Source organism: Crinia signifera, chromosome 5 (assembly GCF_055691185.1).
Source record: "Crinia signifera chromosome 5, ASM5569118v1, whole genome shotgun sequence".
Classification (NCBI taxonomy): domain Eukaryota; kingdom Metazoa; phylum Chordata; class Amphibia; order Anura; family Myobatrachidae; genus Crinia; species Crinia signifera.
In genome coordinates, this window is record NC_139221.1 from 104,282,373 (window position 1) to 104,426,551 (window position 144,179).

At 42.1% G+C, this 144,179-nt stretch overlaps 1 protein-coding gene and 1 long non-coding RNA gene across 8 annotated transcripts; one reads left to right on the forward strand and one right to left on the reverse strand.

Annotated features, from left to right (window-relative positions):
• Positions 1-34,987: 34,987 nt before the first annotated feature.
• LOC146079516 (uncharacterized) lies at positions 34,988-79,091 on the reverse strand. Its single transcript, XR_014474582.1, has 4 exons — positions 78,995-79,091; positions 41,217-41,396; positions 36,766-36,839; positions 34,988-35,813 (listed from the first exon to the last, which is right to left on the reverse strand). It is a non-coding gene; the product is annotated as an uncharacterized LOC146079516 (long non-coding RNA).
• A 4,697-nt stretch (positions 79,092-83,788) lies between these two features.
• On the forward strand, positions 83,789-104,354 carry SALL3 (spalt like transcription factor 3). Of its 7 annotated transcripts, none has more exons than XM_083187769.1 (4): positions 83,789-85,265; positions 95,763-98,702; positions 98,919-99,259; positions 103,049-104,354. In XM_083187769.1, the coding sequence occupies exons 1-4, from the start codon at positions 85,187-85,189 to the stop codon at positions 103,478-103,480; spliced, it is 3,792 nt and encodes a 1,263-aa protein (XP_083043895.1). In that variant the 5' UTR covers positions 83,789-85,186; the 3' UTR covers positions 103,481-104,354. The 7 variants fall into 7 exon arrangements, with proteins under 7 accessions (XP_083043895.1, XP_083043896.1, XP_083043893.1 ...); XM_083187770.1 differs by having other exon boundaries at positions 95,766-98,702; XM_083187768.1 differs by lacking the exon at positions 83,789-85,265 and adding an exon at positions 85,893-86,029.
• Positions 104,355-144,179: the final 39,825 nt, after the last annotated feature.

The window sequence follows — 144,179 nt, forward strand, 5'->3', positions numbered from 1 at the left end:
AGCCATTTGGCTGAATGTATTATTCAATGGAATAAATGTTTATTTCAAATCACTTTGAATATTTATTGGTGATGGAAGACATCTTGTGCGGTAATTCGTCATATTTGTTTTTCAGTCTGTAGCTTTTATTTGGAGGTTCAGATAGCCATGGTTTGCAACAGTGAGACATAATTACAAAATATTTAGTTAACAGCAACAAGCATAAGGCAATTAATGCAATATTTAGCTTCTCTCCTTGCCCTAAAAATAACAGCAGATTCTGATTTAAACTCAACAGGGGAAATTATGCAACAGACAGCATGAAACATTTGCCAGGGTTTTTTATATTTGCATTGCAACCATCAGCCCTATGAAGAAAGAGGTTATATGAGTTTGTTTTCCAAGGCATTGCTTGTAATGCTTTGCAAAGAATATAAATGGGATGGAATGAGGAACACTTTTACTCCCGCATTTCAAGAGCTGGAAGTGACGTTGGAGCGCTACCATTGGCTCGATATACGTAAAGTCACTTCCGGAAACGGCATATAATCACATAAACGCTGCACTATGTTCAAGGACGAATAATAACCTATTCCTATAGATTATCTAAAATATTTATGAAAGATGCAGTTAGTTATATATAGATCTAGTGCCACATCTGTTTCTCTTCAGCTAAACAGTGATTTAACTATCATGTGACCCAGAAATGACCCGGAAACTATCAAGAGAGGTCAAATACACATAGACAAAATCGAGTTTTTTAGACTGTTTTATATATTTATTATATTTAAAATATAATTTTGTGTGTTTATTATTGTTCTGTCTCCGGACTATTGGACTTTATTTGCTGAATCATCTGACCACCACATCCCATTACTTTGGAAGTCCCCTGTCTAATCACCTGGATAATTAGCCGCATCATCTTTGAGGTACCTGGATCTGGTCCACATGCCATCTAACATCAGGATAACCACCTCCATTGGCACCCAGGATTCATTTTTTTGGACTCCAGCAATTGGTACTATCGCTTCGGTTCTGTGCAAGTTAAAACTTTACCCATTGGGTTGATTCCACTGATGCACATGGTTTACTTTCCTTGACATTTGTTGTTGTTTTTTATATGTTTTATATGTGTTATTAAATGTGTTTTTTTAATTGATGCACTTGACGCATTATTTTATTTTATTAGTGCTGCTTTCCTTTGTTTTATAAAGAAAAATGCAGTACCTGCAATACAATAGTGGTTACCCAATTACAGTACATTATCGGATAATGACACACAAGATGGTACCTTATCCACAGTCTATCTTTAATGGGTAACTGACTGCGGGAGGTAAGAGGACTTGGTACAGTCAATATTTAATGGGGTCCTGATTGCTTATACATGATCCTCTGAGTCTATAACCTAATAGTGACAATGCCAAAGACCTAGTGCTGAATTACAATGGCAATGGCCTAGTGCTGACCTAGTTGTATAACACTTGTGGCTTAGCCCCAGATGAAAGTGGACACAGCCTTATGTGAACCTGAGCACATTTTAAAAATTTGGGTGGGAGTGAATGGGGCCTAATGCCTGCTGTAGCCCAGGCATCTGGCCTCCCGAACCAACGGGAATGAATGGAACCGGCCTAGTGCCAACATTGGTGGTACATTGGAGGTGGAGAGAGGCTGCCTAGCAAGCAAGGTAGAGAAAACAGGACCTCACTGCGGGCTTATCTGTTCAACTGGCCACTCCGGTGTCCAATGGTGGTGTATCCTCTAGTCTCCACTGTCCATGTGGTCCATCCACATCGGGCTCTTTTTGTGTCTTCTCCTCTTCACTCCACGGGGCTTCCTCCCTTGACACAGAGCTCCTCCTTCCTCAGAGATACTGGAAGATAACTCCTCTTCATAAAAAGTGTGTTGGCTTAACTAATGAAGGGTCTTCTGGGATTGATGATGTGACCGGCATTCGTAAGTCATGTATCGCTCAATGAAGATAGACACTAGCAGCTGTGCTATTGCATCTATCTCTGAATCAGGCCTTTCAGTAACAGTTTTTTCCAAAATTGAACAATAAGACATTTTTAACGAATATTTATAAGCCGTTTTAAAATTTCATTTTTTTGGGGGGGAAATACCATACCAAATGGCTGCTGCTATTTATTAATATTCAATATTAATGCCTAAACATATATTGATGTCACCTGTAGTCACACAAGAGAGTATGTTTCCTTTTTCAAAGGCAAACTGCTGAATAAATATTGTTCTAGCATTTCTAGTTGTATGTTGCTCAGCCTCGGAGCACTGTCACAAACGCCTTCGGTGTTTCACAGGCAGCAGAAGCAAACTGAATTCTGTCATGGACATTTACAGCCGATTCTAGCGATGCACATATCTAAATGTCTATACCAAGTGTCCTTTTCAAATTCTACTTTTTTCTTGCATTTGCACTTTCTTTGTAGATCCTTTTTTTTTCCCTTTTCATTCCCCCATTGCCTTTCTATTGTTATTCACCCTGTTTATTGCTTCAAGTATCTCTGACACACTGGACATCATCTGAAACTACAAACGACAGGATGCAATAAGCTTGAGAATAGCAGTAATCTGAGGAAGGTTCTTCATTCACTCTTGCTCCTAACTCTCTGTCTTCTTATCCTACATAGAAAAAAAAAATCAATACCACCTCACAGGGCTTGATAAAAGCGTTGGATGAGTACAGCAGGCATGCTGGATATAGTAAATTAAAGTGATCAAAATTTTCCAGTCGACTCTTGCCTATAGCCCACATAAACTAACAACCCTGTCTGCCCAATGCCTGTCATCCTGAAATCTTTTTTTAGCCATGTCTTTTATTATCGTGCAAACAATATGTGAATGCGTGTGTGGTTCCACTTGTGTTTTAGGGAAATACAAAATGTATTTGCGGAGATTGTCTGATTATGGTGTGCTGTGTTTATGCCACAACCACAACGTCTAAATAAAATAAGCATGTTATAAATGCAATGCTCTGGTGAAATAACATTACATTGTTCTTATCCTATTTTCTAGGTCTTATTTTACACTTGCATGGAATAAAATGGAAAGGGCTTTAGCTGATGTAAAAACAAGTCCACTCTGACTTTTCTCTATTACCTTTCAATCCTAGTTTGTCTTCGGTGCCTACACTAATATTCGTTGTGTAGAATACAGACCATTTATATACTGTAGTACACAATTGTGTGGAATGTTATACAGTCCAGCAAAGATCTGCATGTTTTCAACAGAAAATGTCACTGACATACATAGTTGGTTTAAATATCAAAACATCTATAATTGTATCTGCCTGTTTTAACTCTTTCATTGCTAATGTATCTCTTTATCACTGACCCAAGCATGTGTTACTGCATTTATTGCTATTTGTGCATAAATGATTGCGCTTTTATTTTGTACTTTATGAAGATAACCAATAAAAGGATTCTGCCCAAGCCCAATTCTGCATGTTTTACCCTCATTTGGAACTCTGACATATCAGCCACCATGTTAGACACTAAAAATCAGGCAACTAGCTACATAAGAGAATCTTAGCTCACAGTGGGACTGCTGGACATGTTTATTTAAAACAAGGAGTAATATTACTGGTTTGAGCCCCTAACTCCACCCCCCAGAACTTACACATGCCACGAACATAGCACCAAGGGGGTTATTCTGGTTCAATCCTTCTGGCAAATTCCTTCTTAGATGGACAAAACCATGGCCCATATTCTGATTGAGTTGGATGGCTCTGAGTGCGGTCGGACGGCCGATGTTTGGTGTTTGCACATGTGATGAGGCATATCTGCGCATGTGCGAATGCCTCACATGTACGAACACGGCGTGAGGTCCCTGCAGAAAATGATCGTACGGAACCATCCGAGCATGGGGTGGAGAGGGGCGTGAAGGGCTGTTTGGGCTCATTACCATATGCGTACGCCCCGCGTTTCATGGGTGTTCCCATGAAAACACTGGGCGTACATACAGTATGGTAATGCAGCCGTGACGCACGTGTGGGGGGCAGACAGCTGACATAACTGGATGTCAGCTGCCCGCCCATATCTCTGCTTTCATACAGAAAAATGTCAGAGTGGTCTGGAGCCAGAGGCGTACCTATATATTCGTGGGCCCCATAGCAAAAGTTTGTAAGGGCCCCCTTTTTAGCAACTGATGGTGATAAATGTATGTAAAATGTATTACTATACAGCAAAGATGGGCCCCCTTCAGCTCTGGGCCCCATAGCAGCTGCACCCTTTGCACCTATGGTAGTTACGCCCTTGTCTGGAGCACTTGGTGCTGCCTGACCCCTCGGTCCATCATTCAATAGTCGGCGACCATCGGAGGATGAGGGAGGTTTCCACAGGTGGGGGAGGTGTTCACATGAAACATCCACTCGCGGTCCGTTCGCTCAGAGTCTTTCCACATTCGGACGGTGTGAGAGATCCGTATGGTAGGCAGGGCTAAGAACACTCATTTCCTGTCCGAAATACGTATCCGTCCGAATCAACTAGAATAAGGGCCCATGTGCACTGCAGGGGGGCAGATGTAAAATGTGAGAGAATTAGATTTGGGTGAGTTATTTTGTTTCTGTGCAGGGAAAATACTGACTGCTTTATTTTTACACTGCAATATAAATCTCACTTTGAAGTAAAACCCCACCCAAATCTAATTCTCTCTGCACAAGTAACATGTACCCCACCTGCAGTGCACATGGTTTTGTGCATCTAAGAAGGAATTTGCCAGAAGGAGTGAACCAGAAGAAACCCCCAAGTTAGCACAGGTTTTCCCAGCCATGTACCTTGGTTTTTTATATCCCACTAAGGCATTAGTAACAGCAATAACATGTCCTAGTGTCTCATGACTACTGCCACTACTGTCTCTTCTCATATTGGGCAGTGTAATGGACTGCCTCACTACAGTATCTGCATGCAGTGGCGTAACTAGAGAGGGTGAAGGGGATGCAGTTGTTATGGGGCCCGGGGGCATGGGGGCGGGGGGGGGTCCAAGGACCAGCAGTCCCCTGCACCCTCCTAATTTTTTTTCAAGATTTTTTTTTCTAAGGGCAGCGTAGGCAGTGGCTGCGCCGCTTTCCTGATGACCCCTCCATGCCACTGCCTGCACAGAAGACCCGGCGTGCATAATACCTGGCCAGGGCCGCCCGGATCAGGATCCCCGACAGGACATTTATTTTGGAGACCAGGCGGCGCCAGATTACAAAGCACTGGCGCCGCATCAGGAGGCCCGCACGGCACACAGCAGTGGAGAGTGGAGACACGGCACTGCAGTACAATGAGAGACGGCTGGTGAGTGGAAGACCTGCCATTTGTAGTGGTGAGGGGGGGCACGACTTACGACAAACTTATGCCTAGGAAACCCCCTGCTCTCCACCCTCCCCTCAACCCCCATTGCTTCCCCTCCCCCTGATATTACCTCTCACCACCTGGCTCTCTCAATCCCCTCTGTCTCACCTCTCTTAGGGGCAGATTTATTAAGCTTGGAGAAGAGATAAACTGGAGATAAAGCGGAGAAAAGGTAAAAGGAGATAAAGCACAGCCAATCAGCTGAGTTTGAAAAAGACAGTTGGGAGTTGATTGGCTGGTGCTTTATCTCCTTTTACCTTTTCTCTGCTTTATCTCCAGTTTATCTCTTCTCCATGCTTAATAAATCTGCCCCTCATTGCTTTCTCTCAACCCCCTCTCCCCCACCAGTGTTTCCTAGATTTCGCTCTCTACTCATCCCCTTTTGTCTTCCCTCTTTTTCTCACCTGTGTCCCCTCTCCCACACCCCCTCTCTCACCCCCCGTCCCCTCTCCTACACCCATGCTCTCTGATGTTTCCCACACCCCCACTCTCTCCCCTGCCATATCTCCACTCTTTCTCTCCCCCTGACAGCTCTTTTTACCCACTGGACCCTTTTTTTTTCTCAACACTTTCTCCCTTCCTTCTCTATCTCACCTCTCTATTTCTCTCTGCCCCTAGTCTCTCTTTTTCCTCTCTCTCTTCTCTTTCTCCTCACTTTCTGTCCCTCTTTCCTCCCCCTTCCTAACAGTCTCTCTCTTTCTCTCCCCGCTTCTCTCTGGCACCTTCTCTCTCTTTGATTCCCTTTCTCTCCTTTTATCTCTCACACCCTCTCTCACTCTCTGGATAGAAAGTAATGAAGTCCTACTTCGATGGCCATGAGAGATACCAGCCAAATATGGATGTTTTTTAAAAAGGGCAATCACTTACATGGCAAAACCATGCCTTGTAAGTGATTGCCCATTTAAAATAAAGTTAGAGTTCGGCCCGCATCTGCACAGCCACCGAACTAGGGCAGCATTACATCCAGCCCCCTGTCTCTCTTCCTTTCCCTCCCTGACATCTTCTCTTGTTCCCTTTCTCCCTGTTTCTCCCTGATATTGTCTCTCTTTTCCTGTCTCTCCCAATCTCTCCCTCACACCCTCTCTCCGTGTCTCTTTCTCACACCCTTAACCCAAACATGAATATGTGTGTGTGTGTGTGTGTGTGTACATGTGGTAGGTAATATATATTGTAAGTTCCACTGAGTCAGAGACTAAAGTGAATGGCCAAATATTCTGTATAAAGTGCTGCAGTGTGCATATGTGTGCACTGTATAAATACTGTAACTGGTAGTAATAATAATGATAATCTAAATTGGAAAGACAGGAATTTCAATTACCAGTGTCAGGTTGCCAATAAAATTCCCCTGCTTACCCAGATGATTATGGAATATTAACCCTTCAGAAAATTAGAAAAAGAATAGGTACAGCGCTGTACTGAATATAAAAAATATATTTAATAAAATTAATCACAGTAAAATACAATCATATAATTAATAATACACACAAGACACACACACATAAAACATGCAATCTCTTTGTTAACGTTTTAGAACTGGTTAGTGGTTATTGGGTTTGCAATTGCATATATTCTATGCTCCAACTTTGAGCCTGTTAGTAGGTTTTAATATATTGAGAGTTCAAGTCCCCACACATGTGCACATTAGTTGTGGTAATACTTAATTGTAATCCAGGGGTATTGTGGCTTGTGACATCAGCGATGAAATTCTCCGACCAATCTCAATGTATATATTTTTTTATATATATTAATTTCTCCCTTATATATGTTATATGTTCCGCTATAACTATCCCCATGATCAAAATTCAATTCAAACTATAACGTTGTCATAGTAATGCTACCAAACACTATTTGAATATTTGTTTTTTTTTTTTTAAAAACGTTCCGACCCCAGAAAAATCCTTATAATAGTATGATAACATGAAGGAAATAATACATGTCTAAGAGTAGACGATAAATCTATGAAAGAACTACACATGAAGTAACAACGACATGGAAATTTCCTCCTTGCATATATATTTTTATGTATGTATATAAGAATTAACTATAGATGTGATATGCATAAGATTTATCCACAATAGAATTCCTATGATCCCTGAAAAATTGTTCAATAAATTGAGAATCTAAAGAAATAGATATATATGTATACAAATGAATTCTGAAATTTTATAAATATAACATACTGTATAAAAATAATAACAACAAAAAATTGAGACATTTACTATTTAACTTAATGATATTATTTTGAGACAGTTATCTGTAATATCTCGCTCTATCAAATAGAAATAGTAAAAATTATGTATACTTTTTAAATATTATATAATTTTGATTAAATGTATGGATGTGTTAATTGTTGTCCATGTCCTATTATCAATAGAGAACTGGTATGCAAATGAACTGGCTATCACTCGTTTATTACGAACTTACGATAAATGCCCAGAATCATCTATTAATATGAGCCTTAAATCCTGAGAACGAAATTACCATTTTGCCAAACGAATTATTAAAATTGCACAAGTCAAATGCTGAATTGTATCTCCGTTATGAGTCCTCAGAATGAGGCTTGGCACGCAAACAGGAAATCCCATATTCAGCTGTACGTGAACAAACGCGGGCTGATGTAGAGGCGTGACACGCAAGATGTGGTCATGACGATCTACAAACATGGACAGTACCCGGAAATGAGTCCTGGAGCGCATGACGCGAGCGCCTGTATAACAAAGAGCGCATTTCAAATCGAGGCGTGACCCGCATGACGCGGGCGCATGCGCAGTACAGAGACTACCGGCATAAAAGGCGGAAGCCCTGTAATACTTCATACACTTCTCCTGAGGAAGCCGCTGATCGTTTTAGGCGGAGAAACGCGTTGAGGGGACCACCAGGCTGCTATTGTACCCAGCAGATTGAAAAGCATCTCGGATATGACCCATTGAGATTGGTCGGAGAATTTCATCGCTGATGTCACAAGCCACAATACCCCTGGATTACAATTAAGTATTACCACAACTAATGTGCACATGTGTGGGGACTTGAACTCTCAATATATTAATACCTACTAACAGGCTCAAAGTTGGAGCATAGAATATATGCAATTGCAAACCCAATAACCACTAACCAGTTCTAAAACGTTAACAAAGAGATTGCATGTTTTATGTGTGTGTGTGTATTATTAATTATATGATTGTATTTTACTGTGATTAATTTTATTAAATATATTTTTTATATTCAGTACAGCGCTGTACCTATTCTTTTTCTGGTTCTCTACTATAACTAGGGGTTTGTGGTAATCCCCCTATTGGCACAGCAGCAGCACTGAATAACAATCAGCGCTCAGTATCACCCTTTGTAGTTCTCTTGTTCCTTCAGAAAATTGTTGGGTGCTGTTGCCTTAGGCACTTTTAGATGACCCAGAACAATCGGGACATTGTAAATTAATCCAATGACTCCCAGCTAACTGACTATGCTACCTGCGTACCACTCAATCTACCAGCTGACTGACTACGTAACAGCTGACTGACTACGCTAACTGCGTACCGCTCAATCTACCAGCTGACTGACTTAGACACGCCACGAGAACTAGATGCTGTTTCTGACAGGGACGCTAATTCTGACTACAATGACTATGCTAGAAATAGACGCTAGATGCTTTTCAGTAAATACACAGACTACGCTAGTCGCGAGAACAGTACTGCCTACGTTGACTACACTGCGCTACTTCTGACTGACTACACGGTACTTGTTTACGGACGCTGATAATGTAGATTTCAGAAGTAAGGCAGCTGGCGAGCTGCCAGGATTCAAACATACGCTACGCTGATAACGTCGCTTAGAGAAGTAAGGCAGACTGGCAAGCTGCCGAGATTCAATCACAGAGTGGCACGCGCTGCTGCAGTGAAACTAAACTAGCACCGTTAGTATTTAAGCTGTTATGGGCGGAGTCCTTACCATATGTGTCATGGCTGTTCACTCTCTTATATCCATGTTTGTCTCCGTTGTCTCTTTTGCTGAATTGTTTCTGTATGTTATGCGATTTGTTCTGTTATTCTGTAATTAATTTTCCCCTATCCTATCATGCTCCCCAAAAGCTCCCGCAATGGATCCCAAAAAAAACCCAATAACTGTGATGCCCATGAATAGCACCTATTCCTTTCCCTTTAACTGATGTCACAATGGATTTATTCACAGAGTTGGATACTCTGATATGTGAATTGGCAACGGCACTTTGTATAGGAGACAGGATGGGTACGGGGGACACTATTCTGGGCAGGGCCATATCTTTCAAAAGAAAAGTCACTGGCTGACATGGGATCTCGCAGGTGCATCGGCCTACTGGCAATCTTCCCTATAAGGTCTATGGCCAATCCATCCCTGCTTGCAAAATATAAACCATACCAAATTAGATAAAAAGGAAGGTGGGGAACATTGACCTTGGCCTATCCCAAGTTTCATCCCCCTTGCACAGGTAGTTTGCTGTCACACAGCTTTCGAAGAGGTTGTATTTTTCCTGTGGGTGTCATAAAAATATTTAGTTCAAATGTAGATAAACAAGTTAACTTGTTTACTTAAATTGAACAGAATGCCCACCAAATCTTTCTGTAGGCTAACCAGGCATATGGGGCAGATTGTGTGCTACATGTGTTTTTGAGTAGGGACAAAAGATTTAAGGCCCCCATACACTAGCCGATTTTGGTCAGATTTCAGCCAGTCGGATCTGGCCGAAATCGGACCAAAATCGGCTAGTTTTGATGTCCCCTCAGATCCGATGCGCGGTCCCGTGTGCATCGGATCTGCGTCGGGTGGTCGGACCTGCTGCACGTCCGACCACCCGACTTGGGACCTAGTGGGGCGGCGAGACGGTAGAGGGAGCAGGGGGGCTGGGGACGCTGCGGGGGACACAGGCGGCATAGAGCCGGGCAGGGGGAGCCGGCGGGAGCTGTCAGTATTGAATAAAAAAAAAAAGCCCATACAATGCATGGGCGGCCTGTGATTGGCTGAGCGCTCTCTCAGCCAGTCAGCAATTGGCTGAGAGAGCGCTCAGCCAATCACAGGCTGCCCATTCATTGTATAGGCTTTTTTTTTCTAGCACTGACAGCTCCCGCCAGCTCCCCCTGCCCGGCTCTATGCCGCCTGTGTCCCCCGCAGCGTCCCCAGCCCCCCCTGCTCCCTCTACCGCCTCGCCGCACAGACGCTGTCCCCCGCAGCGTCCCCAGCAGCGGGGGACACAGACGTGTCCCCCGCAGCATCCCCAGCCCCCCCTGCTCCCTCTACCGCCTCGCCGCACAGACGCTGTCCCCCGCAGCGTCCCCAGCCCCCCTGCTCCCACCAGCTCCCACCTCTGTAGCCCACCCCCTGCTCCCCGGGTTTTTTACATGTGATAAATCGAGACGATTTATCACATGTAAAAAATGGCACATCAAGTGCCAATCTAATCAAGCTCCTCCGGGGAGCAGCCGGGGAAGCTCAGGGGGAAATCGGGGGCGACTTGTCCTAAGGACAAGTCGCCCTAGTGTATGGGGGCCTTTAGTGATGGTCATGAAGATGTTGTAGATGATGAACATCCTTGAAGGCCTTGCACATGGAAAAAAAAGTGTAGAAAAAATGTAGAAAACTGTTTGAATTGGCCGAATAATAGCATAAATTGGAATCATCGACAATAAAACTGTTAGCCAAGTTTTGCTCAAGATTTTAAAGTGACACAAGATGCTAAGATGGATCCAAGGCTTATAAACAGATTGTCAATTTTTAGATCTCAAAGAAAATCAAAATCCAAAGCTATGTTAATTATTTTCTTTGATATCAAGGGTGTTATTTTGACAAAATGGTTATCAGAACTCACAACAGTAAATCAACATGACTGGATTACTGTTTCTAGAAACTTTGTGTTAAAGAATCAGAAGAGGCCAGAGCTGTGGAAAAATGGTTTCATCTTCCATTAGGACAATGCAACAGCCCACACATCTCTCTGTGTAAAGAAGTTTTGTCCAAGAAAGATTAAAGTACTAGAACCCCTCCGTACTTACCAGACCTAGCACATAAGGACTGAGCTATTGAGAGAGTTGACAGATAATGCGCTACATACAGCATTGCTTAGATGCAAAAGAGAAGTACATAGAAGGAGAATGGAATTAAAATGTACTTAATATCAGTGAGGTACATTGAGGTCAATGGCTGGGGAGGTACTGGATAGAATCAGAGTGATTGAGAATACAAGATGAGTGATAGATAAACTGCACAATGAAACGTGGGGCTTTAGTGTATAAGTGAGGATAGTGCGTAAGTGGAGATAACACCTAATCCCCAGTGGGAAAGGAGCACAGACACTCCGAAATGCGTTGATTTATGGACCAAACTAATTTCTAATTCAGCACTTGCTACTTTTATTAAGCACTTTATTTTGACTGCATCGGGCACTTTCCTGTGATCAGCATCTGAATACCTTGGACTCTTCACCGGAAATAAGCCTTCTGCGGTGGTGCCAAGTGTTTCTACGCTGGGACCAACTTGTATAGCAAAGCTCACCGCAGCCACGATATATGGTGAGAGAACTTGCTTTACCTACAACAAGGATCAGATGTATGCTGTGTTTTGGCCTGATATGCATGACATTTATGTTGATTTTTTTTCTTTGTTGATAGCAATAAATGAATGGTTACGCTTCTAAGTTAATTCATGTGTTATGAACATATGTGGTAAACTGCGCCCATGTATACTTTTTTCTTCAGTTATAAAAATGATTAGAATAAAGCAAAGATTATAATTATGAAATCTAAATATGTATTGATCTAATCATTTCTATTTTCAAATGTATACTGAAGTATGACCCTACCCTGATCACACATCATGTGCTTAATATAATGAAACATAAATTATAGCATTATTCAATAGCCACACCTCATGCACCTTTTAGGCATTTCACAAGAGAACAACATCTTTCTAGTATGAACCATATTTTGCCTTCTCTGATTATTTAAACAATGAATTATTGTCAAGTTTACATCTACAAATTGTGTAATTCTTGCTTTAAGTGACCCTTATCTAATCCCTAGACTGTGTGACTGTGTATTGCATCAATACTGTATGTCCTGAATTGCCTTATCACCATTCTATGCAGGATGTACTGATCTCCCATTGACTATATTCCAAGTCTTGTTTCCTTTGTCTTTTGTCTGTTGTTTGTTTCTAATGTGTTATCTTTTGCTACCTTCAGTTGTATGGGTTTATGGCTACATTTAATTATTATCTATTTCAAACTGGTAGTTGTTTGGATATATGCACTAAAATGTAGCTCTTATCTTAATGGAAACCATAACAAGTGCACATGTTATGTCTGAATTTACAGAATTATACAGTATCTTCTCTACAGTATATACTGTATTTATTTAGAGCTGTGCAATATACATAAAAACTTTATAAATATTAATATTAATATTACAGTATATAGGGTGATGGCCAATGAGGTGACACAGTGGTGTAACAGTAGCGCCACAGCCCCCGTGGTGGCGGGGAGGCGCTGTGTGGGTGTGGACGCCGGGGGGCTGTGGGGCTATTGTAACGCCGCTGCTGCCGCTACAGACCTCCAGATTTAGTTGTCCTCTCAATTTGTCCTCTCAATCAATTTGTCCTCTCAATCCTCTGATTTAGGTCCTCTCAAATCATAGCGTACCACTTCACTTTAAGGAGAAACACAGCAGCGACCCAGCAGGCCTATCCTTTGTGGGCCTGAAGAAAATAGTAGTACATACAGATAGTGGTAGATGCTCAAATTAGTTCAGTAAAACTTTTCAGGTGCATGCAAGGGAGGGGTTAATACTTAGTAAGTAACAAGACATTGGTTCCCCCGGCACACTGAATAGTTTTAGCAACCAATCTTGAACACTACATGATAATAGAATTCAGAGATATTGGTTACATATACCTGCGCAGATGTATGATATGCCCCCAAGCCGTGTCAAGGCTTCTCTGTATATTGGGGGTCCCTAGCGCTATATCTAGGTGCAGGGTGTGGCACCCCAAAAACTATCATAAGCTAGGAGGTCCAGTGCGGCATGAGGGTAACAGTGGTGTGGGGTGCGGTGCCCCTGGACTGGTTGGGCTGGGTGGCTTTAGTGCGGCATGCCCTTACATTCTATTAACACTTTTCCCTCACTAACACTCTCTCTCTTATTTTAATTACATTTCATTTATCTCTCTCTTTATGTATAGCTTCGGCTTCCTATCACTAATTATTAACACTTAGTATCTCACTGGCATGCCGCACTGGACCTCCTAGCTTATGATAGTTTTTGGGGTGCCACACCCTGCACCTAGATATAGCGCTAGAGACCCCCAATATACAGAGAAGCCTTGACGCGGCTTGGGGCATATCATACACCTGCGCAGGTATATGTAACCAATATCTCTGAATTCTATTATCATGTTGTGTTCAAGATTGGTTGCTAAAACTATTCAGTGTGCCGGGGGAACCAATGTCTTGTTACTTAGAAAATAGTAGTACCCTGGAGAGGAGGAGATTTTGATACTATATTAACCAAGGAAGAAACTAAAATGATTTATACAATGGGCACACTCAGCCCGAAAGGACTAAATGTGGACTTTGAGATGGCCCCCTTCCTGAAAGAATAATGGGTCTAAGAAAGGATTACTTCCCTCCCCTCCCCTCCTCTCCTTTCTCTCTGTTTCCCCTTCTCCTTTCCTCCCTATGTGTGCTCTCTAAAAAGTTTTTTAATTGACATTTGCATAGTGTCCATCCATCTTTTTTAAACTACAGGACAAATCATGAAGATTCATATCAGGCACAGTATAGAATTGTGTTTATGATACTTCTTAGGAATTCAGTAGAGCAGATAAACATTACAGTGGGGACCCCTATCTTAACCCCCCCCCCCCCCTAATCCCGTTAACATCTAGGAAGATTCACGTTGTCGTGTTTTATGTATGTTTGTGTTATGTGTAAATATCGTCATCTTATATACATTTTTTCTTATCAGTATTTCTTCTATTTTTTCATCTATTTTTTCATTATTTATTTTTCTATTTTTTTTATTATGTATTTTTAATTTTTAAGTTCTTATTTTTATGGATATAAATTAACATAATATGGGCGGATATACCCACTCGACATGTGGGAAGGTAAATATCGTAGCACCGGATGCCCAAGGTGCACACTCTAAAGAAACACAGAGATCAGGGCAGCGGAAGTGACGGGCGATAAGGGCAGAAGTCCCGAACCACAATAGCCCCAGCTACAGCGCTTGTGACGCGCAAGAAGGGCGGAAGTGAGCGCCGCAAACCCAGAAGTGACGGGGAGAGAGGGCGGAAGCCCGGTACAGCAGACGAGATGGCGGGGGAATAAAAAGGGCACCATCCGGATACCACAATACTCTGCAAATTCTTCCTGACGAAGCCTGTCTTACAGGTGAAATGCGTTGAAGGGACTTACAGAGGAATCAGGCTCCTAACTGTCTTCAAGGCATCACAGTGGGAGTAGAGTCTGCCGGCAGACATTATCGATTTTGTGGTCAGTGAGTATCTGGACTTAAGATAAAATCCTTCCATCTCTCTAAAGACCCTGATACCAGCTGTCATATAGCTGTCACCCTAAATTACAGGATTCTTTTACCCAGTTGGGGATTACTCTGGACTTTTCAATATACCATCTGTCCTGATATCAGGTACCGAATCAGGCCCCAGAGGACTTTTATGTTTTATGTTTGTTTGTCTAGTTAGTGTATACCGGTATTAGGAGACACTCCATAGCATTTTTTATCCCATTTTTGAATGTATATAATATATTGTATATTAATACCGTGTTTGTGTGTATAAAAAATAAAAACACATTTTTTTACTTCACCCAAGAGTGGTCACATTTAATTTGTTATTAAGCAGTGGGGTTTGCACACCGATATCCAACTTTCCTATCTGCCCATTTCTCTTGTAGGTGTTTGTGTAGTACACCTGAGGATATTCTGCAGCAACCCTATAACATACTGCAGGTACAGCGCAGTCTCATACTTTTCTCTTCTAGTTCTCTAAAACTGTCTGCTGTATGGAAGTGGACATTTTGTGATGGTCCATTTTTCATAGCAGAAGCCAGGAGGCAGTGGCGGAACTTGTGAGTATTTGGCCCAGGTGCAAAAACAGAATTTGGGCCTCCCTCCTCCACTCCAACCCAAGTTTCCAATATTCTACATAAAAGTGGGCCCTTTAGTCCTCATGGGCCCCGGTGCAATGCCCCTGCTGCACCAATGGTAGTTCCGCCTCTGCCAGGAGGGGAGCCGGACAGCACCGCAGACAAGATCTGCGGGTACCTGTTGCTGGGCACGGAGGTAAGGCACGGAGGTAAGGCACGGGGGGGGAGGGGGGCCATGAGCGGCTGGGGGGGTGCTCAAAAATTATCGGCGGGGGGGCTCTTATATTATAGCTACGCCACTGAGGTGACATCTGTTATACAGTAAATGCTGATATTGTATAAGTAATTTTACTAAAGCAGTAGAAGCAGTATAATATTTGTTTGCAAATACATTTTGCAGAACTGTTTGATGGAATGAGAGGTGAGAGAAACATCTTAGGTTTTTTGTTTTTTTATCAAAATTGTCATTGTGGTTTAATGTTGTTTTATTTTTAGCAAAACCAGGCTGTTGTTTTTTTATTTTTGTTATTATATAAAAATATGATGTAAACACACCAAAAAAATGATGTAAACACACAAAATATGCTTAAAACATAATTTTAAACAATCAAAAACGTGTTTTTTAAATCTAATTAGCAATATTATAGGTTAGATTCAATTGATCAAAAGGTTATGTGAAGCCTTATGAAGTAATATTTTATCTGAGACGGAAACTTTGCTTTCTCTCTGACCTCCTATAATAACCCCATATGTGCACAGCCAAATGCATTCATTGCTTGTGCATTGTTGCTTATCAGCTCTAATGCTGCATGAGCTTCCAGGTTTCCAGTGCCTTCCAGTCTGCAAGCCACACCTGTTCCTGCCCCCATCTGTGTCCATGCTCTACTGCCTGCTGTATTCCTCCAGTGTCTCCGGTCCAGTCCTCTGGTCATTACCCGGGTCAAGTCACCCATACTTAACTACCTGCTTCATCCCACTGTCTGCTGTATTCCTCCAGTGTCCTCTGGTCATTCTCTGGTCAAAGCCGGAGTGTCCTTCTACAGCCTTAAAGTCTTCTTTGCCAGTCTTCAAGCCACAATTCTTGTTTCTACAGTCTTCAAAGCCACATTTTTTATTTCTACAGCCTTAAAGCCACAGTGTCCTTTTCTACAGCCTTAAAGTCATAGTCTTTGTTTCTACAGTATTCAAACTGCAGTTTTCTTTGCTACAGTCTTCAAAACCACAGTTCTTGGTTCTACAGCTTTAAGGTTCTACAGCCTTAAAGCCACAGGGCGGTATTCTCTAAAATCCGCAGCCCTCTTCGCCCGGCATCGCATTTCTAATGACCGCATATTCTCTAAAATATGCGGTCATTAACGCAAGGGACAGCTCTTGCGGTAAGAGCTGTCCCTTGCGATGCGGCGCCGTTGCTGGACTTCCGGGTCTATGACCCGGGAGTCCGTCTGCACATGCGCAGACGGACGCGCCGACCGCAGGTCATGCTAGGAGGGATCCGTGACGGATCCCTCACACACCGCTGCGGTAAGAAGCCCATAGGCTTCTGCAGGGGATCGCCAGCTTTTGCTGGCGATTCCCTCCGCAGCGGTGACACTGCGGAGGGAGGTTAGAGAATACAGAAATGCGGTAAAAACCCCGATAACGGCGTTTTTACCACATTTCTGTAATAGAGAATCTCGCCCACAGTCTTCAGTCCTTCAGCATCAGTCTATTACTCTAAAGCCACAGTCTACTAATTCATCTTAAGTATTTAACTTGTTTTTTAAAATCATCCTTTCTCAAGTATTCACCTGTACCTTCATTACCATTGTGTGAATAAAGTTTCTTCATCTTATCTTATTGCATCTGCCTACTCTTTCTATTGCTATTCAACTAACATTGCTAATCACCAAGGTCACTCCTGGGTCCACCAATCCCCACTCGTGACAGTATGCACAAGTCCATGGATTCAAATTGTGACTTTTAGGTGATTATGCAAAAGCTGGAATTAATACCAATGGAAACCTTCTGGCACTCGCTTGTCCAGTTACAAGAACTTTTGTTAAAGATTTCTCTGATCATTTCCAAGTTGGTAAATTGTTCTTTTGATGTTTTGGTGCCCACCACTTAAGCTTCCGTAAGTGAAAGAAGCCTCAGTTACAGTGCTTGTGGAATCTGAAAGGTCTTCCAACCTTCAGAATTAAATCTCTGCCCAAGGCAAGCTGAGGTCCAAGCTTTCGGAGTCTCAACGCCAATGGCGCAGATTACTCCACTTATGCTTCTATTGTGGTATTCTTGGCCATTTCATTGGGAATTGTTCCCTCCACAAGCCCAAGAACAATGTGACCCTGACAACGTCCGCTCTGAGGTAGACCCAAATACACAATTGGGGTCCTAAAACACGAAGCCTGGTTGTTAAACAGGGAATATCTGCAGCACCTAGAATTGTGCCCATTCCATCTAATCCAAAGCAAAAATATGCTCTCCCAGCCCAAACCGGGGTTCCCTCAGCCAAGTTCCTTAGTGTGTTGCCTACATTTCCAGCTACAAATTATTTGGGTTTAAGCACTTCCAGATGTAATCCAGTTCCATCCGTCAATCCTCACCAATTCCAGCCAATTCAAGCACCACCAGATGTAATCTGGTTCTATTTATCAGTCCAGAGTCCACACCGGTCCCAGATGATTAAAGCACCTCCAGACACAATGCAGTTCCAGCTGTCAGTCAGAAGGCTTATTCGGTCCCAGATGATTCCGACATCTCTGGACCTCATCCAGTTCTATCCTTCAGTCCAGAATCCCTGCTGGTCTCAGCCAGTTCCAGCCATATGTCTGGAGACTCATTTGGTTCCAACCAATTCTAAAGATTTGTTCCTCATCCGGTCCCAGTAATGGGTCCAACATTTCCATCTGTCCAGCCCCAGGAGGTGATCTGCAGTCTCCAGCCCCATGAGGGGGTCCGCAGTCTCCAGCCGCATGAGGGGGTCCGCAGTCTCCAGCCCCATGAGGGGGTCCGCAGTCTCCATCCCCAAGAGGGGGCCTGCAGTTTCCAGCCCCAAGAGAGGATCCTTAGTCTCCAGCCCTATGAGGGAGTCCATAGTCTCCAGCCCAAGAAGGGGTCCACAGTCTCCATCCCTATGATGCAGGTTACATCCCCATGAGGGGATTTGCATTCTCCAGCATCGTAAGGGTGTCCGCAGTCTCCAGCCCCAAGAGGGGGTTTCATCCGTCCTGCCCCAGGAGGGGGATCTGTCTTTCCTGCCCTAGGAGGGGGTTCCATCTGTCCTGCCCCAGGAGGGGGTTCCATCGGTCCTGCCGCAGGAGGGGGTTCCGTCTGGCCAGCCCCAAGAGGAGGTACCGATTATGCAGAATCTGGGTGGCCTCCAGTCCAGTAACCCTAGGTGGGGTATCAGACATTAATGCCCTGGCCTCTGGGCCTGAAAAAATTATAGCCATGGCCTCCAGACCTGAAGACATTACCGCCCTTGCCTCTGGACCTGTGGACATTACTGCCCCAGCCTCCAGGCCTGAGGACATCATTGCCCTGGCCTCCAGGCCTCCAGTGGTACCTGCCTCTTCCAAAGTTACGGCGCAGTCAATTTCACCCAAGATGTTTCCCATGGTCGCTGTCCAGTCAAAGCCTGTTGAGGGGTCATCTGAAGAATCCTCATTTCTCTATTTCAATGGAGATCTCATTCAGTACCAGGCTCTAGTTGAGTGATATTTGGCTGTTATCGAATCCTATCCTTCATCTGGTATCACTCCGGCCAATGTAGTTAAGTACTTGTTTCTGTCTTTCAGAGGAGAAGCCTTCGAATGCTAATTTGCTCTTGGAAACCAAAGATCCCAGAATTCAAAATCCTTCTCCAAAGCCGTGATAAAAAATTTGTTTCATAGACTGTTCGTGAGACTTCAGCTAAACCATCAGTTTCCTCTGTCCCGAGTCCATCTATTACCCAGTACATTCATCCTGTGTCAGGTTCTCAAGATCAAGAATCAGTAAACCAACTCCCTAGAGCATCTAAAGCTCACAAGAATCTCAACCCTTCAAAATCTGCATCCGTGGTCGGGGGTATTTCTATATCTACACCTTATGGAAATTCCTGCAAGTATGCCGATTCTCCAAAGGCTGTATTTTCCAACTCGAAGAAGATTAATTAAATGTTAAGTTTAGATATGGATTCTAGTTCTGATTTTAATGAAGATTACGAATCTACTCCTTTCTTGGGTGGTTCTGTATTCTCCAATGCCTGTTTTACAGAATCTAGTCACACTTCCTTTAGAAAATCCAAGCATTCTTTGAAGAAGAAGAAGCGTCACCATCGATCCTGAGATCTGGCCTTATGTGTCTGGAGTCCACCCTGAGGGGGGGTACTGGCACGGTCCTGCCTAAATTATGTGTACCTGGCCTGTCTTGTCTGCTCTTCAGTTTTGATTTTCTTTAGTATTCCATCCTGCTGCAGCCAAACTGCAATCATGTTTTCCTGAGAGACTGTGCAGTACTACTAAATAACACCTGTGGAATTCAGAGCTGTGTTAGATCTACTGCAGCCATTAACTCCTTAGATACCTGCTGGGTGAAATCCTGCTTCACACTGATTGCCCCATTCAGAATCTGTTCCAGTTTTTACAATTCCCATTTGCCTTGCTGTCCAATCAGTGCAACTCAAGGGGTTTAAGTTTTCAGCTCTAAATAGCACTCATGTTGCTTATCAGCTCTGATGCTGCGTGAGCTTCTAGGTTTCCAGTGCCTTACAGTCTTAAGGCCTCACCTGATCCTGCCACCATCTGTGTCCATGCTCCACTGCCTGCTTCATCATACAGTCTGCTGTATTCCTCCAGTGTCTCCGGTCCAGACCTCTGGTCATTCCCCATGTCAAGTCATCCATACTTCACTACCTGCTTCATCCCACTGTCTGCTGTATTCCTCCAGTGTCTATGGTCCAGTACGCTGGACATTCTCCGGTTAAAGCCGCAGTATCCTTCTACAGTCTTAAAGCCGCAGTATTGTTCCTAGTCTTAAAGCCGCAGTCTTCTTTGCCACAATCTTCAAAGCCACAGTCTTGTTTCTACAGTCTCCAAGCTGCAGTCTTCTTTGCCACAGTCTTCAAGCCACAGTTCTTGTTTCTACAGTATTCAAAGCTACAGTTCTTGTTTCTACAGCCTTAAAGCTGCAGTGTCCTTTTCTATAGCCTTAAAGCTGCAGTTTTTGTTTCTACAGTCTTCAAACCGCAGTGTTCTTTGCAACAGTCTTCAAAGCCACAGTTCTTGTTTCTATAGCTTTAAAGTCACAATTCTTGTTTCTACAGTCTTAAAGCCACAGTCTCCTTTTCTACAGTCTTCAAGCCATAGTCTTCATTTTCTCAGCGTTATACCCACAGTCTTCATTTCCTCAGTGTTAAAGTCACAATCTTCAATTGTTCAGCCTTAAAGCCACAGTCTATTACTCTTGAGCCACAGTCTACTACCTCATCTCAAGTATTTATGTTGTTTCTTATATTCATCCTTTGTCAAGCCATTTGGATGCCATACACACTTTTTAAATTTTAATATGATTACTTTATTTAACAAACTTGCGGTAAAGCTGCCAACATCCCGGTAGTTTGTGAGGTTTAAACCAGATGCACAGCAATACCAACTGAGCTTACATTCAGTAATTTGGAATCCAAAATCACCAAAAAAGACATCCCCTTGCATGCCTCTGCTGCAGGAGAAATCTTTCAATGGTCGCCGACCATCGAATGATTTCTCTTGGCTTGCAAAAAAAAGACAGTGGAAAAAAAGATGGGGCAGTCGGCTGACGTCCTGTGATGTCAGTCGCCCTCCCCCGGCACAGATCGTCCCACCCACGTACCCATGGGACCGCCCAGCATTTTCATGGGGATGCCCATAAAATTCCCTGATCCTTGCAAACGGCACGGCAACTGTGCAAGTCGCCGAAGCCACTCACAAAGGGGACCTTCACATGCGCATAATATATCTTGCGCATGTTCAGAATTTGCCCCATTCTGAGGCAATGAGAATGAGGGCCTATTTGCATAGAGGGTGCTGCTAAAATGATGCGATTATCATAGAATTTTGTAATTACGTCCCATCACCTCCGCAGGGACTGAAGATTCATTTGATTTAGAGCTGCATTCTGCCCACCTAACTAAGAAGTGGGCAGAATGCAGAAGGGGTGCCCACTCTTCTGGTGGTGTGGCGAAAAAAAGGTGTGTCTCCCACAGGGACTTGGAGATTAGGCAAGTATGCGTGAATTAGGCCCAATGTATAGTATGCCTAATTTTCTTACAACTCTGTATCTGATCCAGTGACTGCAAGGAAACACCCCTCTAGAAATTGTGCCGAACCCATCCCACTGACATACACAGGGTTATGCCGAATTGTGGGGAAAAATGTTCTAAGAAACCAGCAGGTCTGGCAGTCAAAGGGTTGTAACAGTATTCTACAACAGTAGTCCTGTAGACAGCAGAATCTAAAACCCTCCCTGCCTCAGTCTGTTTGTGCTCTTGTCTGCTATTTTCAAGGGTTTTTAATCACAACTATAGCAGATTGATCAATGACAGATATAAGCAACAACTTTTGCATGCCAAAGGTGCAGGATATTTTTATCTGAGATAATATTTCTCTCTTAAAAAGGCCCTGCTCTGCTATGTATTAATTAAAATCTAAATACTAAATATTGATTGATGCGTTATCAGGCAGAGCAGTTGGGCCCTGCCACATTGATTTTTTGCTGTGATTTATTATCATATTTAAGAAAAATCATTTTGTGTGATTATACGAGGAAATAGACTTTAGTGAGGGTGTAATTCTTTTGTATCACTTTTGTTGTGAGGAAGACTGGCCAATTCCTCAATTGTGTCTAAGATTGCAGATATCCTTCATTGCTTCTTCTCTGTGGCTTCCGACAGCTAATGCTTTAAGCCTGCTTGGTCTTGTCATTAGGAATAATGGGTATTAGGATTAGCTCTTTAATCACAACTAACATACACAGATGGTATGAACCTAAAATCTTCAAATTATCAAATTATTAACAAGTATTTATTTGTAACAGGTTTACATTTTGTAACAAAAGGCTAAGTCTCTGGGGAGGAGTACAAGTCAAATATGCAAAATGCTCACATCCATTTATCTGTAATCATATGTCCTGTACAAATTCTGATATATGTTATTATACCTTCTATTGTTGGAGCAGGAAACTTAACTCCACAATAACTGTATTAATCCCTGTGTCCCAAAAAATATGTTTTCCAGCTGAACAAGCACAATTACAGCGATGATTAACAGGGAGGAGGCCAAAGTCCAAGTCTATCATTTTAAGAATGTTACTGTACTTACAGTATTGCGCATAGAGTGATTTTAAAATTGAGGTTTACAAAATAGGTGCTAAACAGTGCTCTCGTAGGAAGGTCGATAATTAATAATAATTATTATTATTATTATTATTATGATGATTATTATTCCCCTTTTTAATTAAAAAAATAATAGACATGACAATTATTATACTGTAGTTTTCATAAAATGTGTAATTTGCCAAAAAAATAACATTGCTCTGTACTGATACTTTACTGAAGGTCAAACATCTATTTGCATAAGGAATTTAATGTGATGTAAAAAGAATATTCTTATTTTTATTTTATTAATTTCATTTAAGAGTGAGGTTTCATTTTTTTATATGATTTTATTTAATTAGGAGATTGGAATTAATTTTGTTATGATTCCTGTACTTCATAACATAATAAGCAATAGTCAAGGTGTGTACACACCTATCGATTTACTTTCGATTCAATTTGCTTTTGATTTAGCCTATTCCACCCCCTTTCGATTTGGCCTTTGCTTTCACATTCGATCTGCAATTTTGCATTCAATATCGATTTCGATATCGAATTCGATTTACATTCAAGGTAGAGTGTACACATTTGATTTACTGGATCGAATTCAATATTTCCTTGCCTGCACAGTCTATTTTTCTTTTCGCTATAGAGAAAATGGGAGCGCGCATCGAATCGAATGCAGATCAAAAGCATCTTAAAAATCATTAGATTTCAATTCTGCTTCTATAAGCAAAATCAAATTGAAAACCTGTCAAAATCGAAGCGTGTGTACACCCCTTCAGACATAGCAAATGTGGTGCTGAAAGGTCTATTTATTTTATCGTTTTAGATGAGCTTGACAGGGCCGCCACTGGAAATGTTGGGGCCTGGGACTGACCTTCAGTCCAGGCCCCTGGGCCCCCAGCGGCACAGCGGCACACACACCCTCGCACGCACGCATCCCGCCTCCCCCTACCCCCTCCAATGACCATTACTTACCAGCAGCGGCGGCGCGGCATCTCCCTCCCATCTCTGCAGGCGGCACTGTGTATTGTGCATGACTGGCTGGGGGGCCGCCGGATGGGGGAGGTGTTGTGCGTGTGTGGGGGGTGGTGCCGTGCCACTGTGGGCAGCTGCCCAGGCCCTGGAGCCTGAGATCTCTCTGCAATGGGTGATCTTATCTTCTATATATATGTAAGTACTGTTTCTTTGTTTGCTGTGTCTTGATAAAGGGCTTAACTGCCCGAAATGTTGATATATATTAGTAAGCCCACTCGAAGCTAATGTTTCAAAAGCTAGTCTGCTACCTTGTACAAACATGCACAAACACTTGCCTCTGTGTTTGTGCATGTGTGAGAGAGAAAGAGATGTAGTTTTACTCACTGCCAACTGATGGCAGAGTTTCGGAGACACACGGACACTAGACATATATATATAGATGATATATACACACTAGTAAGCCTGCTCAAAGCAAATGTGTGAGAGAGAAAGAGATGTAGTTTCACTCGCTGAAAACAGATGGCAGTGTTTTGGAGACAAACAAATGGACACTAGGCATATATAGACGACTAGGTGATTCATTGCGCCCTACGTGCACTCTTCACACCGTCGTAAGGGGCTCGGCCCCTGTAACCTGTGAATGCCTTTATTGCGTGAAATATAGTTTGTGCAGGAGGGGCGGTGGGGTGTTTTCTGTGGTGGATGTGGGGGTGCTGTGGGTGGAGGCGGTGGGATTGGGTGTGGTGTGGAAGTTGCAGGTGGGTGGTGTGGGTTGGTGGGGTGCGCTAGTTAATTGAGGGGGGCTGTGCGATCAGGTCTGAAGGGGGCTAATTGTCTGCTGTCCTATAGTGTACAATTCTGTCATGCACAACGCCAAGTAAATGTATGATATGTTCCATAGGCTGCAATGTTTATCATAACAGCAAGTTATATTGGTTGTACTGTGCTTAGAAATATATAATTACCAATGCTTAAAACACATCATATTAGAATAGACATGAATCCTTACAACCACGGAAAGGGCATATAACATATAAGCAAAGATAAGAGTACAGGAGGAAGAGATTGTTATAATGGGGTTATAACAATGCAGTAACCAGGCAGATTATGACAGCATAAAAGCCGGCAAAGGAAAGAAGACAAAAAGCCTATGGGGGCCCCTCCAGATAATGTACATTGCAGGAAGGTAGAGAAAAACAGGGAAATAAACACTTGAAGGGGAAGAAGTGGCTCAGAAGAGTGAATATTGGACCTATCATCTGCAGGGGTGACCAGCCAGGTAATGATTCCTGTTGCATGCAGCAGCCATTATTCCTGCGCAGAACAGTGTACAGTATGTGTTTCACTCCGCTGCCACTGTGCCAGCTCCCATCTGAGCTGAGGGAACTTGGAAGTAGTGGCACACGTGACTTGGCCGAGGCCTTATTGTGAACAGCAGCCTCAGCTTGTGTGTCTCCCTTCAGGGCCGGCGAGAAGGTAGGGGAGCGGGTAGGGAGACACACACATCAATCATGCCGTAGGCGTGTGAGCAGCGCTAAGAAATGGGTTGGCACACACTTGTAGGTACAATATATAATTTTACTGAATAAAATCAAACATATAATAAATCACAATATAAAAAAACAATATAAAAAACAATTCTTGGTACCATGTGAAACAGGTTCTTCACATCACAAGAAAAATGGATAAATACCGGTATAAGTCCAGATTGGACAGTGGATGATGGTGGTGGGGTGAGGGTGGGGACGGAAGAATCGCAGGTAAGTGCACTTTACCAATTGGTCGGAGGTCTGGATATCCAATGGTGTCCACTAGGGTGGTATTGAGGTCCTCACAGTGGTATGTGGTTTATGACCAGCTGTTGTAAAAGGCTCGGCTTCCGCTTAAGTGGGTACCCCTCGTATATTGGATGGTAGAGGTAGGGGAGGGGAATAGATAGCCCCAGAAGGATCCAAGGAGCGGTGTCCGCCGAACACGACCAGAAATAAGTGGAGTGGTGGTTCATATATTTATATATATATATTAAACTGTTTACTTTTTCACCATTATACACTTATTGCTTCTTTGTTTACTCTTTCTATAGGGTTTAATGTATGCCCAAATTATTGTATATACTTTTTCTAAAAAAACTACTAATAAATTATATTGTTTTGGGAAATTGTTTCTGTGCAGGGTAAATACTGGCTGCTTTATTTTTACACTGCAATATAGATATCAGTTTGAAGTACAAACTCCACCTAAATCTAATTCTCTCTGCAAATGTTACATCTGCCCCACCAGAGAGTTCCTATATATCGCTGCAGCGCTACCCCGCTGTTTAACCCTCACAGACCACAGCTTTTAGTCTGCATGCTGTGCAGACTTCAAGCCTGTTTCAAAGAAACCTCAATACACTCCTGTTTCCACTGCTGCTACAAGGATACGATAAGTACCTGCATCATACACCTGTATCATATACCTCTGTACTGTATACCTGCCTGTAATTACCTGCTACATTTGTACCTGAATGCTATATATTTCATACTGTACCTGCAAGTTAACCATTTCAGTACTACTGTTAACTCTATGCTAATAACTACAAATAAACCAAATTTCTGGTTAAGCTTCCAAAACATGTGTCGTCTAACAACACCACAAGCACCGCTGTATACTCTGCCAGCAACAATTGCAAATATACTGTGTAAGCCACCCACATCAAGGAACTTATACTCAGGTGGCCTTACACTACATGTGTTATGGGAGTGTTGCGGTTGTATGGGTGTGGTATGGGACTCAGACAGTCGGGATCCCGACAGTCATTATCCCGACGTTGGGATCCTGACTGCCCGGAGTCAGACAGCATGGCGAGTGCAAAAAAGCCCCTTGCGGGCACGGTGGCTCGCTACGCGAGCCACCTATTCTATTCTCCCTCTATGGGGGTCGTGGACCCCCACGAGGGAAAATAGCGGGTGGCCGTCGGTCACCCGGCTGCCGGCATTTTGACAGTCGGGATGCCGACGTCGGGTAAATGACTGTCGGGATCCCGACTGTTGGGAACCCATCCGGCACCCAGTTGTATTGCTGATAGTGGTTGCATTGAGAGCTCATTCTTAGAGGGAAAACCACCAGGGCTGATGCAAATTTTAAAGTTGCACCGATGGTGAGTCTAAAGATGCTCCAAGTTGTATTTAAATGTCTAAGGCATAAATGTTAACAGTGGTAGATATTACTAGTGAGTTGTAGGACTGCAGCCCCACCGTTAAAATCCACCCACCCCCACTCAGTGTCAGTGACTGCACTGGCTTTACTGTGACTGGCATTGACTTTGTAGTGGAAGTCTTACCATCCAATCATTCATATGACAGGCAGTCCCATTGAGAGGTATTTTCTCCCTCTGGGACTACCAATAAGCAGAGAGCTGGCTTCCTGTAACCACCATTACTGTGCATGTGTGGATATGGCATCTGTAATTTACAATGTACAAGTCCTGGAACCAGGGCTGGCGCTACCACTAGGCAAATCTAGGCATTTGCCTAGGGCGCCGGCCACTGGAGGGCGGCATTTTGCCCCCTGTGCCGCGGGGGTACCTGTCCTGCGGCGCTGTGTATTTAAAGCTGGTGGCGGAGGCAGCGGGTGGTCCCTGCAGTCAATAAGAAATAACGAGCGCTATCCGCCGGGCTATGCGAAAGCGCTTCTGTTGTGAAAACACTGTCCGCACGCTGATTGGCTGAGATTCAGCCAATCAGCGTGCGCCGTGCGGCCAGTGTTTTCACAACAGAAGCGCTTCCGCATAGCCCGGCGGATAGCGCTCGTTGACTGCAGGGACCCCTCTCTGCCATTGCCGCCAGCTTTAAATACACAGCGCCGCAGGACAGGTACCCCCCCCCCTCCCCCGGCACCGGGGCGCCCCCACCCCGACTCGTCTGGGGCGCTCCGGTGCCTTGCACCGGCCCTGCCTGGAACTGGCAGTGCAGTTGCAGGGATGCAGCAGCACAGCCAGAGGCATCCAGGTAGGAGCTGCTGCTGGATGTTACTGAGTAAAGTGAGTTATTCACAACTATCTGCTATAAGGTCAGTAATACAGTGTTTCTGATTTTTCAAACAGTTATTTCAGGCAAAATTGCCATTTCAGGATTTGATTATTTTGTGGGGTCTGCAGATAAATGCATTTATGGATCAAAATGTTGACATCTAGCATGCAAACAGATGGAATATGTAAACATGGACAAACTGTAGAGAAATGCTGATATCTGCATTGGGGTTAGTGCTAGGGATTAGAATATGTTTTCTGTTGACATTATGGCCCTTATTCTGGTTCACACGCAATTCCTTCTTTTTTTATTGTTTTTTATTGCAAAGAATGAAATATAATAATAAAAGGTATCATTGAATAACAGTGTACAATGCATACATTTTCAATTTTCTCTTTCCGTACAATCAGTAGTGAATACGTCTACAACTAAAATAACAAAAAGAGAAAGGGGGTTTGAATAATTATGAATTATCAGCAATAATAAATGTAAAACAATGAGCATATAAGAGATAAGTTGTCTAGATGTATAATCAAACAGTCATTTCTTATATACCTAGGTCTTGTATAAACAATCTTCGGTACTTCTGTAGTTTCACGGCGCCGGAAGTAACAGTAACTTGGCAGCCTGCCAGAGGCTCTCGTGCCGCTCTAGCTACAGTGTTATTAACAGAAACTTGGCAGCCTGCCAGAGGCTCGCGTGCCGCTCTAGCTACAGTGTTATAGTGTAACGTGATTAATGAAGTGTAAAAAGGAGACAAAATGGGATAAACGGGGCTTATAAATCGCACACCCCGGCACACCGCTACCACAGGGGGTGTCCCCAATGTAGACGCTAACTTATTTTGGGCTTTTAGCGTGTCAATTCTCACTCCCGCCACTTCAGGCTTAGACGCACGCTACGCTGTTTACGTAGTCAGTCAGTCAGTCAGTCAGCTGTAGCCCTGTACGAGACGCTTGAGGTGAATAATGGCAGTGGCAAGTCTCTATATGGCAATGGAGCGTCTGACATTATTTAACCTGCCACAGACGGAGGAGGAGGCTGTGGCTTTCTTGCAGGCCCGCCAGTTCCTGCCACAGACCATGACCTGCCCCAATGGCCACCCCATGAAGCTCAGCATAAAGGAGCGCATGTGGCGCTGCCACATTAGGAGCTGCAGAAAAAAAGTCAGCGTCAGGTCAGCTCAATGGTTCAGGGGATCTCACCTCACCTTCGTGACCCTGATCAGATTTGTATATTGCTGGGCAGAAGAGCTGACCAGCATGAAATTTTGTGACAAGCAGCTCAACATCTGCCAAAAAACTGCTGTCCTATACAGCAATCTAATGAGGGAGGCCTGCACGCTGGACCTGCTGGCACAGCCTCAGCGGCGAATCGGAGGCCCGGGGCAGATCGTCGAGGTCGATGAAAGCCTGTATGTAAAAAGAAAGAGCAACGTCGGACGGCTCCTGCCCCAGCAGTGGGTATTCGGGGGAATATCTAGGGAGTCCGGCCAGTGCTTTATCACTGCGGTGGAGCGGCGGGATACGGCCACCCTGATGGCTGCCATCGAGGCCCATGTGGAACCGGGCACTACTGTCTTCACAGACTGCTGGAGGGCGTACAATACCCAGCAACTCCAGCAGGCCGGTTATGTTCACGGAAAGGTGAACCACAAATACCACTTCGTCGACCCGGACACTGGGGTGCACACCCAGAATGTGGAGCGACTCTGGGGCAGCTGCAAGTGGCGTAATAAACGCCAGAGGGGTACCGCACGCCATTACCTCGATTCATACCTTCAGGAATTTATGTGGAGGCAGAGTTTAGGCGCCCAGGACCCCTTCCATCGCATTTGGCACGCTCTGACCCTGCTCCCCCTGGTCGAGAAAGAGAATGCCGGCGGTGATGTTGACACAGTAGGTCCTTCCGGCGATGATGTCGACACAGCAGGTCCGTCAACTGAAAATGCTGGCGGTGACGTAGACGCCGAAGTTCCTTCCTGCTCTACTGATTAAATCATGACTTTTAAATTATTGTTGGACTTTTTTATTGTTTATGATTATTTCATGTCATTGAATCATTTATATTCTACAGTTATGTTGAATTTCAACAAAAAAAAAGTTAAATTTCACTTGAATTTCAACTAAAAAAAAAGTGAACAGTTGCCGAAAATGTCGTCTTCACTGTCTCAGGTGTGTGAGTGTGCAGGTGTGAATGTGTTCCTGAATCATCCCCACTATCCACGCCCACCCGAAGCGTGGCGAGCGCAGCGAGCCCCGCGAGGGGCGGCGGTACGCGTCCTACGACCTTTTCATACCCCCACTATCCACGTCGGCGTGGAGTTGAGAATAGAATAGTGTGGCGAGCGCAGCGAGCCACCGAGCCCGAAGCGTGGCGAGCGCAGCGAGCCCCGCGAGGGGACGCGGATACCTTCACAGGTAAACGCGTCCCCTCGCGGGCTTCACAGGTGTCCGCAGCGACGCGGACACCTGTGAAGCCCGCGAGGGGACGCGTTTACCTGTGAAGGTATCCGCGTCCCCTCGCGGGCTTCACAGGTGTCCGCGTCGCTGCGGACACCTGTGAAGCCCGCGAGGGGACGCGTTTACCTGTGAAGGTATCCGCGTCCCCTCGCGGGGCTCGCTGCGCTCGCCACGCTTCGGGCTCGGTGGCTCGCTGCGCTCGCCACACTATTCTATTCTCAACTCCACGCCGACGTGGATAGTGGGGGTATGAAAAGGTCGTAGGACGCGTACCGCCGCCCCTCGCGGGGCTCGCTGCGCTCGCCACGCTTCGGGTGGGCGTGGATAGTGGGATTTACACAGTCGACAGCTGTTGCGTCGACTACTGCCACTGTGGACGGGCTTTAATAGTGTACCCCTAAACCCAGCTAAATTTAGATGCTTTTGCATCTAAATTTAGATGTACCCCTCCACCCAACTAAATCCAGGCGCTTTAGCGTCTAAATTTAGATGCTAAACCACCTTTGCGGCTCCCAGGGAGCCTGGCTTTTGCGCCTAAATCCAGGCGCCCCCCTCCTTCTTAGCGGCTCGCAAGGCGCCTGGATTCAGAGGGTTTTGCGCCTAAATCCAGGCGCCCCCCTCCTTCTTAGCGGCTCGCAAGGCGCCTGGATTCAGAGGGTTTTGCGCCTAAATCCAGGCGCCCCCCTCCTTCTTAGCGGCTCGCAAGGCGCCTGGATTCAGAGGGTTTTGCGCCTAAATCCAGGCGCCCCCCTCCTTCTTAGCGGCTTGCAGGGAGTGTGAATCCAGGTGCATTAGCGCCTAGATCTAGGCTGCAAGCCATTGGATTTAGCGTGTACATGGGGGATACTGCGCTGTGCCGGGGTGAGTACTTTACAAGCCCCGGCACGTCAGCGTTGTTCCCGGGGTGTGTCCACTTGCCCCCGCTGTTGTCAGCGCTGCCCAGGCGCTGCCTATTTCACTGTGGAACTACAAGTACCACAGTGACCTGCCAGCGCCTGGGCAGCGCGCTGCTGCTGCTGCCCGGCCGCCACGCTGTTTACGTAGCTGTCAGTACAGCTAGAGCGGCGCGAGCACACTCTGTCTGAGCTAGAGCGGCACGCGCACGGTTAATCAGAGCCTCTTGGCAGTCTGCCAAGTTTCTGAGCCAGAGTGTGCGCGCGGCGGCGCCGTGAAACTACAGAAGTACCCAATCTTCAATAAACAGGAGTACAAATGAAAACTGTCTGTGTCTTTCTTTTTCGTTTCCTCACTCCATTTTAATTTTTTTTTTTATATTTTTTTTGTTCTGAAGAGAAAAGATATCAAAGTGCACAAACATTTTTTTTTTAAAAAAGGAAAAAGAGAAAGGGGAAAAATTAAAACAAAATGGAGGAGAAAATAAATTTTGAGGAAGGGGGAAAGGGAAAGGGGCAAATTCCTTCTTAAATGGACAAAACCATGTGCACTGCAGCTGGGGCAGACATAACTTGTGCAGAGAGAATTAGAACTCTCTCTGCACATGTTACATCTGCTCCACCTGCAGTGCACATGGTTTTGTCTATTTGAGGAGGAATTTACCTTTGTGAGTGAACTTTAAGGGCCTATGATCATGTTGAGATTCTGTCTATCTAAAATACCAATCCCATTTGAAGCACATAGTTATTAAAATTAAGAAAGACCATTTTCAAAATATATTTAGCTCTGCCCCTTCCCCAAGGGGCCGCAAATTTGGTTATTTGTCTCAGTGGCCCAGGAGGAAGTAGGGATCCGACAAGCATGTGGGAGACTTGCTCGCCTCTCCAGGGAGCAACGTAATTTTCAGGAGCCTTCTGGACATTCGGGGAGGGTAGGCAAGTATGCCCTGTATTTTATGATAAAGTACCACCATGCTACACATATATCTTGGATTTTGGTCTGTGCAAGATTATTTCAAAGGCCAAAATTCTACATCAGTGGAAAATATATATATTGCAAAGTGTACCTGTACGTATGTGTACATTTGATTACCATGCATCAGATGCTAGCAAAGAAATTGGAAAACTGTACTATGCATCAGCTGCTTTAAAACACTTCTATAGATTTTTTTTCTCTTTAATTCCCTTATCGTTTTTATTTATTTGGTTAATGGTATTGAACAGATTTTAGTCTTAAGACCTCATTTAGCAAGGGTTTTATGCAGTCTATAAGATACTTAACCATTTGCAGTTACATATAGTGAATTCGAAATATAAAAAAACATTGAAGTGCTTTGGTTTTAAAGTTATTACTTTTTACTTTTATAAGGAAACAACATAATGGTTGAATGTGCATTGTGGGGCCGTATGCCCCAGTCATGCCCCTGATCATGGGCATAACTTTGACGCATAAAGTAACCTTTTGTTGCACAGAGGTATGTGCATGAAACATAAGGCCTGAAACAGATTTGCTTGCTAGGCAGCAGTCAGCCGCCCACTGAATGCAGCCCCCCCCCCCCCCCCCCCCCCCCCCCCCCCCCCCCGCCAGCGAACACATCCACTTGAATGCAGCTGCAATGAGGAGAAATAATTTCATGGTTGCTCTCCATCAATTGATTTCTCAAGCCCTCACTCTGAAAAGTGAGTCTATACTTATTTTTCAGATGCCCGCTATCCACAGAATTGGGCGCTGGCATCATGTGACACTCTGAGGATGCATGGGCACGCCTGCTTCATAGGGGGCACTCCCAGTGTTTCAATGGGCGTGCCCACTGTTTTTGTGGGCCTTCCAATAAAATGATGGCCAGTCCCCTGCGTCCACCTCATGCCCGTCCCCTTCTCGCCCATCCTAGTACGAACGCCCCAGCAAGTGTGAAACTCGCCTAAGGCATTCACTCCCAGAGCTAGCACATGCGAGCCCTTCGAGCTAATTGGTGAAGAAAGGGGCATGAAAGCTTAGGCTGATTCCAACAATGGTGTGTTCACATAACTCCTTTCTACATAGAGATGGATACAGCTATATATATATATATATATATATATATATATATATATAAACAGATGGTGAGATTTAATAGGATGAGAGATTCAGAAAGTGAGAGATCTGGCAAGAAATCTCCAGGTTTTTTAAAGCGGCAATCATTTACACTGCAACACCAGTTTGATTTTGCAGTGTAAATAATTGCCACTTTAAAAAAACTGGAGATTTCTTACCAAATATCTCACTTTCTGAATCTCTCATCCTATTATATCTCGCCCAAAGGGCGAGATTTAGTGAAATTACCGTTTTTTACAAAGTGCGATTTTGTCCTAAATCGCCCTATATCGCACTTTTAAAAAAATCACACTTTTGCGGTGAATTCGCATATTTAATGAGATGCAAATTTGCAGCAAAAAAAGCATGATAAAGTGCGATATTTTTAGGCATGAGGTAATACCTCAAGGTACTAATGCCCACTTAATGGCCAAAGCCTCCTTTTCCACAATGGCATACCTTTTTTCATGCTCATTGATTTTCCTACTCAAATAAATGATAAGGTGTTCATCCCCATCTCTGGTTTGGGACAGCATAGCCCCTATCCCTAGGCTCGCATTCTCCACCAAGTTGTAACACTGTAGGGGAACCGGATGCCTTTTCCTGGGGTAGAAGGCAGCAAGCTGCAGCTGACAAATCATACAAGTCCAGTCTTTGGGGTGCAACCAGTTTTATTAAGCAGAAAATAAAATAAACATCAAAAGAAAATACTTTGCCTGTCCGGCACTAACTAAACACAAGATATTCCTAACTGTCTCTAAACAAAACACCAAATTTTCCAGTCACTACTGGATGGTGCAGCCTCCCCAGGTAGTCTGCCCTCACTGATCAGTCTAGCAGCTCTATATGGCCCTTGCACAGCTGCAAGCTCTGATTAGCCCTCTGTGAGTTTTCTCATGGAAGTTTTCATGTTTCTAAAATGTGTAAGACAAGAACCTGGGACAAACATACCTGCCCTCAAACACTATTCCAGTGTTCTTGTTACACTAAGTAAAATAAATCAGTAATGTATATGCTGGTTTCATCAGGCTCATTAACTACATAGGAATACTGCCACTTGTAATACCAAAATATCTATGGTACTCGTGGCTGTCAGAGCATGTTGATGCCCATCGAGCTACTTATTCCATTATGACTTGGTATTCAGAACCAACAGATACCTGTATTATTACATATGACACAAAACTTGTGAGAAATACTTTATTTAAATAAACAATCCCCAATATTTAATGGTCACTTAACTCCAGAGTAGGTGGGCTTGTCCTGTGTAGATGATGCATACGGTCACCTAAGATAAACTTTATGAACTACTTTTATCCTGTTAAACTCCAATTGGGGTCAAGCGTCAGCACTCTCAAGCAAATTATGTCCGCCTGTGCATGCTGAAACTAGTAGTGTTGCCAAAATTACTAATTTCTCCATTTAACTATTTATTACCACAACAAACATCAATGTGCATTGGCATTATCCCTGTCCTAAACAATAATGGAATCATGTCACAATATATCAGGGATACCCCACCTCGATGTAGCATGACCATTACAATCTGGCATAGCATGTCTGCCTATGGCACATTTAGTAATAATGATGACGATGATAAAGAATGGTGTTTTAAGTATTCTGATGCATAGGGATACATTTAAAGCAAATAAATGTATCTTCATGTTGACACATTTTTGCAATATTTGCAACGTAAAACAAACATGTTTTTTTTGTATCCAAATGTAATTGAGAATCAAAATGATGGAGTGAAACTACATGAAGTAAGGTATGCTTCATTACTAGTTCCACCAACCCACGGTAAGGTGTCTTGGTCTAATTATTTTATAGTAAAATGTTAATAATTGTTGAAAAGCTAATAAGTAAATAAAAGTAATTTCGCCTTTAAACAAATCGTATGTCTTAATACAGTTTTATTCGCATTCAGGCATAAACAGAACATAAAAGGTTGTTTGTTCTGTTCTTGTATCTGCAGCAAATAATTAGCTACTAATGGCATATGTCATGTTACACAATGTTGAAAGTTTGGTCATGACCATGCCCACTATGACACAATCCCAACACCAGTGTGGCGGCAGTGGGGAGCGGCGATGACGGCGGAGAAGGCGGCAGATGGCTGCAGGGAGCTCCGTCGCCATGGGGCACGCGAGCAGCTCGTGCGCGTGCACCCCCTGGCGGCGGTTGGCGATAGAATCGCCAGCCCCTGCAAGAGTGGAGCATGCTCCATCTGTAAACAAATTATCTTTGAGATAAAATTAATAAGATTTTCATTCTATATTAACAACCAAATTCATGTATTTGTTCACTAAACATAATCCTTCTGTGTTCACAGGAAATTTAAATGTTGCTGCACTGCGCTTGCACTTAATTGGAACTTTGCTATCCTTTGGTCAGGATATAGAGTCTATATGCATGCCCGGCTGTGTGTGTTTCAGTACTGTAGTGTACAAGGACCCAACACAGTGCAGTGCATCAGGCCCACCTTGTGTATTACACGCTTCCCTGTGTGATGCCCCAGTCTCCAAGTCCACCGGCTGCTTCAGTAGAGTTGACTAGTTGCTGCGCCATCTCGGCAGCGAGAAGTCTGTGCTGGTTATAGGCTCCTGTTAAGGTATACCCATCTCTAGTCTAGGAAAAAAAAATTGCACAGATTATCACCATATCATCTTGAAATACTGACACTAATAGTTACGTTGACGTGACATTATCAATGGCTATACCACACACAGCCTGGCAGCCATTGATGATCATTATTATGTATGGCTGTATGTGGTACAAATTTTGTACCCCACACAGCCATACATGGTAATCATCATCATCATCATCATCATCAATCACTGCTAGGTTGTGTACCATACTAAGAGAATATATCATCAATTTCTGAGGGTACAGTGTATTTTATAATTATATGATTTCCTTCCTTTCAAATTAAGGGGGTAACGTTGGTGTATATAAATATATTTTTGGGGTAAAACTAGGTCAAAAATTTCCCTGACCCTTGTAAAAGAGCAGCTATGTCACTCCCGTAAATCCAGTGACTTTGGTCCTCGAAGTAACAATAGCTAAACCCCTCTCAGCTGTTCAACAGGAGAAGGCTAAAGATTTTCTCACAACAAATAGAGTCTTATTCCAACAGGAATCAGTGTCTAAAGAAATGTAAAAATTGAACTTGGATGTAATTGAAGAGTCACAAAGTGAGTAGTCATGTCCATTGTGCTAGTCCAAAGCTGGACAGAAGTTTGAGCTTCTGCAATGATTTTCATCAAATAATGTGTTGAAGTTTCGGGGGAAATTTACTAAAGGAAATTTGTATATTGGTATCCAGAAATACACTTATTTTTGACATTTACTATCCCGAAAATATGGCAATTCGTATTCGTATTGATAGCACATCAATACGACTACGAATTGCTGTATTTTCGGGATAGTAAATGTCAAAAATAAGTGTATTTCTGGATACAAATACACCTATTTTTTTACAAATTTCCTTTAGTAAATTTCCCCCTTCATGTCTACCTAATGCCTTGGGTGGATGAACTTTATACTTTGAAAGGATGATGAATAGTCAGTAAGCTTTTACCTATTTAGATTATGTATTCAACTTTAGTCCTGATTGTCAGTCTCACCCAAAGTAAAAGTTGTGTTGGGCTCCATCTGTAAGGCACGATTGAGAAGTAAAGTATCTTGGATTGGTTTGATAAAGCCTGAACCTATAATAATACAAAATTCACCAATACCCTTAAATAAGAAGCAGTTAAAGCATAAGAATCATGGGTTATTATAGAAGATTTATACTCAATTTGCCACCATTGCAGTAACAGAACAAACAGATAGTTATGGTCAAATGGAGTTCTAAAGCAGAAATGCTTTTCATTTATTGAAGGTAGCATTGTATACCCAACCAGCTCTGATTATGATTGATTTTCAAAGAGAATTTGTGGTGCAAACTGATGCATCAGATGAAGGGACAGGTGCAGTCCTGTTCCAGAACAAAGAGGGTGAAGAACATCCTCTTATTTATTAAGTAGAAAGTTAAATATATCTACAAAAATTATACCACGGTCGAAAAAGAAACATTAGCAATAAAACTGGCAGTAGAAACCTCTCAGGTACTACTTGCTGGGAAAAAATCAGGTATTAGATGAAAGAAAGAAATGGGAAAATAACCAGATGGTTCTTGACATTGCAAAACGTAAAGTTTTCGGTAGAGCACAGGCCAGAAAGCCAAATGGTCAATGCAGGTGTTTTGTCTTGTGTAGATTATGTTTGTGGGATGCAGTTGTTCATCTCTACAGGTCAAAACAAATCAGGTGATATGTGATAGAAGTACTGGTAAAGTTATAAATACAATATATTTTCCCTATGTATTTCTTACCTCCAGGTATGTCTAATTTACTATATAGACGTGATTAGAGTATTGGCAGTAAAAGCCGAATCATGGGTCCTTGCAGTGTGGATGTGAGAGAGGGAGGGCTCCATCCACAATTTCAGGTCTTTAGGCCTTCAGCCTTAGAGCAGGCTACTTAGTGCTTGTACTTGGGAGAATGATATAACCTGTGTTATGACTTTGAAAATACTACTGGCGAAATAAGCAGCAGGACTGTTATGAAACTAAGTGATTTACTTAATGTAAGTACCGTGCATATACCTGTTTTTGTGGTAGGGTCATTAGGTTCTACCACCCCGAGAGAGGTAGTCTATTATGTTTGGCTAGGATTCTTTTTTAGGTTTTAATTTATGTACTGCACATTAAAACTAGCCATGGCTAGATCTCCTCACAAAGGATAGATAGATAGATAGATAGATAGATAGATAGATAGATAGATAGATAGATAGATAGATAGATAGATAGAGGGTTTGGTTATTTGGCTATCAACACTTTGTATAGTTGCGGAGGGCACCGGGGTCCATCATTTTAAATATACTAGAGTTCCAAGCCATCTCTAATCTATATATAGCTATATATACACTGCACTAATAGTAATGGCATATTATATTTTTGAAGAAATGATCACTTCCATCAGGGTCCTCTCTTGCCTCAAATGCCATTCTTATGGCTTGAGCCTTGCTACACATGACACCTCCCACATGCACACACACACACACCCATTGATTCATAAGTCCTGGGTTTAAAGCCCAGGCAATTGATCACATCCTTAGTCAAGGTGGATGATGGCTTAATGGTGCAAGAAATAGATTCTTTATAATGGGACTGTACGTATTACACTAAATACCAAAACTCCATAATAAATAAATCTAAAACAATTCCTAATAAAAATGCTACCTGTAATTTATTTATTTATTTATTTGCAGTTTCTAATGGCACACTATGCACCCAAAAGCAAATATTATTTATCAACATTCTTGTTTAAAGGTTCAAGAAAAATACATTGGAGGCCAAGGCATAGATTTCCTGAAACGCACTAGTGTACTATCTGAATCACTCCAAAGGTTTAAAATAATATAAAAAAGACAAGTACACCATATTTTAATAATACAATTGTTTGTTTATTTTGTACATAACACAGGAATATTTCACATATTTGACAGTTTTTAATGAGTTCAAATAAAATATTGGAATTTTATTATAAACTCACAGACACAATTTTCTTATTTATTTCTGTGCGCCAACAAAGAAAGGTATTCTTCTCTATCTCTATCTTCTCTATCTTTAAAGAAATACATTGAAATTTAATTAATCGTTGAGATCAGAAGCACGCACTGTTTTAAATTTGTAAATAAATTAGCTTTCTCACTGAAACAACATCTAGTGTTGATCACCCATCTCTCTTTTAGGAATTTATGTGATCCACCGAATAAACTGGCAGTCTTTTTAATGAAATGTCCATTTGTATAAAAATGTCTGGCTACAGGTGGTGTGCTTAAGCTGTGATTTTATATAAGTTGCTGTATCCTTGATTAAACATGTGGATCTTCTCAGCTATCTAGATCATTTGGACACAATCCAAAAGATGCGATAATGAATAAGATGGACCATACCAATCAAAGGATGCATCATAGATAAATTGTGTATAGAATTAGATAATTTTTTACATATCCAGTTGTTCAAAATATGTGTAGTATCATAGTCTTGCATGTAAGTGTTAGCATAGGAAGGTGCCATATTAGACCCAATTCCTGTGTCCACCAATTAATGATAAAAGGTGTTTTCAAACAAAAATATATTTTTTTATGGAGGATGACATCAATCAGTGCAACCTGAATATTGTGGGCTAGTTGTGTCAATCTTCTTGATGGATAGTAGCCCCTCATCATGGCTAATATTGAGACTTGTAATATCAAGAGTTACTATCAAACAAGTTGGTTTTGGCGGCCCAAATTTCCTGAGTCTAGACAAAAAATACAGCTACAGTATTTTGTACCACGAAAAGAGTTAAGTATATACTTTTTAAGTTAACTGCATGTTTCACACAAAACATTTGAAAAAATACAATTTGACAGCAGATTGTATTGAGCTACTTGGCCTATCTAAGCACATGTACATGCACACACTCATTCACTATAGTTTAATTTTGTCAGGAATGAATTATCCAACCAGTCTATTTTGAAGCATGAGATGAAACTGGAGTACGTGAAGGAAGCTCACACAAATACAGGGAGAATATAATAACTGCACACAGTTACGGCCATGGGCCCTTATTCTGTCTGACTTGCAAGGCTGCAAAATTTGCAGCCTTGCGATTCCACCAGATGCCGCTGGCACGGCCTTCCACTGCCTTCCACTGGGCATTCCCATGGGTGAATCCACCAGCCCGCCGCCCCACGCCTGGACTTCTCTGTGCAAATGCTGTGCCCACTCGCAAACAGCGGCTGCACATGTGCATAAATAACTATGCACATGTGCAGTAGTCAAAAATCGGTCCCCCATGCGAACGCACTGGGGACTGATTAAACTAGAATCACCCCCATGGTGAGAATCAAATTCATAACCTCAGTGCTGCTGTAAGGCAATAATGTTAAGCATTACACCATTCATACTGATGTTGATGTTTTACAATATTTTTATTACACTTCTCTTTTTTACCTGCGCTGTTCTTGGCAAATATGGTTTCAATTCAGCAAAGTTTATTCACACCAAACTCTGCAATTAATCAAATATACTAACATGTTGCACTTAACATTTATTTTATAAGATACTATACTTTACAAACATGTTCTGTGTTCATTATACATGTGCTCTGTGGGTAACTAATTAGCATTATGGATGAAAACAACTGATCATTTCTATAACGTCATTTTTTATCTTGTTAATAGTGCACATTTGTCTTTTCTGACAACTATGCTGTCATTATAATCATATTTGTACTGTGTGCACCATACAGGCCATAAACATGAATGTTAGTAGAAGCATGGCTTATTAAAGAGGGATTTATGAATGCCTCAGTGACAGCCCTGAGTATGGACAGAAAACCTGTAACAGATGTAGACTATTAATTAGCACCCAGTAAATGCAAGCAGCACGTTTTAATACATGTGATATTACCGAGGATAATGTCTGAAGAGGCACTTAAACTAAGTAAAATTGGACCTTTTTTAAATATACACTGGCTTGCGGAAACCTCTAAATTCCTACGCCTATCTAATTTACCATTTACAAAAGAGGAAGATTAGGTCAGTGATACAGTAGTACTCTTACAATTCACAAGTACAATAATTTAAAAGTGTACTTAGTGCTAGGCGTTAAACATTTAAACGCGCGATTTAGAGCATTACAGGGAAATTGCTTAACCATTCTGTTCAGTTTTATATGCAGTTTGTTTTCTGTCAATTGTGGTGATGAACTTTGTAATGGAAAGCTAATGCCCAATGGTTGTTAATAAGGGCTGAGAGAATGCCAGGAAGCAAACAACTAGCACTTTATCTTACTTAGTACAACAGGATTGTCTAGGCCTATATAGTGTACAAAGGCAAATTTACATTAAATCATCATGTTCCCAGTGCTGGAAAAGGCATGTCATTATTAACATTTTAATTCAATGTAAATTGTATAATTATATCAAACCTACCTACCTTTTTTCTGTTCCCCTCTGGGAGATCTCAGAAGGTCAAAGGTCCAGGGTGCCGTGTGTGAGGCATGTTTACGGGGTGCATGTCATCATAAACCTGGTCTTAATTGGCCGAATTACACAGCAGTGGAGAAGGCATCATTCATCGCAAATCGTGTCATCACATCGTATCTTACCAACTTCACTAAGGGAGGGGAGATCGGAAATAGAGCAAGAATTAATAGCGTCCGAGTTTGGCGGCCATGTAGGAAACCAGCTGAACTAGGATTTTTTTTTAAAGGGGCTATCATTTACAAGGCAAAACCAGGCAAGCAATTATGGAAAGGCACAAATGGAGAGTTTCCAGGGGGCACCGAACACCCTAGCACCAGCCCTAAATGTGGCATTACTAATACAACTGCAATTCTGTCATTGGCAACTCATGTTGGCTATAATAGATTACTTTATTTTTTTATTAAGTGGTTTTATTTTTTTATCTATAATGTTTACTGAAATTGTTCCTGCCCATAACACTGGGTTTTAGCCCTGGCCCATGGGACCCCTTTGTTTGGGATATCCCCACTTCCCCAGGGACCCCAATCAGGGCTGACTAGTTGAAGGGTTCATGATATGGCTACAGAAACCAATAGAAATGTGCCCCCCAGCTGTGGTACCACCTTGCTGACTAATGGAGCCCGTTGCTGGTTTAAAGAATATGTCCTTTTTCCCCCATACTTTTGCAACTAAGACCACAGTTACAAGAGCCTAGTACTGGATATTTAAATAAAGAGGGTTTCTACACAATTAATACCCTGTTTTTTTAGAACCAGACCAGTTCAGACAGGTCTAAGAACCCAAAAGTCTAGGGCTGGGCTCTTGGGCACACAGAAGCACTGCATAGATCGTACTGATCTGTCCATGCTTCTACACAACAAAGTGCATTTTTAGCCTAATTCACAGAAGTATTTGCAGCAACGAGTATTGGTAGATTTCTGTGTTATAGTGGTGCCTGTGGAAAGTTTGGCTAATTGCATATTGATACGTACATGTGTATTCTACCGTGATTTTCATTCAGATTTGCGAAACCTCTGCCATGTTTTATGTTTAGTAAATCACCAAGATACATTTTTCAAATGAAAATGCAATCTCAAATAAACATGACTGTTAGTAAATGAATTCCATAATGTTCACAGTATTAGCGCCACTTACACACATAATGCCCCAGTAGTAGTGCCCCTTACACATAATGCCTACAATAGTAGTTCCCCTTACACATAGGACCTTATTCTGGTCCTCGCGCAATGCTGAGAATTTATCAGCATTGTGTGTGGACTAAACTCTGCCCCCCCCCCTCTCACGAATGGATGATTTGCATAATCATTCATTCACAGCCTTGGGTGCGGGATAGAAATCATTTGATGGTCGACAAACAACAAATGATTTCTAAAGCACTCGCAGATCTGAGATAGCGAGCGCCCTGTGTGGGAAGCCAATGGGCAGCTGACATCTGCTGACATCAGCTGCCCGCACCCGCATCACTGGCCCATTACCATGGGTACGCCCAGTGTTTTCATGGGTATGCCCATGGCATTTTAGGTACCCCCTATTTAAGGGGCAGATTAACAGAAGACGGGGCTGGTTTGCAAACTCCAGGAAGGCTCCCTCCTTACTATGATGCTGAAGAATCTGGCTTAGTGCAAGAGTCTATCCAGCAACTTCATTTTGCTCTCACTTTCGGTTAAGATGTAATTTGGTCCATTAAGTGGCCACTACTAGTCACTGGCGGTACGTCACTTCAGAGGTGAGGAGTATTTAGCCATTTATGTATATAGATAATTGTAAAGGTGGGAGAGCACAGTGTATACATTTACTGTACAATATATACCTCAGAGAGCACATCTCTGCCCCTCCCCAGTGCCATCTCACTTCCCCCATCCCTTGAAGAAGTGGCCTGCAACCTCCTCTTCCCAAAAACACTGCATTGCCCACCCGGTAGGCCATCAGCCGGGTCAGATACTGAGAACCAGGAAACAGGTGGACAAACCAAGCTGCTCTCTGGGGACTTTGCTAGGATGGATGTTTAGAGCACAGTCTGTCCCAGGAACTACTTTCAATGAAACAGGGCCATGTCTGAGCAATACTGGCTCGAGGACTCCTAAGAGAGGAGGGCACATGGGTGCTCATCCCCTAAATCTCACCATTAATACCACCCTGGATATACAGGCATCCTAGAGAGAAAGGTAGAGCAAGGATCAGAACCCTTACACAGCATTAAGCAGTAATTCAAGATGCCTATAAAAATGTGGTGTAAAATTAAATGAAGCTTATAATCTATCATCTACTAAAGTAAAAGGTTCTTGATTTAGCACATTAGGGGCCAGATGTATTACAGTGTGAGTAACAGAGCCTCGCGGGATACTGGAAAAACTTTGAGTTTTTTTTTTAAAGGAACAGACATTTACAAGACAAAACCATGCCTTGTAAATTATTGCCACTTTAAAAAACCTCTGAGTTCGGGCAGAATCACGGGTACTTGTGTATTATAGCGGCGCCCCCGATGTACATCGCACGATGAACGTATCGCATGCCATGTAGCCGATGGCATGCGATGTGATGCGATGCGATGCAACGCGATTTTGACCCCCTATATGATGAAAAATCGTATAAGCACCCTAAAGGGTGCTTTTGAGCACCCTAATGGGTGCTTACAATGTTAAATGCACCCCCACGCCCCCCCCCCCTCCCCCCACTATAAACATGAACCCGAAACATGGCGAGCGCAGCGGTGGTACGCGTCCTAAGACCTTTTCATACCCCCACTATCCACGTCGGCATGGAGTTGAGAATAGAATAGTAAATGTGTCCCTTTGCGGGCTTCACAGGTATCCGCTGCACTCGCCACGCTTCGGGCTTCTATTCTCAACTCCACGCCGACGTGGATAGTGGGGGTATGAAAAGGTCGTAGGACGCGTACCGCCGCCCCTCGCGGGCTCGCTGCGCTCGCCACGCATCGGGTTCACGTTTATAGTGGGGGGGTGGCGTGGGGGTGCATTTAACATTGTAAGCACCCATTAGGGTGCTTAACGTTGTATAAGCACCCATTAGGGTGCTTATACAATGTTAAATCCCATCGCATCGTATGGCATTGTATACCATGTACAATGGCATACAATTTGAAAATTGTATGCCATCGTACACTATCGAACGATATCGCGTCGCATCGCATACCATCGTATGCGTTATGGTATGCGATGGGCGCCGCCAAATTACACAAGTCCCGAATCACGCATGACCGCTAGACTCTCATTGCATTACATTTGGCCCAATATAGGTTTTTTCCATTATGTCTAGGTAATAGGTGCGGTTTAAGCATAAATGGCTCAACAAAAGCTACTAAGGGAGATACCAGATGGTGGTTATAGTGAAGACTTCATTTAACAATAGTGTGTTGACAGCAGTTCAACCCCCCCCCCCCCCCCAAAAAAAAAAAATTAACCATAAATGATATTCATAAGTCGCTTCTAAAATTAATAATAATAAAAATAAGATTATTTTAAGTTTATAGTTTCCTAATGTTTGTTTCTTAAAAAAAAAAAAAAGATCAGTACTATAATCTTAAGGACTCTAATCCTGTATCTGGGGTATATACTCATTAGGTTGACCCATATTAGGTCCCCACTAGGGGAGGCAGAATAGAATAGTGTGCCGAGCATAGTGAGGCACCGTGCCCAAAACATGGCAAGCACAGTGAGCCATGCGAGGGGACGCAGTACACTTTGACGGTGTCCATGTCGACTATATCGACATTCGGGTCAAAAAACGTGAAAACCTCAACCTTTTGGACTGTCAACCTAACGCTTGTGTTGACCTTCCAACCATATCGACCTTAGCCAGGTCAAATTATTTAATGTGTCGACCTAAGCCATGTTGACCTTCTGTGGTCGACCCAATGACCCATACCTATTTTCTTTTCATTTGTTGTATGTAAATTTGAAGGTATGCAATAGTCTTGTTGTCTTATATGAGTTTATCTGGTCTCCATGATGACTCTTTTTTGCTGTGCTCACAATTAGAGGTGCTGTTGTCGCTCATCTTTTTTCTTATAGCCCTTTATCTCCTCTTAGAGCTCTCCTGTCAATCTTATTGAACTGAAATAATCTTCTAACAATACAATATGAAAGTAATCCAGAAGTTGGCTTTGGATAGCATTTGTAAGTAGACAAAGATCATAGGAAGCAAAGAAAATTCGAACAGTGGATTTCAAAGGTTGAGCAGGAAAAGCTTTCTGGGTGCAGCTCTTAATCAAAACAAAAAGAAGACATATTACAGATGTGCAGGGGCAGCATACTTCCACATGAGGTAAATGTGGAAGATCCAGTAAAGGACTAAGGAGGTTATTCTGATCGGTGCGGCCAAACGTGCGTACGTTCACTATTAACGTACGCTAGCCGTACGCGGCCGTTGGGGTTAAGTCCACCCACAACTCAGCCGCATACGTACGGGCATAAACAACGTAGAAGGGGAGTGGCGTACAAATGAGCGTACGCCAACGTACACGGACGGGCCAGCCCTTACACTCCGACAACTGGCGTACAATTGAGCGTACACCACCGTTTACGGACGTCTCTCGGCCGTCTTCCCACCGACTTCTTGCGGCTATCTGAGCGTACGCCAGCTTGCACGGACGGGTCCCTATTGTTTTCAATAGAAAAGTCAGCTTATGTCACCGCTCGTGAGAGTGAGCGTACGTCCGTGTACGCTGACATACCCTTCATATATATGGACCTGCAAATCTTGCCTTTCAACTATAATTATGAAAATTAATTAATTGATTGAATTAATTAATGTGCAAAATAGTGGCCATGGGCTTAAAACATTGCTGAAACATCCTTTGTAGGTGTTAGATGTGGTTTATGTTATTGTATAATAAATACAAAACCTATGTTTGTATTACAGTGAACACGTTGACACATGTCGACTTGTGTAGATTGAGTGTGCTACTGTGTAAAGTCTATGAAAGCACGTAGTGAATGTGTCGAACTGTTTAACAAATACCTACCTTAGCATATATAAGCAGGTCTTACAAAGATTCTTACCTTAAATTAAACAAACCTTTAAATGTTGAGAAGTATAGAAAGATAACCTTCCAATGTGTTTGAGTGCTGTGTGTGGCTTGCAGGTAGTGAATTCATGGTTTTGACTTAATAGACTGCAGCATTGCTTATTACATTCAGGTGTATGTGTTTGAGTAGTAATCCGCGTAAATTAGCTAACCCAGGCGCACGCTGGCATGCGGTATCTGTAGGGGTGGTTTGAGATGGCGGTTGGCGGCCGCCTGTTTTGTGTCCGAAATGAACGGTGCTTTAGTCGATCGTGCGGTAGTAGCACCGCTCATTTTTGGTGCACACCCCCGTGTACGCCCATATTTACGCCCATTTTCCCTCATTATTTCGGCCGCTCCCCTCAACACGCCCCTATGCCGCCCCCAATACCCGTACACTCGCGTACAGGTTTTTTCGCACGTAGAGACCCGTCCGTAAGCGTTGGTGAGTGGTCGCGCCTGCGCATTAGCGAATGTACGCATGCGCAGATCATAAAAAATCCCGGGACGTACGCGTACGGCCCGGCCGCTCCAACCAGAATAAGGCCCTAAAGGAGCTGCAGCTGGTCTATTGGAACTAAGCAATTTTGCTTAGTCAAAATCTCTATGTCCCGGCCAGGGATAAGCTGTCAGCCATCTCCAGCAGCAGCCCTCTTGTACAGCAGAATAGACACTACAGAGCCTAGTCAAATAATTAATGTCTGCAGCATCTATTCAGCCAGGAGATAGCGTTGCTGTGGTGCCAAGCATTGCTATCACCCGCTGTGTACACATGGGGTGATTCAGGGAAACCTTCTAAGTGATTTTGACAATGCAGTCTTTAGAGCAGCAGCAGAGCTAGTGAGATCCAGTCCAAGTTGTCCTATGGTGTATTGTAAATCACTAGCTGATAATAACCAACATACTTCCTGTTATATTTTTGTCCAAGCTGTTACCTTGAATGCTGTCTACCTGCTGCAAATAAAGAACCAGACTCTATTTCTATCCAGTCTACTGACCACAGTAAATAATAACATGGAACAGTGGTAGATTTACCTATGACTGCCCTGACTGCATTGTGATGGTGAATGACATCCTACTGGAAGACCTACCTGTCAGTGACAGACTCTACAGGCAGTTTCATTGGGAGGTGTTTCCTCCTTTCGTGACTGTCAATCCAGATTGCGATAAGCAGAGAGTTGGCTTCCTATAGGAAGCCTCTTCATGCCTTATCATTAGCTCAAGCTGGCTTCTATGTACAAAAGTCCGTGCAGTCCATAGAACCTGGGGGTTTGCTAATGTGCAGTTAAGCTGCCACTTGTGCGCTGGTCCCGTTGCATGTTAGCTTCATTGTGCAGATGACAGGATCTCGTTTGCAGTGGCAGCAGGGGCTCTCCTCCTCTAGTGGATCAGACAGCTTGGCAGCGTCAGTCTCCCTGCTCAGAATAGGTAGGGGCCGCAGCTTAAATGGAAGGTATTTTCCAGTTATGCAGAAAGTAAAACTGTTATTTTTTTGGTCACAGACATCCAACAATACAGTGGGGCTGATGAAGAGTTAATTGAACTCTATTTTGAGGAGTACATGTTGCGTGAAATCATATTGTACATGCTTAGAAAATGTGCAAATATTGGTGATACAGAGTCATATGAACTGCAACAGCATGTACATGTATGACCAAATAGATGGTATATTCATAAAAGTGCTAAGGTGTTCACCTCCCTCCTGCAAACTATAACCTTACGTCCTCCCATGGTTTATAAATGGACAGCAAGCATTCAGTGTGCACTGCAAAAAGAGGGGTGTGAACTCACAATAATACTACAATTTAAATGAATTGTGCCTTCTATACAAAATGCCAACCTTAGTAGTGCCCTTTATACACATAATGACCACTGTAGTAGTGCACCTTACATATAATGCCCACAATAGTAGTGTCCCCTACAAATATTGGCCACAGTAATGACACATATTATGCCACACCAACACAGCCAAACCCTCCTTCCCCCCCGTTGGCCCCCCATAAACAGAGGCAGCGGGGTCCCTATTGCAGATGGGCAGTCAGCTGTGGGGTCCCTGTGGCAAATGGGTACTAGTTGGGACCCCACCGCTGATTTCTCATCCACCGCAGGGACCCCACAGCTGACTTCTTATCCGCCGCTAGGACCCCGCTGCCTCCCCACCACTCTGTGCTGGCAAGGTACCAGGGGAGGGGGGACCGGTGTGGGGGCCCCAGGGTGACCGCCCCTGTCACCCCGTGTATACTCCGCCACTGTTAGTACATCTGGCCTGACTGGTCTGTCAGTCCATGGCAGCAGGTCATACCATTCCAAACAATTTGAACATGCCCATTTGAACAATATTTTTGGATCAGTCACCTGCATACACTTATACAATTATTTGACCGATCTGCTGACATAATTCAAATCTGGCAGATCATTTTTGTGGCATGTCTGCCCAACAAAAAAAAAATCGTTTTTTGTATTCTGAGTTACACATAAGATGATGGATCATTGTATTTCAGGTGATATACAATTTGAACATGTACTGTACCTTTGCCACATACAGTATGTCAATTCACATGGTCTTTAGAGGGAATAAGAAACATCAGTTTACATGACTACGTATTTTTTGGTTTAATGCATTGCCTTGGACTTCGTGGCTCTCTATCATAAAAGGATTTGCAGTAAGGCACTGTCATTTCAAATGACTCTTATTCTATCTTACTTTTAAAGAGTGTTGATTTCTCAAGGTTTGACCTGTATTTTCCAGTAATCCTTTTAGAGAAAGAGTAATCTGTGACTGGATTCTTTCCAGGTTTATCTACTAACATTGAATGAGTTAATAAATCCTTAACCTCACAAAGAGATTACATCTATTAATATATTATTAGGCATTGTCATTTTGACAGGAGCTAAAAATGTTGAACAAAAATATTACAATAATGTGTTTTGTGGATTGCAGGTTCTAATAAAGAAGTTAATGTGCATTTAAGGTGGTAGTGGATAGATAAAAGTCAGCTCCCTGTGACCTTAGACTTTATGACATAATCTCTTTATCCCAGCAGTATAAAAAGACTATCCATTCTCAGTGTCTGAAAGTTTTCATTTGATGTTAATGCCTTGAGTGAACTGTAAAGAATTGCTATAAAACAGAAGTGGAATAAAACAAATGTTGCAAAAGAAATTCTTCCTTAAAAACCCAGACTCCACCTTGGCAGTATAGTGCACCCATATCTATGGTCCATAGTTTCTTCTTGGATCAACCAGTATCTCTGAAAAGCAGAAATATTGATCCTTCAAGAAGCTAATAATATTTTGTTTTATAATGTTTTTCTCTAGTAGGACACATGATTTATAGTTGTATAATGCCACAGTAGATACAATTTTGACTAAGAGGATGTGTGAAAATATGCTAATGTTAAAGGTGTCAGGATTTGTATAGAGACACCCCCAAAGCCTTTGCATCTTTTCTCTAATGGGCAAAACCATGTTCCACTGCAGGTGCAAATGTAACATGTGCAGAGAGAGTTAGATTTGGGTGAGGTGTGTTCAAACTGAAATCTATTCTTCCCACAAATGTGTTTCTTGAGCTTTGGAAAGAGGAGGAAGGCACTAAGGGCCAGGTCCAGTGCATATTAGTGATAGTCAACCAATTAGAATCCTGCAGAATCAAAGGCAGCCATTGCAACAGCACTCTTGTGAGCTGGCACATTGCCTTTGTAGAACAGGACCACAACTTATAGTTTCCCTCACCTCTTGTCCTTGATTGCCATGCAAATTTTTTAAATCAGTTGTGTGCAGTAGTCAACAGTTATAGTGGCTCCACAATCCAAATAGTCAATGAAAACAATTCCATTCACATCCTAAATCAATGGTTGAACCCCAAATTTATTTGGCAGAGGTGAGGTTGGGTGTTTCTACTGCTTTCCAGCTGCATTTTAAGAGAAGGAGGCGCCTTCCTCCATCTGGGCCCCCTCCTTTCTGCAGGAATCCACTCAGTGCAGTGCTATAGAGTCTAAGCTCTGGTGGGCTCCGACTCTAATGCACATGCACAGATCTTCAGATAATCAGTGGGGTAAGTGTAAAAAATGGCTGCTGTGTGGGCCCTCCTGGACTAAGAGTCTGCACCCGTTAAATATATATATATATATATACACACACACGCCACAGCTACATACTTTTTTTTTCTACTCTGGATCAAAATAGTGAGTCCATGATTCTTTCATTGACAACAATTGTTACAAAAACCCAGTCAGATTTTAACGATAGGTGGCCAAATGACACAACATGTAAACATCATTCACTTTTGATCAAGCAACATTCTTGGATCCCATCTTGCTGTCACCTGTTGATACCCAATTTTTCTGTCAATATAGCTTAAATTCAGGTAGATGAGATGTCAGTACCGTCTTCTAAATGTCAACTGGACCGCTGATGATTAACCAGGATAATGTTGTAGATTATGTTGACATTTTCCTATGTGCTCACTTACACACGCTTCCATTACAAGCACCATCTTCACATGACTGCGTTCCCCAATTGAATTGATGGGACCACTTTTTTACTGCACTATATACAGTAATGGAATAGACCACACTAAATGTGTTTTACAAGTCCATGTGAATTCAATAAGTGTCATCTTTTTCATTTGCTTATATTTAACTTTAATCAATTTTTTCCCATTTATTGTTCAATATTTTCAAAAATAAAAAAAGAATTATGCTGTAGTGTTCTACTAAGACCTCTATTATATACCTACAGAAAATCAATATGGGGCGGCATCTACTATTATGTCAGGACACTGACTTTTTGATCCAACCTCGTATTTCTGCTTAAGTGATGCTTTTAGCATTTTCAATTGGGATTAACATATTGTAATTAAGTTGCAAGAAGCCAACTAGCTATGCATTATCCTCCAAAGAAGATCTTTAGGATATCTTAGATCTGAGAGTTTATAAAGCATTTTGCAGATGTGTACAATTTCTGCATAAATGCTTTGAGATCATAGAAGGTTAATTCCAGGCTATAGCTAAAGGAATCTATATTATTTTGGGCACATTTCTATCTAAGCTGGATGGTAAAGAGGGAGTTCATTTTGTCTCCATTGATTTAAAATATTTATAAATACAAAATACAATTTTAATATGTCATTTTGCTGTATGTCATGATTTGTGTAACTTTATGGATTTACTGTTGCCACATAATATAAATGCTGGCTGGACAGAGATGTGGATCCTAATGCACACTTGGAGATCATGATGAACCCAAAAAAGTAGGTTTGAATTTCCTAAAGAAGACACACAGTATACAAAGCCATGAACTGGCCCCTTAGCATCTCATGCTGACACAAGTTTAAAGACACAAAAGGCCGAGTAGTCAGGAATAATGTACAGAGCTAATAAAGAAATCTTCATCAAGTCAAGAACCAGAAGTCACAGGAGCAGACTGCCAAATAAGAAGATGACATGAAGTCAGAAATAAGTCAAAAGATACCATAACAATCAAAGAAGCTGCTGAAGAACCTATAATACAGGAATAGATAATACTCTGGCAGCAAACAATGTAAGAAAATAAGGTTTGAAATTAGAGCTATGGTGATGTCAGCAGTCAGTTGGCCACAGCCTCCAGCTAGCTACACCATGCGCACACTACATGCGCACACTACATAGAGCAACATGCGCACACTACATAGAGCAAAAACAAAGAGGGTAAAGAGGGTCACCAGATCTAGCATATGCATGGCAAATTGCCAGACCAGCATGTACCATTATTTCCCTCCTAAGAGTGTATGCAGAAAAGTTATGTTCTGAAATTTGCTATGAAATAACTTGATGAGACACTGAGCATGTAAGTTAGAGGAACCTGACCCAAATGAGGTTCTCACTGCCAAAGCTCTTCCAGTCATTGAGGAATCACGTGGGAATCAGGAAACTGGTTTAGCTTTCATTCATATTGTTCCGGTATGGAATAGTAGGTGGAGATGTGAAATGTTGGTAGTAAAAAAATAATTGGTTATATGATGATGAAGTCATGTAAGAAATTAGGAACATGTAGAGATTATGGAAGTTTCAACCTAAAAGACTTTGTTCTCGAGACAAGACCTTACAAAGTGATGAGAGAACCTCATGTTTGAAACCTAAAAGCAGAAGTTGCTATTAGAAAGCCAGGTCTTGTTGTGAAGCTAAATGTATCCTGCATCTGCATAAACTTTATACAATATTGAGACCTTTTCCAGTTTCCTTTTAACTTGGAATCAGATATTAACAAAGATCTGAAGAAGAGAATCAACTGCTCTAAACAGACAACAAATGTGCAAAGAAAGGATGGCAGCCATAAGAATGCCACCTCATCATGAAAATAAGATATAACTGAGGTAGTAACTTAAATTACCTAATTTATCAGTGATGTTACGTATTTCTAGCAGACTAATTATTGTAATATTTAATAGCACAAAATGGCTGCATGTAAGTAGACAAGGGGTAAACTTAAAAAAAATACCATGCTCTAATAACCTTCAGCAGCTATCATACACTGAATTAACATGAACAGACCATCACAAAAAAAAAGTATCAAATTAAACTAACATTTTAGAATTAATTAATATAACAAACTGCATAAACTAGTTTAATGTGTCACATGTTCTTGAAAAACAAAAATGTCCTTCAAAAATGAATGAAGGAGGTTGCTCATGAATTCATAAGAATCAAGAATGTGATTTCTCAATTATAATTAGAAGCCCTTTTTCTTTTTAATAATTAACTTCAAAACATGGATTTTGAGTCAGAGCAAATCACATGAAACCTAATTTGTTGTCTTTATATTCTTTACAGTTATTGCTCTGGCAATAACATCTGACCTTTTAAGCTGCTTGTATGTAGTGAAATGTTCCCTGCTCACACCCAAGGTCTATAATAAAGCACAGACTGCATAAATAATGAAAATCTTTTTACCAAATTTACATTGTTACATCAACAGACTAGTGTAATATGTGTTGCAGCAAAGCCTGGACAAAAGACCAAGCAAGCATTGCAAAATGAGATAGGGCGATTGTATACCAAAATAAACTCCACAATAAACAGTAATCATTTCTGTATTATGTTATACAAATAAGCTCCTCATCATCAATTGGTTGTATATTTTTGCTTAAATTTAAACACAAATTTAGTATTGTTTTAGTGAATGTTAGGGAATTCCGCTCCCTGAGGCCAGCAAGAGGCTATTCTGCTTACAACAGCTGCACATTGTTCCCTTAGTGTTTTACACATAAACTGGTACTTAGGATTCTGCCAGGACTTAAACTTAGCAGTAAGGACTAGCTGGAAACCACACGATTATTGCTTGGAGTAGAACTACAGGCACACACAGACTGTCAAGGAGACAGTTGACAGGAGTATGACTGTGATATCTTAGCATAGTAATATCTAGATTGTATATATGGACCTTTCTCAAAGAGTAGTTTGAATCCAGGAGTGCAGCAGTATACTTAATCACAGGTGAAATGCAGCTGAGGGGTGAGTACACAAATCTGAAACAGAACTTGAATACAGTACTAGGAAATAAAACCAAGGCTACTACTGATTATGATAAGTGTTCATAGTAATGGCAATAGTCTCAATTCTTGTGATTAGAACAGAGTTATGATGTATGTAACAAGAAACCATAGTTGATGTGCAAATAAGAGTTATGTTGTGTTTGCACAGTTTTCCAATGTGATATAGTAATGGTAAACAGTAAACCTCAGGTGAGATCCACATCAATAGTAAAAGCACTGAACACTCAGCAAATACTAGAAGCATCTAAAAACAAGGTTCCAAAATGTAATCACTTCATTTGTTAAAATGCAAAAATCAACTGCTTCCATTCTCTACCTACAAGGATTACTCTATTGTCCCTCTCTTAGTGTTCTTCTGGAATATGGCTAGGCAAGTCAGGAATTATAACAGCAACAGTGACCTACTGCCAAGGCTTCCAATAAAAAGCTAGAAGCTAGAAGTAGGAACTAAAGGTGCCCATACAAGGTACAATTTAACAAATGCAATGCGATGCATGCTCCCACGCACATCACATCATACAGCACAAAAAGTATGTGCTGCACATACTTTTTGTAATAGATTGCATTCAATTGCAAAACTTATGTGATGCGATCTAGTACAAAATGCACAGTGCCTATCGCATCGTGTATGGGCACCTATAGGGCTTACTGCCCTATAACACAAATAGGATCCAATCAGAGGCTTACTGGGAAACCATCCTCGTAATGACCAGATTGCAGCTGTAAGGCTGCGTGCGCACACATAATACATCCTGGTTGTTTAGTAACAGGCAGGACAAGGAATCACCGCAGCCGTTTGAGTCCCATTGCCTAGCAACCATCAGGACGATAAGCCAGTGTGGCTGACACAATGCTGCATCCTGGTCAAATGGCAACAGCCTGGATCCACTGCAGCAATAAGCCACAGCAGCATCTCATAACAGTGATACTTTAGTATGCATTTCTTTATGTATAATGCAGCTATTCATTATGAAGTGTTCTCTTGGTACAATATGGTCTGCTCCTGAATGCTTCATTTACTTTTGTAGTTACATGTATACATTAAATAAATAAGAATTGTTTGTTTTTCTTAAATCAGTTTTGAAATATAAGTAACTTCAATAATACATGTTACCCTTGGTTTCTCTGTACTCTGTGGTGTATTATTGTAATTCAATATTATTACTCAAAAAATATATGATGTCTGTTCATCCATAGGGTGCTGCAAGTTTGGATTGGTAATAAATACACTATTGACAATGACTCATAAATGGTGGCCACCTTCTTCATTTTGCTGAGAATTCCAGTAAAACGATAATCTCCATGAATCAGCCCCCAGTCTGCTCTCTACACCCTGGCATATATTCAATGCCGTGGGCGAGCGGTGACTGCGAGCAGGACTTTTTGCTCGCAGTCACCGCTCACCCTGTCAGTATTCAACTGACCCCTCTCATTCGCAAATTCCCCCTCGCACCGTTTTTTGAGAGAGGGGGAATTTGCGAATGTGCCTCCAAAAACTGCGAGAATCGAGGCTAATTACAGCGAGTTTGCTGCACTAGCCTCGGCTCTCGCAGTTCTGTGACTGCGAGGATTCCCCCGGAACGTTGCATAGTGCGAGCGGCCGACGCGGGGGTTAAACTGCGAGGATCACTGGTTTTCTGTGATCCTCGCAGTTTAACCCCCTCGCTGGCCGCTCGCACCGGCATTGAATACTTGCCCCTGTATTGTCTGTCACCCTTTATGATATTTTCTGTACTATTTGAAGGACATTAGAATGCTTACTCTATACTCTATTGTATGGAAGTCTCTATGATTTTAACTGTATTATGATGCATTTCGAAATTCTTAATGCGTGGTATGAACTCTGTATGGTAAATTGGTACTAGAATTATCTTTGTATTGCATGGAGGATATTAATATAGTCGAAAATGGTAGTATGCTTCTTGTATGATGGTTATGCATACTATAGTGGCATGTCATGCAAACCTCTCTGGACATTTGTGGGGAGAGGGATGCTCAGAGTGTATTAGCCTACAGTGACCTGAACCCTTAGTCTAACACAACTAGATAGCTTCTGTTATCTCAATACTGCCAGGTTTGGACCTGTTCATGTCAATGTGTAAAAGAAAGTGGGACAGCCATTCAAAACTCATCTAAGTCAAAACTCGGTACTTGTGTAGTTTCATGGCGCCACCGCGTGCACAGTCTGTGTTTGAAACTTGGCAGCTTGCCAGACTCTGTGTTTAACTGTGCGCGTGCCGCTCTAGATGTTCTCAGCGCAGCGTGTGCCTGCTTTACATATGTAATCTACATTATCAGCGTAGCGCTGGCAGCAGCAGCGCGCGCTGCCCAGTGCTGACAGGTCATTGTGGTACTTGTAGTTCCATAGTAGACACCCCGGCACAACGCTAACGAACGGGGCTTCTAAACTAGACAATCCGGCACACCGCTATCAAAGGGGGTGTCCCAAATGTAGACGCTAAAATTTAGACACTTTAGCGTCTAAATGTACACTCCCTGCAAACCACTAAGAAGGGTGCACCTAAAGTTAGACGCTAAAGCGTCTAAATCCAGACACCCTGCAAACCGCTAAGAAGGGGGCATCTAAATTTAGACGCTAAAGTGTCTGAATTTAGTTGGATATAGGGGTACATAGGGGTGCACTGTGCAAAACACTCTTAAAACTGTTCACAATGACACTAGTCGACGTAACAGCTGTCGGCCTTGTTGATTCCACTATCCACACCAACCCGAAGCGCGGCGAGCGCAGCGAGCCCCGCGCGGGGACGCGGTACGTGTCCGACCGACCTTTCCATACCCCCACTATCCACGTTGGCGTGGAGTTGATTTTATAAAGTGTGGCGAGCGCAGCGAGCCACCGAGCCCGAAGCGTGGCGAGCGGACGCGGATTACTTCACAGGTATACGCCCCCCACTTCACAGCGAGCCCCCCCCCCCCTTTATAAAATCAACTCCACGCCGAAGTGGATAGTGGGGGTATGAAGAGGTCGGTCGGACGTGTACCACGTCCCCTCGCGGGGCTCGCTGTGCTTGCCACACTTCGAGGTGGCGTGGATAGTGGAATTAACAAGGTTGACAGCTGTTACCTCGACTGGTGTCATTGTGAACAGGTTTAAGAGTGTTTTGCACAGTGCACCCCTATGTACCCCTAGATCCCTTCTTAGCGGTTTGCAGGGAGTCTGGATTTAGACGCTAAAGCGTCTAAATTTTAGCGTGTGCCGGGGTGTCTAGTTTAGAAGCCCCGTACGTTAGCGGTGTGCCGGGGTGTCCAGTTTACATGCCCCCGTTGTCAGCGGTGTGCAGGACTGTCTATTTCACTGTGGAACTACAAGTATCACAATGACCTGTCAGCGCTGGGCAGCGCGCGCTGCTGCTGCCAGCACTATGCTGATAATGTAGATTACATATGTAAAGCAGGCACGCGCTGCGCTGAGAACATCTAGAGCGGCACGCGCACAGTTAAACACGGAGTCTGGCAAGCTGCGAAGTTTCAAACACAGACTGTGCGCGCAGTGGCGCCGTGAAACTACACAAGTACCCAAAACTCTGTTGCAGGAGTCACTGGTGAAAACTTCTGGCATGTTAAGGCCCCCATACACTATACGATTTGGGCACGATTTCACCCGATTCGGATGAATCGGGCCATGAAATCGGCCCAAATCGCATGGTTTGACAGCCCCCCCGATCCGATGCGCGGTCCCGTGCGCATCGGATCGGAGTCGGGCAGTCGGACCGGCTGCACATAAGATTTCCTAAATCTTATGTGCAGCCTCCGGGCGGGGGACGCCAGAGCCAGGCAGGGGGAGAGCGGGCAGCGTCAGCGGTGACAGACGCTGGGGAGGGCGATGCTGGAGAGCCGGGCTGGGGACACAGGCAGCAGCGGGCGGGGGTGGACGCCGGTGAACAGAGCTGGCCGGGCGCAGCATGACCGGGGACGGGGAGAACGCTGCAAGAAAAAAAAAACCATTACAAATGAATTGGAAGCCAGTGATTGGCTGAGAGAGCTCTCAGCCAATCACTGGCTTCCAATTCATTTGTAATGTTTTTTTTTTTTTTTCTTGCAGCGTTCTCCCCGTCCCCGGTCATGCTGCGCCCGGCCAGCTCCGTTCACCGGCGTCCACCCCCGCCCGCTGCTGCCTGTGTCCCCAGCCCGGCTCTCCAGCGCCCCCCCACCGCCCGCTGCCTATTTGACAGCTACAATGCCCGGCTCCCCCCCTGTTGCTCCCCAGTGTCCCTCACCCCGCTCTCCCCCTGCAGCTCCCCGGGAGTTTTATATGATAAATCGCATGGCGATTTATCATATGCACAACTTGGCACATCAAGTGCCTTATCATGATGGAAACCTCCCGGGGAGCTGCCGGGGAAATCGGGTCCGACTTGTCCCTAGGACAAGTCGGGCTAATGTATGGGGGGCCTTAGGTTCTACACCTCTGCCCTGGGTTTTCACCAACTCCCAGGTACTAGCCAGTATCTTCACTGCTATTTTTCAGCAGGAACCAGCAGGAACTCATTTCCTGAACCTCTAATTAAATATGACTTCATTAGGAACTGGGTTCCTGAACCTGGTCTGGGCCAAAATGTACTTTCTATAAATAAGATTTATTTTAAAGTCCCCTGTGAGTGACTTTGTTTCTAAATACAATATAATAATAATAATAATTTTATTTACATAGCGCTCTTTCTCCAATAGGACTCAAGGCACTTAACATATAATATATACATCTCTCTCTCTCTCTCTATCTCTCTCCCTCTCTCTCTCCCTCTCTCTATCTCTATCTAGTTTTATTTAATTGATCCATACCGAGACCTGAAGTTGCTGGACCCAGGGCGCCATCAGGGGGTGCTATGGGAACAACTGTCCCGGGCCCGGGCACTCCGACAGAGAGTAGGGTCTGGGCATCTCTATCCCTACACAGCAGCCAACACCCTCTTCACAAGCAGCTGAGCCCGGCTGCCAGCCCCTCTCAACAGCAGGGGGCTGCATATCATTGGGGAGCTGGCTTCTGTGCATGCTGGTAAATACTCGCAGTGGGGGGGGGGGGGGTTCAGGGCTGGCTGGCTTGTGTGTGTGTGCAGGCTGAAGCAGCAAGCCTGCCTATAAATAATAGTGTATCACCTTCAAAATATAAAAACCTGGTATGAGCCAGGGTGAGAAACTGTTAGTTATAGACAGGCTTGCTGCTTCAGCCTGCGCACAATTGTATAGGGGGGCTGCCTATTTTCTAAGTCCTGGGCCCCACAATTTCTGATGACAGCCGTGCCTGGACCTATTTCTCCAGAAAAAATAGTACTGTCCTCACTGTATCCCATGCACAGGAATAACATCAAGCCAGCAGGTTTCAAACACCAGTTAAAAAATCCAGACTCAAACCCAGATCCACTTACAGATCTAAGCATCACAGTGACAGACTCTTTCTGTTCTAAGGAGTAAAAAAGGAATCATAGAGTCATGCTGTATTTCCCTGACACAAGGAATAATGCCGCCATGGAGGTAGTTGCTCACACTGTGTACTATTATGGAAAGCACCTAACAAAAATAAAAGTAGCTGGGCACCAAAGAGAGCATCCAAGGTTTTAATGTGAAAGTCATGTGAACAATTCCCATCGTAACATTGCAGGCCATCTCTGACCAAGTATTTCTCAAAGCTGCCAACTCTCTGATCAATAAACATACATACTGTAATATAGCAATGGGTTCAACATATTAAAAGGTATTCATTTCAGGAATCTAAACATGTCCCAAAATGTTCCTTCTGAAACATGTTAAACAAAGCCTTGGCTCCCAAATATCTATAGATTATACATCGCTTTCCAAAGCCTTGCATGTAGTCCTGATTTCCCTACCATAATGTGTCAGGCATCCCATCTCTTAATTAGGTTTCCTGTGCCCGTGTACAAAGAAATGTGAGCTGGTTTATGTGATTTCCCAGTCAGCTGTTCTTTGGGTGAATGAATGAGCATGTGCTGGTCAGCTACACTATACTAACTTTTATTTGCAACAGATTTTGTTTCATTAGGCTTGTATTGCTCTGTATGGTTTTATTGGGAAAAAATCCACTTAAAGAATATTTATATTTCTGTAACAAAGAGTAATTACACATTTTTTTCGATCATAATTGCATATAGATCGCTTGTGTCTTATGTCCATAACTATGTCCATAACTAAAAAAATAACCAGGTCATTTAAATTTACTGTGAATGTGCTATAAATGCAGTTCGGGTACTTTGGTATGTGTAGAAAAATGTCTCATTCATCGCCTCTAAATCCAGTGTTTGCCACAGTCCTAATGATTTAATCTCTCCACCACTTTTCCCTTGTTTACACTGCAAACCTCAAGTAATGTTCAATCCTCTCATATGTGTGCTAATAAGCCAGTGGTTTCCCCACATGTGAAAGTCAATCTGTTTTGCAGGCATTGATGGGAACTCAAGCCAAATTATTAATAAAATGTTGATTTGTCGCCACGTATTTTGGAACACAATTCCGGCCTTTCCAAGGGAACTCAACTCAACTGTTCTTTTCCCACTTCAATACACAGTAAAGTATTTTTTTATAGACAAGACCCTAGATTTTAGTTTCTGCTGGAAGACTTCTTAATCTTTTTTTATCATGAGATAACCTTTAATCCATAAATATTCTTTTTTTTTTATTGAAAATTATCATAGAAATGGGGTACAGAAAACAGAAGTAGGGAAACAAAACCATAGGGGAGAGGAGGTCACACAGAATCCAGCAATATACATAGTTATTTCCTAATCACTACAGGGACCCCGCCAGCTTAATACACAGCGCCGCAGGTACCCCCACGCCGCACGGACCCCCCCTGCAAGCTCCTGCCAGCTCCAGTCTCTGCACCTCCGCTCTCCTCCATCCGGGGGGCAGGGGGTGGTGGGGCAAACTGCCGCCCACCAGTGGCTGGCACCCTAGGCAAATGCCTAGAGCTGCCTAGTGGTGGCACCGGCCCTGCGTGCCCCTGCTCCTCTGTATGCCTAGATCCTCTATCTGCTTCTGGGGACATTTTTGTGAGTGGTAAGGTGGATGGTGCAGGGCTGGGTTATACAGGTATATGTGATAGAGAGATGGCTAGGTCAGGGCTGGGTATGTGTGAGTGTGTGTGAGTGAGGTATAGAACCAACAGGTATGTTTGTTTGTGTGTGTGTGTGTGTGTGTGTGTGTTAAATTTATGTAATGACACCCAACCCCACAGCCCAAACTTTGACAATTCTTTTTAAAAACTGATTTACACACTTCCTGATGCCACACCCATATTATCCAATGAAAGGCACTACAATGTAAATAAATCAAACACACAAAACAAACAAATTCCCACTGCTTCATGTAATCAAGCTAAAGTTCAGTAACAATAATAAAATCCAGGTGGAAGGAAGTCAAGCAGGAACACTAGAAGAGTCTGATAGTTTCTCATAACCATAAGAAATACCTAGAAAGGGGTACCATTTGCATAATCTCAAATTAAACCCAGCGGTTATTAGGGTAAAGCAGTGCCATAAAGCATATTTAATGTGTGGAGAAGGGGTGAGAAGAATATATGGTTATTACATTTCAAAGGAATGTAGTTTTTTCATTATATGTAGTCTCTCTCTACTCTATTGAAAATAAGAAGAAAACCCTGGGAAACATTAAGACAATATTCCCATTGGGACATCAGGAGATATCCATTGATAGAGGATTGGGTTTATGAACTGCGGTTGATATTTTGGTCAATAATAACTTACTACCTCGAGATTGTCTGGGGAATTAGTAAATGCAAAAGAGCTCCAAAGAGCCCACTCAGGGCTAAATAAATGTCAAGAACATCTTGAGGATACATCTGAGAAATTGCTGAAACTTCTTTCAAAATCTCTGAACCTTCAGACAGGACCATAAACAATGGTAGACGTTCGACTCAGGACTTCACATTTACAGCAATTGGCATCACTTATAAGAAATTTTAACTTGGGAGTAAAATAGGCTCTAAGTATGAAGTATTTTTTGCGCAGGAATTGGAAACTATCTGTTTAGTCATTCGTACATTGGCCTTCACAATTGTTGATAAATATAGGCCTGGAAAACTTCCAGTTACTGTTATAGGCTGTAGGACCCCTCTAATGAAAGAATATATATGAGAGGTGGGGAAGGCCTTGGAAGAGCAACGATGCAGTGCACCATCTGGAACATTATATAAAACAATGGCAGGAGATCATGAATCAAATACATTATCTTAATTATGTTATATTTTTATTTTTGCTTCTTGCTATTGTTCCTTATTTTTATGATTTTGTCCTTGATGTTATTCTCCTTACTACCACAATGTGGTAGCCAACTGTATATTTTCTCTGTTATTCCCCACTGTATATATTACACTAATATTTATTGTGTAATATTTGACTGCTTTGCCTTATTCTTTCAAGGGCAGGATTAGCAATAAAATGTCATGGTTTAGGCAGTTAACTCACTATACATGTATTCCTTATTTGCACATTATAACCAGTAGTGCACCCAACAAGGCTGCCTCATCTGGTGCTTTATGTAGAATTCAAGGTTCAGAGGAACATGCAAGAACTCCAACAATCATTGGTTCTCTCTCCCATTATGCTTCCTCATTTTTAGGCATTGCCTACTCTACCCAGTGATCCTGTGTCAAAATGGCTGCCTCACCTAGATATTTTGTCAGTAGGTTGGATAATTCTTTTACAACTGATGCACCAAAATGGCTGCCACACCATGTGTCTGTGTAGGTCATGCAAATTGACCCTCATATTATGGGCCTAATTTTTTGTTTAGATGCTATTTGGGATTTTATAGGCTATGGAGCTGTTTTGTTAGCAAGTGAAGCTGCCACACAGAAATTAAAGAGATGCCAAATGGAGCCATCACAAAGTAATTCGCCGTTACATACACATTTGCAGACTATATGCAATATCAGGGTGCATTGACTGCTAGGGTAGCCCTATGGCAACTTATACTAGACACAGCAGTAGCACAGCAGACACCATGTTTTTGTATGTAAGATCTCAGCCAATGGTTTTTCAAACACCTTCAGATGGTTACTTCCTGCCAATCACTTTCCTATGAAATCTTTATTGCAAGCAGGATCACAGTGGTATCTTGAGTATGCACATTTGCAATCACAGGTCATGAGCAGTCTGCACATCATTTCTCACTTGTGTGAACATTGGCCATTGTGTACAATGTGTTACTCTATTATGTTCACACTGGGCCGAATTCAGCATGAGTTGTAGTTTTGCGAGAAATTGCCAAATCTCAAGGTCCATTGCTAGCATATGGGAAGCTGCCCAGCACAGGGCAAGGCCTTGGGTACTTCACCATGATACAATTGCAATTACTAAATTGTGAAGCACCTGCATCTTAAGGGTATCCTATTGCCTGCACAGCCTAGCTGTGAAGACACCTCACCCCAACACTGTGTTAACGCTCTCAAAACGATTTGTCAACGCCCACCACATCCCTCTTCTCCTGCCACTTAGACTACAGTCACATTTACCAGAATGCAAAGCTGTTTAAGGGGCTGCCATGTGTATTCATATGCAGGTTAGCCAAAATCACCTCATAGCAGTTTTTGCTAATCAGCGGTGCTTGCTAAAATAGCCCCACTGTTTGTTAAGTACCTTGAGTCCTTTGATAGAAAGAGCGCTATGTAAACAAAATTATTATTATCATGGTTGAATATGAGGTATATTTTCAATTGCTGAAATATCCAATCTCATTTCAGATTCAATGTCTTCAGTATCATTGACAATAACTTCTAGAATTCTGTCTTATTAATTTGAATACATTCTTCCTGCCACAAAGACAATATTTTCTTTACCACCTGTCACGGAACAGACAGTGTAATAAATCTACCCCCTAGAAATGGCTTCCAAATGTTTTTTCTTCGGATGCTTCACTCATTTTACCACAAATGATTATATTGTGGTTGTGCCCGTCACTTTGTTAAAAAAATATTTTGTTTTACAGACTCTTGCTATGGAATTCATAGGCAAACACCTGGCCTGCAGCCACTACATGCCTTATAAAGGGCAGAATGGAGCTGCTGTACTGTATATGCCCAGCTGCAGATTTTCCTACCAAGTCTGATGTGTGTGTATCTGAATCTGAGTGCAGAGAGAGAATCCGGTAAGTTGGTTACTGTGAGCTTTGTGTTTGCATAGGACTGAAGTGCTGTATGACATAAATAGCACTTGGGCCTGATTCAGAGCTGCTCACTAATTTGCGTATATTCGCTTCCTAACAAGCAGGTAAATTATACCCCCGGAACGCCCCCCCCCCCCCCACCACACTTTCACAGAAGGCATTTGCTCTGGGGGTTTGCACACACGCATATTTGCATATGCGCAAACCCCGACAATTGGGACCGGGGATGAATTCTAACCAGAATGAACAGGTCTGATCGGCCCTTTGTTTGCTGCCAAATATTTCTAGAAAACCCTGCTCCAGAAATCCTGCGCTTGCGTCTATGATTGTAGATACTTCCTGTGTAAGTGATGCTGCTCTTGACCTCTAATCTAATAAAAGTACTACAAGGTAGGAGGGACCTTGTACTGGGTCTTCAATCAGTAAGTACATACAAAGAAGATGATGCATACCTCCCAACTGTTCAGATTACAGCCGCTGTCCCACCCTCCGCCAGCAAGGAGGCAGGTTGGGGGAGGCAATGATCACTGCTGTTTTGCATGCACATGGCATATTTCAGTAAGGGGAGCTGGGGTCTGTCCAGCTGCTCGGGGAGCACTTGACTCACCCCCAATATGCCGAAAACAGGGGTCAGGGGTGCTAGGTCACTCCACCTGAGGCCACACCCATTGTTCCAGTGGCTCCACACTCTTTTCAGTTGGCTATGCCTCTGGCACAGCAGGTCCCTATTTGAGCAAGAACAAAGTTGGGAGAAATGAAGGTGGTGAGTCAGCATTACATACTGGGTAGTATTCAATGCGGCCGGCGAGGGGGTTAAACAGCGAGGATTGCAAAAAGCAGCGATCCTCGCTGTTAAACCCCCTCGCCAGCCGCTCGCCCTATTCAACGTTCTGGGGGAATCCTCGCCATCACAGGACGGCGAGAATTCCCCAAAACAGCGAGACCCGCGGCTAATGCAGAAAACTCGCTGTATTTAGCCGCAAGTCTCGCTGCTTCTGGAGCGAGGGGGAATTGGCCCTGCTTGTTGTCGCCGCTCGCCCACGGCATTGAATACACCCAACTGTGTAATAAGGGAATTAGAGAGGCTCTGCTCTGCTCTGATGTCAGCTAATCTTTACAGTGTTAGGTGTACAGTTATATCAGAGATGATTCTGGATCTTTCAGATCTTGACTTAACAACAATTCCTTTAACTTAAATATCCTAGTGATGCTTCTGACTGCAGAAAGTACAAGCTGGAAGCATTTAAATATTTTTATAGCCTTCCCCTCCTTTATAGCAGTCAATTATCTTTTATTCAAAAGTCTTCCATCAGCTGCTTAGTTGATGAGAGTGGGCACAGCACCTTGATGTGCTACAAGGGGAAAAGTATTTATTCATTTCTAAAATTGTCTTCACTTGGCTGAACTTACTGCATTGCAAGTCAATCGCGTTCTGAGGCAGCTAAAAAAGAGATTTATCAATCAATTGAGTTTACAACATGGTGGACATGACAGAACCACTCTTTTGATTTTTAATCTATTAAATTCAGCAAATAAATAATGTTGTGCATTCAAATATGTCATATAGAACTTTCTGACCTGAGGATGTTGTGTTAATAACATCTCTGCATTTGCCACCCCCCACCCCCCCTGCTGTGCACATGGTGTTGTCCATTTTGAGAACAAATGTGCCCTGCAATCAAGTCTGAGTTAGGCCTTGTGCCCTTTCTAGATTTTTGTATATATATATATATATATATATATATATATATATATATATATATATATATATATATATATATATATATATAGAATGATGTGTCACAGGATGGCACTCAATGCAGGTAATTGTTAATAGTCCGGTGCCAGGTACATATGAGAAACATGTAAGCACTTACCCCCTCTTACAGGAAAGGATTGGAACCAGCACACGGATATGAAGTGAAAGAAAAAACGTGGTTTATTGTACAAGCATTATTGCACAACAGACACCTCTGATGAAAACTGCTGCCATGCAGTTGAAACGGCTGTCAGGTGAACAGCTGTCTGTTGTGCAATAATGCTTGTACAATAAACCACGTTTTTTCTTTCACTTCATATCCGTGTGCTGGTTCCAATCCTTTCCTGTAAGAGGGGGTAAGTGCTTTCTTTTATATATATAAATATATATATATATATATATATATATATATATATACATGCTTTTTAAGTAGCCTGGTTGGACTTCGATTTATAGAAACAACAGCTGCAATAATCAAGAAGCGCGGATTTGGGCCTTCATTTGTTATTTTTTTCAGGTGGGGGGCAGTGATGATGCGGCCGCCGTGCCGCTCCACGGTGGGGGATGGCAGGCCGCCCCACCGCTCACACGCTGCATGGGGGTGTGGGGCAATTTCTCATCAGCTTCACCGCTCATTTTTGTCCATTACAACATTTTTCAATGGTAAGCATTTCATTACAAACTTTTCATTTATGTGTCTGGGTGTTCCTGATGCTCCCTCCAAATAGACAAACATTACTTTGTCAACACCTTCCGCAACTAGGCTGAGTAGGGTATATTCCTGTGTCACTATTGATTCATCTGAAATCCCAGGGAGCTTAGCAGTATTACGGTGCCCATACACTTGTGCGATACGACCAGTTTTCATAAGATTATGATGCATTGCTGCGATGGATCTCATGAAAACTGGAACATTGCAGATGGATTTGATGCGATTGCGATGTGCGGCGCGCTCCCGTGCGCCTCACATCGCAATTGTCTAACGTGGAGTGGTGCAGGGCAGGAGGCATAGCGCAGGAACAATATTTTATGCTGCGCGCCTGCCTCCTACCCAATGTATGAACGGTCTGCATCACTAATCGTTCCGCCCACTGCAGCTATTTTATTTTATTTATTTACAATTTCTTATATAGCGGAGCAGATTCCGTTGCGCTTTACAATAGTTGACAGCTGCAGGTGGTGATGCCTTATGCCCACAGTAGGGACAGTGTTGTTCCTGCTGCTGGCGCTGAGCTGTGCTGGGGATCTCGCGTGAGTAGTGAGATCCCGCGCATGCGCAGTCCAGCCAGCTGGGGGAAGGAGACAGCGCGTCAGTGTTAACTGATGCGCTGTCAGCTGGAGGAGGCATCGCCGGATGGGGAAGTTAGCGTTCCCCCGCTTCGGCAGGCAAGATGTTAATACATCTTATCGGTCTCCCCTTCTGCTTCGCGAAGCAGGAAGTGTTATAGCAACACGATGAGCGCTGATATAATAAATCTACCCACACAGAGAGTTACATTTGGGCGGGGTTTGTACTTCAAACTGATATTTATATTGCAGTGTAAAAATAAAGCAGCCAGTATTTACTCTGCACAGAAACAAAATAACACCCAAATCTAACTCTCTCTGTACATTTTACATGTGTCCCACCTGCAGTACACATGGTTTTGTCCATTAGAGTGAATTTGCTTTTGCAAGTGAACCAGAACCCATAGACTCATCTACCAATTCATAAATACAAAATATCCCAAGACCATTTATTTCATTGCTTTTTCACCTTATTTAACACACATTTTCACCTTAACGTAACTTAAATAGCAGGTGTTTAACTAATGCAGCATAGGTAAACCTTCCTAAACATGTATGATGTATTCAGTGTATCATTAACCTATCTCCCCAATCATTGGAATGGCAATAATCTGAGAATAAGATTTTTTCTCTGTATTGCAGCACTAAATCACTCCTTCATCAGGGTTGAAAACACAAGTGACCTCTTAACCTCTTAGATAGGGACATCTCTATCCAGTGAGCAGCAGAAGGGGCAGCTCCGCTGACAAAGCTCTCTACATGGCATCAAACCTCCCAACATGACCCTCTCCAGGAGGGACAATGCTCTGCTCCTAGAGTTCCCTCTTAATTTATGATTCCCATCACCTGTGTGAAAATATCTTTCTTATCAATTAACCTGTTCAGCACAGGCGATATCAATCAAAAATTAAGAGGGAAGTTCAGGAGCAGAGAATTGTTTTCCTCCTGGAGAGGGTCATGTTGGGAGGTACAGTATGTGTCATTTGGAATACTGTCTGACTAATGAGCAAGCAACAGAGCAATGCAGGAGTCATGTAGTATTTATTTCTCTGCTGCCAAAAGTTAAGGCCCCCATACATTAGGCCGACTTGTCCTTAGGATGAGCTAAGGCACTTGATGAGCCAAATTTTCATGTGATAAATCGCTTGCAATTTATCACATGTACGGGGAGCTGCAGCGGGCGTTGAGGGGCATGGGGGCCGGTGGTGATCAGGGGCAGCAGTGGGGCGGGCAGCGGGGGTACTGAGTGCTGACCTGGGGGCGGTGTGGTCAGCAGCAGGGCTCATCAGGGGGACGCCGGAGCGGACAGCGGGTCCTGACGCTGTAACTAGCCGGCGGCGCCTGTGTGTGATGATCTGGCCGGGCGTTGTGATCATTCACATATATCCTTCAGCAGAGCTGCGGGACGGACGGGGCCGGGCAGTGGCGGGTATTATATTTTTAAAACACCTGTCAAATGAGCTCTCAGCCAATGACTGACCGTTGGCTGAGAGCTCTCAGCCAATCAGAGAACGGCTAGTCATTTGACAGGTGTTTTAAAAATATAATACCCGCCACTGCCCGGCCCCGTCCGTCCCGCAGCGCTGCTGAATGATATATGTGAATGATCACAGCGCCTGGCCAGATCATCACACACAGGCGCCGCCGGCTAGTTACAGCGTCAGGACCCGCTGCCCGCTCCGGCGTCCCCCTGATGAGCCCTGCTGCTGACCACACCGCCCCCAGGTCAGCACTCACCGGCGACGCCATCTAACAGGGAGGTCGGACGTGATCATATGTACTGACCGTCCGACCTCCCTGATCCGATCCGATGCGCACGGGACCGCGCATCAGATCGGATCAGATGTCACAGTCCTGCGATTTTGGGCCGATTTCACCCGGTTATCGGCACAAAGTGCCGAAATCGGATGAAATCTGCCCAAAATCGCATAGTGTATGGGGGCCTTTAGATTAGAACATTAGAACGTTAGAACACAGGTAGATTATAAGGCGTATGGGTCATAAGGTCAACAGTAATAAGGTTGACAGTCAATAGGTCGACCACTATTGGTCGGCAGGCCGATGTGGACAAAGGCCCTTATTCTAGTTCACTCGCAAAGGCAAATTCCTTCTCAAATGGACGAAAGCATGAGCAGTGCAGGTGGGGCAGATGTAGCATGTGTAGAGAGAATTAGATTTGGGTGAGGGCTGTACTTCAAACTGATATCTATATTGCAGTGTAAAAATAAAGCAGTCAGTATTTACTCTGCACTGAAACAATAAAACACCCAAATCTAACTCTTTCTGCACATGTTACATCAGCCCCACCTGCAGTGCATATGATTTTGTCTATTAGAGAGTAATTGTGCCTTTCCGAGTGAATCAGAATAACCCCCAAAATGTCAACAAAAACAATTGGTCGACATGAAAAAGGCCGATATGAGTTTCACATTTTTGGGTGACTGTGTGGACACAGGTCAACATGGACGCAGTATAGGGCAGGCAAGTCCAAACGATGGCCCTCCAGCTGCTGTGAAACTAAGTGGGTTATTCTGGTGGATTTGCAAGGCTGTACACATTCCCTCGCATGGTAGCAAGGGCAGGTGCAGTTTCTTTTTTCGAATATTGTCCCTCATTCAGGTTGGCTCAGTAAGCTAACTTACCGAGCACCTCACACACCGCTCTGCCACCCTGACGAATACCCCCGCGCGCACGTGTGCCACCACCGAATGCCCTTGCTACCATGCAAGGGAATATGCACAAGAACACATGGTGAAAAAGTGTGGTTCTTGGTTGAGTGTGCAAATGAATGCACATGCGCTATTTTTTTTAGACATGGTAATGTGCGGTTTCCGGTAAATTATTAAAATAATAACCAGCCCCAGGCTCAAACATCCGGTCTGGGTTTCAGAAATTCAGGGGACAAAAATCATAGGGGATCGCCAAGATTTCTGAAACCAGCATCAGACTCAAGGGCCTTTATGATGTGAAGTACCGCCACTGGCCACTAGAGGCTACTAGACAGACCAAATAACTTTGTTTGCTGAAAGATGTTACAACAGAAAAACAGAAAGTGAAAGCAATTTTTGCACAGACCTTGATCTGTTTCAAACTTGAAAAGAAGAGAAAGTATATCTCTGTGTGGTGCACAGGTTATCAAGGAAGTAAAATGTAACTTTTATTTAGATAAGTTTAAAAAGAATGTAGCGAAATATAGACAGACAGTGATACATAAAGACACAAACAGTGTAAGTTTTAAAAAAGGATAGAAATCCTTACTCAGTGTGATCCAACTCAATATCCTCCTAGGTATTGGTTAGATTCTATGTATTAGCAATACTGGTTTATTGTACATATTTCATCATTAATTTTCACAGTAAAATTTCTGTGCGTAGAGTCGCCTATTACTGATCTGCTGGTAACAAATAATCTGGGTTGGTATCCCCCTGTGATGTTACTGATCAGAATACTTCACTTCACAATAGGGTAGGCCGTATGGTGCCCCGCGGGTCACCCCTCAAGCGGTGCGTGCCTGGTGAGATCTGCCACCTCTGCACCAGCACTGCGTGCCACAAGTGAGAGGGAGAGCCGCGTCAATGAGGACGTGTACCCTGCAGAGGAGCTCCGGCGTGTATGAGTCAGCGCCGGAGATCTCCGTCTGTTAGGAGTCAGATCTAAGCGCTGCGGATGTCTCGCAAGTAGCGCCTCTGACTGAGCGGTCCAGTGAGAACTGGCATGCCGCTCCGACTTGACAATTTTAAGCTAATACAGATCAAAATCATATAATAGGGAAAGGGGAGAGGAGGAGAGCACACTGAGTGTCTAGGTCAGCGTACGCTTCGCATTGGAGCTTCGTCAGGACCAGTGGTGTGAGGGGGTGTGGGCGCCGGGGGGCTGCGGGACATTACTTACTGCCTTCTGCCGCCAGCGCCTGTGCCGGGTCCCAGCTTTCCTGAGTCCCGGCTACTGCTGCAGCGCTGCTAATACAAATAATGACACTCGGAAAATGGCTGCCCCCATACTGCAGACAGTTTTTCGTCCGCTGTATGGGGGCAGCCATTTTCCAAGTGTCACTTTTGATTAGCAGCAGTAGACGGGAGAGCCGGGACCAGGCGCAGATGCGGCAAGAGGTAACACCCCACACCCCCCCTTCACCCCGGCTCCACTCCGTACATCCCGGCTGAGCTCCCCTCCACTGCACCCCGGCTCCCCTCTACTGGCAGCACAATCGCGGCCACGGCTAAGGTAACGGCCGCATGGGGGGTGGCGGGGGGGGTGTTGTTTAACCTAGGAGGGGCGCCCCCCTGCATTTTCGGCAGGGGGGAGCAGAATTATTAGTTACGCCACTCCTGTCAACTGTGGTGACACCCCAGCAAACCACACCCACCCAACCACCCCACACACCATCTACAGCAGATGAGTTAGCACACTCATTATATACATTTAAAAACAAACAAATACAGTTCATGGAGATGCAAAGCCATCAAATAGGCAATATGCAAGAATACCTAAGAAATATCTTTCAGCAACTTAAAAAAGTGTGAGCACACAAGTAAGAATGGCTACCACCCTGGACACACGTCTGGGCGAAATCAGCCAGGCCCTATGGGTCCAAAATAATAATGTAGCCATCCTAAATTAGAGTGTACATGGTCAAACACAAGCCATATCAGCACAAATGAATGCATTGGTTGCCCTGCAGACACAATTAAATAACCAATAATTACATTTATTAGGTGCAGCTACATCCACAATTAGTAGTGTGTCAAGTACACCCCTGAGTGTCTCACCAACTTCACCCACAAGTAGGAGTGTGCGAACCAGGGGTGGCCTGGGGTCAGGGGCAAAGGGGGGCCCTGTGTGTGCGAACACAGATTCCAAAAAAAGATTGTGAAAGTTGAAAATGTTTATTTTTGTTATACTACAGTTTTGAAATGCATAATGTGTTCTTGACAATGTATGGAGCAGTAATTGCACAAAACAAACATTTCTTAAGGTGCCCACACACGCACCGATCCCGGCGTGCGTTGTGGGCTTAACTAGCACACATAGCATCGCATCGTATGCCTTGTGCATACGATGTGCATGCGATGCGATGCTATGCTAGAAAAAGCTAGTACAAAAAGTATGTGCAGCACATACTTTTTGTACTGTGCGATGAGGTGCCGCGGGAGCGCGCACCCCATCGTATAGCATTGCACCGCCGGGATCGGTGCGTATGTGGGCACCTTTACATTAGTAAAGACGTTCCTTCACAGTAAAATATGTCTGTGGTTTTTTTCCATAGTAATGATTTGGGTAATTAAACTAAAATGTGTAATCCACTATGGTACAGTGCAGTTTGGGTGTTAACATATGTTGATGTTTCAGGTCATTTTTTTAAATTGCCATACACTATTGTAAAAATGTACTCACCAGCATGTCATCACCAAGGGATACCTCAGGTAAAGCAGGTTCTTGCATTGGGCTCTGACTACTCACCTAAATATTGGTGATAATGTATGGCAAATGGTTCATGGTATGTAAACACACTTACACCAAAGGTACATGGTAGGATAGTTTATGCCCCTTTCCCACTGCAGCTAAAAAACGGTAAATTGTCGATTTTCAGCGCAATTTACCGTTTTAAGGCTGCAGTGGGAAAGTGCCAGAGTTGAAATACCGTTTAAAGCTAAATGGTATTTCAACCCGTTTTTAAAGCAGAGCCCTACACGTTAAAATAACGTTTAAGAGGCAGTGGGAATGTCTCTTAAACGTTATTTAGCCTCCAGGCAGTCCCAGTGCCTGATGAGACCTAGTAGTTCTCACTTTGTGCATGTGTAACGAGTGCACGTGCATAATAAAGAGCCGCTCATTACATATGCGCATATGTAATGAGCGGCTCATTATTATGCACGTGCACTCATTACATATGTGCAAAGTGAGAACTACTAGTTCTCATCAGGCACTGGGACTGCCTGTACCCTGCATGGACCCCCGCTGCCTCCCCACTGCCCTGCATCCCCGTGCAGGTAAGTACAAGGGGAGGGGAGGTGGGGGCACAGGGCAGGTACGGGGGTTAGGCACTCTTTACACTTGGGGGGGGGATTAGGCACTCTTTACACTGGGGGGGGTTAGTCACTCTACATTTTACATGGTTCACTGCAATGGGAATGGTACTTAAATGGTATTTAAAACGGTAATCTGCTGCAGTGGGAATGCTAATACTGTTTTAAATACCATTTAAGATTACCAGTACTTTAAACTGGTCTGCAGTGGGAAAGCAGCATTAGAAATGCAATTACCTGTGTTCCTATATACATGTGTCAAACAAAACAAACAAAAAGTAATGTTTTCTGATTTCTTGTGATTTTCGAAAGTTTTACTAAGGTTGAAAACTATGTTACAGTTTTGCTCAATCCTTAATAAAAAAAAGTTATAAAAAAAAAAAGAAATGCAATTACCTGAGAAATAGCACATTATGATCTCCCTACGCATCAAATCCCCCCTCCGCGTACTCCTAACTACCGTAGGTTGGGTAGTTTCAGCTTCCTGCACGACTGCTGCATTGCCACCCTCCACATAATGTGGTTGGGCAAGGGTAATATTATGTAACATGCAGCAAGCCTGGACAATCATCACTACTTTTGCTGGGTGTTAAAGCAGTATACCTGATGATCTGTCCAAACACCTGAAACGACTTTCCAGCACCCTAAAGGTGCGTTTCACAACATTGCGGGTGGCAATGTGTGCTTTGTTATAGCGGTGCCGTGCAGGGCCTTGCGGGGAACGCAGAGGTGTCATGAGCCACGGGAGACACCCATATCCTTTAAAAAGAAAAAATGAGGTCAGTACAGCATATGGTAACATATGTCCATTTGTTTTAAATGACCAATGGCCAAAACACCAATATTTAAAGAAGTATGGTAAAAGAGAGGGACTGATTATACTTATATATTGGACATATCAGAAAACACAACACACTAAAGTGCCACTTCAGAGTAAAAAAAACATACACTATAGTAAAGGGTACACTTACTTTTGGTAATAAGTGGTTTTAAAAACATGCATACTTATAATTTATCCAGACTGACATCACCTTTAAAAGTGATTGAGGGTTAGATACATTTCTGGGTATACTTTACACACTATTCACACACTACAGAGGAGTGCAATAAATGTTTAGTATATAAATAAACACATAATAGCATTATACCAAGGCCATTCATTCAAAAAAATTAAAATGTACTTACCAAGTAGCCAGCCCTCCTGCATTTGTTGGTCCTGGAATCGGTCCCAGAGGGCTGAGTCACGCAGAATATAAACATCATGGCAGTTACCTGGGTAGCCTGCAACCACACTGAGTATTTTGAGGTTCTCATCACATACCACCTGCACATTAAGAGAGTGACGCCCACGCCGATTGACGTAGACGTGTCCCCTCACGTGTCCCCTCACGTGCGGTGCCAGAAGCCCAATGTGGCTGCAATCTATGGCTCCCATAACATTTGGGAATACTCACAACGTGGGAATCTGATATATGTGCGCCACAACTTCTTAAATGCTTAGAGAAAGTGGCTTGTGAGCGCCCCAATGACCATGAGGTCACAGGTCACAGTAAATTGGGCACATCAGCGTCTGCAGCAATGATTAAGGTGCATACACACGGAAAGAGGTTGGAAACCCCTCCATCCCTCCTACCTAATTGTCTCTATTCCATACAACGATCTTTCCTCCTCTCTGTTTCTCTTCTCTACATTTACAGTACATGTACAAATTGAACCCTTATAGATATAGATTGAACCCCTATAGATATAAATTGAACATCTATAGATATATAATTATTTTCATAATGCAATAACACATCATGTTACATAAATCATTCAAAGATACCCATTTTTAAATGATCTGCCAGTTGACTACAAACTGTTGGAGAAGCCTCTTTCTTACCAGTGTAGAAGAACATTTAATTAGCTACACAAATAAGTAGGCAATCAAAGCATCATAACTTTTATGTGAACATTTACATACATAAATTACTTAAAAATCAACAGAGCCAAATGTAGACTACAGCAATGAAAGCTTTGGTATCCATGTAAATGTGTTCTGCACACAATCCCTATCTGCATGCATGGTGTTTCATGTAGTGCAGGGGGAAGGAGGTTGTGATTCTGTCCTGCCTTACAGCAAGTGTAGGAATCGGTTGCTCTGGTCCTATATCATTATAAATGTGACTCCTGACCATTAGACACTACTAATGGCAACTCTGGTATAGTTTTAATAATTCAAACAAAATTATAATTTAATATTTACATGTCCAATTCAATCAGGGCAATGCATATGCAACTCATTGTAGTTCATTTATTGTTTATATCCTACTGTCCATACACAGTAAAAAAAAAAGTGAAATGTGCAGTGCTGAGAGGCATGGTGGGCTTGATTCAGTTCCATTTGCTCTTGCTGCAAATTTGCCGCCCAAGCAATTATTGAGCATGGGCATAACCAACTTGATTGACAGGCACAAAGCATTTGGGGGCAGAACGCCATTGTTTTCTGGGAGTGCCCCGGAAAACACAGGCATGCTTGGCCATTGGGAGGGAGGCCCGATGACATCAGTGGACTTCTCCGCACGGCCTTCACAGCGCAAAGTAAGTATAAACTTACTCAGCGGCTGCGAACAGGGGGGAATACATTCGATGGTGAGTGATTACGAATTGATTTCCCCCTGTGTGCATGGCTGGAAGCTCAAGGGCATAGGGACACCGTGGCGGGGCAGCCCAGGTCTGAATCAGGCCCGGTGCATGGTGCATACAGGCCCTCGCAAGGGGGCCCCAACAATGAGTGCATTTTGCCAACTATACATACTAGTAGATTAGTTGGTTTCTAAGTAATAAAACTTATTTAATTTGTGGGTTCATGTAAGGGCCTGATCAGGGCCAGACTGGCCATCTGGCAAATGCCAGAAGGGCCGATGGCCAGGTGAAAAGATTTGTCCATCCAGGGTGGCAGTACCACCTCCCGATTGGCGCACAGCGAGAGCCGCTGGACTTGCACTGAGTCCATCAGCTCTCTCTGTGCACCAATCGGGTCCAGGAGAGATGGGGGCAAAAAATGCAGCCATGCCACGCACTCTTGCATGCCAGGATCAGCAGCGCACGCATGCCCAGCATGTGCATTTGCATGCCCAGCGTGTGCATGTGCATGACTTCCGCATATGCTTGCACAAATGCCAGGGCCGATTCAGAGGCCCAGTCCATCCCTAGGCCTGATTCAGAGATAAACACAGTTAACATCAATGTTGTGTCATTTAATGCAGCATCTATGGAAAAATCTTCTAAATGAGGAGTCTGAAGGCAAAAGATGCCTCAAAGCAGCATCAGATCCCTATGGCAAACATCGGTCATGATGGCTGAAGCCACCGCTGATCCGGTAAACCTTAGCTCTCTCAGCATGCCTGCCGGATCTCCTCTGCTGGGAATAGGATATCTGCTTCACACCCATGTTTTTTTAGAACAGTCTCTGTCAATGCCCCACCCCTCCCCCCCAACAGCTGTCAATCATGCTGCTGTTTGGTGCACTGTGAGCAATAACACAGAACGCTGTTCAGTCCACCCACATTGGAGTTCTGCACAAACCATCAAGCTTGCATACTACTCTGAATCAGGCCAAATATAGACTTCAGTATAAACTGATGTAAAACCCTAAATACTCTCTACGAAGTGTAATATGAGTCCACCAGCAATGGTTAATAAATAAATATAAATACATTAGCTTTTGACATGGGCAGACGTTCCTGTGGCAGTTTCCGTTTGATGATGTCATAGAAAGTCTCTCTCGCACAATGAGCAGGCTCCTGCCAGTACAAACTCTCAGAATTAATAATCATGAGTACTTATAGCTGCCCAGAAGAATAAACTGTATGAATATGACACGTATTTAAAGAGCCCGTTTTAAAAATAGAAAACATTTTTTTTGCTTTTTAAAAATTGTGCTCTGTTAAATCGATCGGCTAAATTGTAGAAATTGTGCGGCTACCTGCAGTTCACAGGATATTACATCTTCAAAACTATCACTGTCAACGATCATCCTACAGCATTTTAATGTATCAGATGCAATGTGTCAAATGACAAGAGGTCCTCAACTTTTATTCTTGAAGGATTGATCTAATCCTCTAACAATATCTACCAGAAATGTCAATGAGCAGTCTATGGGGATGTGAAAGGGTGAGAGCTGAATTGCCACAGGGCCTCAAACCACTAAACACAGACTCAGATCAATCGGAAGACACACATATATTATTTAATGCTTTGCAGGTCCCAATGTGTAATTCTTTATAAACCTTCAGTTTCTGGTGAGTCTAAGACTCTATTCTGCTGTATATTATACTGCAATTTTGTGTTTTCATCTATACTAAACAGCAAATGACTCACAGCAAATGACTAATACTTCTGATTTGTCTATTCAAAAGTCAGTGTCGGCTAGTGAAAGTTTTGTAAGGAGCAGAAATATATTTGATATCTCTGGATCCAAAAGAGGCCACGTTTTCTATTTCAGCTTATACAAGCGTCAATGTGTACTCATCAGTGGCGGATTATCCATGGAGCGACAGGGGCAGTCGTCCCGGGGCCCCCACACATCCAGGGTCCCCCACACCTGCCACCCCACTGCTGCGGCGGTGGCGGGTGGGTGGCAGGCAGTGGGGTTGGGCAGCACGGGCGGGCAAGGGGTCCCTGCTGCGGATGTGAAGTCAGTGGCGGGGTCCCTGCGGTGGATGGGAAGTCAGCCTTGGGCTTACTTTTGGTAAGTAACAATCGAAGAATTTTTCCTCTGAGCGGGCACTTGCGATTGAATGTGTAAGCGTACATATCTGCTTGCAGTGTAGCTAGGGGATTCGAGTGCCAAGGGGCATGTGTTTGATGGGGTGGCATATAAACGCAGCCTAGCCAGCAGGTCTGAATAACCCCCATGGTGTGTTCCTAGCTTTAGCGTGCCTTGAGGATTGAGGTTGGGAATGCGAGCTCTATCTCACCAAAATCCTCAGTAGCGGAATGTGCTGGTGCCATATCTCACCACTGGTAATAAAACATTTGAGTAAAGTATACACTGTCACCTACTGTATGGCCATCTCACCCCTAGGTCCTAAACCTACCATTGCCTTCAGGTACATACATCTCACATACCAATTCCTGCTGAGTCATTTCAGTTCTCAATTTAGAGAACTTTGCTAAATTAAGCAGCCATATATTGTATTAAAAAAAATCCAAACAATTGCACGGATCAGCCAAGTGTTAACCATTTACTAGCCAGACTGTCACGTACTGTATGTAGAACAGAACACATACTGGTCCCAATACTAGCGAGCCAGCAGCACAGCATAACATAGCACAGAGCACACTGCTAGCATTAGAGAGCACTGCATACTGTCAGCCTGGCACCGCATACACTACATGCTGGGGCAGACACTGATCACAGGCACTCAGCTGGGAAAGTCATTGTAAAGCAGACACTTCTTGTGACATTGATCTCACAGCTAAAAGCTGCCTTTTATTTGCTGTGTAAAAGCATCCCTAGCTCTTCAGCTTAATATTCAACAACAGATGGTTTCTTGGAGACAATAAAAGCACCAGCAAAGGTGGGAGAGGATGCTAAATGGAAGACTCCCCTCCTAGCCAGGCTGGCTGATCACATCAGGACTACAGACAGTTCCTCACAGATGATGGAGTTATATTTTACCATTTGCCTATTGACCAGCTGACAATGACAGGCAGATCAGTTCTCTGCATCAAATTGCTCGGATTCATTTGAAAGCATTTAACTACTGCATTTAAAAGTAGATTACGTCTGACTAGTTACATAAGTAGCAGGTGAAATGCAGCTTTGCAATGTTAACCCGTTGGCTGCCAGAAAGGAGGCCGGCCAGCTACACGGCCCCTGGTTAGCTATGGGGTGCAATGGGTTAACTTGCAGTGAAATTTGACTAATTTAATCAGCCATTAAATAAAATCAACATACCGTTTGCATGAAGGGAAACCTTTTGCAGTTCAGATTGCTCCAAAGGGGATTGTGCTTGTCCCTCACACCTTCCCAGTCCTCATCCTCCCAGTGTATACACATGCCTGTAATTACTGGCGATTGTGCTAATGCAACCCTCCGCAGGATCCCGCTGGCACACTCCAGGGTGAGGCAGGAAATCCACCCAATTTAACCCAGATACACTTGTTTTAAAGTCCCACTTGAAACACTTAAACAGAAAATAGCTCTGAACATAAATGAATAAAAAACACCCCTCAGTGCTCCAAATCTAGATCGTTCCTTATGTATTCTGTGGAAATGTATTAACAAAAATAAAATCTACAAGGTAAATTTAAAATACAAAAGAACATCTGGTGAACGTAAAACATTTCCTATTGATCAAAACAGACTGTTACCTTTTTTGATTCTAATTTGCAGCAATAAAGGATTGTCACTGATTATTCTGCAATCCATTTAATTAACCAATGACCACTGAACTAAATATATAAATGTAACTGATAGTTTGCTGCAAAAGTGGTCTTCTCTCCCCGAATTGTTCCTTTTCTGCAGAAATGACAGCCCCCCCCCCCCCCCCCCCCCCCCCCCCCCCAACCAACCTTTTCATCAACAGGAAATAAAGATTAGTTGGTCAGATTATAGGAGCTATTCTCTCTGCCGTGCTGATCTTTATTCCGGAGCCTTTGTGATGATATTGATGATGATGATGGCCAAGTGGACAGTTTGATTTTTGTGTTTGGAGCTAGTTATAAAGAATCAATATTATATCAAGGGGTAACTTTCGTGATAAAAGACTTTAACCACTCCAGCTATTCATCATAAGTCTGTAGCAAGCAGATAGGTCAAAAGAAATTATATTGCACTAAAGAGTGTGTCTTCTTATCTCTGCTATACCAGGGGAATAAGGGACAAGCCGATCGATACAGTAGCCGCTGTATACTTCTTGCAATTATCAATAGCTGATTCCCTCTTTCCAGACCTGCATCTATTAATACAAGCTAATAATAATCTTCTTAACAGAAGGGGCACATGTTTGTATCTCGGACAGCTAGGCATATATAATTACAGAGAGCTGCCCCAGCCTCTGTCCTGCTTCCAATATGCATAAGTAGAAAATGATTAAGAAGACCTAGATGGTGAGAAATGTGAAGTGTTAAGTATGAGTAAAGGCAATGAGCTACAAGCTAAAATATAAATACAAATGGAGTACTATAGCTAGAGGAGAGAATGAAGCTTATAGATAAGGCTCAGTGTTTAGGCTGCACGTTATGATTTGGGAAAATTGCCCATTTACAGATATAAGAAGACAGATCCTAAACAGCGATGGAGAAAAAAAAATAATATATGTTTTTTTTAAAAAAACAGTGTTTGGAAAAGTAATTAAATGGGTAACAATTCTGTTTGTATTCTTCTTTTTGGGCGATGGAGTAGATTACAGCCGCCCCTCTGTGTAACACCTACAGTGGCTGTGCTCACACCTAGACCGTGTATCTATTGTTCCTAATCACATAATCCCTCTGAAACGACAGAACACCTTCCAATTGTAGCTAAACAATTCATGTAACCTTTGACTTCATTAGCTGAATCCTTTTCATTGTTCCTGGAAGTTACAGGACACTTTAGGGCAATGTCTCTGGTCTTTAACCTGTGATTAAGCAAGGGTATCATCCTAGCCTACTCTGACGGGGTGGGCTTAGTAGAGTCTTCAGTGGAGGATGAGAGCAGTGATAGAGGCAGGGGCTGAAGTGTTCCAAGCACTCCCAGACCAACTTGATCTTGGGTTAGGTGGACAAGACAGCATAGAAAGTCAGGTGCCTGCAGAAAATCATCCTTTGCCTATAATAATGTCAGAAGTATCGCTGATAACAGAAGCATTAATAAATATTAATATACTGCGCTAATTATACATAATAATACACGTGTATCCTATACATGAACGGCAGCAGTGCGACTTCTGTATGTCATTATTGACTTATATTTAATACCAGTAAGTATATACGTTGTATTGGTGTGTAGTGGCATTTTTATTGCCAGTAATAAAAGTATCACGTGCATAAAATATTTATTTTATTTGTTTATATTCTTTTTTATCTAACTTTTCTTTGCAATAAGTGTGCTTTTACTCATCGGAGTAGAAACTTTCTGTGCAGCAAATATGTCATTCCTAAGGCGTTGTGGACGGCATTCTGCAAATAAATAAGAGAAATGAAAGATTTCTGTAATTGACATTTGATATCCTGTTTGTGGATGGCTGATGTAGAGGACAGCGCAGATTTGCCTCTGGTAGAAGCATTTATCATGGTGATTGCCTAAGAGTGGCAGGTGGTGTTATCAATTACCTCTTTTTACCAATAATAATATTAGTATGGTAATATCTGTGCTCCTGTGACAGCAAATGAGTGGGCAGTTGTCGCAGGCGAGAGAGCCTTGCTGGATCGGATCGCATCTCCTGCACTCTTTTGTAAAAGTTGAAAGCAGATGGCATAGTTTTGTAAGCCTTGCCTGATTTATTTTTAGCGAGTCCTGGCTTCCTCAAGCGCTGGGGAGAACGAATAAAGGTATGCGTTCTAAAGGAAAGCTCTGTCCCGTGTTTTTAGACAATTTAATCATGCAAAATAGGCTTCATGGTCTAAATAAATCACACAAGTGAAATAAAATACGTAATTATACGTTCATCTAATGTAAGAAATACAGTAGTAATTTGCAAATAATATTACCAAGCAGACAAAATAATAACATGTCGCTATTTTACATAACAAATAACAATGCGAGGAAGAGATAATGGACAAATTAGATGTAATTAGAGGGGAGAAAATGCAACTTCTAGGTATAATCAGAACGTGAATATACACTGGGTGACTGATGTGTACAGTATTGTATCTCAGCATCTCCCTCTCCGTGCCATATATATATATATATATATATATATATATACATATATATATAATGGATATATTATTACACTATTATAAATTACAATTTAGCATTCCTGTAATATTAAAAGTACTATGGAATTCAGTTTAATTGCGAGAAAATTGCACCTTGCAGACATTTAGTGTGAGCTGGTGCTTACACCTTTTACTGCTGAGTGTACTTTAATCTTTACTTTCTTAAATTGATCTTTGGCATGTAAGTCAATTAAAAAACGTTCAGCGTATGGTTTGCCCATCACAGAATTAACCCACTGCAGTGCTCTGACCTAGGAGGCGGTCATTAAACACAGACAAGGTATTCTTCTGCTATGCAAATAAGACCAAAAAAAAACCCGGTGTGTTCAGACACTAGAATACAATATGTGATCATCGTACATACTGTGTATCGTAACTGCGCTAGGCTGAGCAGACAGTGTAAAACGTTTCCACTTTTTGTGGTAAATCAACACGGTTCATGAAATATTTACACCTGACTTTTGCTGATAGTCTTTATGCCTATCAGCAATGGTTTAGGAACCAAGCAGCAGTCAGATAAAAAATTGGAAATGTTTTGAAAATGTATGTGTATATATATATATATATATATATACACACACACTAATGTAAAATGCTATAAATGGTTTGTACATTACGGGTGATAAGTCATCTAGATCATTCTGCAATTGCATAGGAATGATGGGAATTGTGATAATATTGCTGACATTGGCTCAGTAATGCGCTAACCGTTATATGGAACGTTTAATTACATTTTCCAAACATTAGAATACTTTTCCCGTACAGACAAAACAAAGAGAAAACGTGCATTTTCCGTGAGATTGGTCCTCCTAGTATGCCATTTGCCACGACGAGGGGCGGGTGGAAAGTATTTGGGAGTAGGCGCAGGTGCGCTCCCTCAGCGATCACCTGCGCTCAGGACTCCGCTAACCCACTTGCCCTAAGGACACGAGTAAAAGTTAAGATCATCGGTCCATCACCGTAATCCATCACCGTAAATAAGACCACTCAGCACACACAGACACAGACACACACTCTGCACTTTTTATTACAATACAAAAAGAAGATGAATGTTGGGGATCCAAACATACCGATCGCACATTTGTACGATTAATAGGAATTACACCTCATGAATAATTTAGCGGCACATTTACAAAGCCTCTTGCGAAAGAGTCGGTGAGCAGTGTCTAGGAACAGCGGCAGGACTTCTCCGGCAGGGATGGAATGGTTGTGCTGAGTGTAGAGATAAAGGTGGAAGTAGGCAGGTCATTATGTAACAATGGAGTCAATGTACATGGGAAAAGTGGGTCAGAGGCAAGGCAAGACTTTACATGTAGGAAGATCATTAGAGGGGTAACCATCAGAGGGGGGCACATTCATTCTACAGATAATATATACAGAGCTGCCCGATAACTTATTGTGTGCTGTGTGTCAGATGTGCAGTGTGACTATAGTGGTGCTGAGGATGGGTGGGTGTGTGGTACATCCTAGCGGCTGATCTCTGCCATGGGAAGAAGGCAATTCCCTCACTCTCTGGCGGCGGCATATGCGCCAATGGGCGGCTTAGTATATAGAAGTCGGGGAGATAAGGAGAAGGGGACAGGTGCAGTATCCATCACCAGCTGGCTCTGCACTGGCTAACACAGGTACCCTGCCAAATGAGCCTATCAAGTGGGTGTCTGATACAGCTACCTGATGTCTACTGTCTGCTAGCACATGCTCCATATTAGTAGTTGGGAAATCCTCTAACACCCACTCTCAATAGCCAACATACGCCCCCGATGTGTGCGTGTGAGAGGGGAGGGTGAGAAACGTACAAGTGCTTCACATTTTTCGCTTAACCTGGCTCCCCTCCCATCTACTTCACCACCCACAGTATGGCCCACCCCCTCCTCCTCTGCTGGGAGAGACAGGAGGACAGCCGGGTGCTGCTGCTGCTGCTGTGTGACAGGAGGAAAGTGCTGCTCAGAGGGTCCAGGCAGCGGCTGGAGAGGGGCACAGGAGGAGAGCACCGCTGAGGATACATGGCCCTGGGAGGGAGAGGTGGCAGGACACACCACTGACCAAGCACAGGGACACGTACCACCCCTCCCTGCTTGGGCAACGCCATCCACTACCCCTGAAGACTCGACCTTAAAATCCAGTAACACAAAACAACAGGAGAACCAACTTGGATAGCTGTTGTGTGGTTAGATCAAATCGTGATTGAAATTGATTTTTTTTTACAAGCCCCCCTCCCAGAACCCCACCCACTGCAATCTGTGTCCCAGGGCACAGATCAATCACTCAGCAACCTAAATAAATAAATAAATACATATTATTGTCTCTAACGGATCGATGGATGCGCGGATGTGATCCAGGAGGATGGGACTCACTGACACTGGCAAGGAAACTGTAGGAGACTCCTCGTAGTCTTACCCGTGGACTGCAGAAAGTGAGCTTCAAGGGGGGGATACAGGGAGAGAGACAGAGAGAGAGAGGGAGAGAGTTAGTAAGGGATAGAGTGCAAGGTCGTGTGCTTGGAAGGGGGCACTAGCAGGAACTGAGTGCACACAGAAGGGGTAGGGGCGGGGAGAAAGTTGCAGGAACACAATCACAGAACTACAGGAGATGTGAACATAGCAACAAAGTTTCCCTTCACTGGGGAGAATCATCACTGGAAACCACAATACAAACCAAAAGCAACACTGGAGAGCACAGACAAAGGACATCAAGGGTCAGAAGATTAGATCCCAGGAATCACAAGGTGGGGGTGGAGTGTGCCAGAGGAACCCAAATAAAAATAAACCAAGACCTAGCCAACATAACAAAAGCCCAGCACAAGTCAGTAAGGGGGGGAGGAAAGGGAAGCAAGAATGTGACCTTCCCCAAAAAGTGCTGCTCCCCGTGTGTGTGTGCGCCCGGACAGTGCGCTGCTGCTGCTGTGCTGCCGCTGTGCTGCACGGTGCAGGGGAGACAGAGCACTTGGCGGAGTGAGGCAGCTAATTGCTGGAGCCCATCCCTCATCTCCATATGCAGTCTGTGTCCGCTGGCCCCGAGCCAATCCCCTCTCACCCCCGCCGCTAATCGCGATGCATTATTCACAATCACAATTATATACCGACATGCGCAATCCGCGCCGCACCGACACCAGCTAATTTCCCTAATTTTGCAACTCGACTATTTGTGAACAATTTTTTTTTTATTTGCCACTGATGTATCTGCAAAAAAGCAGAAAGCAGCCCCAGATCCCAGCAGCAGCAGCAGCATGTCTCGGCGAAAGCAAGCCAAGCCCCAGCATCTGAAATCAGACGAGGACATCGGGACTGAGGTGCTCCCTGACAACGGTAAGGGGAGGGGGCGCTTCTTACCTATCGCTGTCCTTATTATTCACCCCAAAACCACTTTCACCCCATCACATCCCCATCATCAGCTCACTTTCCCCTACACCCCCTGGCCACTAGGTACACTTACATATGGTGATCTGCAAAAGTACAGAGCAGCACAACTGGGAGAAAGTGCCTGGTATAACTCTATGCTGTTCTGGGCTTGTCTCCTGCTCATCTACTTGTGCTTATTATCACTTTTTGTCTTTATTGCGTTTTCACAGGTCAGTATTGTGAGAACATAAAAGTATTTTATTGGTTTGCATTTCCTCTTGCCCTTGCTGCTAATAGCCCTTGTGTTACACTCTGTACACCTGCATAGCAGACAATGGGCACGGCTCTGCAGGGACAGTAGCTGCTGCTGGTGAGGTGGAAGGGTGTGTAGAGGTTGTGTGTCTTAGTGGCAGGGGGTACTACACTCAATAGGTATATGGTGACCTTTCCTTGTTGGATAGAAGAAAGAGGAGCTGCAAAAAGTTCCAGTGAGCAGCAGGAGCTTGTATCCATCCCAGTCTGTGTTCTGCAACTGCAAGTATTAGGGGAATAGGGAAGGGAGGAGGAGGAGGGGGCTTGCTCATCTTGTTTTGGAGATGGAGAAAGATCGAGGCTTGTGAAAGCTTTTCCGGAAACATCGTGCACTCTCATGTCTCAGACACAAGAAGAGGCTGCTTCAATGCCTGCCACTGCCCTCTCTGCCAGGGAGCTGCTCCCAGGTTCAACCAAAGGTGAGGGCATCCCGTGGGCAGCCACTGTTTGGGGCTAGTTAGGGGGGATTGCTTACACGGTCAGAAGGGAGAAGGGCAGATGGAATAGGATAAGAGGAGCGGGTCCCATAAAGAAGCAGGGGAGGTCCTGGTGCATTGCCTGCTGCCTCTACTCCTCTCTCCAGCCCCCTAGACCCACAGCTGCTAGGACTACTACAGTCCCACCAACTACACAACATCAGGGTTTATTTCTATTTTACCTTCAGATCTTTTTATTTGGTTTCTTTTCTATACAATAATGTTTCTTTTGAATGCAGTTTTCCTAGACTTCTTACCGGAATGATGCCTCAGCTTTCCTTACTTCCCGCAGTTTATTGTAGTTTTATCACAGAGATGACAAGAGTGCTAATTGCTTGCTCATGAGATAAGTGCTGTGCTGTCTAGTTCCCATCCTGCCAGGCCCTGTGCTGGAGCAGAAATGACAAACCTAGAAAACATTTAAAAAATATAAACTTTTATTTCAGTCATATGAAGTCTCATGAGGACAGTCACAGACACATATCAGGGTAAACTTTGTATTTTGTTGGTGGGAATTGCTATTAGTACTAACATGACAGCAGATGCATCTGCAGGGTGATAATTGTGCAGCTTTGCTGTCTCAGATTGCCCCTATTACCCTCACTAACAGCAGAGAGGTGCTGTGCAGGAGAGGCCCTGCTCCATGTCCCAGATGCTACTCTTTTATTCCATTAAATAGAACAAGCCATTGTCAGTTTTCAGAGGACTTTCTGGATTTGTGGAAGAAAGTATCTTTCTTGGAAGCTGTTTTTATGGCTAAGAGTGAGTCTTATCTGTGTCAGCAGAGATTAGAGCAGGAGATATGCTAAAAAGAAACGCTTGCATATGGTGTGTAGATTAAGGGCAAAAGGATCTTTTTGTCATGGAAATGTTTTTCTGTTTACTTCATCACTTAGCATTTCTTACACTTGGTTTGTTTTGTATTGCACTCAATGACTACACGATCAAATGAATGGATTTATTTCTGCAGAATCAGAAAGACAGCCTTTCCATCAAAGGGGCTACACTGCATCCCAGTAAGGATTTTTTTTTTCATTCTTTTTTTTTTTTAAGCTTGATTATTGTAGCTCTGAATAGCTCAAAAATCTCCTTTCACTATAGACTCAAAAATTATACTATGTAAATAATTCTGCAACTGTGAACAGCGTATTGCCAAACCATATCTTATTAACAAAAAAACTAAATCCTTCCAAATGAAAAGTAAATATAAATATGTGAACACAAACTTCTATGGAAAACTAGATTACAAAAACTTTGTAGAGGAGGTCAGCAAGATGGAATTATTTGAGCAATCCTCATAACTAAGGATACTCTGAGACATAAGGTATTTACGGACATGTGTCAATTCTTGTACCAGTTTTGTGCTCGTTTGCCGAAGCCTGCTTCAGTACTTTTAGGGAATAGTAATATTTAATGCATTCAAAATGTAATCAAAGCACATACACCTTGCATACAAGGCCAGGCTTTTCTTAGAAACATAATGTATTTGAGATGAAATTATTCTTTTAACAAATTTGTATATGTGTGTGTGTGTCTGCTTATGTGTTGTGTGTGTGTGTGTGTGTGTGTGTGTGTGTGTGTGTGTGTGTATACATATATATAATATAATATATAATGTTGTGATTATGTGAGCAGTACTTCTTATGTGTGTCCTACTTTCTTGCTTGCCAGGTCACTGTTTATATTTCACCATCATTTGATAGCTAAATTATTAGAAAACATGGTTATTAAAAAAAAAAATCTTATTTAATAGAAACTAAAATAAAGGAGACTTAAATTGAATTTGACGTTTAATCTAATTCAGTTGTTTGTGTTAAAACCAAATAAAGAACTGTTTAAATGTAAAAACAACACATTTGTTACAAGTAAAAAAGAGTTTGAGGTCAGTAAAATTAATATTTTATTATGTGCAGATTTATTTTGTACTGCGAACGCAAATCTAATATTGGTTTTAAATATAGTTTTTGCATATTAGATTATATAGACTTAAAATGTATATTTTTACATTTCTTTTAGCATTTATTAGTTGTGTGAGTAAAGTAATGTTCCCTGATATTATTTAACAGAGGACAGACAACCAGTGTGAGTGGCACTTTAAGCAGCTTTCAAAATATATTTCTGTCTTTTAGAAACTTAAGAGGTAACCTGCATCAGACACAGGAAGAATTTAAGCTCGTTTACATTACAGCTAGAGACAACCATCTTTTCTGTCCTTCTTAGACATTCTGATTAATGCTGAATAACAATGAGATGCTATAGTCTGTACCAGATATAAAATGATAAAAAACAAAATTATAGATGGACAACTTGCCTTAGCTAAGTGTTTCAGTTTCCCTGGTTAATAAAGAGGTGAAAAGTACACCATTAACAATTAGGAATTTGTTAAACAAGTGATTACTTTTATATGCAATGTGAGTGAAATCTGGCAAAAGTGGGTCAGGTTTCCTCATCATGTCGAGCTAATCCTGACCAAGTGTTCCTATTGATCTTAAAGTGACCAGAAGGATATTTCTTTCCTTCACTATTGTACGTTACTTGAGGTAGTAAAGTCTATTTGCTTATAAAAAAAGTTATCACGGTTTAAACATATAAAAGTAAGATGCTTAACGCAGTAAAAGATAAATGATCATAAGATTATTTGTCATGCTAATGAACATGTTGCATTTAGACAACAAACGGTTAATAATTGTCCTATTGCATCTTAATGCCGTAAAATGTATATTTTTTTTTTCAAATGTTCTAGATTAAGAACCTGTCTTAGTATATTTATTTACCCACACATACAAATATACAATCATTGTTGCCTAAAGTCATTATATATAAATTCATAAATAACAACCATATTTTTTTTTAAATAAGTCTTTTTTTATTTGTTCCCCCTTTTTTTTTACAGTAAATAATAATTTAGGTTTCAGATACAGGATTTGGAAACAAACATATTTTGCTAATCAATTTACCGAATTTTGTGTGCACAATTCAGTTTTATTTAAATTGTTTCAAGATAGCCTATTAGTGTCTTGTTTCGTAGCATTAATATCCAGCATACACTAGAGATTCATTTTGTTTGGTGACATTGAAAAGGTGGGACTGCATGAAGTGCCAACAGGTTTCCAATGGCTTGTCCCTGAGGGTGGGTGTTTAGAAGTGCTTTGACAAGGCTGGCTGATTTAACCTTTGCCTGTTTTGCCCTGCCAGGGGTGGCCACTAGATGTCAAGCTCATAATACAATTAGTACATCTGTGCAGTTGACCTTGGCAGCATGGTTGCTTCAGTTGTGATAAGTGTTAACACTAGAATTGAGTGTTACCTAGAGATCCTGATACATGCTACACAGATTAGCATGTGCCGGGCATGTTTAATAGGACTATTTAAGCAGGAAATCATGTTCTTTAAGTTTCCATATGTACTTGGACAGAAAAATCAGATGCGTCTAGCTTTACGTACAATTATGTAACAATTCACCTTCATTCAAAGATTATACATTTTTATAATATTACAAATAATAGGATTCTACCAAATGACACACACACATACATACATACATACATACATACATATATATATATATATATAAATAATTTTAGATGGGTTGCTAAACACATATTGTATAATGCTTTGCTATTGTAGGCTCTATTGCACATGTGTGTGTTTTATACCGACTTTTAATAATAATCATATTATATGCCAATAGCCACATTTTTTTCCCTATGTCTATTTTTGTTCACATCATCCATTCAATGATAACAGGCTTCTGCACCTCTACACAAAACATGCAGTGCGGAATAGCTTTTGAAATGCAAGTATTAGCCATTTATAATGCATTGGATTGGTTAGGTCCCATTTTCAGATTTCTCTTCCCATAAATCATGTAGTTGATGCACATTTTTGTAGTTATTTACATAATATATAGTAATTAATTAAAATAAATATGTCCATATTAAAAATCTGAAATTGAAGCTATATCTAAAATAGGGTGTACCCTTAATGTGTTGTCATAGATTATAAACCTAAATGGCGATATCTAATGGATAAAATGACAATTTAAAAGAAGAAAAAAAAGCAAAAAACAAATGGGATTAAACTAGAAAATAATTATGTTATTTTGAATAAAAAGCTAATAGCCACTTAAAACAAAATCCTATGAAATAATACTAATCATCTTCTAGCTACCATAATGTGATGCAAGTGATTAAGACCTTTGGTAATAAATGACACACTATTTTATCCTTAAATTAACGCATTTATCAGGTCATGAATATCCCTTTCAAATAAATTGTGGTTCATGAAACAATGCAGGGAAAATAAATAATATAGCTACCCTTTGCAATGCAAAACCACAAGAAATTAAAACAACACAAGTTAGATAACAACAAATGCTTCAGAATTAAAATGTGTTTCTTTTTAATCTGTGTATTTGCTAATGATATTGTAGATGGCTAAGCTTTCCTCTATTTACACAGTGTTTAAGTAGCTAATGGATTGCTTTCATGATTACAAACGTAAAAAAAAAAGAAGACAGTTGGTGACTATGCCACAGGTGGTTGTTACTTAACAAATTCTGAGATTTAGGCCACTGAATAGATTCATCTAAATATGCTACATCTATAACATTGTGCATCGCAATAGTGCCCTCCACTGTTCAATGTCATGTTGACAACCATTGTGGTTTTTGAAAGAGGGCAAAAAATTCTATTGAGCCTGGAATTTCATCTACATTGTTGAACACAGTAGGGGTCTCTATTTGTCTCCTCCTGTTTCACAGCTTGGTCCCTGTATGTGATAATTCATTTTCTTTTATGGGAATCAGAGCCATCAGAAAGAGTTAAAAAAAAAGACTTAATTTGCAAGAAAACATAATGTCCTCCAACTATTTTCTAGAGTACAGTAAAATACCTTCCAGAAAAGAGAAAGTCATCCCGTAGCATTTTTTAATGCAGGGGGGGGGGGGGGTGTTTGTGATATTTATTGCCATTGACTAAGTCTCGAAGGAAAAATGATTTTCAAATAAATATTTCTTATATACAACTTATAACAAGATAAAATGTTCATCTATATATTGACCCATATCATTGTATGCCCAATTTATGTGTATGTTATGTGTATACCTGCATGTTACTTGAGTGTTTGAAACAGCACGAATGGTATACAGCAATGCAGCATGGTCTTTTGTCACCATTTGATGCAACTGCCAAAGAACTAGTACCTATCCTATAGCCTCCCACATAGTATACTAAATCAATTTTAACCCTGTGGTTGACAATATGTTCAATTAATTCACAATTTAAAATGAAATGCAGGAACAGTCATAGGTCACCCTTTGCCACATATTAGCCACATATTAGCATAACTACAAAGCTTGGCCTATCATACTTAACATTGTGATATGCACCACTTTCTGTAGTTTGTGTTTCCATGTAAATAAATCTTTTTTAATTGAAACACCGCATTATACACTTTATGCTGACTGCAAAACAAGCAACATGTAGGCTAATTATGTAATAACAATGAAATACAGATGAATACCATTGGATAGAGGAAAATATTATACAATCTTTACACAAGTGTCTAACTTGCCAACACAACATGTTGTGTATTGAATGATGCTTCTTATCAAATATCAAATATATTGCAATATAGAAGAATTCTAGGTAGGTACAAAAATGAATCATATAAATGAACACTTCACTACAGATAAAATCAACAAGTAGGTATCCTTTCTTTATATAATATGACAACTTTAATATTATCCTTTTGATTTAATATAACGGTATATACTTCATGTTTTACTTACTCAGTTAGTTTAAAAAAAAAAGTTCTTACAATGTTTTCCACAACAAATTCAAGATTAATATGGATGTACACTGTGTATAACATTTCACGTAAGTGTATTATTTATGTTATTGATTATAAAATATACATATTTTTCCTCAACTGTTTAGCTGGGAAGTAAAATGGGTTCACAATAAAACAAATAGGCCAGATTTCTTGGCTCGCGAGATCTTGTTATCTAGTGAAAAGAAGAACACCGAATATGCCAGCTAATTCTAATGGTCATCATAGAGTACTGAAAAATTCTATATTTTTACAGAAAAGTAACCTTTAGATATATTTACTGCTTAAACTTTTAATTTCCCTCTAGTTATCGACAGCTTTGTATGTTACCATTCGCTTTATCCTAATCCATCCCAGAGAGGCCTGGCTGGTAATAATGTTTTTGATGCATCCTTATTATTTTCTTATGTGCAAGAAAACAAAAACTTAAAAATATATATGTTTACTGTACTATATATGCTGCCTAAATAAACTAAAATTATTGTATCAGCTATTATTTAGCAAGTCCATTAAGAGCAGGAGCTGCAATTAAATATTAAGCAGGGTTACTAAACATAGTTTTCTTCAGTGTATGTGACACTTAATCAAATTTTACTTAACTTAATGGGAAATACAGGGAATCTTAATATTTGGGTGGGCTATACGTGTACTATCCTTTTCTTCTTAAAGCAACACATCAAACAAAAAGTGTAATTGAACTTCACTGCAAGATGTTGTTTCACATGGCGGCCTTTATATGGAGCAATGCTATTCTGTACAGGATACAAATGCATGTGCTTTCCAAATGGGTGAACTGTTTTTTTTAGTACAGTAAACATGCACTATACAAAAAGTATATGTAACCAATAGAGGTTTGTTATCGTTATATATTTTAAAGAAGTGTTTATTTTCATTAAACAATTTTTTTAAAGTATACGTCAGCTGTGCACATTTCAGGAAATAATAAGAATAGCACTGTTTCTGTTTTTGTTTTTTTATTCCTTCATTTTGTTATCATCTAAATCCACAATAATTCATAGAATATTTCATAGCTTGATAAGAAATGTTTTTAAAAACTAGTCTGTTTAGTTCATCTTTAATTATTGTCCCTTGTATATTAAAACCCATTCTAGCTACTTGTTTAAATATATGGTCGCTGTATAGTCTATAATGATGCTGTTACGTAAAGGTGAATTTTGTGTACAACCAGAAATGTACCTGTGCAGGTTCATGGAGGTATGTCAGCACATTACTGTTTCACAAGAATACGTAAAAAAAAAAAAAAAAAATCTAAACAAATCCGACAGTGTTAATTCATCCAATTCTACAGGAAACCACTTGAAGAGAAACATGCCTCTTGTATTTTTAAACTGCTGTAAAAAAAGCCAATTCTGAACATGGTACTGTGTTTGATTAAAAAAAAATGCAGTACAGCTGCTTTCAGGGATGCACACAATGTAACTGCATAAGCGGATCCAAAAGTATTCTTGAAGGAGCAAAGCAGTTTGTACCTCAGCTCACAAAGAAAAGCTTTTTAGACTTTATAGAATTTATGCATTTTAAAAGCATTTTTTAAATTCTGTTTTAACATGATCTTAGCAACATATGAAATAACATATTTACATAAAAGCATAAATTCATAAATCAAATGTTTTCATTTTTTACATTATTGTAAGAAAATATGTGAGTGTCATTGTATTATTTTAAATGTAAACTATTTATTCACTATACACATGTCCTTATAACAATATTAACATGCGTAACATTTTAGAACATTGTCTGAATATTACAAGACATAAATGATGAGACATGTTATATTAACTCCTTTGCTCTCAGCTTTTATTACAATATTTTGAAATGATGTATGTGTTTATTCAAGATTTATATCAAAATTAAGCAATGGATTATTTTTTTTTACTGTTAACAATCTGTGGGACATGTTTGCTCCTCAGTAATTTATTACATATTTATAAATTATGTTAGAATGTGCACAAAGATCGGTTAAAATATAATTAATTGTTATATATTTGCCTAGTATTCAATACATTTAAAAAAATCCATAAATATTCTATAAATGCATGTCTACGTGTTTAATTATTAGTCATTTTATGTTAAAATTTTTGTATGTCCTACATTAATATTTCCATACATTTAGCATTTTACTACATTTTTAAATATTTGATAAATGTATTTATAGAACACATAGAATATATTGGGAAAGAAAAGTATTATTGGACAAAACAACATTTAAAACAAAAAAATATTATATTTTTTTAAATTTCTTATTGCAAATTATATAATCTGTTCCAATTTTACCTTACACTGTAAATAAAACACTATATTTAAAAAAAGCATTTTAACAATACAGCAATGATAAAACTGTAATCTTAGTTTTAAACAATTTTAAATTGTCGCTTCCTTTCTGCAATGTATATCCTATTTGCTGCTGTCTCTTATTCTGTCTGACCAAGCATATTTTCTATGTTTGCAATATCTAGACAAGAGAATTAAAATGACTGAGCAAAAAGTGGGCATTCCTACTGAGCAGATTTTTAAATACTAGATATGTTTTTATATGCTCATTTCTCATTCCAACACAGCTATTTATTTGATCAGGTGTGAATTAGAATTCTGTTCATTAAACATGCTTGTTATTCAGCACAAGAGGGTAACGCAAGTCAGAGGAAGTGACTGCCTACAACAGTAATTAAACATGTGTAACCAATTAGTGGGTTTTCTACAATGGCACAAGCATATAATTTACAGAGCCTTTCTATAAGAATAGATGAAAATAGGTACAAAACGTGTGTCTGACTACAGCATACTTATGCTTAAACATGTCAGCAGAAATGTAGTTTAAATATGTAATTCTTAGTTTGTTCACAAATCTGTGAACTCAATGCGTGTCGCAATAACATGTAATTTTAGTTTTCTGCTAACAAAATATGGCATTTGACAGCATCAATTACGTTTGCGGAAGATTAGCAGTTAAGTGTCAGGTATTTTTTTCTACTGAACATACAATTTACATCAAACATTTAGTATATATTCATTTTCTGCTAGCAAGAATTTTGCATATACAAACACCTTATGTTATAAAGAAATTGACAAAATGTCTTTAAAAGTACTTAGCACTCGGGTCAAAGGTTAATGTCATTAAGATCTTATAGCGATGGTGTGTTCACTACAAAGAACAAACCTGATTTAATAATAGTTAGTACATTTAATTAGTAAAACAATTATTTATTTTTAATTTAATAGGCGCAGTTTCTTCAGCCATTTTTAGATATGATTGTAATTCACAGAATTGTCGCTACATGTAAATACATTCTCACTGATCCAATGCTTATAAACAATTACATGACTTAGATTTGTATTAAGATGTGTAGTCAGAGTCCTCACTTAAGTAACAGGGGTTTAGCTTGTGCTGTCAGGTACTGCTTCAAGTTTAAAAGGTTACCGATTAGTTTAGCAATGGTAAGTGAACTCTAATTGTTGAATGAAATGCATCTCTAATTTTGCTGGAAATTAGGAAGCTTGATGCTAAAGGGGAATCCTAATGACCCCATCAAAACTTGATTTGTACCCAACAGACAATGTTGCGGCGAATTGTATGAAAATATTGGAAATCAATGTCTTCTATGGAATTTCATTAAGAAGCAGTATCCACAATTGATAGGGCTTCATAATTTGATGGATTGTGCAAAGAAAATGTTAGCTAGGTATAAGGAGTCATAGAAAATTGTTGAAGTGGTATAATTTGTACAAAATAAAAAGTATTGATTTTACTTGTGCAAAATTTTCTAATGTAGAGTGGTTTATCTTTTTACTTAATAGCTTATGCAATCTTTTTATTTGCTTTTAGCAGTACCTGGGAAAGGACCAGATGATGGTGATAGCGGGAATGAAAGCAGAAGTGGAAGCGAGGAGACCAACGTTTGTGAAAAATGCTGTGCTGAATTCTTCAAATGGACAGACTTCTTAGAGCACAAGAAGACCTGTACTAAAAACCCTCTAGTGTTGATTGTAAATGACGATGTAGCAGCAGTCGCTTCAGAAGAGTTTCCTGAGCCCTCTCCTGCAAGCTCTTCAAGTGATCACGCAGAGAGTGAGACTGCAGAGGAAAGTGTTCAGGTAGAAAATAATGACATTTGTGATACAAAAGAAATAGAAAAGGAAGAGGAACCCATGGAGGTTGAAACCACTGAAGAAAAAAACTTCCCAATTCAAGAAGCCACAAGCACTGCTAATCCTCTACCTCAGTTACCTGATCCATCTTCCATCACTAATTACAACATGCCAAACACTAATGTAACATTAGAGACTCTGCAAAGTACGAAAGTGGCAGTAGCACAATTTTCACAGAATGCACGGTGCATAGGTGGTTCTGGTGCTGCTACTGCAGCTACAGCTATGGCTATTCCTATGATTCTAGAACAGCTAATGGCTCTACAGCAGCAGCAAATTCACCAGCTGCAACTTATTGAACAAATACGCAGTCAGGTGGCACTGATGAATCGTCAGCCACTACGTCCTCCATTGACCTCTTCAGTTCCAGTACAAAATCCTTCAAATACCACACCCAGTCAGCTGCAGGGCTTTACTGCACATTCAACCCTTCAGTTAACACCAGTAGTCCCATCAACCCTTGCAGGATCAATACCCAACAGTCAACCACCATCATTTGAGAACCCACAACACACATCACAACCTGCTTCTGGGGCAAGTACACCAAACATACCATGTTCTGTAACTTGTACACCTACTGAAGTAGGCACATCTTTATCAACTATTGCTAAGTCAACATCAGTAACACCTAGTCCTGTGTCCAATACTACAACTATCTCAATTCATCCCCAGAGTTCCCCAACCCCTCCCTCCATTGGACATGGAAATATCCTTACTTCACCTTCCAGTCTGTCAAGCCCACTTCTACCTCAGAGTTCCTCAAATAGTGTGATCTTCCCCAATCCACTTGTCAGCATAGCTGCAACAGCTAATGCTTTAGACCCTCTTTCTGCTCTCATGAAACACCGTAAGGGAAAGCCACCAAATGTATCAGTGTTTGAGACCAAGTCAACTTCTGAAGACCCATTCTTTAAACATAAATGCAGATTTTGTGCCAAGGTCTTTGGAAGTGACAGTGCTTTACAAATACACTTGCGCTCTCATACAGGAGAAAGACCTTTCAAATGTAATATATGTGGTAATCGTTTCTCCACAAAAGGCAATCTAAAAGTTCATTTTCAGAGACATAAAGAAAAATACCCACATATTCAGATGAATCCTTACCCTGTTCCAGAATACCTCGATAATGTTCCAACTAGTTCTGGAATACCGTATGGAATGTCTCTTCCTCCTGAAAAACCAGTCACAACATGGTTAGATAGCAAACCTGTATTACCAACAATTTCAACATCTATTGGGTTACAACTTCCTCCCACAATACCAAGTATTAACAGCTATGGCAATTCCCCAAGCATTACCCCGATGAACAGATCCCCTCAAAGGCTATCTCCTGCTTCCAGTGAATGCAACTCTTTTTCACCAAGCATAAATCACTCTGAATCCTGCATGGTAACATCTGCAGAATCTCCACAATCTGCACAAACAGTAACTATTGCGGTCCCAAAAAGTGAACCCATTGTATTGCCCCCTACAGCTGCAAGAACAGGAGAACAACCTGTGAGTGGACAGATATCTTCTCCTGTCACTACATCTATTCCTACCCTTACAGATACCAGTATATCAACAAGCCTCCCAAACACTGTGCTTCCATCTATGTCTGAGCAGTTCAAAGCAAAATTTCCATTTGGTGGGCTTTTGGAGTCTATGCAAACTTCTGAAACATCAAAATTGCAACAATTAGTTGAGAACATTGATAAAAAAATGACAGATCCAAACCAATGTGTAATTTGCCACAGGGTGCTAAGCTGTCAGAGTGCTCTTAAAATGCATTACAGAACACATACTGGAGAAAGACCATTTAAATGCAAAATTTGTGGACGTGCTTTTACTACTAAAGGCAATTTGAAAACCCATTTTGGTGTTCACCGAGCAAAGCCTCCACTAAGGGTTCAACATTCATGTCCCATTTGCCAGAAGAAGTTTACGAATGCTGTAGTTCTACAGCAACATATCCGTATGCATATGGGTGGACAGATTCCAAACACCCCATTACCAGAGGGCTTCCAAGATGCAATGGACTCTGAGCTTTCTTATGATGAAAAGAATCTTGAAACAATGAGTAATTATGATGAGGACTTTGATGATAATTCTATGGATGAAGAACTAGATATGAAAGACACAGCAAGTGACTCATCTAAACCACTTATACCATACTCTGAGTCATCACCTGCTTCACCTCCCACTGTCATTTCTAGTATTGCAGCTTTAGAAAACCAGATGAAAATGATTGACTCTGTTATGTGCGCACAGCAATTTATTGGTTTGAAAACCTTAGAAAATGGATCTAGGGACAGTGATCATTTAAGCAATGATTCTTCATCTGCTGCTGGAGATCTTGAGAGCCAAAGTGCAGGCAGTCCAGCAATGTCTGAGTCATCTTCGTCAATGCAGGTTTTGTCACCTGTGCACAGTCATAGTGAAAGCATAAGATCAAAATCACCACATGTAGTTAATCAAGAAGATCCACCAGAACTACAACTTAAAAAAGAAAAGTCTGACAGCCCTTTACCTGCTTCTGAAAGTGAAGGTGCACTGGATCTGACATCCACCAATCCTGTGAGACCAATCATCAAAGAAGAGGCTCCTTATAGCCTGCTGTTCCTGAGCAGAGAACGTGGTAAGTTTAAAAGTACTGTTTGTAATATCTGTGGCAAGCCTTTTGCTTGCAAAAGTGCATTGGAAATTCACTACCGCAGCCATACTAAAGAACGGCCATTTATTTGTACAGTCTGCAATCGTGGGTGTTCCACTATGGGTAATTTAAAACAACACTTACTGACACATAAATTGAAAGAGCTCCCATCTCAGTTATTTGAACCCAACTTTACTCTAGGTCCCAGCCAAACTACTACTAGCCTGGTCACCAGCACAGCTCCTGCCATGATCAAAATGGAAGTGAATGGTCACACCAAGCCGATCTCATTGGGTGAAGGTCCCCACCTTCCAGCTGGAATCCAGGTTCCTGCTGCACCACAGACAGCGATGAGCCCAGGCATCACTCCTATGCTGGCACCCCCACCACGACGAACTCCCAAGCAACACAACTGTCATTCGTGTGGGAAGACCTTCTCCTCAGCAAGTGCACTACAGATACATGAACGTACTCATACTGGTGAAAAGCCATTTGGTTGCACAATCTGTGGTAGAGCATTTACCACAAAAGGGAACCTTAAGGTAAGGTGAAATCTCTCCAGTCATACAAAAGAAAAGTAAGGATTTGGGGAACAACTGTCAGTTCATTTAAAAAAAATCTGCATTTATATAGTAGCAGATGTCATTGTCATCTCATAACATGAACAAAAACTATGTTATAATAGTGAGCAACATTTGATACTTTAATAGCACTGTATGAACATGCAACCAATGAGCCATTGAACAAACGTTATTGTAAACTCTAGCCAGCGCTAAATTCCATTTAGATTTAAAAACGTTGCAAAGTTTATTAGATCCTTGTGAATACATTCACATACAGGCCCTTATTCTGGTTCACTTGCAAAGGCAAATTCCTTCTGAAATGGACAAAACCATGTGCACTATAGAAGAGGCAGATGTAACATGTGCATAGAGATTAAGATTTGGGTGAGTTATTTTGTTTCTGTGTAGGAAAAATACTGACTGCTTTATTTTTACACTGCAATATAGATCTCACTTTGAAGTAAAACCCCACCCAAATCTAATTCTCTCTGCTCAAGTTGCATCTGCCCCACCTGCAGTGCACATGAGTTTGTCCATTTGAGAAGGAATTTGCCTTTGCGAGTGAACCAGAATAAGGGCCGCAATACAAAATACACTTTCAAACAAGTAGGTGTATATTTGAAGGTCATTTCTATTTTACAAAAAGCTGTTTTGTTATGACAATGACATATGCCCTCAAGCCCTTAATATCTGTGAAATGCAGCTTAGTAGCAAAACACCTGAGGCACATTTAATACATTAAAATTCCTTAATGTAAACCTATTTTAATAAATGCTGCTAATACTGTTGTTTATGTAATTGCCTATGTGTGTGTGGAATTAGTGTTTTTTTGCAGTTGATTTATCATGATGGTGCCACAGGGTAAAAAAAAATATTTCATTTGACCAGATTATTTATGGGAAACATTATGTGTGCTATCGTTTTATTTTACTTTTTTCCCATTTAATAATATGGCCCAATTTTCTATGTAGAAATAATCTGTCTAGAAGGTGCAATTTTATGATGGTGGGAGCAAACTTAAAACGTGCGCTCATATTTAGAGTTGGGTGTCGGGCAACTCTAAATCATACAGAACAAAACAAAGTAGCTTAGTATTTGTGTGAGTTTATAAAATTGCACTGCAATTCTTTTAACTCAACATAGTTTGACCAATCTGATTTAATTAAGATCCATAGGGTTAAAAAAAAAACTGTTACACCATCATGGAAGCAGGTTCAAATTAAGATTAGCCAAATGAATGTTATAATTAAACAATACAAAGATAATTCATATATATATATATATATATATATATATATATATATAAAAAATTTACAGTTGGATTTATGTTTATTGCAATATTAAACTAAATAATTTGATATATATATGTTTATTTTCCTTTCTAAACTGATTTTAGAAATAATACATTTGTGTGAATATAGGTTTAAATATGTCTATAATCAAGAACATCGTTCAGAATTATATTTTTCTTTTACAGCAGCAAGATTTTGGATTGTCCTTTCTGACTGCTTTTGTTTGTGGGATTTAACTGTCTGTCCCTTTGATCTCTGAGCACAATGTCTACAATGTGTAATGGATTAAGTAGACAAAATGTGCAATGTCGTTTGTGTGTGTTAATTTGTAGTCTTTTCCAAATTTAAAAAAAAAGTGCAGTATCATTATGCAGCTTGGAGACTCTTCCATTAGGAATAATTGGCAAATGTAATCTCCCCTAGAGTCTAGAATTTTAACATTCTGTGAGCACCTAATTGACTGAAGCCGTTACCCTCTTTCTGTTAAATACGTTGCTCAAAGAGGCTTTTAAAAATGGGCTTACAAAGTTTAAAGAAATTAATTTTAATTGTCTAAAACAATGTACACAATTCATATATATATATATATATATATATATATATATATATATATATATATATATATATATTCAATAACTACTAAAAACATACAGATACTTATTACTTAAGAAATGCCCATAAACAAGAGGTAAAAAAACATTTCTGCTTTCTAAGTATTGCCCAATTTAGTTTTTTTTTTGTCTCTGGCGTTAACATTTTAATAATGTCAAACAATTAAATTACTTGTAAAGAGAAGGTCATCTAGGAGACATCAAATAGAAAATAGGAACTAAATTAAAAAAATATGTTTGTGTGTTTATGTTAAATTATTATTATTTTTTCTGTCATTGAATGAAATATTTATGGGATTTAGATTTACAGAGTTCATCCTCACTGCCAAGTCCCCCTAGGTACAAGACACGTTTCCTCGGCCATCTGGATATTTAACAAGCCATGGCATGTCTTATTTTCTTTCTGAAGGTTTAGAAAAGAGAGAATATTTTCTTTTAAATAAAGTGTTATTTGTTTGTGCTACCGCCTGTTAGCCTGTTATGCATAGTCTCTAATTTAGCTAAATACCTGTGTAAGGAAGTTCTTTGGTAGATAAAGTAATGCTGGGCTAAACTATTTTGAGTGCTTGGAAGCAGTAATTGCAGACCTCACACAGATATTTAAAACCATTTGCCAGCACTATTTTTGTAATCGAAAATTAGGATGTAAAATTAACAATCAAGGAGAGTATAGGAACATAATTAGCACACATTTGAATGACCGACTGAAGAGAAGCTACAGTCTCTAAACATGCATTATCACCTTGTGGATTACAGCAGTTCGGGATAGCTGTATGAACAGTATTTCACTTGTGTTTAGGAATGTTTTGTATAGAGCTTTTATTACATATAAATCATTTTAGGTATTCAAAAATAAAATTAGAACAGAGCTGCATTCAATAAGCATTCAATATTCAATATATAACAATATTTAAATAATATAGGAAATATAAACAATAAAAAAATAAAAAGATAAGTGAAAAAATACCAAGTGTAGATAATGAATACATTGCAAGTATAATTTCATGTGGCCAAACTCAGAGAACCCACCAAGTAGAAGCTTGAGCAATCTGGAATAAATGTAATGAGGTCAGCAATCACAGATTAAATTAAATAATATGGCCATTATATTGCGCCTGTGTCTGAACAATTGGATGTCAGTGTGGATAAATACAAATATTTCACCAATTATAGTGGTTGTGGTCCACTCAGTAGTGACCTGGAAGCCACTGAAGTGTTCCTTTGTAAGATGCATGCAATGGAAAGCACGAGGCATGGAGAAGTGCTGATTAGTATGCTGCTGTCTTTCCAGCTGGCTTTGTGCAAATAAGTAAGCTGGAGCTGTAGTCCTAGGGCCTCCCCATTTCATGTGAGATTTAAACAGTGTTGGCTTTTGAATTAGCCGCACCTGATACTAGGCTTGTTGTTTGCCACATAGTGATGGCTTGCATCATTGCTACACCTGTTACCAGTGCATGCTATGGGCAGATCAGTGGCAGCTTGCGTAGTACTCATACCCAGTGTCAAAGACACCAAATGTACCTATCGTGCCTGCAATAACTTCCTACTCAGTGCCATCAATATAAACTATTGTAGATGTCCAAAGAATTGGCTTTATAATTAGTATAAAAAATCAGTTTGTGACAACACAACTTAGAGTAGGGCTCTATAATATTCCGCACCAATAAACACATTTCTTTCTGTCCCTAGGATCTTCACAGTGAGGTGTATGTAACCACAGATTCTTTTGTAGACTTGTTGGTGCATAAATAATGTTTTATATTTTTCCTCCTTATTTTAGCTGTTATTATGTTGTATTTTCAGAGTAGACCGAATATAATTGAACCTATGTGCTCTTTGTTTTTTTGTTTTTTTTATATATATAGGTCCATATGGGGACTCACATGTGGAATAATGCTCCTGCAAGACGTGGTCGGAGACTTTCAGTGGAAAACCCCATGGCTTTGCTTGGAGGAGATGCACTGAAGTTTTCTGAAATGTTTCAGAAGGATTTGGCAGCTCGAGCAATGAATGTTGACCCTAGCTTTTGGAACCAATATGCTGCTGCTATCACAAATGGGCTGGCAATGAAAAACAATGAGATTTCTGTTATACAGAACGGAGGCATTCCTCAGCTCCCAGTCAGCTTAGGTGGAAGTGCAATCCCACCCTTAACCAACTTGTCCAGCGGAATGGACCGAACACGTACTGGCAGTAACTCTCCTATCATTAGTATAGACAAAGTCGGCTCTGACTCCATTGTAAATCGACCATTCACAAGGTTTATTGAGGAGAACAAGGAAATTGGCATAAATTGAGTGAAGTTTCAAAAACTGTCTGAGACACTTCTCTTTAAGACTTGTACTATTTGATGTACAGTTTTTTTTTGAAATGTATTATAGTGTCCTAACTGAAATTCCTATTGTTCCTATCCCATAACAGAAATGCATAGTCTTGTGGTTGCGGAAGAGATGTTTTTGCAAGATTGTGCATGGTACCTTCTTTGGCAGTTAAACTGACTGGAATGGACTTTGTCCCCTTTTAACATTACTTAAAGCTCATTGGACTTCAAATGTACATCGGCTATCCATAGCTATGTGTTTGAGTTTTAAAAAGATTCAACTCATGTAAAAACATTGACTTCTTTGTCCATTTGCTGGTTTTGTTTAAATTAGACATAATCTTGAAATCTGTTTGTAAGGATTCTAATACAGTACTAAATAATCAATTTAGTATTCCCAAATACAGTGTAATATTAAAGTATTCCTTGTCTGTAGTATTTATAACAACATTATGCGGGTACTCAAGAGGAAAGAAGCCCCATCCCTCAATTAAATTTTGTACAGCTAGGTACATCTCAATTTGTGACCATATTAGCAAGTTTTGTTTGCTGCAATTGAATGGTGTTCTTTCCAATGCAGGCAAAATTGTGACATTTTATTTGGGAAGATAGCATGCTTTACATGTGCGAGTATCTGTCTGTAACAAATCCTTTTATTTAAATATTTGTAGCTGCTATGTGGACAGTCGTTCAATATAAATGAGAAAATGTTGTGTGGAGAAATAGTTTAATGGTTGAAAAACCACTTACAGACACACTTTTTCACTCTAAAGTATTCACATCATAGGAAGCTGTGAATAAAAAATCTCCATGTTAACTTCACTGTACAATAAAAGGTAATGTTTGTATAATGTGCTTGCAAACTCTTAATTTATACTATTGCACTTTTGGTATTTTGTACTAAATTGTCTATTATTTGAAAAACAAAATGAACAAATATGTAAATTGTTTAAAGATGGTCATTGGGCCAAACAAAGAAAAGAAAAAAAAATCTTCTGTCTTAATGATCTTTTGTCCTATTCCAGTTTGTACAGAAATGTGGTCAATTTGAAACTGGTTTGCATATGCAGCAGAGCACTTCTAAAATGATATATATTTAACAGTAAGCACAAAACAGTTCTATTAAGGTGGGACGGATGTGCATTGAATTAATCAAACTGAACTACTTGCTCTAAAGCAGTGGTTCTTAAATAAAGCTTAGTTGGCACCCTAAAAATCACATAGCTTACTTATTTAAATTCAAATGCTTGAGCTATTCAAACATTTGTCTTACGATCCATTGCAAAACAATTTTTGCTTTTTTAGTTCTGTGTACTTTTTTAAGTATTTTTTTTAAAATTGTCATTACCAATTGAACAGACTCCTGATAATGAAATCACATTAATTTTTACTTAACACTTTGAGTGCCAAGTGAATTTGTCAAAATAGTTGTAAAAATTGACAAGCAAATTTTTTATTCTTCAAAATTACCTGTAATGTTATCTTATATGGAAAATATCATCTTTTTTTACACATTTTTTATTTGAATTTATATAACAAATGTGAGTGACGCTGGCATATTTTGCACATCTCTCACAGAGATATTGGCACTCAAATGGGTTGAGCAGAAATGTTACCCATAATATTGCAGATTGTTTCCATCATCTACATCTATAAGTTGAAATATATATTCATCAATATGGTGAAGATATAAAGAAGACATGTCTTATGTGCTACCTCATTAAATGCATTGACCAAAATCAGGATTGACGGGCCTATGAACAATGAAGTATTATAAAATACATTTGGCGGCACATGACATTTTAGTATAGATTAACAAAATCATCTCAAATTATGTTTTGTATCTAAAGCCTTCAAATTTACATTCCCCACTAATTTATTTTCTATTCAGAAAAAAATCAGAATAAACCAATAAAAAAATGTTTGTGGCACTGTGTCCAACAAGAAGCTCTTATGTAATAAAAGAGGGGTTTTAGTTAAGGACTTATTTTTTTTAAAAAAAGGTAAAAAGGTGGCTTGTAATGGTTATTTTCCAGCATCAGGATGTTTTATTTTATTTTCAAGTCTCTGTGGGTGTTTAATATTGTTTATTATTCCATCTGCTAATTGAAAGATGTGTTTTATTCAAACAAGGGATGTAAAATGTACAGTATATAAGAGGATTGATATAAGTCTGATGGACTCATTGTGTAATTAGAGCTAGGTTTTACTTCCTGTGTGGTGATTGAAAAAAATAAAAACATATTTTTATACTGCATTACCGCGCAGAGTTAAGATCCTGCTTGAAACATATGGGCCTATAAGCTAGAATTCCCTATTTTTACTATTCCATCTTGCGGACTTGAACCACATAATGCTCTAATTTGATGTCTTAGTTTAGGCAATTTTTCAGTGACATGGAATTGAATAAAATGCAGGATGGAATTTTGGCTGTGAATCGTGTCCCTTGATTCCTGTGATAACCCAATGACATAACACTGTACTAATTTATGAGGTGTGATATCTCATATAATGTGCTATAATACAATTATAAAATATGAGTTCTATTTATTCTGGTTTAACTGGACAATTCCATTCTTTGACCCTGATAATTCTGCCTATTCACATTTCTTAATGCCTAAAAAGTAAGAGGAATATAGTTTGTGGATACAAATTAGTAGAGACTGGTAAAAATATAAACTGAAAAAAATAACTTTCAGTTAAAAAAAGGAGTGTAAAGGGGCCTACACACGTAGCGATTTGCTGAGTGTTCTGAGCGATGCTATATCGCTCAGAATGCTCAACAAGATCACTCAGCACACAGCAATGTGTCAGCGTTGTGTGCTGAGCAACCTGTCAGTGCCAGTGTTCTCCGGCGAGAACACTGCCCCTGCCCAGTGCTCTTACTAGAAATATCCAGCATGCTGAACATTAATTGATGGACGATAGCGATGCACTGGGAGCGATGTAGGGGAATTTTGTAAGCGATCTAGTCTAGCCCCTAAATCACTACTTGTGTATGCCCCATTAGTAGATAACAATTTCCACCATTCACACCCACCTACAGTATATCACTTTGCACTGTTAAAGAATAGGTATAGCCATTCTCACAGACCCAATGGCAGGTGCATCATCATTTCACCTCACAAAGAGAACTGGACTACTGAAATACACTTCTTCATTATAAAGCAGGAGCCACAGTTCTTGGCTGTTATATTAGTGTAATACAGTGTTCTATATACGGTAGAACACCGAACACCACATTTATGTTGGGATTTCCTAATGAGAAGTAAGGCTTAATTAGTTTAATAAAATAAATATATGTTTTACAGATAATACAGCTAACACATCTACACAACAATAGGAGGTTCAAAATTATTTTAAAACTATATTTTTGTTAATCATTTAACATAGGTTTACTACAAATACCTGACAAGTGATATGCAGAAAGAAATATTTTCTGTTATTTAATAAAAAAAAAATAAAAAATAAGTCAACAATAAATACACCAAAAACAGAAGCAATGGGAAGGAAAAACCCATGATGATATAACTGGACTGCATGTGAGCTGTAGATGAAACTACTTATCTTAATTACACAGTTACCCATATAATTGACTGGAATCATTTACACAATAGTAAATAAATTATCGGTGATATAATGGTCCTATAAACAAATCTACAGTATGTATATACATCCCTAAAACAGGGACTTCAGTAAAGCCCCGTACACACTACATGACCCATGGTTAGTGCGTACACACTGAACGATATCGTTCAGTGATATGGGGAGCGCGCATCGTTAACGATATTGAGCATATACACTACACATTTTTTTTAAACGGGCGCTTCTGATTGATATCTTTTAAAAGATCGTCTAGTGTGTATAGGGCTTTATACTTGGCTGTATTAAGAAATATGCTGGAGTATACCTTCCATTGTTTGCTAGATAGTTACTGTATATTATTTACGTAACAATGTTTGATGCACTTTTTCCCTATTATTTTCTATTAATGTTTATGTGGAAAGCTCAATTTTTAAAAAGTTCTATTTAAAAAAAATATTTTGAGAACCATTAAAAAAAGGCCTTTAAAGGATACAGTATATTGACATAGAACTCATAGGGGAGTATTCAATTATATATTTCTCCATGTGCAGCAAATCCTGTTTAGGATTCGCTGCACATTCGCAGGGTTCAGGAGGGCTGCAGCATTCGCTGCCGCCCTCTCTGTCACCCTATTCAATGCAGCAGGGCCTCGCTGCCCCTGATGGGGAATTTTAACCCCTGCGGCAAATGCCGCAGGGAGCCGGGGGACGGTGGAAGGCAGGGAGATGTAAGCCTCCCTGCCTGCCCCAGAATTTGTGGGAGAGGGCTCCCGGGGCACAGGCAAAAGAGGCTGCCCCCCGGGAGGGGCAGGGAGCCGGGGCAGGGGTTGTGAGCTGCTCCTCTGGTCCCGCACGTAACAAGCCGGGACCAGAGTGAAGTGAATAAATTAATATTAATGAGCGGCTCCCGGCTCCCTGCTGGCGAATGTGTAAAAAAAAAATGTTTAAGTTGTTTAAAAAAATAAAAATATATTCATGAGCTGCATGAATAAAAATAGCATGCCCCTTCACAGAAAAAAAAAATCTATAAATAATAAACACTTTTTTTTTTAAATCACATTCCAGTTCACCTAAAAAAGATGACGAATGTAAAACGGAGAATCATGGCGAAAATCAATGGAGAAAGCAGTTCTCCATTTGAGCATTGAATACACTCTCGGCGAATCCCAGTGAAAACCCCATTGAAATACGCCAGCGAATTGCAGCGAGCATGAAACGGAGAACTGGCCGGCATTCACTGTTCGCTTTCGGCGAACAGTGAACATTGAATAGGGTGAATCAGATTTTCAGTGAAACAGATTCAGCGCAAGGAGATTCACCCAAAAAAACGGTGAATCGGAAGCATTGAATACTGGCCTCGTGCTGTATAATAAAGGAATCATAATATTGTATCCCACGTTACTTTATTATATTAGATCCGTAGTTATTTATTGCAACAATAATAGACAACTACATGTAGTTCATCTATCTAACCTAATTGCTGTTCTTTCAGAAAAAGGAAAAACTAACTGCAATTAGCATAACTTAACATGCTGTAATTGGCTTTGTTATTAGAAAAAAATTATATTAAAAACATATTTAATATTCACAGCTGTATGTAAATGTCTGATAGTCAGAATGTATATTTGCAAAACAGAAAGCTTATGACAAAGATCTGTGATACACATAACTGCATGCACATGCAAATAAATAGTAATAATACATAGATTATAAGAACATTCATTTTTCTATGCTGTAATCAAATAATATTACTTTACATAAATGCTCCTTATAGTCTATTAGAAGAAAAATTGTATGAAATTGTTAACAGAGAGGGATTTGGAATGTCCTCCTCAGCTGTACTTTCACTGTGATATCCTCCTCTTCCTCCTTTCACATGACATGCTGACAGCCCTAGAAGTCTCTGTCTGGCAACCAGACAGGGTGTTTAGTGTCTGTTCTGTGCCTGGTACAACTTCCAACACCACCAATCTCATGCCATCACATGATATGCTTAGAACGGTGAGCCCGTGGAAGCCATATTAATTTGCCCTCCTGAGAAGTATCAAAGGAGCCAATTATCTCTAGGAGTAATAAATAAGAACAAGATGAACCCTTAAAAGGACTTAACTTCCTGCTTCTTTTATTTGTCACAGTTCTAAAAACCCAATTTCTGAAAACACTCATGTAATACAATTGTTTAGATGGAACTGATGTCAAGACACAGACATTTATATTACTTGTTACACCAGTGAAGTATTTAGTAAAATGTCATTATTACAATGCTTAAGTATTTTTGTTGCCTAGTATAAAACTAATATTTTTGAATAAACTTTTTTGAATGGCAAAAATTGAAGATCAAGTTAACTCCAAGGATAGTTTCAAGGCCATTTTCCCTTCAAGAGATAACAGAATATTGAATTTAAAATCAGGACACAATGTCCACCACTGGTTCTGCTATTAACCTAACATGCTTTTTGGTAATAAAAAGCATGCTGGACAGTGGCGTAACAATGGAGGGTGCAGGGGGTGCAACTGCTATGGGGCCCTTTGGCTTGGGGGGGTCCAGGGGCCCAGCAGGCAATCCCCGGTACCCTCTTTCCTTTTTTTTGGTGCCACCGCCGTAGTCATTTTAGTGGGAGGGAGGGATGGAGGCCAGGATGCGTCTCAGAAGGAAAGGCAGTCTGCATAAAGCACCACACTAGAGGGAGCTGCAGCTGCCTTTCACAACTGCCGGGCGCTCACTAAGATTGTGAGACCAGCGGCAGCGGTGGCCGGCAGCTCCTTGCAGTGCGGCTTCTTCTGTGCGCGGAGGGAGGGTGAGTAGATGGTGCTCAAGGGAAGGTGAGTCAGTGCTCCTCCCCAGTACTTTTTACCAAGTAGCCCAGCATGGGCCCAGATGGCCACTGGCTGCACACTTAGAGCAGTGACCACAAACAGGTAACCAAGTGTCAGCCTGCAACCCTCCCTCGCCCCTGCTTGTGACAGCATATATGCCCCCTTCCCCCACAATCCTGCCACTGCAAGTGACAGCCTTCCACCTGCTCTGAATTGTGCCTGGGGACCCCTCCCACCTGCGGGTGATACTAGTCTACCCCCCTTCTCCCTGCTGGGCCTGCAACACTCCTACCCCTTTTGCAGGTGACAGCCTTCTCCCTACTGTGACACCACCTCCTCCCCTTCCTCTGCAGGTTACCGCCTATCCCCTGCTCCCTCCTATGCCTGTGGACCCCTGCCTCCCACCCCTACAGGTGACATTCTACCACCATGCGCCCTCCTGTGTAACCACCCCCTCCCATGCCCCTGCAGGTTACAGCCTATTATAGCGACAACTTGGGGGGGGGGGGGCCTATGAAGATTTTGCTATGGGGCCCACAAGGTTCTAGTTACGCCCCTGATGCTGGATCCATGAAAATGAGTATGTAAAATCATGTCACCAGGTGAACCCTTAAGTGCAAGACATTACTGGGTAGGGGTGTTGTATGAAAAGTCAACAGTCAAAATACCAACAATTATAATTTCAGGAAATATGGGGTACATTGAGGTGCAAACTTATTTTAGTTGTAAAGAGATATGACTGACTATGGTCAGTAAACTAAACAGATGAGGAAAATTGTGGTGAAGTGCATGGAGCTCATCAAGTTGAACTGGTTATACTCAAGGATGGGGATATTGGTTTTTGTTCACTTTGACTCTCCAGCTACTTTGAAATTTCTTATTACAATATATCCAGCTCATTTTCAGTACAGTAAAACTGACATGCAATTATATCTTTAAAAAGCATTTATAAACATACACAGTAAATTTCACAAAGGGGTACAATTACTGAGATGGGAGCTTTATTGCAGATGGGGTGTTGCTATGGGTAACCAATCAGATTTAATCTATTATCATCTAGAAGGAGCTAAATAAAGAAGTAGAATTTGATTGGTTGCTATAGGCAACATCCCATCTTAGTAAATGTACCCCAAAATCTCTATTTGCCAAAACTTATAATGAATATAGTGTGGCAAAAGGGGCAGTGTGCTACAAAGGAACCATGAGTCTTTAGCTGTTAAGGCCAGGTAAGGTCATGCATTTGGGGTATATAATGTGTGCATGCTTTCTGGTTGTTTTGATTGTGTCTCTTCCTGCAGATTGGCAGCCTGGTGACCAGATCACACCACCCCTGAAGGCCTTCTTTTCAATGCAAGGAGGGGTGTGGTTGACCTGTCAATCTAGATGGGGAGGAGGAATCTGGGTATTTAAGGCCATTTATCAGCAAGACCGATGCCAGATACTGGTCAATGACTAGAGTGTACAGTTGTGTCCCACTACATTATTACTATGTAAAGTAGCTTAACATAGTGGGATAGCACGGCATGCTGTGCTCGTTCTCATCTTTGCTTGGTCCTATTGAAGTGAATGGGAAATGGGATCATGCACACACCAGCTCCCATTCACTTCAATGGCATAGTTGGAATGTGTGATCACATGCACCCACTTTGCTGCAACATCTTTTTCTGTGAAAGTTACTGTTTGGCAGTCATCCTGAAAACAATAAAACAGTGGTAAAGTCCAGAAACAGCGTGCATGCTTCCATATAAAGATACTTTACCACATGTGGTATCAATGCACAGGATCATAAGGGAAGAAAATGGAGGATATTTTAAAATGCTTGTAAGCAGAAAACAGCAGTTCCTAGAGCAGCTGATTGAGCCGCATGACTTCTCCTTGGTTTACTAGCGAAATACTCCTGGCTTCATTTAGGGATGGGTAACAAAAATAAAGCAGAATATAAAAATAAATGTTTTACTGATTTTGTAGTTGCAGCACTTTTCAAAGATGGGTTGGCATCTTCAATCGACAAAGTGAACGAAGATAAACTATGTGCGCACACATAGCAGCCAATCAGGTATTTTTCTTGAAGTTACCTTCACCCTTCACCAGTCAAAGTGTACAAACAATGGAAAAAGTAAAGCTATCTGGCACTCTCTCTGTGTTGTCTCATGTAACCGGAATCAGATGGTATAAGTTCCAATTTTAGGGATTTCACCATGCTAACATAAAAGCATACCCTCCAACATCTGAATGGTAGAAACCGGTACACATTTGGGAAAGAGGTGTGTCCATTTGTAAAGAAGGCGTGGCCACAGTTAAAGTGGGCGTGGTCACATACCCCTTTCTGAATGTGTACTGTGCATTTTTTGGTACTCTTTACCTAGAAGGGCGCCCGTCGTGGTGATCGCGGGTACATTTATGTGTGGCCGCGACGCGACCGACGTGATGCCCGCGATTTCCCATTGAAACCCATGTTAAACATGGAAATCTTGTCGGTCGCGTCGCGGCCGGCCATAAATGTACCCGCGATGCCCGCGACGCGATGCTCCCGATTTGCCATAGGAATCAATGTTAAAAGGCCCGATGGACACGATTTTACTGTTAAATGGCTCAATGGACCCGATTTGGCCATAGGAATCAATGTTAAATGGGCCACAGAGCCCAAATAAGCACAATTAACCCTTAAATGTCCCCCCAAATTTTTTACGCCACCCCACGATCCACGCCAACCCGAAGCGTGGCGAGCGCAGCGAGCCCGCGAGGGGCGGCGGTACGCGTCCTCCGACCTTTTCATGCCCTACTATCCACTAGGGCGTGGAGTGAGAATAGAATAGTGTGGCGAGCGCAGCGAGCCACCGAGCCCGAAGCGTGGCGAGCGCACGCGGATACCTTCACAGTTATACGCGTCCCCTCGCGGGCTTCACAGGTGTCCGTGGCGACGCGGACACCTGTGAAGCCCGCGAGGGGACGCGTATAACTGTGAAGGTATCCGCGTGCGCTCGCCACGCTTCGGGCTCGGTGGCTCGCTGCGCTCGCCACACTATTCTATTCTCACTCCACGCCCTAGTGGATAGTAGGGCATGAAAAGGTCGGAGGACGCGTACCGCCGCCCCTCGCGGGCTCGCTGCGCTCGCCACGCTTCGGGTTGCCGTGGATCATGGGGTGGCGTTAAAATTTTGGGGGGACATTTAAGGGTTAATTGTGCCTATTTGGGCTCTGTAGCCCATTTAACATTGATTCCTATGGCCAAATCGCGGGCATTGAGGCATTTTACATGAAAATCGCGCTCAATCAGCCTTTTTAACATTGTTCCTTATGGGAAAATCGCGGTCATCGCGGGTAGCAGATTTTTATGTACCCGCGATTTACCCGCGATGCCCGCGATTTTTACCCCCGACGCCCGCGATTTCAATCGCTGGCGCCCATCTAGGTAAAGAGTACCCATTTTTTTTCAAGAGGACTGCTACCACTCTAACAACCCAGCCCCACCCCCACACATACTGAGTGCTGTGCTACTGCTTCCCTCTACCATGTCCTTCCCCTGCAGTACAGCTCAGCATCAGTCACCAGCTCCCCGGCCATGTGAGCTGCGGTAGAGGGTGGGCTAGCATTCCCTCACTAATGAGGCGGCATCTGCCATTCCCAGAACCTCCGCCCTGTGCGTGTGTGTGTGAGCAGGGGGAGGTGGGCCCGCAGAGTCCCCCCACAGGGCAACTTGGGAGATGTAGTCTTCTTGGCCAGCCACTCCCCCTCTCAGCTCACGCTGCCGGAAGAGCAGCCAACGGTGTAGGAAACTACCCTGGAAACTACAACTGTGAAACTACAACTCCCAGAGTCGGAGGAGCTGGCTACATAAAAAGGTACATTCGCTACAGTTAGATTTAGCCGGTACAGACCACTAAAAAATGGTAGTGTACCGGCTAAATCGGTACAGAGAGAGTGCCAGATAGATTTAATTTGTCCATTTTTTTACACTGCATCTTTAGGCCTTTATATTTCTTTAGTATAGTGTATGTGATTACTAAGATGGGAGTTCTATTGAACATGGGATGTTGCCCATAGCAACCAATCAGATTCTACTTCTTACTTATTTAGCACCTTCTAGAAGATAATAGATAGAATCTGATTGGTTGCTATGGGCAACATCCCATCTCCTTACTTAGTAAATTTACCTATTAAGTCTTGGGGGAAATTTACTCAGAATCAAGTTTTACTGATTTGGTGTTTTCCAGTGATAAGCGCTTGATTTTGCAAGTTGAAAATGTACTAATGGCCAGTTTGCATGGATATTGTATGTCAAACACAACTTGCCTACTAATTTTCAGCATCTCACCATCGAACAAAACATCGTCAGAATACCATTGACAGCAATGCAAGTCATGAAATTACTAAGAATTTTGTTAGCAAGCTCAAGCAATCTCACACTCAAATCGCACCCCAATGCACAAAGTCAAAACACTTTTATCAAAAATTGTGTTTGCATATGAAAACCATTTTATTTAGTAGAATCTACATCAGAATACCTATAAAAAGACTGACTAAATCATCTGCAGCACTGTCTGTGGGCTGTAAACAATGACTGAGACAGGCTATTCAGTCCTATGGACACAGGCACTTTTATTTATGTGCTATGCATCAGCGAAAGGGCCCAGGAGCAAAACAGATCAGAGGAACCAGCAGGTAAAGGTGCCGGAGAGCCTAAGTAGGCCTAGTTTTTCTGGGGATGCGGTCATCTATTAGAATGAACTTAGGTCTACAGTCATTAGGTCGACCCCACTAGGTCGACTGGCAGGAAGGTCGACCTGACTTAAGGTCGACATGGGCCAAGGTCGACATGACTTAAGGTCGAATTTGCATAAAGGTCGACATGAGGAAGGTCGACTGGTCATAAGGTCGACATGGGTTTTTCACTGTTTTTTGAGCCGACATGTGCCGACAGGCGGTATTTCATGCCCTACCATCCACTAGGGCGTGGTGGGAGAATAAAATAGTGTGCCGAGCGCAGCGAGGCACCGTGTCCGAAGCATCGCGAGCGAAGCGAGTGATGCGAGGGTCCGATTCTCATTGCCAACTGTGTCAATGTCGACTGTGTCGACATTTGGATCAAAAAACAGTGAAAAACCCATGTCGACCTTATGACCAGTCGACCTTCCTCATGTCGACCTTTATGCAAATTCAACCTTAAGTCATGTCGACCTTGGCCCATGTCGACCTTAAGTCAGGTCGACCTTCCTGCCAGTCGACCTAGTGGGGTCGACCTAATGACTGTAGACCTAAATGCAGTCTGACGAATGATCCCATTCAGTTTTTCTGTATGCAGTTAAGCCTCAATGAAATGTCTCATGATGTCATACAGATGTTCCATCCCAACCGCAAAAGCTTAATAAACCTGTATGACTTTGTGCATACTCAGCATGAGCCACACAATGCAGTGTAATGAACCTTTTCAGGCTTACATGCTGGCTGTTCTGCAGTTCCTTGCTACTGGGAACTTCCCTTAAATGATGGAGAGTGTGGTAGGCATATTGGAAACCACCATTTCCTGATACCTGGGCCAAGTCCCAGGTGCACACAAGACCCTCTCCTGCACCTCTATCCTTCAATCTGATTCTCCCTCCACCTGCCCGTTCGATCCTATCCCCTCCAATATTATCCGTCGTCTCAGTCCGTCAGTCTGCTCTCACCTGGCTCACCTCTTTAATATTTCCCTATCCTCTGGGATCTTCCCTTCCTCCTTCAAACACGCTCTTGTCTCCCCAATTCTCAAAAAAACAAATCTGGACCCCAACTCTCCATCCAACTACAGGCCCATCTCCCTCCTCCCTTTTGCCTCCAAGCTCCTAGAACGCCTGACCTATAATCGTCTCCTAAGCCACCTTACTGCCAACTCCATTCTAGACCCCCTCCAATCTGGGTTCCGCCCTTTACATTCCACTGAAACTGCCCTGACCAAAGTCACTAACGATCTACTATCAGCTAAATCCAAAGGCCTCTTCTCTATCCTCATCCAGCTTGATCTGTCGGCTGCCTTTGACACTGTTAACCACCCTCTCCTGCTCAACACTCTCCGCTCCTTTGGCATCACTGGCACGGTCTTCTCCTGGTTCACCTCATACCTCTCCGATCGCTCCTTCTCCGTCTCCACTCCGAGCTCCTCCTCTCCTACTACCCCGCAGCCAGTCGGTATTCCCCAAGGGTCAGTCCTTGGCCCTATCCTCTTCTCCCTCTACACCACCTCTCTGGGCACCCTCATCAGCTCCTATGGTTTTCATTACCACCTTTATGCTGATGATACCCTAATCTATCTCTCCTCCCCCGACCTATCCCCATCACTCCTGTCCAAGGTCTCCAAATGCCTCACGGCCATCTCAGCCTGGATGACCCAACGCTTCCTGAAACTAAACATGGCTAAAACCGAACTTCTAATCTTCCATCCCCCGAACATCCCCTCTTCTCCCACTATCTCCATCAGCATTGGTGAAACAGAGATCACCTCCACCGACCAAACGCGCTGCCTCGGTGTCATCATTGACTCCTCCCTCTCTTTCACCCCCCACATTCGTGCTCTCTCACAGTCTTGCCGCTTTCACCTACGCAACATCTCACGCATCAGACCATTCCTCTCCACTGACGCGACCAAAATTCTCATTCACTCTCTTGTCATCTCCCACCTTGACTACTGCAACATCCTTGTCTATGGGCTACCTCTCACCTGCCTCGCACCTCTCTAATCCATTCTTTACACTGCTGCTAGGCTCATCTTCCTCTCCCGCAGCTCTACCTCCGCCTCCCCCCTCTGTCTACCTCCGCCTCCCCATTCCCTTCCGAGTTCTCTTTAAACTCCTCACCACCACCTACAAGGCTCTCTCCTCCTCCACCGCTCCTTACCTCTCTTCACTGATCTCTATCCACACTCCCTCGTGTCCTCTTCGCTCCATCGCGGACCGCTGACTGACCTCTCACCTAATCACCTCCTCCCACTCCCGTGTCCAACACTTCTCTCGCGCTGCCCCCCTGCACTGGAACAACCTCCCACCACCCATCAGGCTTTCTGATTCCCTTACCTCCTTCAAGTGCTCCCTCAAAACCCACTTTTTTTTCGACTAGCCTATCCCTCCTCCTAACCTCTTTTGATCCTCCTATCCTGCCTCCGTTCCCATCCGTTCCTACTTTCCTATTGTTTTTCGTTCGTCCACCCACCTCCTCTTAGTATGTTAACTCTTATGAGTAGGGTCCTCCTTCCTCACGTACACACCCTACCTCTTTACCTCACCTGTGCTCCTGTCCTGTTCTTCCCTTTCTCTACTTCATCCTCAGTCTCCTCAACAATTTTGACACCTACTTCTGAACTGATGTTGATTTTAGTTCTACCAGCTATAACCCTATTTATACTGTATTTTTCAACACACCCTGTACGTTACCTTGTAATTTGTTTTTTTGTTTGCTATGTACGGCGCTGCGGACACTTTGTGGCGCCTTATAAATAAACGTACTACTACTACTACCTATATCTTCTTCCCCAGCCACAGTAACATTTATTTATTTTATTAACAGTTTCTTATATAGCGCACACATATTCCGCAGCACTTTACAGAAAATATTAGAACATTCACATCAGTCCCTGCCCCAGTGGAGCTTACAATCTATCGCTTCCACATGTACAAGCACACCCAGACATTCTAGGGTTTCATTTTGTTGGGAGACAACCAACCAGTATATTTTTGGATTGTGGGAGGAAACTGGAGTACCCGGAGGAAACTCACAGTTAGGGCCATGGTGGGAATCGAACCCATGATCTCACCGCTGTGAGGCAGTAAAGATAACCATTACACCGTCCGTGCTGCCCACATGATGTCAGGTTAACTTTTTAACAGAATCTCAGGCATAAACGCTGAGAAAAAAAAGAAAAAACACAAACCCCTGCAATACCACATTCTCTTCACACACATATCACAAACAATGACAAATCTAAAAATGTCACAGGGAAAAAAAAACAGCACTTCTAGTTCCAGGCAGAAAACATATCTGGTTCATTTCCACAGCACTTCTCATTATAGCCCATTATTCTAGATAGCCAATGCCATTCCAGCATTCAGTCTTAATCACTAGTCCCAGCCTGGCACCCAGCTTAGCTGGTCCAAGCTGATGAAGGTAACAGCTGAATATAATACGTTTTGAAAAACCTTCATCCCACCCTCGTCCTCCACTGCAGGAGCAGGATTCTTCTATTTTTCTGTAGTATTGACTATAATGGATTGAACAAAATTACTATTAAAAATATGTATCCATCACTGTTAATCAGTGAGCTTTTTTATCAAATTAAAGGTGCGCCAAGCTTGATTCTTGCAGGAATGAATGGAAACCACCTTTAACAATAGGGGTGGAAATTACTTAGTCATGCATTTTTGATTACGTAATGCTCCAGCCATCTTCCACCATTTTGTCAATATTTTTTGTAATCTCCACTACAAATGTGTTGTAGTTTACCTGGATGATATAATAATCTTCAAAGATTGCAATTCAGTTATTATGCAAATTATTCTGGAATTTTTTTAAATCTCCCTTCCATTTTTAGAGCAAATTATTAACCGGTCAGACCTTTAGATGGACACAGAGAAAGTTTAAGAAGTTCTTAACTGGTCTATGCCCATAACCTTTACCTGTACTGCATTAAGGTTCCTCAGTTTTGTAAACCACTACTGTAAATGTATCAAAATGTCCACCCAGGCTTGCAAAATTGCAAAGCAGTCCTTTCATGTTCAATGTGCAAGATACGTCCATCACAGAGCAATATCCTATTTTAAGTCCTGTGACCATTGCCACTATGAAAATATCTACTATGATTCCTATTGGGAAAAAAAATTGTTGCAACTTGTCTGTGCTTCTCCAATGAGCTCATGCTTCTTACTTCTCTGCCCATGCAGAGGTCCAAAAGACCTTAACATTTCTCCAAAGATCCTATTGGAGACCATCAAAGAAGTCCACCATTCTTGAATTTATTTCTTCCTGTGTCAAAAGTGTTCAGCATAAAGTTTCTCCCTAGGCTTCAGCTGGTCCACTTACATCTCTTGCTATTCCCAGCTATTCTGGGAACCCTATTGGATTTCATCACAGATCTACCTCCCTCTAGAGGTCATAACACCATTTGGGTCATTGTGGATCATTTTTTTAAACTGAAATGATTTGTCACAAAAGAGTACAGTATGTAGCAAAAATTTGGAGAACACTTTGCTTAGCATTACAGGTGAAGTTGCCATTCTGTACTGCATACCTCATACACACTCACACGCACAAGCATTGGGGGGGGGGGGGGTTCTGAGTATCTAGAAACCCCCTCTTCCCACCAATCGATTGCTGCAGCTAACTGATTTTTATTTTAAACACAGCCCTGTGCAGACTGTTTACTGCCAGCAGCTGCCTCTCATTGCACTGAGATTTCTGCTGGGCTGGATGGAGGTACAGAGGCAGCCTACAATTCCTCTCAGACAGTGCTCCATTGCTGTGTGAGAGAACAGGCCGTGAGAGACAACCAGAAGCTGGCGTGAGTGTATTATCTGACCAGGGTGTTATGCTGGGGGGCTCAGGGGCTGTCTGATGTTTATTTGGGGGGTGGAGGGTGTATGCTATGTGTACATGATGGGGGTTATTCTGGTTGATTCGCAAGGCTGCGAATTTGCAGCCTTGAGAGTCCACCAAACCCCGCCTGGCGGACGACCGCCACCCCCCCCCCCCCGCCGCCCCCTCAAAGTGCGGCTTCGAATGGATGTTTTGCATAAACATCCATTCGCATGGCTCGGGTAACCGCCCACATCTTTCAATGGTCACCGACGGCGTGGATATGGGCGGGCAGCTGACGTCCGGTGATGTCAGCTACCCGCCCCCCACACCTGCATCACTGCCTCATTACCATGATAATGCCCAGCGTTGTCATGGGAACGCCCATGGAACGCTGGGCGTTGCCATATGGTAGTGGGGCAGCCCGGCGCCCCCGCCCATCTCCGCCCCCCCCCATACCGCCATTGGTGCGTGCACCTGGCGAACCGAAAGGTCGCCGTGGGTGCACGCACCATACGCCTGCACATGCGCAGATACCCGCCTGCGCAGACGCGCAACATCGGTACTGGGTGCGAATGCACGCAGGACCGATGTGATCTGAATGAGGCCCAATGTGTGTATTTATGTATGTATGTCTGTATGTATGGTATGAGTGTGTACATGATATGTGTATGCTATGTGTGTGTTCCTGATTGTGTATGTGTGTTTGTGTAAATGATGTGTGTGTGTGTGTATGGTATATGTATGTACATGACGTATGTATGTATGTATGTATGTATTTGTGTGTACATGATGTGTGTTTGTATATGTGTGTGCAGGATGTGTGTATGTAAGGTATGTTTTTGTTTGTGTGTGTGTATGTATGGTATGTGTACATGATGTATGGTATTACAGCGTGTGTGTAAATTATGGTATGTATGTGTGTGTACATGATGTGTAAGTATGTATTTTATGTGTGTATGCTATGTGTTTGTGTATACATGATGTGTGTATGTATGCTTGTATGTATGCTATGTATTTGTGTGTACATGATGTGTGTATCTATGGTATGTGTGTATGTATGGTGTGTGTACATGATATGTTATGTATTCTGTGTGTTTGTGTGTGCATGATGTGTGTTTTGTGTATTGGTATGTGTGTGTATATATATATATATATATATATATGTACAAAAGTGTGCGTCTGTTTATATATAAATATGTGCATGTACATACCCCCCCCCCCCCCATGGAAATCCTGCGTTTGCCGCTGAGACCAATGGCCAAGCTGAGAGGGCAATGGCTAAGCTGAGAGGGTTCATCAAGATGTTTGGGTAATCATTTTGCCCTGTTCAGAATTTGTCAAATTATATCATACTTCCACAGAGTCCACACCTTTCTTAACAGTCAACAGTCTTTATCCTCAAGTTCCAATTGTCACCAGTATTTGATGTTCCTATGGCTAGGTTCTCTCTAATGCTTCAAGATTTGGAAAGAACCTAAGGCTTTGTGTACTTTCAATGAAATTCCCCCAAGCTTCATTGGTTCATTAGAGAAAGTTATCAAGCCTGTGTCCTATAAACTGAAGTTACCATGCTTCCTGCATATTTCAAATTCTTTTAACATACATTTGTTAAAGCTATTAATTTTGAACCAGTTATAACCAGCCCTTCCAAAAGTATCAAAAGGTCCAGGCTCAACTGGGAGTTGACCCCTGCTGTCACTATGGTCATCTCAAGTGTATCACTGACTGGAAAGTTATGAATAAAATAAAGATTCTTTTCACTCTTAGTATCCTTATGAAACCAAGAAGAATGCAGAGACCTTTGATTTTGACATTTGTACTTGCCACTCCTGATGCTGTCAGAGCTTCTGTGGAGATTCCTTGGGGTGTATGCTCCTCTACCAGCTGCTGCTTTCTTGAGCATTGCTTCCTGCTGGCTTGCAGGCAAATCCAGAATCTCCCACACTGTGGCACCTGCCATCTCAGATAACATAGTGGAACAATGTTTATTGATGTGTCCAGTAGAAATTACGGTTCCAGTCTAGTTCTCAACAATTCCAGTTCTAGCCTGGTTCTCAACAATTCTGGTCCCGGCACGGTTCTCAGCAGTTTCAATCCTGGACCTGTTCTAGGTAATTCTGGTTCTAGACTGGTCTCCAGCATATCGGGTCGAACCTGGTTCCAAGTGATAAAAGTCCCAGCTCGGTGTTCAGTCCCATTAGCCCTAGTCCAAGGACTGATTCCAGGTCCAAAATCAAAGACCAATCTATTCAACTCTCCCCTTTGTACCTGTCACATATAAAAACTATGAACCTTTGCCAGGCTTCCTGTCAACCAAGACCAGCTTCTCCTAACCAGTTTTCCTTAGTTACTCTTCAACTAGCTCTCGTTCATACCCAGAATTGTAATTCCCCTCCACTCGGGTTCCAGCTAATTTGCAGGAATTGTATCAAGCCACTAATCTTCTTTCATAAAACCCCTCATCCTACATACGTGTGTGTGTGGGAAAACAAGCTCATAAGGACATGAAACAGTGTAAAGGTTGAAACTGGGTATGCAGCACATTTTTCAATGTGCTGCATACCCAGGTGGGTATGCTGGTGAAAAGTGGATACAGTCAATCTAAAGTGGCAAAGAATCTGACAGTGTCCACAGTATGCTACTGTCAACAGAAGGCCCATTCATTAAGATGAAATGTGCACTATAATAATATGCTGCTATCTGAATGAAGAACAGTACTTCCATAGGAGGATGATGGTATGAAGGGGAGACAGGAGGGTAGGAGTGACTTCTTACGTAAGCAGTTCATTGGCCAAAGGGATTCAGAATAACTGCAGAGATGGCTCCTTTAGGTTCCCCTGATAATACAGGAAAGGCCTGGCCCAAACATTGTCACAGAACTTCAAATCTGAGCCTTCACTCAAAACAAATGAGGGCTTTAACATGATGTTCCTAAAAATATTAAAGAGCCTGGAAGGCAGGCAGAGTGGCTCCCTGGGTTCAACCTGGGCCCTAGGTGGGTGCCTAGATCACCGTAAAGATAATCTGGCCATGCTTACATTAGAGTCTGTTAGTGAAACTTTATTTGATCTCAGCAATAAAAAAAAATTGCAAATATTTCTCCTTGCCCCACTTACATACTTTTCCTTATAAATGTTATATTGTGCAGTCATTAATTTTCTATGTCATTACATATTTCTGGGTTACGGTTATCCTCTTTATAATGAGATTCACCATAAAATATACATTGTGTTCTATGGTTTAGAACAAAAATAGGCAACCGAAATTTACTGTCATAATCCCATGTTATCCAGAAAAAAAAGGATCATTCACTGGGAACATGTGAACCACTCCTATGGCAGCAGTTAAATAGTAATCAATTTGTCTATTCACAATTACCTTTTATGCTGCAGAAAATTAATCATTTTACTAGCTTCAATCATTAGGGACTATGGAATGCTAATTCAGACCTTATTACAGACACAATTCTTCATTTTGTCCTTCCTCAGCTTGGCACAAGAGCCTCATAAACAGTTTTTCTCTTTCCTCTATGATCTTGAGAGCAGAATTCATTTTCAGGTATGTTGATCAAGACAATCATTGCTCTTCTAGGACATATATTGCAGTGATTGTTTTTTTCACTAAATTGAAGACAATACTAAAAGTTTTAATTATTTAAAGTAGAATATTACAAATTACAAAGGTGGAATGCATTTTTTGTTGCAATGTTCACTATTAAATGAACTAACTCCTTACTTTATAATACATTGGTCTGCGAATGATGTGATTACACGTTACACACTGTGATCTCAACATGAGAAATATGCTAGCGCCATGATATGTTTAAGAGCTGCCTGGCATCCATTGACTCATTCTCCAACTTGAAAGTTTTATGGCTCATATAATCGTATAGTTAAACTAAAGGTATTTTATTCAAGCAGATGCTACAGCTTGAAGTTATTCTGTATTCTGTTGTCTTTCTTTGTGAAATGAGACATGTATATGTTCTGTACACATAGGGGATAATTTACTAAGATAGCAGTTCTATTGAAAATGAAATGTTGCCCATAGCAACCTATCAGATTAAGCACCTTCTAGAAGATCATGAATATAATCTCATTCCATCTTCAATAGAACTTCCCTCTTAATAAATTTATCCCCTAGTACAGTGGTTTCCAAACTGTGTGCCGTGGCACCCTGGGGTGGCTCGGGACACTAACAGGGATACCTTCGATTGGTGGTCCAGGAACATTTCAAATTATTTATGGTCAATGTAATAGGCAAAACCCAGTGCATGAGGCGGCTAATCATAATATATGAGGAATAACAGAAGTGACTCCAGTCCCTCACCACATAACTGATCCTAAAGATGACATAAACACAATTTACTGAAATTCACATTTCCCAGTTACAAACTTTTGGCCTAGGGGTTCCGTGAAAAGATTTCTGATACTCTAGGGTGCCCTGATTCAAAACAGTTTGAATACCCTAGTGTTAATTTTAACCCTTTGAGTGCCAGTAAGAGATGTGCAAAATATCCGCTAAAAATACCAGACATTTGTTATATAAATAAAAAAAAAAAAAATGTAGTGTAAAAAAATAGTATATTTCCTATATACATGTAAGGTAAACATTACGGGGGAAATTTACGATTGTTCGTATTCGTAATGCGAATGAATACGACTGCATACAGCTGTTTTAGCCGTGTGCAAATTCGTGTTCCGGAGGGTAATTTACAAAGCAGTCAATTACGATTGCTTTGTAATACCCGATGGTGTATCCATTCGTATTAGCGGCCGTATATACGGGCGTTAATATGAATTCCTATGGGCAGTCTGCACGGATCAGTCAGATCCGTGCAGGCTGCAGTGTGTAAAAAAAAATAGAAAAATAAATAACTTAAAAAAAAATGGCGTGGGGTCCCCCCCCCCACGGCCGTAACCAGCACCAGGCTGAAAGAGCCGGGGCTGGTATTAAAAAGTCATGAAACAAACCAGATAGGGGATTCGCTGATTTTTTAAAGCCAGCCCCAGGTTTTCTCGGCTTCTGATTGGCCGCTAGGCGGCCAATAGAATCATTCGGAGGAGAGGCGCTGAAGATGAAACTTCACCGTTTCTCTGGTTAGTTCGCGAGAGGGTACCGGCCAGGTCATACACGTTGTTTTTTTAAGAAGACCTGGACTACGTCGAAAAAGAAGAGGACGTGATCTTCGCCGGAGGACCTTGGTGAGTAGGATTTTCAATGGTGTCAGTGTGTTTATTTTACTATTTCTTTTACTGTGGAACTACAAGTGCCAGCGGGCCCTTTAATGCCCCGCATGCTGGGACTTGTGGTTCTCCAAGTCCCAGCATGCGGGGGAGGCTTGCTGGGACTCATAATTCCACAGAATAAGACAATAGTTCTATTTTTTACACTTCAATCAGCTCGATGCCCACCGCCCAGGGGCATCGAGGACAGCACCAGGCTTCAGCCTGGCCAGGTAAGTCCTGGAGGGGGGACCCCTTTATTGGGGGGGGTCCCCACTTCCCCCGGATGACTGGCCAAGCTTACTGGTCAATAGGATTAATGCTTTGGCCGGGGGGGGGACTTCTATAAAAAGTCTCCCCCCCCGGCTGTGGCATTACCCTGCTGGCTGGTTGGGCCTGGTTCTTAAAATATGGGGGACCCCTAGTCATTTTGTCCCCTGTATTTTGGGAACCAGCCCCAGCCCTGGGGCTGGTTTTAAAAAATCAGCGAAGCCTCTATCTGGTTGGTTTCATGATTTTCTAATACCACCCCCGGCTCTTTCAGCCTGGTGCTGGTTATGGCTGTGGGGGGGACCCCATGCCATTTTTTTTATTTATTTATTTTTCTATTTTTTACACTGAAGCCTGTACGGATCTGACTGATCCCTGCAGGCTGAAGCCAAATACGCCAGGAAAATGAAGTGTATTTTCCTTGCGTATTTGGCTGGTAATTAGCGGGCGTATCCCGCTAATTACCGTCCGTATTGAAAATATGGCCGGTTAGTAAATTAGGAATAACCATTCTTTTGAATGGTGATTTCCTAGTCATATTCTATCGATGGTGTATTCATTTGTTTTTGTAAATACAAATACGAATGTCCCAATACGAATACGAATAATCGTATTTTTGGCATAGTAAATGCCAAAAATACGAATACGCCCCCCAAAAAATTGTATTTTACTATGAAAATACGATTATTTTTGCCAAATTTAGCTTAGTAAATTTCCCCACACAGGTCATTATAATGAATAAATAGGTTTGCTTGGCAACTTTTACACCTATTTTGACAAATTCACTTGGCACATAAATTGTTATTCCACAATTTATTTTCCCAACAAATTGCCCATTATTTTAGGTTTATCCCAATGACCTCATCTACCTTGTAGGCAAACATGCAAATTCAATGTATAGTGGCAGAAAATCTGAAACAGTAAAAGATTTAGAGCTAGACAAGGACACCTGTTTTATTTACATTGGTGATTTCCTTGTGACCTGATTCTGCCTTCTCCCCGGTACTAACCATTTAGTTCTGTTCTGGCTTGTCTACTCTGTCTTGTATTTCTGACTATGTACTTCTAGCTACACTCCTGAGCATGCCAGCACCGGTACAAGAGAACCTGAGCAGCGGGCCATGACCTGCATATCCAAACAAGTGCAAACAACCTTGCAGGAGCAATTTGCCGTTTGCGATTAACGAAGATGTTATAGTGCTTGGAAGTGGATGTTTCTCCAAACTTGTGAGAAGTGTTTGAGTGTGGAAGATGCAGGCGGGACACATCCAAACCAGGTAATGCCTAAAAGTTAGACGGACGTCGAAGTTGACCGTACACGATGTACAATGAAGAATAGCCAGTAGCTGTGTGATACCTGAAAGTATGGGAAAACTCAGCCTAGAGTAGCAGACTTACCCAGTTGTCTTGGGAAGATGAGACGGTACTTGTGTCCTAGCACGGTGTCCAATTAGCATACGTACGCTAGCATATGTGAATGCCCAGCATTTCATGGGTGTTCCCATGAGAACGCTGGATGATGAAGTGGGTGCGGGGATGGGCAGCTGAAATCACTGGATGTCAGCTGCCCACCCCCTTCCCTCAGAATGTGTACGCAGATCTAAGGTTGTGACCATCGAATGATGTGGGTGTTACCCCGCAGGCTGCGAATGGATGTTTATGTAAAAAATAATTCGCAACCAGTGCGTGCGAACACACACTGCGAATGGGTGGTGGCCAAGCCACCATTTGCAAGGCGGAGTTTGATGGACTCACAAGGCTGCAAATTCACAGCCTTGCGAATCAATCAGAATACCCCCTCTGTGCATCATTCACAGAAACCAATGTACATTTTGTATCTCATAGAAACACACTGAGACACACTGTCATGTCTCTCACACAAACGCACACACACACACAATAAAGCACAATGTGTCTCATTAAAAACATACATTGGTGCATATTCCACGTGCCACCACACATGTCTGAGGCTCAGAATATTATGCACTGTGCTTCACAAATGCTGCGGGCCGAATTCTCTCCCTTGGCCGATGTTTGGGGCTTGATTATACTCATGTGTAAACCCCCAGAGCGAACACCTTTGGTGTGTTTCACACACACACTCCAGGATGTGCAGGTATGTGTGAGTGTGTGTGTGTGTGGGAGGGGGGGGGGGGGGGTGTGGCAGGCAGCAAGGGAATGCCCAGCATACCCCAGAAAATGCAGGCGTGTCGATGCCTGCTTGGGGCCGACTGCAGACGTCACATGATGTCAGCGCTCTCACACAATTTTGCCATCTACAACCAGAATAAAATTCAGCCATTGAATGATTTTCTCCCATGCGGCCGATCCATGCGGAAGGTGAGCGGCCATTGAATGATTTTCCTCCCAAGCTGCCGCATGCGAGTAGATGTGTGAGAATACACATCAATTCCCATGCTAGTGCTGGGATTCGCTTGGCAGTCGGGCAGGCATTCGGTGGGGTGGCAGGGGAAATATACGCTGCCTAGCGAACAGGTCTGAATCAGGCCCACTGTGCCTATTACACTCTTTAACACACACTGACAGTGGTGGATACAGCGTGAACAGGTCATTAGTATCCAGAAATTGCTCCTAATGGGTCAATTTTTGAAATTCTGAGACAATGACAGCTGTGCCCATGATTGACGTTGCTGCCAGTGGCGCCGAAAGGGAGGGTGGGGGGAGTTGGTACTTTTTACCAGGGCCCGGGTCCCCCTCCCCAGTTGCAGAGCCGGGTAGAGGGAGAGAGAGGACAGGCTGCCGCCGCAGCACAGCCTATCTCCCTAGCTCAGCACATGCAACAGTGGAAGCCTGTCCTCTCTTCACTGCACTGGTGTGCAATCACACCAGCACTGGTGCCCTCCAGCCTGCAAAAACAAAAATGTTTCCACCCCTTACCAGAAACCATGGCTCTTTTTTTTCCAAGGGCCTGGGCAACCTGTCGGTGACAATGGCTGCTGCTAAATACATCTCTGATAGGCAGAGCTTTCTGCATAACGAATGTCCCAGGGATATCTATATGTATGTAGGTATGTTTGTAATTGACTATTGTACTTTAGTCAAAAATCAGATGTAGTTCAAATCTCATGTAGTGCTCATGGCATCCAGAATACAGTCCAAATTGTATAGCACAAATTGTTTGGCTCACATCTCACCGTGTATGGGTACCATCACATCCTCAGCACTGTGGGGGAGTGTCTGTTCTCTGCCTGACTGTTTGCGATGTGTCACTTAGCCATTCAAAGCACAGAATACATTGTTGAAAGATCCCTTCAATGATCAGGAACATCCTCAGCATTACACATCAGCTGCAGCCTGAATACATATGTAGGCAAAAACATGAGAGGGAATGAGATACAGCAACCTAATAATTAATTTCCATTAAAACTTCTGGCAAAGCTTGTCCAGCTCCAAAGCAGCCCATCCCTCATTAGCCTGACCCCTAATGGTAGTGGGAAGGGCTTTAAAGCAGGAGGTCCCACCTGAGATTAACCCCTTTACAAGACAGTATAATTCTGTACCACCCAGGGCCGGTGTAAGGCTTCTCAGCACCCTAGGCAAAACTTCAACCCACTGCCGCCCCCGCGCCCCCCCCCCCCCCCCATATTGCCACCAATAACCATTTTCCAACCCCTTAATGCATACTTGCCTAAAATTCTGGAATGGCAGGGAGCCTCCCAAAAATTGAGTGGTCCACCCAGCCCCCCAGGAAGGTGGGCAAGACCCTTGCTTTCCCTGGAGGCCCCCAGCACTCTCCCCTTTGACACTCATAACAGAGTACAGGTAGGGAGGGCGCAACGTAAGGAACTATGCCTCAAGAGAAAGTATAGAGGTGAGGTCTTAGAAGTTCCACAGCAACCACCTGCATTAATTACAACAAGGATCGTTACAGACATCATTGATTTTTTGATAGGCAGACTTGGTGGCGCCCCCTAGAACCTGGCGCCCTAGGCAACTGCCTAAAGCTGCCTAGTGGTAGAGCCGGCCCTGGTACCACCACCATCCACTCTATCATGAATACATTTCTACCCCCATTCCCGTTGTCTCACTCTCTCCCACAGCTATGTTTATATAGATTCTGTTGACTCAAAAATCATCTGTTTTATATTTAGAAAGTACAATGGTAGATGCCAATTCCTTTTGTTACTTTAAATATGAGTTTAGATAGATAGATAGATACATCCATCCATATATCAGTATTAGACCTCAGCGAAGCATATCTTTTCTATTCAAGCGTTTAGGCTTTCACATCCTGCTGCAGGAAAAGTAAAGTAGAATATACTGCGCTATGAACCCACTGTCTACTATATCAATACAGTATTGCCTTTGGTGTATTTCACACTTGGATATTACATTATTATCCCTCTCCATTTTGCGCTACACATTCTGTTCCAGTACACATGACTTAAAATCGAGCACAACTAGCCATTTATATCATTGCTGATATTTCCTATGACCTTCCATGTCTTTGACAGGTTTACTGTGTCAATTATACCAACATATTTTCTATGGCACTTCAGCGCCAGATGGGATTGTAATGCAATGCAGAGCACAAAACGGCCAGAAAGACCTCAAACTCTTCTAGATAAATCAACATCACTTCCTGCAAAGTAAAAATAATACAATCTCTTGGATCTTCAGGGTCCACTTTAAGATTGCCCTGCGTGTAAGTGTCAGTGTTATAAACTACTACAGACAGATTATTTCATTATTATTATTATTATTATTTCACTGTATTAAAATACCACCATTAAGGTATTGCATATATTAATAGCAAAATAGCCATTTTATATGCAAAAAGATAAATTATTCTAAAAACAATGAATGTTTCTGTATTTGCAATTAGGATACTGTATGTAATAAAACAGTTACTAGATGATGTCTTTAGTCAATTCCCTTTCAACCACTGCATTTCAGCGTTTCAAGGTTTGACTATACAATAGCAATATGCTGTAAAAATATGTTTTTGGCATGTTAAAAATAAAAGGATTATAACCTGGAAATGTCATTAGTTTTTTTGCACTGGCGTACCACCAATAAAACAGTCCTGAGATATCTATTATTTCAGGTATATGTCTGTAGCATATTGGAATACACACAAGTTGCAGTCAGTCAGGTGTCTGTAAGAAACAGGTGCTGCTTAAATAATAGCATGATATGCAAACCCTAGTAACAAGTCACATAAATGTCACAAGCTTGAAAGGATGACAGCTGTATCAAACATAAACACATGTATTACAGGAAAAGACAGACTGCCAATCTTCCTTGTGCACAATGCAAAACAAGCTCAAAGATACAAAGGGAACACATCACATAAAGTTTTATACTGTACTGTGCTAATATTAACACTAAAGAAGTCCCAGTAACAGAGGTTGGGGACAGTCACCTTTGTGTTATTTATACCTATTTTATTTTAGCTAACTCAAATAAAAAATGTTTTATTTGTATTAATAGTTGAAATGCAGGCAAACATTTCCCATTTCTGTACACAGCTTCTTACTGCTTTACCTGCCAGCCTATCACATTCAGGAACAAGTACAAAACTGATCACCCAATAAATACTGCATACAGGTGCGATACGGAATGTCAACACCAGAATATCAATAGGATCAAAAGGTCGACATTGACATAATGTTGACACAGCATTTTTAGCATATTTGAGCCCAAACTCTGACCACAGCATAACCCTGAAATAATCAGGGGTTTATTTACTAAGATGGGAGTTCTATTGAGGATGGGCTGTTGTCCATAGCAACCAATCACAATCTACTTATTTATTTAGCACTTTCTAGACTATAATAGATCAAGTCTGATTGATTGCGTCAACGTAATTATTATGACAATGTCAACATTATGTCCATGTCAAGATTGAGATCATATTGACATGACTGCATACTCTGGGAGAAATTTACTAACCTCCCGGGATATGGCCGATCCTGGGAACAAATGGATATGACAGGCAACGGCCATGTCCCATGAAAAATACGAATGATGAATATGGCAAATTTTCTTATCTGCAGTATTCCCAGTATTCCCCTGATTCATATATTCCGATGTCATAGCCAGTCGTATGCATTCATATTCATATGCATTCGTATATGGCGGCCGTATTTACAGCCAATCAGGAGTGAAGCTCCCCGGAGGCCACTCCTGATTGGCTGGGGAACGGACAAACCCCTATTTGTGGTTTGTCCTGTTCATGTTGTTTGTTTTCTTATTTTATACCCTGTGGATGCTACGATGGACCAAAGAGAATGTGATCTACGCCGGAGGCTTCGGTAAGTACAATTTCCTTCTGCAGGTAACCGATTGAATTTCTACTGGAAAAGGGGATGGGTCAATGTTGGAATCCATAGGTAAGTGTGATCCGTGCAGGCTTCAGCCAAATACGACGATCAAATAATAATATGTAAAAAACTTCCGGTTAGTAAATTTGTAATCACCTGTCAAATGAATGGTGAATTCTATTCATATTCTTTTGATGGCAAATGCATTTGTATTCCGGAGAAGTGAGCTAGTGGAAAAGTTGCCTCTGGTACTGCTTACTAATAAGACCTCATTTAATTCTTTCCATTTAATAGAATAATGAAAAAGCCTATCTATGACATTTTTATTTTTAATTGTGTATACATATTTACTAAGTAAGACTACCATCAGAAGCGCCTAACAAGTGCCGTCCCTGGGCACATACCTAATAGGAAATTCACCCCTGTATGGGCTGGTGGGCAGAGACACATGAAGAATAGGAAGGCTGATAATATGTCTATGGTGGGGAGGCAGAGACAAGGAAAGTGGGGTTTCATGGGGAAATAACACTGCAGGACACACCCATACGTATACCTACTATTATAATCACTCTGAACCCAGTTTTCCAAAGCAGGGATGTATGCCACACAGGTGCTGCCTACCGGTGACCTGCGGTCAGGGCCTTACATGTCATACTCTAGTACACGTCAGACTTGTTAGTATAAAAACGATAACAATAATATATTTAGAACTTTATATTATCTGTGTGTGTAAATCAGGTTCTGATACTAGTCAGTGCCTCCCCAGCTATTGCACTAAGGGGTTGATTCAGACCCACCTGTAGTGGGCCAAATTTGGTTCCCTGGCCATTGGTGGGGTCTGCACATGCACAAATATGCGCATGTGCAAACCACCTGAACGAACGCCTTCGCCAACTTTCACACTCGCCGAGGCGTTGGTTCAGTAAGGGGAGGGAAGGGTGCGGGCAGGGTGAGGTGCCCAGAGAACCGCTGGGCGTTCCCCTGTGAATGCAGGATAGTTGATGCCTGCTTGGGGTGGGCGGAACATGATTTGAGCACCCACCCCGAATTCGGAGGTCAGCTGACTTTTCATTACAAAATATGGTTGTTATACAGCACTCCAAGATGACTTTTCATTACGAACGGGATAAAAATCATTCGATAGTGAGTGACCAACAAATGATTTTTCACCCATGAGGCCGCATTATAGTGGATGTGGAAGCATGCAAATGCGGGGAATCACTCGCAGGGGAAGGGGAGGGGGGCGACGTTTGGCGGGGTGGTGTTAACCTGTTTGCAAATATATGCAGCCTAGTGAACAGGTTTGAATAAGGTCATAACTGCCTCACTATATCATGTCTACATATCACGAAAAATAGGGCATTAGTAGGAATACAACTCAAAAGCTCTGACCACAGTGCTGAGAGTCAGCAAGTTAACCATTCCATCACTTCCTAAACAATGCTGCATGTTGTCAGAACTTCAGTCTAGTAAACCAATACTGTAGCAGAAAAATGTGCTTAATTTCATGTATGAACTTCATATATAGACATAGAACATGTTACATGCTCTATGTCTATATATGAAGTTCATACATGAAATTAACCCCTGATAATGAGCATGTAGGTGAGCGGCACTTATGTGGCATAATATGTACTAGGCATTATGGTACATTGAATAATGTGTAATGGGCATTACGATGTATGGTACAATGTGTAATGGGAATTATGGCGTGTGGTATAATGTGTAATGGGCATTACGGTGCATTGCATAATGTGTAATGGGCATTACGGTGTATGTAATAATTTGTAATGAGCATTAGAGAGTGTACTGGACATTATGGCGAGCACCATCCCTGTGCTGTGTGTGTGTGCGGGAACAATTCATTCGGAAACCGATATACATAAATTAGACACCTTATATTTAGTTTGCATTGATGCCCAGTAGGTGGTAATAGACACGCCGAATAGGCTGTGATAGGCGCGCCTCTCCAATAGTGCATCCCCTAATAAATTTGGCTGCACATGCCTATGTATCTACCACTAAACAATTCGCTAATGTAGTGCGCCTAAAAATTGGAAAGTTCTGCTTCAAACGCAACAAAATACTCTTTTTTTTTTTTTGTAATCTTATCAGGGTAAGAGATATATTAAATAGTGAGTAGAACTTAAACCTATCATTTTGGTAACTGCTCCTACTGTATTTTCAATAATGTATACTCCAGTTAGGCTATTTCTACATTGACTTTTTGTCTGTGCTTTTTGTTCCCACTATCTGCAGTACAACTCACCTGCAGTGTGCAAGTGGTTATCTTTAGGTGTTACTTCATTTTTATTGCTATATATTTACAAAATGATACCTTTATGTAGTGCTTTATCTTAAACATTGCTAATATTTTCTCATTAGTGTTTTCCATAAGCTTTAAATCCATCATCTTATCAAGCACATGCTGATATCACAAGCATGTCAATTCATAACCAGTACTGCATGCTGTTATATGTGGTTATGCAAATATTGAAAAATATTATATTTATAATAATATATTATATTCTAATTGAGGATTACACACATTTAAACCACTGAGTTTTTCACTGAGATCTAAAACTGAATCAAGAGAACTTACAGATAATTAATGTTTCACTCAAAGCAATCAACATAAAAAATAGTAGCCCTAAATAAAAGATTGCAGCATATGAACTAAAGCCAATGCAGGCATTAATTTACATCCCTTCAAAACCAGACCAGAAGGCTAAAAGTTCAAAAATTGCATTTCTGATGATAATATTGATAGCAGATGCTCATTAACCTCTAGATTTCACACAACTGATTATCACGCACTTCCAGTTCCATCAAGAGTATTGATCATCTGTATTAACATTGTTTGTGTACAAATAATAAATGATCGACAATAATTCTGTAAGCAAACAATGCTGACATGAGAAATCAATAACCCTAATGATGACCAGTCACTAATAATGCTCATTTGATTGATGCTTAAATTAATTAGGAGTTTGACACATTATAACTATTTTCCATATTGCTGTCAGTTTCAGCAGAACTCTATTCATTTGATTCATCTGCACAGATGTGAAAAATAAATAAACATAACAGAGTGATAAAAATACATAATACATGCTTCTTTTTATACTTTTCTGCGGTCAGTTGCATTGCTCTTTGTTCTCTGTTACATGAAAGAATATTAGATTCCATGTTTGAGGTATTTTATATAATAGTATAATTTTCGGTACTCTTTACTTAGCACGGCGCCCATCGCGGGCATAGAATGCACAAAAAAATCGGTTGCGACGCGACCGACGCGATGCCCGCGATTTCCCATAGGGAACAATGTTAAATGTCTCAATTGACCCGATTTTCCTGTTCAATGCCTCAATTGACCCGATTTTTCCATAGGAAACAATGTTAAATGGCCCACAGAGGCCAAATAGGCACCCTGAAGTGTGAAATGGCCCCCACAATTGTTAACGCCACCCCACGATCAACGTGAACCCGAAGCGTGGCGAGGGGCGGCGGTACGCGTCCTACGACCTTTTCATACCCCCACTATCCACGTCGGCGTGGAGTTGAGAATAGAATAGTGTGGCGAGCGCAGCGAGCCACCGAGCCCGAAGCGTAGCGAGCCCTGCGAGGGGACGCGGATACCTGTGAAGCCCGCGAAGGGACGCGTTTACCTGTGACGGTATCCGCGTCCGCTCGCCACGCTTCGGGCTCGCCACATTATTCTATTCTCAACTCCACGCCGACGTGGATAGTGGGGGTATGAAAAGGTCGTAGGACGCGTACCGCCGCCCCTCGCAGGCTCGCTGCGCTCGCCATGCTTCGGGTTGACGTTGATCGTGGGGTGGCGTTAACAATTGTGGGGGCCATTTCACACTTCAGGGTGGCTATTTGGCCTCTGTGGGCCATTTAACATTGTTTCCTATGGCAAAATCGGGTCAATTGAGGCATTGAGCAGGAAAATCGGGTCAATTGAGACATTTAACATTGTTCCCTATGGGAAATCGCGGACATCGCGTCGGTCGCGTCGCACCGGATTTTTAGTGCATTCAATGCCCGCGATTTTTTCACCTGCGATGCCCACGATCAAAATCGTGGGCGCCGTGCTAGGTAAAGAGTACCTAATTTTCCATCAACATAACATTACATTGATATATACTGTCATTTAAGCAATCCATTTTTATTTACCCAACCCTGAGATCTCTGCTGTAACAAAAACCACACAATCTAATTGGGCACCTCCAAACATTACTAATTAAACATTTTTACATGAACAGTATGGCAGACATTAAACTATTTGTAGTAGTGCCGGATAACCAAATATGTACCGGCTTATGGGCGACAACAGACTAAATTGTATTGAATTGATTTGGAAATAAAATTACAAATAACGCTTATATTTTTTCCTACAGATAGAAAGAATGAATCAACGCAAAGAAACAAAAACTTTACATTAAAGCTGTGTACACACGGGGCAATATATCGCTCAGTATCCCGTTTGCATCAGCGACCAGAGATGGTCGCTGCTGAAAAAGAAACTGCCGGGGGAGCCTGGCAGTGGAAATCAGCTGGTCGCAGGAGCATGCTCCTGCAACCATCGATCACTACGGGGGAAAAACGGGAGCGCGCAATGCGATTTCAGTACAGCTCCAGTTCCCGCTCACTCAGACTCCCGCCCCCTGTTGGTTTCTCTCAGAAAACACTCTAAGGTGATTTTATGAGAGAGGTGGATGGATTAGTGAGAGCTCCTGCTATTTTATTTATATTTCAGTCATTTTATTGCGATTACAGTGATTTTCCATTGATATGGCAGCATCTTGAATATCTTCACGTTGCCTCAGTCCAAGGAAGAGGCCATTTCTTTTTTTCAGGACCATGGACTGCTCTCAGTCGCGCAAAATTGCTCTAACGGTACACGATGCGCCTTTTTGTTAAGGAGGCGATGTGGCGGTGCCATGTCAAGGCATGTCGATTGAAGGTCAGCTTGCGCGCAGCGCAATGGTTTAATGGCTGCCGGTTACCATTTCTGACATTGCTGCGGTTCCTGTATTCGTGGTCACAGGAGATGACATCTGTGGAATATTGTACACAGCAGCTGCAAGTCTGAAAGAAGACCACAGTGTTGTATAACCGCTGGGTCAGGGAGCGTGTGCCCTCGATATTATGGCGCAGCCACAGCGTGCATCGGGGGCCCTGGAATGATAGTGGAATGTGATGAGACACTGTTCGTGAAGCGAAAAAATAATGCTGGAAAGAGTTTTGCCACAACAGTGGATATTTGGCAGTATTTGCCACGAAACTGGCCAATGCTTCATGGCATGGAAATGGTGGCCAGCCCGGATGCGGCCATCTTGATGAAATGTATCATTCAAAATGTGGAGCCGGGCACAAATGTCTATACCAGCTGCTGGAGGGCATACAGCTCCGAACAATTGCAACAGGCCGGATACCAACATTTTACAGTTAACCATAGGTACAACTTCATAGATCCAACAACAGGTGTACATACACAAACTGTGAAGAGGTTGTGGGCCCAATGCAAATGGCGTAACAAGCGGCAAAGAGGTACAGCCAGGCATGAACTTAAAAGTTATCTCACAGAATTCATGTGTAAAAAGACTCTTGGATCTGAGGATCCTTTTGAAAGAATTCTGGAGGCGCTAAAACTGCTTCCAAAGGACGATTAGTTCTGTGTTGATTTGTTCTTTATTTCAGTATTTTTATATTTACAGTTTTATAAATGTTTTCATTGTTGTAATCATTTGTATTGTTTTCATTGTATGATCAATCATTCTTTTAATCTATATTCTTGATTATTTATCATTAATTAATGAGATTCTTCAAGTAAATCTCAGTTTCACATTAACACATGTCATCTTTACTTTGTCAGTTGTATGATAATGCAGGTGTGAAAGTGTTCCTAAAACACCTCCACTATCAACGCCACCCCGAAGCATGGCAAGCGCAGCTAGCCCCGCGAGGGGCGGCGGAAAGCGTCCACCGGACCTTTTCATACCCCCACTATCCACGTCGGCGTGGAGTTCATTTCATATAGTGTGGCGAGCGCAGCGAGCCACTGAGCCCTAACCCCTCGTAGGGCTCGCTTTGGTCACCTGGCTTCGGGCCCGGTGGCTCGCTCCGCTCGCCACACTATATAAAATCAACTCCACGCCGACGTGGATAGGGGGAATATGAAAAGGTCGGGCTGCGCCCGCCACGCTTCGGGATGATAGTTGGGGTGGGGGTGCGTAAATGACATTATATGACATTAATGCCATTATTACTTGAAAAATCGGATCCAATATCTGATCGCATCGCATGCCATACAATAACGGCATGCGATGCGATTTTTTTATCGTACCCGATTTTTGTAATGTATTCACTGACAGAGAGCAGTGAATACATTACATAGGAATATCGCATCGCATGCCATACAATAATGGCATGCGATGCGATTTCACTACGCAGAATAGCCCACCACGCAAATGCCGTATTGAGCGCCGTGCTAGGAAACAAGTACCTAATAATGTGGCCTCTGAATACCACTTTGCATGACAACAGAAAAGGCCCGGATCATCCCAGTGCTCTTGATTATATTCAGTAAAGTCATGCCACTTCAACGTTAAACATTGTCGAAAATGAACGGAATGACAGAGAGAAGATGGAACTTGCCAAATAGAAAAGGAGACCTGAGTACCAAGGCATACTAAAATAGGTGAGTGATCAGAAATAGGAATATTATGAATATGTGCCAAGATGGGGGTCAGGGGGGGAGGGAGGGAGGATTTTATAGGAAAAAAATGAATGAGAAAAAGAGAGAGGGGTGAAAGATGGCATCAGGGAGAAAGGGATAAGAGTACATCAAAAACAGATAGAGAGGATGTCAGAGAGTGAGAGAGGGATGGGAGCAAGCTGGGGTAAATGAGTGTCAGGGAGGGAGGAACAAGAGAGTGTCATTAAGAGAAACAGGGAGAGATATTGGGAAAGAAAGATGGTTTCAGGAAGGGAGAAAGAGAGGGGGGTGTTGGACAGAGAAAGCGAGTGTGTGTGTGTGTGTGTGTGTGTCAGAGGGGAGAAATAGTTTAAAGAGAAGAGAAAGACAGTGTCAAGGATAGAGGGAGACATTGCTAGGGAGAAAGGGGGAGAAACAAGCAATGCCAGGAACAGAGGGAGAAACATTGCCAGAGAGAGAGTGAGTTGGAGAGGGATAGAGACAGCATCAAGAAGAGGGAGAGAGAAACAGAAAGGGAGGATGTGAGAGCGACAGTGGGCAGGATGTATTAAAGAGCAAAAGAGGTAAAAATAGCCTCAGCCACACTGTGCCCCGGCATGGACCCACTGCCAGAGCAGCACCACTGTATTCAAGGCAGAGGAAAAAGCCTGTGGAGTATAAAATTAAGAGAGCCCTTTTTCCTTATAGCGCCCCCCCCCCATCCATTTCCTTTGCATGTTATTCTGCAACCAATAGGATTGATTCCTGGCTATGAGAAAGGCAGCAGAGGGGGGGGGGGGCACCATCCATTTTCCCTAAACCCCTCAAGAAAGTAACAGCATTGTTCGCAAAGGGCAGCTCTTATCTGGAGAGTTGTCCTTTGCATTACTAATTGTATATGGAAGAACAAAAGCGTTTAATATCAAGTTGGTACATCCCACCCAGTGTGAAAGAGAGGGGAGGGGGACAGGGTTAGAGAGATAGTGTTAGGGAGAGAGGGAGGGCAGTATCAGAGAGAGAAAGAGAGCCAGGGACAGGAGGGAGATACAGTGTCAGAGAAAGGGGAGAGAAAGAATCAGGGGAGAGGGGATTGAGTGCCAGGGGGAGAGAGTGAGAGAGAGTGTCAGGTTGAGAGAGAGATATACAGTGTCAGGAAGAGAATGAGGTAGAGACATCAGAGGGAGAGAGAATGTTAGTGAGAGAAGTGGCAGGGAGAGAGATAAAGAGCTGGGGGGGCGGGTGATGTAGTGTCAGAGACAGGAGTAGAGAGAGAGGAAACATCAGAGAGAGCTATGGAGAAAAAAATACATTGGACCCTATTCTGGTTGCGGCGGCCAAACGTACGTACGTCCCGTATCAGCGTACGTTTGCCGTACACGACCGGTGAGCGAAAGTCCACCCACAACACAGCCGCATACGGAAGGTCACAAACACCGACAAAGGGGAGTGGCGTACACTTGAGCATACGCCAACGCACACGGACGGATCACCCCTTAGACTCCGACAACTGGTGTACAATAGAGCGTACGCCACCGCTTACGGACATCTCTCGTCCGTCTTCCCACCGACTTCTTGCGGCTATCTGAGCGTATGCCACCGTGCACGGATGGGTCTCTATTGTTTTCAATGGAAAACTCAGCGTATGTCACCGCTCGTGAGAGTGAGCGTACGTCCGTGCACGCTGGCATACCCTTAACATATATGGCCCTCATAATCTACCCTTTCAACTATGATTAAGACAATTAAAAGAATTATTCTATTTGTTAATCAATTATTGTTTTCTATTACCTCAATTGTCTACCTTAATGAACAGGCTAAAAATAATACATTTCAACCCTCCTTACATGTAAATATTTTATGTTCTAATGTTGCATTTTTATCACTATCTATGTGTCCCCACATTGCAATTTACTTTTAAATAAAGTGATATTGGTGTTTGTGTGTATGTACTAAATTATGTTCATAATTAGTGTGATCCGAATTTGTACTATGTATACCTACCCAGATGTTATGTGTGATGTTTTACTCTAACAACATTAAACATTCATGCTTTTTCACTATGTGTTATTTAACTCAAAAACACACACACATTCACACAGAAATCGTTACCCCTCACCTCAAATTAAAAAGTATAACTTACATTACACATCCCTATGTACCTGCCCTTACAAACCTGCAAACATATTTATGATTAACAACACAGGCAACTTCTCTCTGTACAGAATTTTTTTTATTAACATATAAACTTTTAAACTTTTTACATAAAATTATATGCGGGCCTCCAGTTGGTAAAATAGGATGTGGAGGTACAGGAGAGTCAGGAATATCTCCTGAATGATGACTGCCACCTCCTCCTGGTGCTGTTCAGTGTCTGTAGTGAAGGGAAAAAAAAAAATTATACATAATATACACAAATGTTTGTTGTATTTGTACATAATAAGAAGTTGTGAGTTATGTGTGAAGGCCACATACATTTTTAAACTACATTGAAGATGGGTCTGATGTAAACACAGTACTAAAAACTAATATGTTAACACACACATACTGTACATAGTAAATAACATTAATTAAATTACTCCTTCTTGGATGAATGTATGCTGTATCCCAATTGGTAGTTTTGTTTTGGGGGACTCACCTCTAACCTCACAATTATGCTGTGCTATTTAAGGGTTATGACATTGTTGCGGCTTAAGCACTCCTTACTATTTTAAATTTAGGACATTGCTGTACAAATTATAGGCCTAAAGCTATGTTTGTAAAGCATGCATCCGCATGGCCTCACACTATTAACAAAACAATCTATAAATGAATGTTGCACATCATGCTGGGAAGTGGAGTTACACAACACCTGGACCCACATAACTACAACACCACTAATGTTGGATATGTCATTGGATGTACTTTTATGTCAATTTTTCAAGGGGTGAGGCATGGCCACACTCAAAAAAACCACCAAGGGGACCCTTGTTCCTGGAGAAGAACAGGCCACACCTCATGTTCGACCTGCAGTGATATGTTGCAAATAATGTTGATGTTGGATACACATATGTGGTTGTTGTGATTGTTTATGTGTAGAAATGTGTAGGTAAACATTAGGCACATTATTTACTTACGGCTAGATGACACATCCTGCTCGCCGCTGGTTGGGTGTCCGGTGCTTGGGGGGGTCAGGAGCAAGGGGGATGGGATTGGATTTGGGATAGAGGCATTGGGTTGGAGTGAGGATTGGAGAGGTTTGGGTGTGGGTGGTGGGGAGGTGTAGGGGGGTTGGAAATGGGGTGGGGGTAGGGGTGTGGGTGGGCATAGGGGTGTGGGTGGGGGTAGCGGAGGTTGATATGGGTTGGGCTCCAACAGGCCCCAAAGTTTCCACCTCCTCATCATCTTCCTCCTCCGGCCCTTCCTCTGCCTCCTCTTCCTCCTCCGGCCCTTCCTCTGCCTCCTCTTCCTCCATCGACCCTTCCTCTGCCTCCTCTTTCTCCTCTGGCCCTTCCTCCGCCTCCTCTGGCCCTTCCTCTGCCTCCTCTTCCTCCTCTGGCCCTTCCTCTGCCTCCTCCGGCCCTTCCTCTGCCTCCTCCGGCCCTTCCTCTGCCTCCTCTTCCTCCTCTGACCCTTCCTCTGCCTCCTCTTCCTCCTCCGGCCCTTCCTCTGCCTCCTCTTCCTCCTCTCGGGCTGCCTCCTCTCGGGCTGCCTCCTCTCGGGCTGCCTCCTATCGGGCTGCCTCCTCCCCGGCTGCCATGCGTGCCCTTGCGCGTGCTGAAATGTTCATGTTGATGGCATAGCAATCGAAGGTTGGGTTTCATAAATTTGGGGGAAAAAAAGTCATGTTCATAACCTTACAAATTATCATTTCAGTTATATTTAATACATTTATCATGCAAACTGATTGATATGCTACACCCAAAAACAGAGGGACTACATATACCCCCCATATACACCCCATATACACCCACATACTCATGCACATGTTTTAAAACTACAGAACACAATGCTATAAAACGCATAAATATTTGAAAATTATATACTTACATCGGGCGATATGGCGCCGAATGGCGCATAGTAGCTGTGGCTGCCTTCGCTGCAGGTCAGACCAGCGCCGTTGAACCTGCCCCAGGCTTCTGCGGACGCCGGTCCGGCGGTAGATTAAGTGGCGGGCAGCGTTATACGCCCGCCTCTTAGCTTCATTAGAAAGATATGGGCCCCTGGGCCCCAGGCGCTGGTCCATTACTTGGACCAACGCCAGCAGCTCAACATTGCTGAAGGGGTTAGCCCTTGGGAAAAACATATTTGCAATGGCGCAGTTATTAATTGCAGGTACATATATAACTTTGGGTGGTTGCTGATTGGTCTAAAAGCGAGTTTTTTTATTATTAACTTTATTAATCCATCTTGCATTAACAATATGTATGCGAATAAAAACTTTTGCAGACCGTTCCGATATGCACACCATACCATACAGTATGCTTTCAATGTAGAGAAAGACGTACTGTATATACAGTGTGCGAAAAATAATACATGCAACCATCTACTAATACATACGCTAACAAGGCACATACAACATGTTGGTGTATGAGAAATTTATCCTCATAACAAATGTAAGGAAAGCATTGTAATGTTGGTATGTTTATACATTTGTTTAAAAAAGCATACATGTACTCCCAACAGAGACCACCTGAAAACACTCATCATTGGAATAACATGTGCACACATTTCACCATGTAGCACACAATGGTCAACAACCTGTGTATGTGCATGTACAGGTGAATGCTCAGGTGCGTTGAGACCAGCGTAATTTCTGCGGTCATAAACGTGGAAATCATCGGCGGGAAATATCGCCGGAAAATATCGGCGAAAATTATCTACTACATTGCAGTAAAAAATATACGCCCCCTTGATCCAGGCGGGAAATTACCATATAAATATCCATTCAGATGCTGGCCATAATTGCTGCAAACATGTCTGACTCAGATGATTCCGCAGCTGAGGACGCCCTATGAAGAGCACAAGCAGAATCCCTGCTTGAAAGTTTGAGACAGAGGGAGCAGGAGCGGAGAAGGAGGGCCCAAGACCAAGGGGGACCCTCACTAACAACGCCACCAGCTCCACAAGGGCCAAGCAACCAGCCACAACAACAGGTTGCATCTCTCCAAACATGTGAGACCCAGCAGGTGCATGGTGAGAGAACTGGGGCCACCAGAAAATGACCTGCACCATCTAGGCCGAGTACTGAGCAGGATACCACCCTGCATTTCTAGAGGCAGAATTGAGCATTTTAGTTCCCAGGGCACGAGAATGGATAGAATTGCCTACCAGGAAGCTGGGTGCCAGTGCAAGAAAAAACCTTTGGGAGAAAATCACAGAGGAAGTGAACCAGGTGTCAAAAGTGGAAAGAGATGTGGCATCAGTGAAGAAAAGGCAAGTGTGTTTCTCCCCCTGATAATGTCTTATGTGTGTACATATGTTACATGTATGTTTTGAGAATATTAGAAAGGTGAGTTTGTAGATATTGCTACACTTCAAAGACAAATGTGAACAAAACCATGTCTAATAACCCACATTTATCTATGAAACATGCACCATTGGTGTGATGTGAAGTTATGTGCACAGTTCTGCTCATGTGAAGTATGTGATGAAACAACAGAAAGTGTGTAGTTGTAAAAGAGTTGTAGTAACAAGTTCCAGATGATGCTACTGAAACAAGGATGTCAAAACTGTGCACATGTAGCTGGTGTGAAACTACACATGCCAGCATGTCTTCCCATAGTTAAATAACTCCATATTATCAACACTGTCAAGCTATGGTGGGATGTGTAGTTTCACACCAGGTGGAGGTGCATAATTTGTCCAGGGATGATGTCATTTCTGCATAGTGATATATGTATGTGCATTTAGTGGCCTAATGAATGAGATGAGACACTGAAATGCCTCATAATGGAGACATTAATGTGTGTGTGGGAAACATAAGCACAAAAAAACATAAGGTCACCCACACTAGGAAATGTAACGTAGTCATGATGTTCACTAGCACAGTGGTGCACATATCTCATGGTGATGTTTGTATGTTTTAACTTGTAGGTGGTCAGACTTTAAAACTACACTGAAGAGGAAGATGACTGACCGGTACAACCACAGCATGTCCACCGGGAGGGGGCCTATCCCAGAGAACTTGGAATATACCCCCCTGGAGGAGGAGGCCTTGGATGCAATTGATGTTGCCGAGGTCAGGGGGATATCCAATATGGATAGTGAG

Coding starts and splice junctions, on each gene's coding strand:
- SALL3 (XM_083187767.1), top strand. CDS start 85,948: ATGTCTCAGACACAAGAAGAGGCTGCTTCAATGCCTGCCACTGCCCTC. Junction 86,030..95,765: donor GCTCCCAGGTTCAACCAAAG/GTGAGGGCATCC, acceptor TGCTTTTAGCAG/TACCTGGGAAAGGACCAGAT. Junction 99,260..103,048: donor CCACAAAAGGGAACCTTAAG/GTAAGGTGAAAT, acceptor TTATATATATAG/GTCCATATGGGGACTCACAT.